Genomic DNA, 141,627 nt, shown 5'->3' with positions numbered 1-141,627 from the left:
CTCAACTGAACTACATACTTGAGATTTATTGCCTCAGTATCTATAGCCTTAAAAGAATTTGAATACTCGTCGTTATTTCTCAGTGATTGTACGTTGATTCTACCTACGATTATTTCAGCCTAGTCTTTGTCATTACTAAATTGTGAACAGCGTCTACACCTGCTTCTGGGTACTCCTTACTATCCTATAACAGATTTCGGAATTGTCTGTATTACCCCCCTATAAGAAATTGGCGATATAAATAAGCCAGCAACTATCTTCCTGCGTCTCCCTGCCCTTTCTGAGTATATCTCATTTTCTTGTGACTTTCGAACTGTGTAATTACTGTTACTAGCAGAAATTTATTGCAGAACCCAAGGAAACTTTCTGATTTCTTATTCCGTATTGCCGAGACCTTATTCTCCGATAACTCTGTCTTACATTCCTTTCCCTACGATGTTCCAATGCCTCATAATTATTAGATTTTTATATCTATTTGCATACTGATTTACCTATTCAATTCCTTGATATAACCTATCTCATCATTTAGTGCTTGTGACACTGAAACGTAACAACACGATACAATGTAGGTATGTGATATTCTCTGTTCTTGTTTAACGATATAATATTGTATATAGCAAATTACGTGTGTTACTGGTTATGTGTGTTATATATGTAGGATAAGTTTTTATAATGTAAAAGAAATGTTGTGGAAATTGCGTTATAACACTTCAGTGCAGTGTCTTGAACCTCTCTGTACAAGTTGATCTGTCACCGGCGGGAAAAGATTGTTATTTTCTGAAGGTGTTCTCCTACTACAAGACAGGGAAAGTACTAACGTCTTCAGCGCGTTGAGCCGTGGGGTGGGTGGAGAAAGAAAAGGCAATTTTTTTCTCAGCCAACATCGAAATCAATCAGCTTCAAACGGCTACAGTGGTATGAAGCAATAAAAGCCCAAATACAGCTATTCCTGAGTTACGAACATAAAATTACGTAGTCCGGAAGATTATGGAGGCAAGGAGGCGGTATTGACTGTAACACTGAAAGGGAAATTTAATACGATGGAAAACAACATGTGCATTTAATAGTGTTATTGAGATGAGGCGTGGGTTTTGGTTTGAACGATTAAAAGACGCTGCGATCTATAAGCTGAATATCCTTTTCGAACCATGGTGAGCCAAGGCATCGTTCCTTTACTTTTGGAATGGGCTATCAGCTTTCTTTCTTTCTGCTTCTAATTTATGATATGACAAAACGTGTACTTGTTACTGCTGTAAAAGTGTATTTCCATTTGTTAATATATAAATTTTCTACTACATCCTCCCTTATTTTGTGATTAATGATCGCGAAAGTTCCTTTTCAGAAACATTTTATTTATAATGTAATTGACAATATTTTGAACAATGTGTTCATGAGACTGTAATGCTCTAAGTAACTCAATTTTAATGCGGCAACTAAAGTAAAAGTTGGCTTAGCTGATTCATGTGTAGTGAAGATCAAACTACTGTATCCACAGACTATAGTAATATTCTCTTGAATGCCTAGATGAAAGGACTGTTCTGATCTGTCACTACTTCATGAAAGATTTAGGTTGGAATTTTGAACTGATTCAGTCATTCTAGTAATAAGTAGGAGTTTATCTCAGCTTTGTAATAAGGAAATACGTCTTGTGCCAATGTAGAGATAAAAACGAAATGTATGTTTCCCCAAGCTTCAATGTACATCTTTGTTCTGTCTGTATTAAGTCTAAAACTACATAAAACATCAACTGAAAAATATACACGCTTGTTATATTAACAGCTCCGCTGAGTTATCTATAAGCTCAAAGAAAAAGTAATACATTATTGATTGTCTTCACAGGGCTCGACTGAATTCCACTGCTGACCCCCACAGAGTTTTGTGCTGCTGAACTCACCTTAATGAAATTGAAGAAGAAAATCACTTTGCTGCTGCAGGAATTCGTAAGAGAGAGACGGTTGGAAAGTGAATGCCTAGTGTAGGATTAAGATGGCCTCTCGTAATGGACAATGAGGACATGTTACTCTGATTCCGGTGAATTCACTCGTGAGACTAAAATTTGTTTGCAAACATGTACTTATTTAATTAAGAAGTTACATATGTGAACACTGATGGTGTTCTCGAAGCTCAGAAAAGAAAATTACATGAACTGCTACTAAGAGTCCGCTACTCAAGAGCCGCAATGTGATCAAAATTTTGTGTCTCACAGAATAATGACAAGGAATACCACTAAGAACATTTACTTCGCAATTTTTTTAAGTAGATACGTGGTGTGGTAAACAATGAGAAGCTTTTGATTCACGTAGCCTCCGACCATCCTGATTCCATATAAAATTACAATCATGAATTACGCTTGGGTCTGCCTTTTTGCAAATACACAAGTTATTGTTTTGTTTTATCATCCATTGGGGACGATAGCTACACACAAGAAATAAACGTAATCAGACAGATTGCCACAGAAAATGGTTCGAAAATAATTGTTGTTGACAATCTAAACTATAAAATAGAAACACAACTGACACACAACACGCTCAACAGTATCGCAATACGAGCACACCAGCAATAACCACACACAGAAAACGCACAGGGCACAGAAGTTGAAGAAACCACAAACAACAAGAAGACATGTCCCACACTGACATTTGGCAACAAAATAACACAGAATCGACTTGTATGTATGCAGATATGGTGCTAACTCCCTTCAGCCACCTACCAAGACCTCATCGCTTCCATGCCTCTTCGCGTCATTTCTGTTATTAGTGGCAAAGGTTGACATATCGACTACTAGGCAGGCGGTTATAATGTTGTGGGGGGGGGGGGGGTCAGTATATGTCAGTGCGCAGTTCAAACAATTCCGTAAACTTGTCAGCTTTGGATATGGCTTACCATGAAGGACAACAAAAGCGGAGTGTAAAATATCGTCGACGTACCACTGTGTTGGAAGGGTGTCGCGGATGACAACCAAAAGGGTCCCACTATGAAAAGAAACTGCCTCCAGACCATCATTCCTGGTTCTCTGGTGTATGGCGAGCGACACTCAGGATGATATCTCACCGCTGTATGGGGCGTTTACAGACGCGTCCCGCTTTGAACAGAGCCCCGATGACCAGCAAAGACGTGTCTGGGGACGTCGTGGACAGTGGTGGGATACCAGAGTGACTGTTGCCCGCCCTACAGCTCAATAACCTGGGGTGCCATTCATTTCACAGCAGGACTCCTTTGGTTTTCACGCACATCACCCGTACAGCGCAGTGGTACGTCGATGATATTGTACACTCCGTTCTGTTGCATCAACGTGAGTCATCCCGGGCTTACATTTGATGAAGATAATACCTGCCCACATATGACGTTTCTATTGCTTGTCTTCGTGCCTGTCAAACTCTCCATCTGCCAGCAATATCACTGGATCTCTCCCTAACTGAGAACGTTTGGAGCATTGTGGGAAAGGGCCTCCAACCAGCTCGGGATTTTGAGGATGTAACGCGCCAATTGGACAGAATTTGGCATGATATCCCTCGATATGTCATGAAGAAACTCTATCAATCAACGGCGAGCCGAATAACTGCTTGCATAAGGACCAGAGGTGAACCAACGCGTTATTGACTTGCTCGATTTGTGAAGCTCTTTTGCTTGAATAAATCACCCAATTTTCTAAAATTGTGATCATTGTTTTGTCTGTACATGTAGATCACATCTACCGGTTTCCGTCCCATTGAGGTAATTTCTTCGTCGTGCGTCGTTGTTTTTGTCTTAAAGCGCATTTCCGTAGTTTACAGCAGTTACGGTGACTATTAATGCTACAAGTCTCATGGAAGACCTGGTGAACGTCTCTCATAGCTCAATTCTGCCTGTGTCTGTGGCACAGTGCATGTTTCGTGTAGCTGTTCACACGAATGACGGCATATCTGGACCCGACCATTGACCTGGTGTAAGAAGGAACGTAATTAATCAAACCAGGTGACACCTTTCCACTTATTTACAATCCAATATCTATGACCCTGTACCGACTGCAGCCATAATATTGACGTTACTGGGCCAACGCGGGAACTCTTAGTGGTTGTCTGTTTTGGAGCTCCATGTTCATTTGTGCTGAATGATACGCTCTGATACACTTGTGCTTACACCAATAGCACTCAGAATGTCAAATTAAACACCTTTCAGGCGTCCACTTTCCATACTTATTTAATTTGGCTACCAGTACTCTGTCGGCAGATCTGCCGCAGATCACCGCCTATCGTACTTTACAGGGTGGGAAAGTTTCCAGTCTCCACGTTCTGCGATGAGGTATCGACGTCCAATTCCTTATCACCTCTTCGTGGTTTCACCATCCTACCATTTCCATACATTTTCACTACAGGAACTGTTGTGACTGACAATTTGCAATTTTTCACAAGCACAGCTTTTATTGATGTAAGTTCACAAGATTGATGACTGAACATACAAACAAAAGGTAACAAAAACGATGCCAGTAATACTCTCCTAATTGAGTTAAATAAAAGTTCATTTCCAATTTTCCACAAAGGTTCGTGGTCGCACACTCACACACTAGTAACAGTCCAATTCCGAGACGAAGACGTAATCTTCAATGGTCGCAGTATACGAGGTCGGCATCCGGCGTGAACTGAACTTCGAGGCTGGTTCTAGCCCCTACATAGCTGTCTCCAGCCAATCAGATTTCGGCGTAGTGATACTTCCTGCAGGCCGTGGCTCGAGCTCCCCCTGCAGGAAGTAGTGCTCGGAATGTCTGTTTCCATAATCTTGTATGTAAATAGCCGGTGTTTACCATGGTGCTTTTGGTACGCCTTGGGCGTAGACAACCTCGTCCTCTGTGGTGTAATATGGGTTGCCGGCCATCAAGGGGATACCTTAGAACCGGTATAAGAGAAACACGAAGAACGCAAACAGCCGCCCCCCATCGCTGTTTCTGAGATGCTCATTACCAGGCGCTCGGCCAAAACTATTTGCTCTTCGTAAAATCGCTTATGCTGTAGTACCTATCGCCTTTAGAATCCTTCCCCATTCGTTTCTGTCCAACTTATGTAAGGGGTGGTTGCTATTAAACTTTCGCTACGTGACTGGGCTCCCGTGAAAAAAGAGTGATCGTACGGCAAAGGAACTTTGTGGAAATATTTTCGAAGACATGTGGAAGAGAAATAACAAGTAAACCATTGATAGGAACAATTTTAATTTCTCAATGAAAGGTAAAATTTGTTTATTGCTTACCGTGTTTACATTCCAGGTAACAATAATTGCTCAATATGGCGACCATTAGCACCCACTGTAGCTTGGAATCGCACTAGAGACTGCTCCATTGCTGCCTCTGTTGCCATGCCCATCTTCATCCAACGTGGTTTTGTGTCCCCTTGATAAACCCTCTCATTCAGTTAACCTCACAGCCTGAAATCACACGGATTTAAATCTGGTGCTCTTGGTGGCCACGCGGTTTGGAGTGATCGTCCAATGATTCCGCTTCTCCAAAATGTGTTACGTAGTAATCGAGTGACTTCACGAGCAATGTGAGGTGGAGCTCAATCGTGCATCAGAACCGTGTTGTTGTTGTGGTCTTCAGTCCTGAGACTGGTTTGATGCAGCTCTCCATGCTACTCTATCCTGTGCAAGCTTCTTCATCTCCCAGTACCTACTGAAACCTACATCCTTCTGAATCTGCTTAGTGTATTGATCTCTTGGTCTCCCTCTACGATTTTTACCCTCCACGCTGCCCTCCAATGCTAAATTTGTGATCCCTTGATGCCTCAAAACATGTCCTACCAACCGATCCCTTCTTCTAGTCAAGTTGTGCCACAAACTTCTTCTCCCCAATCCTATTCAATACCTCCTCATTAGTTACGTGATCTACCCACCTTATCTTCAGCATTCTTCTGCAGCACCACATTTCGAAAGCTTCTATTCTCTTCTTGTCCTAACTGGTTATCGTCCATGTTTCACTTCCATACATGGCTACACTCCATACAAATACTTTCAGAAACGACTTCCTGACACTTAAATCTGTACTCGATGTTAACAAATTTCTCTTCTTCAGAAACGCTTTCCTTGCCATTGCCAGTCTACATTTTATATCCTCTCTACTTCGACCATCATAAGTTATTTTACTCCCTAAATAGCAATACTCCATTACTCATTTCCTAATCTAATCCCCTCAGCATCACCCGATTTAATTTGACTACATTCCATTATCCTCGTTTTGCTTTTGTTGATGTTCATCTTATATCCTCCTTTCAAGACACTGTCCATTCCGTTCAACTGCTCTTCCAAGTCCTTTGCTGTCTCTGACAGAATTACAATGTCATCGGCGAACCTCAAAGTTTTTACTTCTTCTCCATGAATTTTTATACCTACTGCGAATTTTTCTTTTGTTTCCTTTACTGCTTGCTCAATATACAGAATATCGGGGAGAGGCTACAACCCTGTCTCACTCCTTTCCCAACCACTGTTTCCCTTTCATGCCCCTCGAATCTTATAACTGCCATCTGGTTTCTGTACAAATTGTAAATAGCCTTTCGCTCCCATCAGAACCGATGAGCGCAAAACACCTATCTCCCGTAGAACAAGGATCACTGCTATGCAGGTGATCATAGTAATGTGTGGCGTTCGCGCCGCATGTCGTTGGTCCTTGGGATCCGAGTTCCTTATAGAAATGGGCCAATCATGAGATCTGCCGTGAAGCCATGCCACATAGTCACGCTGTCGTTGTGGAAGAGAACTTTATGAATGTTCGTTGGCGGTGTGGATCCCCAAACGCGACAGTTGTGACTGTTCACTGCCCCAGTGGGTGTAAAGTTTGCGTCATTACTCCACAAAATGTTCCAAGGCCACACGTCATGAACTTAAGCCCTTGCAAGAAACGTAAGAGCAAAGTCTAGTCAAGCGTCCGCATCACATAGGAAAAGTTGATAAGTAATGTGAAGTTCATACGGATATCAAAGTTGGTATGGATACCACTTTACAATTATTCTTAGCATTTTTCGAACGGTCGGCCATGGAATGCTCAGCTGTCGTGACACAGATCATGCGCTGCTTGTAGATCGGACGCTGTCTCCAGCTTTCTCAGCCATGGGGACGGTTAACTTCTTCAACAATTTGTGACGCAGTTGGCCATTGGTCTTTCCCAGGAGCAATTCCCAAATCATCAGTTAATTCGAACTTCCGAATCATGTTCTTAAAACCAAATGCAGAAAAAGGACCTCTCCATATTCCTTTAATGTATCGATACCTGCGAAGAGCAGCAGCATTGTTGCTGTTGTTTTAATGAAACAGCATTACGGGTAAAGCCCTGCTCACCTTGTCCAGACCTATATTGAGTGTCTGCGACTGTGGTGCTTGTTGTGTCTAGACAAGACAGCCTAGACACAATGAGAGGAAGCCGAAAGGCACGCGCTTAAATTCACGCAGGCTGGCGTGAGGTCTGAAACAGGATACGTAATGAATGCTATAAAGAAAAGTACGTAGCTTCTGGAATACTTAACTTTATTCCACATTTGTAGAACATCGCTCTTGACGATACATTAATAGAATCTCAATATCAATTGAATACGGCGCCTTGCTAGGTCGTAGCAAATGTAGCTGAAGGCTATGCTAACTATCGTCTCGGCAAATGAGAGCGTATTTGTCAGTGAACCTTTCCTTGCAAAGTCGGCTGTACAACTGGGGCGAGTGCCAGGACGTCTCTCTAGACCTGCCGTGCGGTGGCGCTCGGTCTGCTATCACTGACAGTGGCGACACGCGGGTCCGACGTATACTAATGGACCGCGGCCGATTTAAAGGCTACCACCTAGCAAGTGTGGTGTCTGGCGGTAACACCACAGTGCTCACTGACGCTGGTGCTGCAGCCCTATCTCTCCATGCCAGTGCCGGCGCTTGACGGCAAAAAATGACACTAACACTTCTGACAACACAAAATCCGCAACGCACAGTCATCATTATTCTTATAAAGCTGGGTGCCCGTATGGTAAATAGTTTTCCTTCTACACTGATCCAAATATCGAAAGTTTAATTAAAACCATCCCGTACTTCCCTTACCTCATCAAACACCCCAGATTATGTTCCTTTATTGGGTTCTGTGTGATTACCGAAGCCGTCAAACAATTAATTATTATAATTATATGACCGTGTGCTTAATGGACGAAAGGCTATCGGTTTTTCTGCTGCGGTGTCGGGGGTATTTCAACCGAGTGCGGCTGTTCTGAGACGGAATAGTTAATGGTTGAAAGTTTGTCTATTATTAAAGACCGTAAAGGTTGCGATGTACAAACTGATATGTATTTCCACTAACACACAAATTCTGAGGCAGTTGCTACCTTCGCCTTACACGTCTAATTACGGTTATATCTTTTTATTGGTTGCTGATTTTAGGTACTTCGTCACACGCAATGATGATGGTTAACATTCACAACAATCCTCACTGCAATCGATGGTTGTTGCTGGCCGACGCGGTTGACGCGAAACACGTAATCCGGCACTTGTCACTTTAGGTTTCATATCACTCGCGATTCGGTATCGATGAGGGTCCACCCCACGACGATCAGGGGGACGCGCTCATTTGTCATACACCGGTGAATTTACCGTTTACAACTCACTCGACCAGCATTCTTGCCCGTCTCCCCAGTACTACTTCTCACTCGACACTAACCTCACTGCCTCCTGCAGCGCTCAACAATCGATTCCTGTGCACTATAGAGCTGGGCGTCTGACACTAATATCTATGTTCGTGGGATCACGGATCCCTTACACTCACCAAGTGCTTGCAACTCCAACAGGCAACATTGATTCTCGTCTTGGGCAGTGGTCATATTGTTTTGGCTCTACAGTGTTTGTGAGAAGTATTTTCGTACTCTCCAACCGAAAAGGCCTCAGAAGGACCAACGGCGTCAACCGACCGCCTTGTCATCCTCAAAACATGCGCTCGCCCAGCCAGTGTCAGATTTCGTGATTTGGAGGCGTTACATCTCGCTCAAGTAAATCCTCAGTTGGCCTCACAAGGGCTGAGTGCACTCCACTTGCCAACAGCGGACAGATCCAGACGGTCAGCCATATAGTGCGACCCATGCCCAACAGTGCTAAACTTCGGTGATCTGACAGGGCGGTCGCGGGTTCGAACCCTGCCTCGGGCATGGATGTGTGTGATGTCCTTAGGTTAGTTAGGTTTAAGTAGTTCTAAGTCTAGGGGACTGACGACCTCAGACGTTAAGTCCCATAGTGCTCAGAGCCATTTGAACCATTTGAACCACCTGACAGGGACTGGAGTATCCACTGCAGCAATGCTTTACTAATTTTATGTACGATATGTTTTAATAAGCGTAACTGTACATCGCAGAGTATAGATCGCGCTATATTTACCGTTATAGAAGCCAGTCCTTTAGCACGAAGTTCAAAAGAGCAGGGAGTGGAGTACGAAAAAGCGGATGGGCGATGTTTCCACCGGTATTTGTCTTACAATCATGAGAACGTCCCATAGTCATCGTAGTAAGTAAAGGAGCTATTTTTGTTGTACTTCTTGTATGTTAAATAGGAACAAAAATATGAATGCCTGCTTTCTATATACGAGTGTAAGTGAGAATAACTAAGTAAGATATATTAATAACATGAATATAACATTTTAATGTTCCACAATAATACTTGTTAGTTCGTCATAAACCGGCTTTGGCTCCCTAGACCACTGAAAAATTGGTGTGTAGTGCGTGATAATGTGTGTTTACATTTGAAAGTTGTTCACATGACAATTACGTCACTCCTACACCCATGTGAATTCGACGTATTCGAGACGGATCACTTGCCATAACAAACCTGATATACCTACACCAGACAGATAAAATAGAACAATTATCTCAACCGAAACGAACCCCAATAATCACTAAACGTCAACAATTTGCAGAACGTATCGTTAACCTATAGAATCTAAATTTCTCTTCTGAAGAATTCCAGATTTTAAGTAAGGGAATTAAGTATCTCCGAAGTCCAATATTTCCGCAAAACAGTTAGACATACTAAAGAGGATCCTGCATATTCTTTGTCGCCGGCCGGGTTGGCCGAGCGGTTCTAGGCGCTACAGTCTGGAACCGCGTGACCGCTACGGTCGCAGGTTCGAATCCTGCCTCGGGCATGGGTGTGTGTGATGTCCTTAGGTTAGTTAGGTTTCAGTAGTTCTAAGTTCTACGGGACTGATGACCTCAGAAGTTAAGTCCCATAGTGCTCAGAGCCATTTCATTTCATATTCTTTGTCAGACGATGTGTCTACGAAACATTTATTAGCTCATGAATTAAAAACTGTAAATAAAATACGTTCAACGCTAGTTGTAGGGAGCAAATAGAGTTGTGCACATTAAAGAAAAAATTGTCTTCCCAAGATGTGATTGCCACCGAGGGTGACTCAATAAGTCAGAATATATTAAAAAGCGTTTACATTCCTCAGCTCTATAGAGTTCCCTTAGTTACCTATCGTTCCACAATGAAATATGCTATGAAAGTGAAGAACTTCATTAAACGTGCAAATCCATATTTACTAATAGCCATGCGAAATACCTTACAAATGTGAATCCAATAACACCAACATTATATGGGTTACTTAAGCTTCACAAGGAAGGTGTTCCAATAAGGCCTCTAGCGTCTTCAGTTTCAGCACCTTGCCATAAATTAGGAAAAACGTCAGATTCACCAATTAAAAAACCAAATTTCAACCAAAATTTGAAATACCCAATTCACTTGCATTAGTGAAAAAACTAAAAGATATACCCATTTCACATAGAGCAAAACTAGTCTCTTGATGTTAGCAGCCTGTTTTCTAATATTCCAGTTACAGAGGCAATGGAAATTTTAACAGAATAGTTACATAAAACTAGAACAAATCCAGTGCAGGATTTTGTTATGTGTGTGGGAAATTCACTCCAAAAGCTCAAAAAAAAAAAAAAAAAAACAATCACTGATTTGCTTAAGAAGGTATATGATTTGTATTTTGATTGTCCTGTTGGTGATTACGATAAAAATTTCCCCCTCATATTGCCTGCACAATCTGTACTGCAACCTTAACCGAGTGGTTGAAAGGAAAACGCCGAGCCATGCCATTCGCTATTCCGATAGTGTGGTGTGAGCCCAAAGACCATTATTCAGACTGTTACTTCTGTCTTACAAATTTTTCGGGACATTCAAGCAAAACTAAACATAAAATAAAGTATCCAAATGTATCTTCAGTGCATTTTCCTGTGCCCCATGATGAGGGGTAGCCTGTTCCTGTCTGTAACTTGAAAGCCACGAAACCAGACACCATGTGAAGTGAATCAGAAAGTATTGAAGACACAGAAGAGTGCTGCCCTCAATATTATAACACTTCGCCTCAGCTCTTTATTCAAAAGGAATTAAACGATTTGGTTCGCGATCTAAAACTTTGAAACAGCAAGTTGAATTCTTGGGGTCAAGACTGCAACACCGGAACCTTCTAGCTCCAGGGACAAAAATTTCCTGTTTCAGATCAAAAGGTGCTTCCTTCGCTCAGTATTTCGATATGCAGAATTCAGTGTGTGTATGTGGAGATGTCAATGGTCTGATGATGCAACTAGGTGTACAACATAATCCACAAGAGTGGCGACTATTTATTGACTCCCGTAAAACCAGTTTGAAAGCAGTACTAGTGCACAATGGCAATGCATTTCCCATCCGTACCTTTGGCTTACGCAATAGACATGGAAGAAACTTATGAAACCATGGCTTTGCTGCTAGAGGCAATCAAATTATAAGGATCATGAATTGCAGCTTTGCTGTGATTTAAAAGTTACAGGTTTACAGGCCGGATTCACGAAATACTGCTGCTTTTTGTGCCTTAGTGACAGCCGTAACACCAAAAATCACTACAAAGTCAAGGAATGGCCTATAAGGAAGTCATTTGTTCCTGGAAACGTAAATGCGAACAATAACCCATTGGTTGAGCTCGATTAAATCATTTTGCCTCCCCTTCATATCAAGTTGGACCTTATCAAGTACTTCAAAAAAGCTCTGGATAAAGAAGGTGAGGCCTTCAGTCACCTAAAGGAAAAGTTACCCAAATTAAGTGAGGCAAAGCTGAAAGAGCGAATATTTGTTGGACTACAAATAAGAAAATTGCTGAAAGATCGAACCTTTGATACCAAACTCACAGATATCCAATTAGCTGCTTGGTCTTCTTTTAAAGTAATTGTCAAAGGTTTTTTGGGTAACAGAAAAGACAAAAACTATGTTAGCATTATGAATGATCTGCTGGACATCTATAATAAAATGGGGTGTAGAATGTTGCTTAAACTTCACTGTTTACATTCTCACCTTGATTTGTCCCCGGTAAATTTGGGAGCAGTAAGCGATGAGCGTGTTGAACGATTTCACCAAGACATTCTTACCATGGAACACCGTTTAACAAGGCCATTGGAACTCTTCGATGATGGGTGACTACTGCTGGGGTCTTGTTAGGGAGAGTGATGAAACGGCAAACAAAAGAAGAGCTCCGTCGTCGCATTTTTCAAATACCTTGTGTACTAATTTGGACCTTTCACTGGCATCGTGCCCACATATACATGCAAAATAGTATTGATTTCAAACTTTCTGAATTCATATTTTTGTTTCACTTAATTGTGTCGCCGGCCGGTGTGGCCGTGCGGTTCTAGGCGCTTCAGTCTGGAACCGCGTGACCACTACGGTCGCAGGTTCGAATCCTGCCTCGGGCATGGATGTGTGTGATGTCCTTAGGTTAGTTAGGTTTAAGTAGTTCTAAGTTCTAGGGGACTGATGACCACAGATGTCAAGTCCCATAGTGCTCAGAGCCATTTGAACTTAATTGTGTCAGTTTTCGCTATTACCATTTTTTATTCTGCTGTGTATCTTGAAAATGTGGAGAAAAACTGATTTTACCAGTGTATTCAGCATCCTAAAATTAGGTAAATCCGCCTATGTACAAAGCAAATGCAAAAAAATAAATTTGTTAACTACTATAATTTCTTCCTTCCCCCCATGAACCATGGACCTTGCCGTTGGTGGGGAGGCTTACGTGCCTCAGCGATACAGATAGCCGTACCGTAGGTCCAACCACAATGGAGGGCTATCTGTTGAGAGGCCAGACAAACGTGTGGTTCCTGAAGAGGGGTAACAGCCTTTTCAATAGTTGCAGGGGCAACAGTCTGGCTGATTGACTGATCTGGCCTTGTAACACTAACCAAAACGGCCATGCTGTGCTGGTACTGCGAACGGTTGAAAGCAAGGGGAAACTACAGCCCTAATTTTTCCAGAGGGCATGCAGCTTTACTGTATGGTTAATGATGATGGCGTCCTCTTGGGTAAAATATTCCGGAGGTAAAATAGTCCCCCATTCGGATCTCCGGGCGGGGACTACTCAAGAGGACGTCGTTATCAGGAGAAAGAAAACTGGCGTTCTACGGATCGGAGCGTGGAATGTCAGATCCCTTAATAGGGCAGGTAGGTTAGAAAATTTAAAAAGGGAAATGGATAGGTTGAAGTTAGATATAGTGGGAATTAGTGAAGTTCGGTGGCAGGAGGAACAAGACTTTTGGTCAGGTGAACACAGGGCTATAAATATAAAATCAAATAGGGGTAATGCAGGAGTAGGTTTAATAATGAATAAAAAAATAGGAATGCGGGTAAGCTACTACAAACAGCATAGTGAACGCATTATTGTGGCCAAGACAGACACGAAGCCCACGCCTACTACAGTAGTACAAGTTTATATGCCAACTAGCTCTGCAGATGACGAAGAAATTGAAGAAATGTATGATGAAATAAAAGAAATTATTCAGATAGTGAAGGGAGACGAAAATTTAATAGTCATGGGTGACTGGAATTCGGTAGTAGGAAAAGGGAGAGAAGGAAACGTAGTATGTGAATGTGGATTGGGGGTAAGAAATGAAAGAGGAAGCCCCCTGGTAGAATTCTGCACAGAGCACAACTTGATCATTGCTAACACTTGGTTAAAGAATCATAAAAGAAGGTTGTATACATGGAAGAATCCTGGAGATACTAGAAGGTATCAGATATATTATATAACGGTAAGACAGAGAATTAGGAACCAGGTTTTACATTGTAAGACATTTCCAGGTGCAGATGTGGACTCTGACCATAATCTATTGGTTATGAACCGTAGATTAAAACTGAAGAAACTGCAAAAAGGTGGGAATTTAAGGAGATGGGACCCGGATAAACTGAAAATACCAGAGGTTGTAGAGAGTTTCAGGGAGAGCGTAAGGGAACAAATGGCAGGAATGGGGAAAATAAATACAGTAGAAGAAGAATGGGTAGCTTTGAGGGATGAAGTAGTGAAGGCAGCTGAGGATCAAGTAGGTAAAAAGATGAGGACTAGTAGAAATCCTTGGGTAACAGAAGAAATATTGAATTTCATTGATGAAAGGAGAAAATATAAAAATGCAGTAAATGAAGCAGGCAAAAAGGAATACAAACGTCTCAAAAATGAGATAGACAGGAAGTGCAAAATGGCTAAGCAGGGATGGCTAGAGGATAAAGGTAAGGATGTAGAGGCTTATCTCACTAAGGGTAAGATAGATACTGCCTACAGGAAAATTAAAGGGACCTTTGGAGAAAAGAGAACCACTTGTATGAATATCAAGAGCTTTGATGGAAACCCAGTTCTAAGCAAAGACAGGAAAGCAGAAAGGTGGAAGGAGTATATAGAGGGTCTATACACGGGCGATGTATTTGAGGGCAATATTATGGAAATGGAAGAGGATGTAGATGAAGATGAAATGGGAGATATGATACTGCGTGAAGAGTTTGACAGAGCACTGAAAGACCTGAGTCGAAACAAGGCCCCGGGAGTAGACAACATTCCAATAGAACTACTGACGGCCTTGGGAGAGCCAGTCCTGACAAAACTCTACCATCTAGTGAGCAAGATGTATGAGACAGGCGAAATTCCCTCAGACTTCTAGAAGAATATAATAATTCCAATCCCAAAGAAAGCAGGCGTTGACAGATGTGAAAATTACCGAACTATCAGTTTAATAAGTCACGGCTGCAAAATACTAACACGAATTCTTTAGAGACGAATGGGAAAACTAGTAGAAGCCGACCTCCGGGCAGATCAGTTTGGATTCCGTAGAAATATTGGAACACGTGAGGCAATACTGACCCTACGGCTTGTCTTAGAAGCTAGGTTAAGGAAAGGCAAACCTACGTTTCTAGCATTTGTAGACTTAGAGAAAGCTTTTGACAATGTTGACTGGAATACTCTCTTTCAAATTCTGAAGGTGGCAGGGGTAAAATATAGGGAGCGAAAGGCTATTTACAATTTGTACAGAAACCAGATGGCAGTTATAAGAGTCGAGGGGCATGAAAGGGAAGCAGTGGTTGGGAAAGGAGTGAGACAGAGTTGTAGCCTCTCCCCGATGTTATTCAATCTGTATATTGAGCAAGCAGTAAAGGAAACAAAAGAAAAATTCGGAGTAGGTATTAAAATCCATGGAGAAGAAGTAAAAACTTTGAGGTTCGCCGATGACATTGTAATTCTGTCAGAGACAGCAAAAGACTTGGAAGAGCAGTTGAACGGAATGGACAGCGTCTGCAATGGAGGATATAAGATGAACATCAACAAAAGCAAAACGAGGATAATGGAATGTAGTCGAATTAAGTCGGCTGATGTTGAGGGTATTAGATTAGGAAATGAGACACTTAAAGTAGTAAAGGAGTTTTGCTATTTGGGGAGCAAAGTAACTGATGATGCTCGAAGTAGAGAGGATATAAAACGTAGACAGGCAATGGGAAGGAAAGCGTTTCTGAAGAAAAGAAATTTGTTAACATCGAGTATAGATTTAAGTGTCGGGACGTCGTCTCTGAAAGTATTTGTATGGAGTGTAGCCATGTATGGAAGTGAAACATGGACGATAAATAGTTTAGACACGAAGAGAATGGAAGCTTTCGAAATGTGGTGCTACAGAAGAATGCTGAAGATTAGATGGGTAGATCACATAACTAATGAGGAGGTGTTGAATAGGATTGGGGAGAAGAGAAGCTTGTGGCACAACTTGACTAGAAGTAGGGATCGGTTGGTAGGACATGTTCTGAGGCATCAAGGGATCACCAGTTTAGTATTGGTGGGCAGCGTGGAGGGTAAAAATCGTAGAGGGAGACCAAGAGATGAATACACCAAGCAGATTCAGAAGGATGTGGGTTGCAGTAGTTACTGGGAGATTAAGAAGCTTGCACAGGATAGAGTAGCATGGAGAGCCGCATCAAACCAGTCTCAGGACTGAAGACCACAGCAAACAACATAATTTCTTCAGAGGAGTGACTCGCCGCGGCCGAGAAAATCAACTGGTTTGTGTTACACACGCCGGCTCCTCTGGAGGGTGGCACAGTCTGCTGCAAGCGCTTCCCTACACGCTTGCCGCCAGGCTACGTCCGTATAGAGAAACAGATTTGTGTTGTACGCGGCTGGGGAAACAGCGCCAAATGCTGCCCGCCCCGCTCCACCCAGGCAGCGGCCTTGAGTACAGCTTCCACTACTGTGTGTGGAAAGAGCGGCACTGAGACCTATAGTTTCTTGTTTGCCACAAGCGTGGTGGCCGAGAGGTTTCAGGCGCTTCAGTCCGGAACCGCGCGACTGCTAGGGACGTAGGTTCGAATCCTGCCTCGGGCATGGATGTGTGTGATGTCCTCAGATTAGTTACGTTTAAGTAGTTCTAAGTTCTAGCGGACTGATGATCTCAGATGTTAAGTCTCATAGTGCTCAGAGCCATTTGAAACATTTTGCCACAAGCATTTGCAGTGACACCTATTCTTCCTTGTTTGTCACAAGTATTTGCTGTTTATTTCCAAATATATTGCGGTATGTGAGGCTGTGGTTCGGCAGGGACCTCGGACTACAGTCTAAATTACTGCGAGTGAAATGAGAAGCAGTGACATTTGTAATTACTTATTTGTCACAAATATTGAGCTGTTTATCTTCGAATACGCCTCCAAATCCGAGGGAGTGGTCAGGTAGGACCATAAGACGTCAGCTTATAATTTGACGTCTCCAACCACACGATCACGCTAAACATTGACGCGCCAAAAACAGCGCGGACAGGTGTGCGTGATAGCTACCGAGAGGCTTTGCGCATGCGCAATGTAAGATAAGGTTGCTGACTGTGAAGTCTCGTATATTACTTAAACATACTAGATTGAAGATAATACTTGTTATCAAACATAACAGAACCATAAATTTCACTAACAGCAACGTTGGATTCAAAATGTGTTCAAATGTGTGTGAATTTTTAAGGGACGAAACTGCAGATGTCATCGGTCCCTAGGCTTACACTCTACTTAAACTAACTTAAACTAACCTATGCCAAGAACAACACACACACCCGTGCCCGAAGGAGGACTCGAACCTCCGGCGGAAGGGGCCGCGCAGTCAGGGATATGGCGCCTCTAACCGCGCGGCCACACCGCGTGGTCTTTGAATTGAGATTTCATATAGAAGTTGCAATATCATTCACTGCAGTTGAATGCCGACCTGTATTACAGTGGACTAACTCCGTTTAGGATTCGCATCCTCGTATGCAATGGATATTTACAATAGCCAATACTTTGCTATTACGTTCGATCTAAATACACTTATGCTCATAAATTAAGGATAATGCTGATACATGGTGAAACAACGCTCTGGTCGGAGGTTTGCGGGTTTAAATCACCTCGGGTTATGACCATGCGGTGCATTTGACCTGCGGTCGTCGCACAGTGGCGCTGGTCGCAGTACACATAGGCAGAGGTGTGTTGGTGCATGTCAGAGTGCGGTGCAGAGAGTAAGTGAGCAGACGTTTTCAGACGTGCTAATGGTGACTGTGTGTTGAAAATGGCTCAAAGAACACAAACTGATGACGTTATGAGGGGTAGAATACTAGGGCGATTGGAAGCTGGACAAACACAGCAGGTCGTAGCACGGTCCCTCCTGGTGCCAAAAAATGTGATATCAAGATTATGGCAATGATTTCAGCAGAAAGGAAACGTGTCCAGGCGCTACAGTACGGGACGTCCACAGTGTACAACACCACAAGAAGACCGATATCTCACCATCAGCGCCCGCAGACGGCCACGGAGTACTGCAGGTAACCTTGCTTGGAACCTTACCGCAGCCACTGGAACAGTTGTCTCCAGACACACGGTCTGCAGACGACTGAACAGACATGGTTTATTCTCCCGGAGACCTGCAAGGTTTATTCCATTGACCCCTGGTCACAGGAGAGCCCGTAAAGCATGGTGTCAAGAATACAGTACATGGTCATTGGAACAGTGGTCCCAGGTTATGTTCACGGACGAGTCCAGGTATAGTCTGAACAGTGATTCTCGCTGGGTTTTCATCTGGCGTGAACCAGGAACCAGATACCAACCCCTTAATGTCGTTGAAAGGGACATGTATGGAGGTCGTGGTTTGATGGTGTACAGTGGGATTATGATTGGTGCACGTACACCTTTGCATGTCTTTGACAGAGGAACTGCAGGTCAGGTGTATCGGGATGTCATTTTGCACCAGTATGTCCGCCTTTTCAGGGGTGCAGTGGGTCCCACCTTCCTCCTGATGGATGATAACGCACGGCCCCACCGAGCTGCCATCGTGGAGGAGTACCCTGAAACAGAAGATATCAGGCAAATGGAGTGGCCTGCCTGTTCTCCAGACCTAAACCCCATCGAGCACTTCTGGGATGCTCTCGGTCGACGTATCGCTGGACGTCTTCAAACCCCTACGACACTTCAGGAGCTCCGAGAGGCACTGGTGCAAGAATGGGAGACTATACCCCAGCAGCTGCTCTATCAACGGATCCAGAGTATGCTAAAACGTTGTGCGGCCAGTGTACGTGAGCATGGTGATCATATCCCATATCGATATTGGGGTACATGCGCAGGAAACAGTGGCGTTTTGTAGCACATGTGTTTCAGGAAGGTTTACTCAACTTATACCGTGGACTTTCAGATCTCTGTCGTGTGTGTTGCCTATGTGGCTATGCTATTAGCGCCAGTTTTGTGTAGTGCCACGTTGTATGGCACGACATTCTGCAATTATCCTTACTATGAGCATGAGTGTGTATTACACACATTGAACTACCGATACACGCCAGGAAAAGATTTCTGTTCACTTGCTCTTTTCATAAGATTTACAGGAAACATAATTGAGTTAGTTGTCCACTTATCTGCTTTCAGTAGCAAATAGTAAACGATCACTAATATGGTTTGACTTTGTAGACAGATCCACATTCTCACTTCTGCTTGCACCATTTCATCACTACGTCATGTCCTCCAAAGCGTTCCTTAAGTTTAGGAAACAGATGAAAATCGGATGGGGGGAAGCGAAGACGGTATAGAGTGTATGAAATGTATTCACAGTTGCGAATAGTGACAACCATCGGCTGTATAATGGATTGACGACACTGAAACTTTGTGCCAGACTGGGACCCGAACCCGCATATCGCGAGCGGTCGCCTTACGATTAGGCTACTTGAGCACCACTCACCACTCAACCCTGTGTCTACAGCCTACGATCGCAAATTCGTTATGTATATCCCCATAGAGAGGAGACGGTTTAATTGGAAGTCGCTGTAGGCGTAGGGCGCGGCAGATAAATACGATGTGTGTTGCTCAGAAGTACGATTCAGTGTTCCTTTGGCTATACATGCGTGCAAACGTGGTTTCACAGACTACTTGTTCAACTACCAGTTGTAAATAAGGAGGTTTATGACTGCTATTGACACTGCACGAGAGCCAACTGTGCTGACTTTTCCTCTGTCTTGAAAAGGATTTCTCCAAATGAAATCTTCACCCCAGTAGAGTGTTTCCTTCAATAAACAACTTCTCGTTGCATTCCTCTGTTCTAACCAAAACACACACCGCATCCTGATCATGTGATATTTACGCCAATAGGTGCTCCTCTATTGTGCAATACAGTTTGGGTCTGGAAAGAACTATATATAAAAAATTTAGAGCAAGTTCTTAGACGTGGAGGTCGTAAGTTATCGAGCATTTTACTGAAATGTAACTCAAGTACAGCTTTAAAGAGCGAAAGCTGTCCCCACTATGTTGATCATAATGGCTAAAATTTCAGTACCCAAGCACATGCTTCCCAGATACTGTTTAATTCAATGTGTCATTTTATCGTGGAAGAAGATATAATATTGTATATATCCAATTTATATTCAATTGCTGTAGACTTGTGTTACTGTTATCTCCTTGTTGTCAGACTTGCTATGTAAGTGTAAGTGTTTTTGCTGCCTATTCAAGCACTATGAACTGCTGGAAGTCTTTGTGGTTAGGGTGTATGGCTGGTGCAAGAAAACAGAAATAATTTAATTTTGCTATGTACAAATTTTATTTGTTGCAAAGCCGTTTATTACATCGATGACTTCCCCACTGTAATGTCCGTGTTCAGCGGTAGTAGTAGGGGTAGCCGGCGGCGGCGTAGGGGTAGGCGGAGTAGGCGCTGACGGCGGGGTAGCCGAAGGCGCTGTAGGCGTAGGGGGCGGCGTAGGCGTAGTAGGCCTCGGCGCCCTTCAGGGTCTCCTTGGCCTTCTCCTGGGCGAACACGGCCGCCACCAGCAGCACCACGAGGAAAGAGCAAACCTGCAAATTCAACAAGAAGAAAATAATTCCATTATACTTTCAAAATGGTTCAATTGGCACTAAGCACTATGGGACGTAACATCTGAGATCATCAGTCCTCTGGACTTAGAACTACTTAAACCTAACTAACCTACGGACATCACACACATCCATGCCCGAGGCAGGATTCGAACCTGCGACCGTAGCAGTTGCGCTGTTCCAGACCGACTATTATACTTATTTAAGTATCTTTTATTGGTGGATGTGCGTGGCACGTGACAATGAAACATTGGTATTGTGGTAACCTCATTCGTGAATAAAGTATTAAATACTGAATTACGTATTTTGGCTCTGTTTCTGCCACCTTCAGTTTCAATGCTTGACTTGTGCACGAGAGACAAGACACATTTTTGGGTCTTGTTATTGAGTTTGCAAGTGACCAGAATGTCCTAAAATTTTCTAATTTTTCACAAGGATACGACAGCGATAGTTATTGTAGCCTTCACATACAGCGCTTGTTAAAGATTAATGTACTTTCATTAGGGTTGCTCTCTCAACTTCCCTGAATTCACTTTTGTTGCCATAGAGTGGTAGTCGCTGTTTTCGCAAGATTCTCTGTATATAATACACATAGGTAGGTCCTTGCCATTTCTTACTGTGCTGGATACATGTATCTTTAGTGTGGACAGTGGGTGATGGTTTCTTTGTTTTAAGCACAGTTGTTCTGTGTTTGCAAATATGAACTACATGCTCTCAGATCATACTGTAAGTAGACCGCTAGAGATTGTGTCTGTGGTGAAAAAAACAGAAATCTCAGGTCATACAATTTCACTCTCTTAGTTTTAGCCGTTAAATACAGAAGTCTAGACATCAAGGATTTTCTTTATTAATTATATTATTCTGTATTCATATCCTTAAGCCTTTCAGCATTTTTATTCTGCAGTGACCATTAAAATGGAAGATAAATACGACGAAAAAATTCCTTCAGTTATGGGGCAAAAATATTCTTTACTAGTTGAAGAATACAGAAGAGAAGATTGTGATGAGAATTGGTTGGGGCTGGGTTGTTTTGGGGGAGGAGACTGGACAGCGAGGTCATCGGTCTCATCGGATAAGAGAAGGGCGGGGAAGGAAGTCGGCCGTGCCCTTTGAAAGGAACCATCCTGGAATTTGTCTGGAGCGATTTAGGGAAATCACGGAAAACCTAAATCAGGATAGCCGGACGCGGGATTGAACCGTCGTCCGCCCGAATGCGAGTCCAGTGTGCTAGCCAATGCGCCACCTCGCTCGATTGATTAGAATGAGAGCGGCACGTTGTTATGAGTTTATCCAACAACAAAAGAAGTGTATATTGTTGAAGACAGCTAATGTAACCACAGTTTCTCAGCTAACATAACAACGACCATGTGTTTGAAGCTGAGCCGAATTAACCTAGTAGCGCTTGTACTTACGAAAGCCTTCATGATGTAGCGGCGTGTTGCGGCTGCGATGTGATGCCGATCAGCTGGCCTGACCCTGTATTTATACTGGACACCGCCGACCTCGACCGACGACAACGCCCGCTGCACAACCGGGCTCAGAGAATCGGCCGCCTGCTGTGTCCTTGACTTGACGACAAGCTTCCAAAACTAATCACCCACCTAGGAACACGGAACAGACTGTAGTTACGTGGCGGTCAGCGTGTTGCCTCGACACTTTATTCATTGAAGACAAATGCCAACTTATTCTGTACGGACACTAATGTTACTCACTGTTACTGTAGTCTTCCCACTTGCTCGATTCCATTTGGATTGTGCAAAACAATTTAACCTCTTCCTACCAGAAGATTATCGTATGTCCCTTGAACAATAAATCATTTAAAGCGATTCTAAAAACCTACATTTCATTATCATTTTTAATAGACGTCATAGGACAGTTACGCTTAACTGTAGACGTATGTATACATGTACTTATATACAGGGTGTCCCACTTATCTTGACCACCCTAAAGAACTGTTCGTCCAGAAGCAAATTACAAAATGTGCTTTAGTCGTTAGGTGGACATCGTCAGGTGGACATCGTCAGGTGGACATCGTCAGGTGGACATCGTTGTAGCTTTGTTTTTTTTACAAAGATATGAACAGCGGCATGACTTTTTTAAATGGCACTCTGTATTTTTTGTTCGGTAATTCATTTCCTCTCCTAAAGTCCTATTCAAAAATGTATCACAGTGTACCATTCACTTAAACACAACTTTATTAATTACGTAACACAACACTGACTTTGAGCCCGGTATCAGAAACTCGTCCACTTGCTGGAGTTGTCAGAAAACAAATGAAAGCCATGTAAAAGCATAACACAAAATTGACTTTGACTCTCCTGTACCATTGCCCAGGAGTAGAACATTCAGAGGTGCTCAAATGTCGACCTTGGGACACCGATACACTGGTGCACTCGTTGAATGAAAGAAATATTTACTGCTACCAGAGTTGCCTGTTGAAGAGAATTACAAGCAAGCACGATACTTTGCTGCATGTCCTCTGGAGTTGTTGGAATATTGCGACAGACAACGTCTTTAATGCATCCACAAAGAAAAAAGTCCAGAGGATTTAAATCAGGAGACCTTGCAGGCCAAGTAACTGTTACTCCTCGAGCAATCCATCTGGCAGGGTACCTTCGGTTCAGAACACGACGTGCACGCAAGGCATTATGTCCTGGACATCCATCGTGTTGATACCACATAAGCAATCTGGTTCTTAGCTGCACTTCAATCAGAAGAGGAGGAAGAATTCGTTTGAGGAAGTTGGCATACGCTGTGTCGTTTAGACTACCATTGATGAAAATTGCCAATTAATTGTAGTACCAAGCATCCCAAACCAGACGTTAACTCTCTATTGACGCTGATGTTCCACCTGTCTAAGCCATCGTGGATTGTCGCTGGACCAATAATGCATGTTCCTTGTATTTACCTGTCCTTTGTTTGAGAAGGAACATTCATCGGTAAAGAGAACATTGGAGAAGAAGTTCGGGTTGGCGAGGATTTGCTGCTGTGTCCACTGACAGAACTGTACACGATTGTGCAAACCGTTCCCATGCAATTCTTGATGTAGGTGTACATGGTAAGGATGGAACCGGTGACGTGTAAGAATATGAAGTACACTAGTTTTAGGAATGCGAGTCTCGTGTTCAAGCTGTTGTGTCCTTACATGTGGATTCATAGCAACGGAAGCGAGAACAGTAACTTCGGCAGCTTCGTCTGTGCGAGTGCTACGACGAGTGCGTTATCGTGGGTTGAAACTTCCCGTTCTCTGAAGCGTCGCAACAAGACGAGAAAACATCCTTCAGGAAGGTGGGTTCTTGTCAGGATATCGCTCTCTGCACAGTTCCGCTGCGTGCGTAGCATTTCACCTACCTTGAACAACAACAACAACAATAAAAGAAACATTTTGTCGATGCATTTTGTAGGAAGGACAGCCTCTACTGTGTTCCTACTCTACACGACAGTATTTAAAACGACTAAAGTACTGTAATAAATGTAACCGTACATAAAAAAATACAGTATTGCAGTTACTGTTCTGCTAACTTGCATTTCCCATAGATGAGTAGCATTTCTACCTTCTCTTAGTTGGTGTAGATTCTACTCACACAACTCTTCAACTGACGACGGTTGACGCAATGACGAGTGTGCGTTCTACCTGTGTCTACATTTGTCCTCCGTCAACTTCAGCACGTGGATGTGTTCCATCACCCTGAGAACCTGCACTAAGCGCTGGGAGCGTGAACGTTAATGTTATGTTATGTAGTTAATAACGTTGTATTTCAGTGACTGGTACACTGGTATACATTTTTGAATAGGTCTTTAAGAGAGGAAACGAATTACCGAATTAAAAATACAGGGTGCCATTTAGAAAAGTCATGCCGCTGTTCAAATTTTTGTTAAAAACAAAGCTACAACGAAGGCATTCATGCTGATTGATGCTCCCTGACGGCTAAAGAATATTTGCTTGAAACATTTTGTAATTTACATCTGGATAAACAGTTATTTAGGGTGGTCAAGATAAATGGGACACCATGTACATTGGGTGTTTGTTTTTACTTGCAACAATCTGGAAGAATACACATCATACGTAAAGAATGGTTCAAATGGCTCTGAGCACTATGGGACTTAACATCTGAGGTGATCAGTCCCCCAGACTTGGAAGTACTTAAACCTAACTAACCTAAGGACATCAAACACATCGATTCCCGAGGCAGGATTCGAACCTGTGACCGTAGCAGCCGCGTGGTTCCGGACTGAACAGCCTAGAACCGCTCGACCACAGCGGCCGGCTAGTGTGAAACGTTCTGTTGTTTCTCGGAAGTCGCGACAGTTTATAGAGAGCGGAACTGTACCCCGAAGACGAGGGCAGGGCAAACCAAGTGTGACTTCAGAAAAGAGGACCGTCATTTGGCAGTAACAGCACGGCAGTATCGCCTTTGCACTGCACGGCAACAGGCACGTGAGCTCGCAGCATCCACTGGACGTGTTGAATCGAGGCAAACGGTGTGCAGAAGGCTTCGTCAAAGTGGCCTTTGTTGTCAGAGACCTGCAGTATGTCTACCTCTGACGGGTCTTCATAGAGGGGAACATCTGGACTGGAGTCATTAACATGTCACCACCGCGGTCGAACAGTAGGCCAATATTGTTTTCACAGATGAGTCCCGATTTAGTCTCTAGAATGATTGTCGATGGATTCGTATCTGAAGGGCACGTGGGACACGATTTCGGGACGCAAACATTGTGGAAAGTGACCGATATTGACGTGGGTCCCTGATGGTGAGGGCAGGGATTACGTTTACCACCCGAAACCCTCTTCAAGAAATTGTACAGGTGAATCGACAAGGTTTAACTGCTGGTAGGCACCGTGACGAGATTGTGGGACCTCATTTACAGGTGCCGTGGGCCCAGACTTCGTATTGATGGACGATAATGCTCGACATTATAGAGCACGGCTGGTTGATGTTTTCTTGGAAACGGAAGATATTGCACGCACGTCGTGACCTGTTCGCTCTCCCGATTTGGATCCCGTAGAGCATGTCTGGGATGCACTAGGGAGGTGGCTTGCGTCACGTCAGCATACACCAACAACTCTCCAAGACTGCGAGCAGCTCTGCAGGAAGAATGGACGTTATTGCCTCAATATGAGATAAATGACATCACTCACAGCGTGCCCCGTCGTTATCATACCTGTATTGCTGCCAGAGGGGGTCACAGCCCACACTGAGTGCATTATCCAGTTGTCGGAATGAGTGTGCAAATACGTTTACTGGAAAAAACGAAGAACATTTTTGTCTACCGTTATACATGTCGCAGTTGTTTATGTTCTGAATTCCTTGCGTTGTTTCTACTTTACTATCACATGTATGTACTGTTTTGTGGCAAAATTACAGCAACCTTGCAAACTTTCCGATTGTTGCTCTAATTTTGGATACCAGTGGATGCATATCGTGAAGAAGAACCCAGTTGTTTATGTTACTTGACCGCAGTTCAACCCTTTAGTAACTGTATGACGGGTTTGGGTTGACCAATAGCTGTTTGCAGCTCATACTTTTAGCTAAGACACCAGAGAATGATGGTTAACGCTGTGTAATGCTTAAGGTACCAATCACAAAAAAGGACGATCTGAAGATGTTTTCGTTGTATGGTTAACCGAAAAGAGTTATCTAGTTAATATCCATACCTGTATATGTATGTGTGTTTTTGTGTATAGCCCAACATTACTCTGGAAAGCCTGAAATAATTTCAATACTATTAGGGACACACTTTACTTGCTACCAGCAGACAATTACTGTAAATGTAAGACAAACTCTATTTGTCGAATTGGGATGGGTAAGAGGTAACATGTAATCTGAAACATTTGGAAAAAATTCAGTTCAGCTTGGTACATATATGATATAGTATTTAGTGAAATATATGCTATAGGATTAAAAACCCCTAGCAGCAGTACGAGAATGTAAAGGCCTAATATGTAGATCAGAATGGGAAGGCATAACATTTAAAAATAAACTGTTTATATGTTATATCCACAATATTCGAGGCTGCTGGGATAAATAGTAAAAGTTCTAATTCTTCAAGTTTAAATATTTATTTCTTGACGTAATCACGCTGGCGACTAATATGTTTCGCCCAATGGGAGGCTAGTTTGTTGACACCAGAACTGTAGTATGTTTGAGTTTCCTGACGAACTCACAATCTCCACTCGTCACTATCAAAGAGAAGTCCTCAAAGTTGTTTTTACAGTTTTGGAAACAGGTGAAAGTCGGATGGGGCTATGTCGAGAGTGCATGGAGGATGGTGCACGACAGTAACCACAAGGTGTCAAATAGTTGCAAATGTTGCGGCTCTCGTTTGTGGCCTGGCATTATCACGCTGAAGGAAAGCTTTTTCTGTGTGCTGATGAACTGTTCGAATTCTAAACTCGATTACAGCATAATGTAACTCACGCATCGACGCAGTTATCTTACTCAACGCCATGTTACACGCTACAATTCGGAGTCTTCTAGCAGTAAATGTGTAGACAAGAAGAATAAAGATGTAGATTGTTAGTAAAGTTTGTTTTCTTTAAAAAAAACTGTAAAAGTTATCACAGAAACAATTCGAAGGATTTACTCTCCAGCACGCTCTCGTCGATGGCGAGGTGAGGATATTAAATGCGCTCATATTTGTTGGTTGCAGTATTGTATATGACGCCAATAATTTTCAAGCTCAAGTAACTTTTATAAAGTTTCTTTACTAATCAAGTAGATGCAGTTACATGCTCCTACAGTCACATAAAATGAAAGTTTGGGAGGAGGGCAAAGGGGAATATTTGTAAGGCGATTTTCAGTAATGACACTTGTATGACAACCAAGACAAAACACTTGGAAGTCTATGTGTGCCCTTCCGGCAGCTATTGAACGCACTGGGTGTGACCGGCTGCAGATAGTAGCACATGTCGGAACGAATGACGCCTGCCGCTTGGGTTCTGAGGCCATCCTTGGTTCCTTCCGGCGGCTGGCTGATTTGGTGAAGACAACCAGCATCGCACGCGGAGTGCAAGCTGAGCTTAATATCTGCAGCATAGTGCCCAGAGTCGATCGCGGTCCTCTGGTTTGGAGCCGTGTGGAGGGTCTAAACCAGAGGCTCAGACGACTCTGCGACTATAATGGTTGCAAATTCATCGACCTCCGTTATTGGGTGGAGAACTGTAGGGCCCCCCTAGACAGGTCAGGCGTGCACTACACACCGGAAGCAGCTACTAGGGTAGCAGAGTACGTGTGGCGTGCACACGGGGGTTTTTTTAGGTTAGAGGGACCCCCCCTTGGGCGAAACGATAAAATACCTGACGGCTTACCAGAGAGAACATCAGCATCGTTGATAAAGAACGTCCGTCCTCAGAGACCAAAAACAGGAAAAGTTAACGTAATATTGGTAAACTGCAGGAGTATCCAGGGCAAGGTTCCTGAATTAGTATCGCTTATTGAAGGAAATAGTGCACATATAGTATTAGGAACGGAAAGTTGGTTAAAACCGGAAGTGAACAGTAACGAAATCCTAGACACAGAATGGAATATATACCGCAAGGATAGGATAAACGCCAATGGTGGAGGAGTATTTATAGCAGTAAAGAATTCAATAATATCCAGTGAAGTTATTAGCGAATGCGAATGTGAAATAATCTGGGTTAAGTTAAGTATCAAAGGTGGGTCAGATATGATAGTCGGATGCTTCTATAGACCACCTGCATCAGCAACCGTAGTAGTTGAGCGCCTCAGAGAGAACCTGCAGAACGTCGTGAAGAAGTTTCGTGATCATACTATTGTAATAGGGGGAGACTTCAATCTACCAGGTATAGAATGGGATAGTCACACAATCAGAACTGGAGCCAGGGACAGAGACTCTTGTGACATTATCCTGACTGCCTTGTCCGAGAATTACTTCGAGCAGATAGTTAGAGAACCAACTCGTGAAGCTAACGTTTTAGACCTCATAGCAACAAATAGACCGGAACTTTTCGACTCCGTGAATGTAGAAGAGGGTATCAGTGATCATAAGTCAGTGGTTGCATCAATGACTACAAGTGTAATAAGAAATGCCAAGAAAGAAAGGAAAATATATTTGCTTAACAAGAGTGATAGGGCACAAATCGCAGAATATCTGAGTGACCACCATCAAACGTTCATTTCTGAGGAAGAGGATGTGGAACAAAAATGGAAAAAATTCAGAAACATCGTCCAGTACGCCCTAGATAAGTTCGTACCGACTAAGGTCCAAAGCGAGGGGAAAGATCCACTGTGGTATAACAATCATGTACGAAAGGTACTACGGAAACAAAGAAAGCTTCATCATAGGTTTAAGAGTAGTCGAATCATAGCTGATAAGGAAAAGCTGAACGAAGCGAAAAAGAGCGTAAAGAGAGCAATGAGAGAAGCATTCAACGAATTCGAACATAAAACATTGGCAAACAATCTAAACAAGAACCCTAAAAAGTTTTGGTCATATGTAAAATCGGTAAGCGGATCTAAATCCCCTATTCAGTCACTCGTTGACCACGATGGCACCGAAACAGAGGACGACCGAAGAAAGGCAGAAATACTGAATTCAGTGTTCCGAAACTGTTTCACTGCGGAAAATCGTAACACGGTCCCTGACTTCAGCCGTCGCACGGACGCCAAAATGGAAAATATTGAAATAAACGATATCGGAATTGAAAAACAACTGCTATCACTTAGTAGCGGAAAAGCATCCGGACCAGACGAGATACCCGTAAGATTCTACAGTGATTATGCTAAAGAACTTGCCCCCTTTCTATCAGCAATTTATCGTAGATCTCTGGAAGAACGTAAAGTACCTAGCGACTGGAAGAAAGCGCAGGTCGTTCCCATTTTCAAGAAGGGTCATAAATCAGATGCGAATAATTATAGGCCTATTTCGCTTACGTCAATCTGTTGTAGAATAATGGAACATGTTTTATGTTCTCGTATTATGACGTTCTTAGATAATACAAATCTCCTTCATCATAACCAACATGGATTCCGCAAACAGAGATCATGTGAAACTCAGCTCGCCCTATTTGTCCAAGAAATTCACAGTGCCGTAGACACTGGCGAGCAGATTGATGCCGTATTCCTGGACTTCAGGAAGGCATTTGATACGGTTCCGCACTTACGTTTAGTGAAAAAAATACGAGCTTACGGAATATCGGACCAGGTTTGTGCTTGGATTCAGGATTTCCTAGAAGAAAGAACACAACATGTCATGCTTAACGGTTCAAAATCTGCAGATGTAGAGGTAATTTCGGGAGTACCGCAAGGAAGCGTGATAGGACCTTTATTGTTTACAATATACATAAATGACTTAGTTGACAACATCGGTAGCTCCGTGAGGCTATTTGCAGATGACACGGTTGTCTACAAGAAAGTAGCAACATCAGAAGACTCGTACGTACTCCAGGAAGACCTGCAGAGGATTAATGAATGGTGCGACAGCTGGCAGCTTTCCCTAAACGTAGATAAATGTAATATAATGCGCATACATAGGGGCAGAAATCCATTCCAGTACGATTATGCCATAGGTGGTAAATCATTGGAAGCGGTAACGACCGTAAAATACTTAGGAGTTACTATCCGGAGCGATCTGAAGTGGAATGATCACATAAAACAAATAGTGGGAAAAGCAGGCGCCAGGTTGAGATTCATAGGAAGAATTCTAAGAAAATGTGACTCATCGACGAAAGAAGTAGCTTACAAAACGCTTGTTCGTCCGATTCTTGAGTATTGCTCATCAGTATGGGACCCTTACCAGGTTGGATTAATAGAAGAGATAGACATGATCCAGCGAAAAGCAGCGCGATTCGTCATGGGGACATTTAGTCAGCGCGAGAGCGTTACGGAGATGCTGAACAAGCTCCAGTGGCGGACACTTCAAGAAAGGCGTTACGCAATACGGAGAGGTTTATTATCGAAATTACGAGAGAGCACATTCCGGGAAGAGATGGGCAACATATTACTACCGCCCACATATATCTCGCGTAATGATCACAACGAAAAGATCCGAGAAATTAGAGCAAATACGGAGACTTACAAGCAGTCGTTCTTCCCACGCACAATTCGTGAATGGAACAGGGAAGGGGGGATCAGATAGTGGTACAATAAGTACCCTCCGCCACACACCGTAAGGTGGCTCGCGGAGTATAGATGTAGATGTAGATGTAGATGTCAGCTCTAGATGGGGACTGAATCTATTTTTAACTTATTTTATTATAAGTACAGTCGAATGGTCGAGAAAGAATTAAAAATGTGGGTTGTGTGTTTGTTGCAAAGATATTCCCTTGATTGTGAAAGTATTTTTTTTATTTTCAGTTTTCATTCTCTACTCGCTATCGTAGGGAGGCCTGTTTCAGCTTCGGTAACTTGTAAGCTCACTTTTTTTGTTGTTGCCAAATCCTTCGCCGGAAGCGAGGCGAGATCTTTTCACGAAATTTTAGTCACCAACTTTGTCCTCCGAATGCGAAAATATGTTGTTGATGCATATTTACATAAGGAGAAATGGTATCGAAATAGTGTGAAGGGAGTTCGATGAACCTTCGGCCAAGCACTTAAGTATGACCTGCAAAGTAGATGTACAGATTGGAACTGTTTGCTATTTCGTTTCAAGGATGATTCGTGCGAAACAGACATGACTACCTGGTGTGTGTATGTGCATTTGGAAGTGTGGGTAAAAGAGTAAAGTCGATGACTTGCTCGACATGTACAGTAATGTGGTCCACGGTCGCTATTTAATTAATTAGAGTGGCTTTAGATTATTTCATTGGTCATGTCCAATAAAGCAAACTTTTTCATGATTGGATATGTTACTGAATAAAACATCCAGTTTTGATTCCTATATTTTTGAGGCAGGTGCTGTGCGTGTAGCAAAAGTTAATTTCCTCAGTCCGGAATTGAGGCAGGAGGACTGCTAAATAAAATTTACTTTAAGGAGGGCGGAAGAGCGGTTCACACAGCACGCCACAGTACAATCATAGTTTGACACACTTTTCCACACTGTTTGATTCCTACCTTGACGATTGGACATAGCCATCACTTTCCTCAGATTTATCAGCTCCAGATTACTTCCCATTTGATTACTTGAAAGAAAAGATCTTTGTCAATCATCTGCAAACAATTGTTGAATTTAAGACTGTCATTCAACGTGAAATAAGCGCAGTTTCGCAGGATGTGTTAAGGCTTCTTATGCAAGCCATCGCGCGATGCCTTCACGAGAGCATCCAGAAAACAGGAGACATTTGGAAAAAGTTATTTCCAGGGTGTAGAGAGGTACTTCAATACGTGGTACACACTGTAGTAACAGCCAATTTATATTTCATATTAGTACTAAATTATCAAATTACTACCTGCATTTTCCGTACTTCTGTTAGTTACATATTCGGCAGGTCATTTGAACGACTCTTTTATAGAAACAATGTGAAACTAGTAAGCTTACAGGACATGTACTCGTATACATGACTGGTATCAACATTGATGAACACATTATAAGTTTAGCTGTACTCACGCAACTGCCCTTAAAAAACAATGTTTTTTTTATTTTTAGCGTTCCGTGCCTCAATATAGCAGAACCCTTATGGAGTAGCTTTGTTGTTCGTCTGTCCGTCCGACTGTTTAGAACTCTTTCTCTCAGAAACTTGTAGTTGTATGAGGTTCAAATTTATGTCACATATTAAACTCTGCCGTTACTTGGGGCTTTAATTATTGTAAGCTTCTAAGTCACTTCAATCAAAAGACACGGCCATTTATGTCACATATTTTGATACTCGAAAACTCACTTATCAGAACCCACAGGGTGCTTCCTGTTGACCCCGAACCATGAAAATTGGCAAGCAGCGATATTTCACAGTAAAGATAATATAGAAAGTCTAAAATTTATAGTTTGCATTTTTGTAACAGGAACAAAAATTATTGTAGTTTTTTTATCCGTGTTCTGTTTGTTCATCTGTCTGCAACAGTTTGTCGTATCAAATTCAAATTTGTGTCACATACGAAGGGCTATGGGCTCTTGGAGCTGTAACAATTGTCAGCTTCTAAATCGAAGCACTCAAACGATACGGTCATTTACGCTACATGTATTGATACTCTCACTCATCAAAACCTATAGCATACTTCCCATTGACCTAGAATCGTGAAAATCGGCAAGAAGTTAGGATTCACAGTACAAGTAATGCAAAAAGACCTGATGCTTCTTAAACTGTGATTATAACACAGAAAAATATCTTTCTCCACATGAACATAAGCTGCGTTCATGATCTGTCAAAAGCATAATAGACAAACATTATTGCATGCAATCATAAAATGTAAGTTGTAGTCATCCTTTAGTAAGTACATAAAGATGTCTTATGAAATCTTTTCTCTCTACATATATAAACTGAAATACGCCACTCGTCTCTTTTTGTATGTCTGGGCTAGACTGAGGAGCTATTGTGACATTTTGATTCGGCCTTGGACTTCAGGGAAACAATATCTTGCCAGTTTCGATACTGATAAGTAGACTGGGAATGGCAAGGAAAGCGTTTCTCAAGAAGAGAAATTTGTTAACGTCGAGTATACATTTAAATGTGAGGAAGTCTTTTCTGAAAGTATTTGTATGAGTGTAGCCACGTATGGAAGTGAAACGTGGACGATAAATAGTTTAGACAAAAAGAGAATAGAAGCTTTCGAAATGTGGTGCTTCAGAAGAATGCTGAAGATTAGATGGGTAGATCACATAACTAATGAGTCGATATTGTCTAGAATTGGAGAGAAGAGAAATTTGTGGCACAACTTGACTAGAAGAAGGGCATCAAGGGATCACCAATTTAGTATTGGAGGACAGCACGGAGGGTAAAAATCGTAGAGGGAGACCAAGAGATGAATACACCAAACAGATTCAGAAGGATGTAGGTTGCAGTAGGTACTGGGAGATGAAGAAGCTTGCACAGCATAGAGTAGCATGGAGAGCTGCATCAAACCATTTTCTGGACTGAAGACCACAACAAGAACAACAACAGATAAAGATGGTCGTTGAGATTCGAGACCAAGGATTCATAAATGATGTGTATACATATATAATTGGACCTTTTTGTTTCTCGTTTTTTTTTCTGTTTCTATTTGTGGCTACCAATTTTATCGATGGAATATAAGGAGTTGTCCAGAAGAAATTAATTTAAGTTAGATTGAAAACATGCTTTGCTACCTGTCAGACATTTTATGTTATTGGGCATATGATCAAAGATTTTTGTTGCTGCATATTGAACTCCTTCTCAGGCACTGACAGCTTGAATAATGGGTAATAAACATCATTTTTCTCTCTAGTGTTGTTGGTAAGGACATCACTGGTCTTCTCAAATCGTGATGGATTTTTTACGACGAATTTCACTAGCGAATAAATGTATTGTGATCTCGAAGTTAACGTGTCTAGCTCCTCGAAGGGATACTTACATGACAGCCATGGGTGAACACCGCATATTGTTATAATTGCTGGGTTGGTGGAATAAATACTTTCTTTCTCGGTGATGAATTATCCTAGAAAATTATTCCATAAGCCATTATTGAGTGTAAGTATGGAAAATATGTCAGGAGGCTAATTCGTTTGTTTCTAAGATTAGTAATTATATGAACAGCAAATATAGCACATCTGAACTATTGTAGAAGCTCTGTAGTGTTCTACTTCCAGTTGAAGTTTTCGTCAATATGCACACCGAAAAATTTGTAGCATTCTAAATGTACTGGACTGAATATTGGGTGTTTCTTCAAAATTTCGTCAGAGTATTTTCTATGAGAAAGTTAATAAGTCTTTGGAAAATATTACAATCTCTTACATTACTTTCTCTTTAATGGGTATTATTATAGCATTACCATCATGTGCATAAAGCACCAACTCTGCTTGTTGAATGTGAAGTGGATTTGCATATGAAAGGAATGGCAGTGGACCTAAAATAGAACCCTGTGAGACTCCCTTTGTGATTTATTCCAATTCACTGAAATTTTCTCCCCTTACTACATTGTTCGAATTGTTCTGCACAACCTTTTGCATTCTGTTTTTAAGTATGATTTAAACCAGCTGTGTGTAAAGCCATCAGTTCGATGAAACTAGAGTTTTTTCGAGAGAGTCACATGATCTCCACAATCAGATGCCCTAGAAAGATGAAAAAGAAAAATGCCACTGGCAGATACTTTATTGTTTAAGGCTTGTATTATATTTTGATAAGCGAATGTATAAATAGGATTCTCAGTTGAGCAACTCTTCTGGAATCCAAACTGTGCCTTGACAGGTCAATTGTTTCTCCTTAATTATGAGACTACTCTTGAGTACATGGTATTTGGAGTATTTTGGCGAAAGATATGATAAGGAAATTGGACGCTATTCGTTTAGATCTGTCTTGTCACCTTCCTAACAAATGCACATTTTAACTTGTCTGGAAACATTCCATGTGCCAATAATGATTTGCATATGTGACTAAGGACATTATTTGTTAAGCAGGAACAAAGTTTCAGAATTCTGTTTGCAATTTCATCAACACCACATGATCTTTTGATTTTAGAAATTTTGTAATTCTATGTTGGTGTTACTTCTAATTACTTAAAATTTTGTGGAATGACATTTTTAGGGTATTCGCTTCCTTCTTCAACAGAAACACTGAATCCTATTTTTGCTGCTACTTTTAGATAGTGATTATTAAAGGTACTTGACATTTGCGAATTCTCAGGTACAACATTATCAATTAGTTTTATCGTTATGCTATCTTGCACACTTCATTACAAGCTGATAGACACAATATATGCCACCCTGTACTAAAATATATTAAAATAAATTTCTCCAAGTACATGTTTATATGACACATCAAGTAGATGCAGTTACAAGCTCCTCCAGTCACATAAAATGAAAGTTTGCCAGTAGGGCAAACGGGAATATTTGGAAGGCGATTTTCAGTAATGACACTTGTATGCCAACCAATACAAACCCGCCTGGAAGTCTATGTAAGATCTAGATGGGGACTGAAACTATCTTTAACTTATTTTATTATAGGTGCAGTTTATATGTACTTATATGACGCATCCGATGTGTCCAAAAGAACAGACACCACGCATTGATTTAAATGATTTACCTAGACGGGCAATGGACCAACCTTTTTATGTACAGATGCACAAGTACATCTGGCCTTCTACGGGAATCTCACAGTAGCGAGCACGGGGAAATGGATAAAGACTGCAGGTGGATGGCGCTTGGTGGCAGTGAGGGTGGCATGAGGCATGCTGAGATTGTTCACACAGTTTGATAAAATTGTGTTCCCAGATAGTGCAGAGGTTAACACATCTGCCTAGTAAACAAGGGAACCCCAGCTAGAACCCAGTCCAGTACTCTTTCTTACTTGTCACTGCTGAACCTGTCTAATATCCCGATGCAGCTGACATCAGTAATCCTTTCCCTTTCCTTTCCTTTCTGCTCCCCTCGACCTTCAATTTACATACAAACAAATATTTGTTAAACATTTGTCTATTAAGGCAATTCAAATCATATTTTATAATATTTTGACGAAACTGTTTGGTAGCTTCCTCAGGACATCATCAAATGAAGTTAATAATTTTTAACATATTCTCAAAATTTTAATATAGCTTGTAATATGAATTTAATTAAAGTTAAAAAAAAACACTATCCTCTCAAATGTTCGATTACAGATTAAATACTAGGAAATACGAAATAATTAATGTAGATATTTTGTATGAGTGTAACCTTTGGTTTCAAAGACTTCCTGTTCTACTGGCAATGACAAAGGGGCAGGTTCTTGATGGCTGCTGAGTTGCAGTTGTTTGGTAAGTCATTTATTAATGAAGAAAAGTTAATACAGCGTATTATTCAGAGGTTACATGATGATGTACACTATCTGATTAAAAGCAGCTGGACACCTTTATATAACAAGCAGTGAGCACTAAATGTCACGAGAGGCAGATGTGCCAGCTTTTCATCAGCATTAAAAACGATTTTTACAAATGAAATCTTGACGTCAATAAATAGCTTCTCATTTTGTTGCCTCTCTGCTAAGAAAAATACAAACTCCATTTTGCTGATGTCACTGTTACACCAAGAGATACTCGCCTTTTGTAGATTAAGATTTGACCTTGGAACCAACCATTTATAAAATTATACAACAACTTATTATACAATGATATGGTAAATTACATCAGCATTATAGTAAAACATGACTCACCTACAGTTTACAGGAATTGCTATTAAACAGCAACAGCAATGCCCACTGTAATGGTTATGATGGCTGCATTTGCTGGACCCCAGCACCTGTTTCTCAGATACAATTTATTCCAGTGTGTGATTTTATTGTAGAAGAGGATTTAATTTTCTACATTCCCAGTTCATATACATTTAGTTTAGCCTTCTGTTACGTATTACCTTCTTCTTTGCCAGACTTGCTATGTAAGCATTTCTGTTTGTTCTGTCAGTTTCGCTGATAATGGACTGTTGGACGTCTTAATGGTAATGGTGTACAGCTGATGTAAGCAAACAGATATAATTAAATTTTGCTATATACAAATTTTATTTATTGTAAAGGAGTTTATTACATCGATGACTTCCCTACTATAACGTCCATGTTCAGCAGTAGTAGTAGGGGTAGCCAGCGACAGCATAGGGGTAGGCGGAGTAGGCGCTGACGGCGGGGTAGCCGAAGGCGCTGTAGGCGTAGGGGGCGGCGTAGGCGTAGTAGGCATCGGCGCCCTTCAGGGTCTCCTTGGCCTTCTCCTGGGCGAACACGGCCGCCACCAGCAGGACTGCGAGGAAAGAGCAAACCTGCAAATTGAACAACAACAAAATAATTCCATGATACATACTTCAGTATCTCTGTTTTGTGAATGTGTATGACAATGGAACACTGGTACCGTGGTATCTTCATTAGTGAATAAATTGTTAAATGCATAGTTAAATATGTTAGCTGTATGTCCGTCATCTTCAGTATGAATGCTAAAGTGATGCACGAGAGATAGGATACAAGTTTTGGTTACATTTGTTGAATTCACGAATGGCGACAATTTCCTATAATGTTCTAATTCTTCACATGGATGTTACACTGAAAGTTACTACAGGCTTCACATACAGCCCTTGTTACAGTTTCATGTACTTTCATTACGTTATCTACATCAACTTCGCTAAAGTCTTTTTTGGTGCTGGAGTGTAATAGCCTTTTTATACAAAATTCTCCATATATGGTACACCGAAGTGTGTCTTTGCGCCTTCTATTATGGTACCAGGTACCTATTTGTGTATATTCTAAAGAGTGACTGATGATTTCTTTGAGCTTTAACCACAATTGTTCAGTGTTTGTCGAATTTGCTACAGACGTTGTGAGATCATGTCTTAAGTACACTACTGGCCATTAAAATTGATACACCAAGAAGAAATGCAGATGATAAACGGGTATTCATTGGACAAAAATATTATACTAGAACTGACATGTGATTACATTTTCACGCAATTTGGGTGCACAGACCCTGAGAAATGAGTACCCAGAACAACCACCTCTGGCCGTAATAACGGCCTTGATATGGCTGGGCATTGAGTCAAACAGAGCTTGGATGGCGTGTACAGGTACAGCTGGACATGCAGCTTCAACACGATATCACAGTTCATCAGGATTAGTGACTGGCGTATTGTGACGAGCCAGTTGCTCGGCCACCATTGACCAGACGTTTCAGTTGGTGAGAGACCTACAGAATGTGCTGGCAATGGCAACAGTCGAACATTTTCTGTATCCAGAAAGGCCCGTACAGGAGCTGCAACATGCGGTCGTGCATTATCCTGCTGAAATGTAGGGTTTCGCAGGAATCGAATGAAGGGTGGAGACACGGGTCGTAAAACTTCTGAAATGTAACGTCCACTGTTCAAAGTGCCGTCAGTGCGAAAAAGAGGTGACCGAGACGTGTAACCAATGGCACCCCATACCATCACGCCGGGTGATACGCCAGTATGGCGATGACGAATACACGCTTCCAATGTGCGTTCACCGCGATGTCGCCAAACACGGATGCGACCCTCACGATGCTGTAAACAGAACCTGGACTCATCCGAAAAATGACGTATAGCCATTCGTGCAGCCAGATTCGTCGCAGGCGCTCCTGCAGCGTCAAGGGTAACCACAGCCATGGTCTCTGAGCTGATAGTCCATGCTGCTGCAAACGTCGTCAACTGTTCGTGCGGATGGTTGTTGTCTTGCAAACGTCCCCATCTGTGGACTCATGAGTCGCGACGTGGCTGCAAGATCCGTTACAGCCATGCGGATAAGATGTCTGTCATTTCGACTGCTTGTGATATGAGGTCGTTGGCATCCAGCACGACATTCCGTATGGCCCTCCTGAACCCACCGATTCCATATTCTGCTAACAGTCATTGGATCTCGACCAACGCGAGCAGCAATGTCGCGATACTATAAACCGCAATCGCGATAGGTTACAATCGGACCTTTATCAACGTGATGGTACGTATTTCTCCTGCTTACACGAGGCATCACAACAGCGTTTCACCAGGCAACGCCCGTCAACTGCTGTTTGTGTATGAGAAATCGGTTGGAAGCTTTCCTCGTGTCAGCGCGTTGTAGGTGTCGCCACCGGCGTCAACCTTGTGTGAATGCTCTGAAAAGCTTGTCATTTGCATATCACAGTATCTTCTTCCAGTCGGTTAAATTTCGCGTCTGTAGCACGTCATCATCGTGGTGTAGCAATTGTAATGGCCAGTAGTGTAGATTGTTCGAGACTGTGTCTTTGGCGGACCAAGCACAAATATAAGATCACAAAATTTCATACACTTCCTGTACTCGTGATTTTACCCCTCAAGTCAGAAGTATTGGTACCAAGGATGTACTTCTTCACATATATTATTTTGTATTCCAAGTGTTAAGCTTTTTACTAGCCTTACTTTGCTACGACCAATAAAATGAAAAAGAGATACGGCGCAAAATTTCTGGAACCATTGGGAAAAATAGAATATAGAAGAAAGAGAAGAATATAATGACAATGAGAGCGATATGTAGTTCTGTGATCCAACAACAAAAAAATATATCTTGTTTAAGGTAGCTACCATAACCACAGTTTCAACGACCATCTGTTTGCAGCTGAGCCGAATTAATCGAGTGCTGCGTGTACTTACCAAAACCTTCATGATGTAGGCCAAGCTTCCAAAACTAATTACGCATCTGAGAACACTGAAAGCACTTAACTTACGTGGCGGTCATCGTATCGCCCCGGCACTTTATTGCTTGAAGACTGAAGCCAGTTCAGTCTGTATGGACACTAATGACACTAATGTTAGTCGCTGTTGCTGCAGTCTTTGACACTTGCTTGATTCTACACTCCTGGAAATTGAAATAAGAACACCGTGAATTCATTGTCCCAGGAAGGGGAAACTTTCTTGACACATTCCTGGGGTCAGATACATCACATGATCACACTGACAGAACCACAGGCACATAGACACAGGCAACAGAGCATGCACAATGTCGGCACTAGTACAGTGTATATCCACCTTTCGCAGTAATGCAGGCTGCTATTCTCCCATGGAGACGATCGTAGAGATGCTGGATGTAGTCCTGTGGAACGTCTTGCCATGCCATTTCCACCTGGCGCCTCAGTTGGACCAGCGTTCGTGCTGGACGTGCAGACCGCGTGAGACGACGCTTCATCCAGTCCCAAACATGCTCAATGGGGGACAGATCCGGAGATCTTGCTGGCCAGGGTAGTTGACTTACACCTTCTAGAGCACGTTGGGTGGCACGGGATACATGCGGACGTGCATTGTCCTGTTGGAACAGCAAGTTCCCTTGCCGGTCTAGGAATGGTAGAACGATGGGTTCGATGACGGTTTGGATGTACCGTGCACTATTCAGTGTCCCCTCGACGATCACCAGTGGTGTATGGCCAGTGTAGGAGATCGCTCCCCACACCATGATGCCGGGTGTTGGCCCTGTGTGCCTCGGTCGTATGCAGTCCTGATTGTGGCGCTCATCTGCACGGCGCCAAACACGCATACGACCATCATTGGCACCAAGGCAGAAGCGACTCTCATCGCTGAAGACGACACGTCTCCATTCGTCCCTCCATTCACGCCTGTCGCGACACCACTGGAGGCGCGCTGCACGATGTTGGGGCGTGAGCGGAAGACGGCCTAACGGTGTGCGGGACCGTAGCCCAGCTTCATGGAGACGGTTGCGAATGGTCCTCGCCGATACCCCAGGAGCAACAGTGTCCCTAATTTGCTGGGAAGTGGCGGTGCAGTCCCCTACGGCACTGCGTAGGATCCTACGGTCTTGGCGTGCATCCGTGCGTCGCTGCGGTCCGGTCCCAGGTCGACGGGCACGTGCACCTTCCGCCGACCACTGGCGACAACATCGATGTACTGTGGAGACCTCACGCCCCACGTGTTGAGCAATTCGGCGGTACGTCCACCCGGCCTCCCGCATGCCCACTATACGCCCTCGCTCAAAGTCCGTCAACTGCACATACGGTTCACGTCCACGCTGTCGCGGCATGCTACCAGTGTTAAAGACTGCGATGCAGCTCCGTATGCCACGGCAAACTGGCTGACACTGACGGCGGCGGTGCACAAATGCTGCGCAGCTAGCGCCATTCGACGGCCAACACCGCGGTTCCTGGTGTGTCCGCTGTGCCGTGCGTGTGATCATTGCTTGTACAGCCCTCTCGCAGTGTCCGGAGCAAGTATGGTGGGTCTGACACACCGGTGTCAATATGTTCTTTTTTCCATTTCCAGGAGTGTATATGGATTGTGAAAAATAACATAGTTTCTTTCTGCCAGCAGCTCATCATGTGTCCATTTCATGCGACTGGAAAGAAATGTATGTCATACCACTTGCAAGCACAGTCATTGTACTGCTGTTCATAAGTGTAAGTCCATACATACACTCCAGCAAAAAATTAGTACATCATGTTTATTGTTGCAACAGCGCATATGGAGTACATGAAACGCTTGCATTTGCAGATCAATAGCGGAAAGGATGCAGATGTACAGGGTTATTACAAATGATTGAAGCGATTTCACAGCTCTACAATAACTATTATTTGAGATATTTTCACAATGCTTTGCACACACATACAAAAACTCAAAAAGTTTTTTTAGGCATCCACAAATGTTCGATATGTGCCCCTTCAGTGATTCGGCAGACATCAAGCCGATGATCAAGTTCCTCCCACACTCGGCGCAGCATGTCCCCATCAATGAGTTTGAAAGCATCGTTGATGCGTGCTCGCAGTTCTGGCACGTTTCTTGGTAGAGGAGGTTTAAAGACTGAATCTTTCACATAACTCCACAGAAAGAAATCACATGGGGTTAAGTCGGGAGAGCGTGGAGACCATGACATGAATTGCTGATCGTGATCTCCACCACGACCGATCCATCGGTTTTCCGATCTCCTGTTTAAGAAATGCCGAACATCATGAGGGAAGTGCGGTGGAGCACCATCCTGTTGAAAGATAAAGTCGGCGCTGTCGGTCTCCAGTTGTGGCATGAGCCAATTTTCTGGCATGTCCAGATACACGTGTCCTGTAACGTTTTTTTCGCAGAAGAAAAAGGGGCCGTAAACTTTAAACCGTGAGATTGCACAAAACACGTTAACTTTTGGTGAATTGCGAATTTGCTGCACGAATGCGTGAGGATTCTCTACCGCCCAGATTCGCACATTGTGTCTGTTCACTTCACCATTAAGAAAAAATGTTGCTTCGTCACTGAAAACAAGTTTCGCACTGAACGCATCCTCTTCCATGAGCTGTTGCAACCGCGCCGAAAATTCAAAGCGTTTGACTTTGTCATCGGGTGTCAGGGCTTGTAGCAATTGTAAACGGTAAGGCTTCTGCTTTAGCCTTTTCCGTAAGATTTTCCAAACCGTCGGCTGAGGTACGTTTTGCTCCCTGCGGGCTATGCGTGAAACTTGCCCGCACGCGTTCAACCATTTCTTCGCTCACTGCAGGCCGACCCGTTGATTTCCCCTTACAGAGGCATCCAGAAGCTTTAAACTGCGCATACCATCGCCGAATGGAGTTAGCAGTTGGTGGATCTTTGTTGAACTTCGTCCTGAAGTGTCGCTGCACTGTTATGACTGACTGATGTGAGTGCATTTCAAGCACGACATACGCTTTCTCGGCTCCTGTCGCCATTTTGTCTCACTGCGCCCTCGAGCGCTCTGGCGGCAGAAACCTGAAGTGCGGCTTCAGCCGAACAAAACTTTATGAGTTTTTCTACGTATCTGTAGTGTGTCGTGACCATATGTCAATGAATGGAGCTACAGTGAATTTATGAAATCGCTTCAATCATTTGTAATAGCCCTGTACTGTGCTGAAGCACCTGTATCAATACGTAGTGTAGCCTCCATGGGCGGCAATGCAGGTGTAGACTCAGGCATCCAGTTGATCGTGCAGATGGTGAATACTGTCTGGGGATACGTTATGCCATGTCTGCTAGGGCAGTTCACTTAGTTCCATAAGAATTGTTGATTGACTAGTCGCAGGAGTCACGCCTCGTCACATCATATCCAGCACGTGCTAGGTTGGAGACAAGTCTGGAGATCGTGCTCTCCAGGGAAGTTTCTGCACAGGCAGTGTGTGGATGAGCGTTATTCGGTTGGAGCAACACCTCACCTTTCTGTTCTAAGAAAGCACAAGAACGAATCTAACAACATTCTGTGTATACCGAGCGCTGGTTGGCGTCCCCTCCAGAAACATCAAAGTTGAACGAGAACTGTAGCTTATCGCATTCCAGAGCATAACACTTGGGATGGGCCCAAAGTGTCTTGAACAAATGCATAATCGCTCACTACGGTTTGTCGTAGGAGCAAATAACCATCACAAGCTGCGACATGGTCACAAACTTTTTGTTAACAGATTACCGGTTTCGGTCTTTAATGGCCCTCATCAGATCTGTTTCATAAAAACAAAGTCCTAATGTTCTACAGCCAGCTGATAATCTGGGCTGTCAATTCGAATAAATGCCTAGGAATTACAGTTACGAGCAACTTAAATTGGAAAGACCACATAGATAATATTGTGGGGAAGGCGAAACAAAGACTGCGCTTTGTTGGCAGAACACTTAGAAGATGCGTCAAACCCACTAAAGAGACAGCGTACATTACACTTGTCCGTCCTCTGGTGGAATACTGCTGCGCGATGTGGGATCCTCACAAGGTAGGATTGACGGCGGACATCGAAAAAGTGCAAAGAAGGGCAGCTCGTTTCGTGTTATCGCGCAATAGGGGTGAGAGTGTCACTGATATGATACGCGAGTTGGGGTGGTTTTCTTTGCGGAGGGATCTATTTACGAAATTTCAATCACCAACTTTCTCTTCCGAATGCGAAAATATTTTGTTGACACCCATCTAAGTAGTGAAAAATTATCATCATAATAAAATAAGAGAAATCAGAGCTCGAACGGAAAGATTTAGGTGTTCCTTTTTCCCACGCGCCATTGGAGAGTGGAATGGTAGAGAAGTAATATGAAAACGGTTCGATGAACCCTCTGCCAGTTACTTAAGTGTGAATTGCAGAGTACCGTGTGGATGTAGATGTAGAGGAGCCGGGCTGTACGTACTTCAGATCTGAAAGACTGAATGATACAAGATATTGAGATGAACCCTAGTACAAGCTCCTGGCATGGTGCAAGTCAAAGTACGGTTATATGTATCGTGCATGACAAACGCTGCTATCCCTGTCACCTACAACACACAAGGAACAAATGGCAAATGGTCAGAGGAAGTGTCATTCGTCAGCGCCATGTTCAGCGGCAACGATACATTTCCAGACACATGTTCATAGGACATTTGCTCCTCCATTTACACTCAGAAATTTGCCCCTGCATAAGTTTTGTCTGAAACATTTTTTAGTTTGCTATACATGACGCAGCAATCGAAAAAATGGAAGTGGGTGAAAAATCGTATGTTTTAAAATGCTGCCCAATGACACTTGAATTAAAACCGCAGCTCCACACTGCGAGGCCGGAGAGGCAATTATTTCAAAACTTCTAATGGGAAACCCCATTCTCAACACTGTATTCCTACGACAAAACGGAAAGGGGACTGCTGGACACACCACTGTGGCCACGATACGAACTACAACTTATCATAACAGGCAGTGCAGTCGTATTAAAAGTTACGAAATAATTTCCTGTCCTACCCTCGCACCGTGTAGGTGGTTGTTAATTGAAGTGTCATTGGATAGCCTTTAGAAACATACAATGTTCTACCAATTTTCATTTTTCGATTACAGCGCCATCTGCTACGTAACGAAAATAAATGTGGCAGGCAAAACACACACTTTTTTCCGTAGAATATGAGTCTGCAAAAAAAAAAATGAAGATTCCCGTTTAAGATTTCAATATTGCACGCCTTCTGCCCCTCACACATGAGGTGTGGTGGGGGATTGAATTTTGTATCATTAATGTCCCTCTCTGAGACGAATAAATTATAATTTTAATTTTTTTTGGATTCAAAGTGTTATTTTCGAGATGTTTCAGTGTCTTCAGAAAAACTGAACAGCCTATGTGTCGTTAAAGCAGTATAATGCTTCAGATAACAATTACAGAAAGAAACATGATCAGTAGATGGTTTGGTTGTATGGTCAACTGAAACCGATTATCAAGTTAATATTATCTGTATATGTATGTGTATTGTGTATAACCCTGCATAGCTGTGGAGAGGATGATGTAATTTCAATTATATTTGGCCAACGTATTACTAAGTATCAGCAGACAGTTACTGTAGCTGTAAGACAATCCCTATTTGTCTGATTAGGGTGGGAAAGAGATTATATGTAACCAAAACTCTGAAACAATAGGAGAAAGTTCAACAAAACTTGGTACATATATGATATAGTATCTTGTAAAATGTATAGTGTATGGCTGACACCCCTAGCGGTAGGACGAGAATGTGAAGGGCTAATAAGTAGATGAGGGTGGGAAGGGATAACATTTAAGATAAAACTATATAAATGTTACACCCACAATTTTAGGGGTAGCTGGGTTAATTAGTGAGAGTTCTGATTCTTCATGTCTACATATTTATTTCTCGACATAATCACCCTGTCGTCAAACACGTTTCTCCCAACAAGAGACTAGTTTCTTAACATCAGCATTGTAGTATGTTTGAGTTTGTTGACGGAGTCACAACCTCGACTCTCCTTGAACCTTTTCATCACTATCAATGTGAAATCCGCGAAGGAGTTCTTTTAGTTTTGGAAACAGCTAAAAATCGGATGGCGCTATGTCAAGATTGTAGGGAGGATGGTGGATGACACTGGACCCAAGGCGCTGAATTTTTGGAGTTGTTGCAACGCTGTGCTCTATGTGTCGACGAACTCCTCGAATTCTAAACTCGATTACAGCATGCTGTAACTCATGCACCGCCACAGTTACGTTACACAACGCCATGTTACACGTTACAATTAGCAGCCCTCTATCGACAAATATGTAGGCATTAAGAATAAAGATGTTGAATGTTTATAGCTTTTGTTTTCTTTAGAAAACTTTAAACGTCATCATGCAAAAAATTGGGAGGAATTGCATTTCAGTACGCCCTCGTAGATGGTGAGGTGATTATATTAAAAGAGCTCATATTTGTTAGCTACAGTCGGAGATAGCGTTAATGACGTCATCGATTTACAAGCTCAACTAACTTTTGTAAAACTGTCTTAACCAATCAAGTAGTCGCAGTTACATGGTCAGTCAGTCACATAAGACAAAAGTTTGGAGAATATTTGGGAGGATTTTTCCATCAATGGCATTCATCTGCCATCCAAGACAAAAATTCCAAAAATCTTAGTCAGATCTATGTGGGAATTGAAACTATTTTTAATGTATTTCAATATAAGTACAGTCGAAAGTTCGAGAAAAAATTATAAATGTATATGTGTGTGTTGAAGTGATATTCTTTTGAGTGTTAAAGTATTTTTTTTTTAGTTTTTATTTTTCGTTTTCTACTATGTTGGGTGGGGAAGGCTGTTTCAGATTTGGTAAGTTGTACAGCTCAGTTTTTTTTTGCACAAACCTTGATGGGAATCGAGACGAGATCTTTTTATGAAAATTCAGTCACTAAGTTTTGAGGGTGGTTCGATGAACCTTCAGCCAAGCTGTTAAGTATGAACTGCAAAGTAATCACGTAGATGTCGATCTAAAGGTTGAAACTATTTGTTATTATGTTTCGTCCCAAACAAACACATGACGATCTGGTGCGAGTATGTGTGCTTGAAAGTGTGGTAAAAGAGTAAAGTCGATGAGTTTCATGGCATCTGCAGCAATGTGGTCCACTCTGATAAAGGAAACTATTTCATGACTGGATATGTTAGAAAGCTAGACATCCAGACCTGATCCCTATTTTTTTTAGGCTGGTGCCGGGTTTGTAGCAAAAGTTAATTCCCTCATTCCGGGATTGCAGATAGGAGAACTGCTGAATAAGATTTACCTTCAGCCGGATGGCGCAACGGTTCACACAGCACGCCACAGCATGGTTATACTCTGGCACACTTTTCCACGCCGTTTGATATCTCACCTTGGTGATTTGACCTAACCATCATATTCCTTAGGTTAAACCGCTCTGAGTTACTTCCCTTGGCATTGCCTGAAAGAAAGAGTCTTTGCCAGTCAGTTGCAGACAGTTGTTGACTGTCATTCGATTTGAAATAAGCGCAGTTTCGCAGAAAATGTGAAGGACTTTTACGGAAGCTATCCAGCGGTGCCTTCACGAGTGCATCCAGCAAACAGGCGACATTTGGAGGAAGTTATTTCCAAGGTGTAGTTATGTCTTCCCATATGTGTTTCATACTGTAGTAACACCGAATTTATGTATTTGTATTTCTCAATTGTATCAAAATTAGTACTTGCATTCACCATGATTCTGTTATCATTAGAAGCTGATAGACACAATATGTGCGATCCTGCAATAAAATATATTGATGTCAATTTCGCTTCACAGATATTTTTGAGAACATTTATCTATTCAAACTGTTTGAATCATACTTCTCCAAATTGTGACTAAGCTGCTTGGTAGCTGTGAATATTCTCAAATGAAATTAATAATTTTTAACACATTCCCTAAATTTTTTTGTTCTTGGTGCCTCACAATGTCTTGATTTCAAATTTCAATAACACGCGCTAGAAACAAGATACGGCGACGATGGCACCGTCTGTTGGTAGTGAGGAGTGCGAAGTTTCATCCCATGGACATACCAGCAATTGTCTCACAAGGGTCGAAGCAACATCGTCCATTAGCTGTGGGGTGCTATTTTCGCTGCGACGAATCTGTCGTGCGCATGTAACGAGCCATTCGTAATATTTTAAGATTTAGCTGCGGTATCCAATTGTGCTCGTGGAGCACATTGAACTGGGTAAAAAACTTCCATGCAACTGCCAGTCAACCGACGCTCCGAAAACCGTCAGAACTGCCGAGAACGTCAAACGTGTGCCTAGCAGTTTACAGGCAATCCCTCGTCGGTTGTTAGGAAAACTTGGTTCCAGCGTTCCAGTAAGACGTCACACCATGCAACACATTCCAACAAGACCTTGTAAGTTCTCGGTCAAGTGCGGTGGTAACTCTTGCCTGATTTAACCGTGCCAGACCTTTACCTATGGGGTTATTTGAAGGCGAGAGTATACTGCGACAGGCCAAGAAGATTTCAACAGTCAAAAGATCGATTTCACGATGAAACTGTCCGCCCCTGGAAGCTGAGTGGTCAGTGTGACGGAGTGTCATACCTAACGGCCTGTGTTCGATTCCCGGCTGGGTCGCAGATTTTTTCCGCTCAGAGACTGGGTGTTGTGTTGTCCTTATCATCGTCATTTCATCCCCATCGACACGCAAGTCGCCGAAGTGGCGTCAACTCGAAAGACTTGCACCAGGCGAACGGTCTACCCGACGGGAGGCCCTAGCCACACGGCATCATCATCACGATGAAATTTCTAGAAGTCCCCCAGCAGTTACATAAGATGTTTTCAAAAACTGGGTGAAACGCCTGAAGTATTGTGTAGTTGCGAATGATCGTCATTTTTCCGGTGTGGTAAAAAGTAAATTTGAATAAATGTTGTACGAACCTTGCGAAAATGTTCAACTAATTTTCGCATTTAGTTAATTTGTTTGATTTGAAATCGTCAAAACACTGTGAAAGACTCTGTAGCATCGACGTGAATTTACTTTAAGTTAAGGAAACCGTTCCATTACAGATTAAACATATGTATGACACAATTACTGTAGATGTTTCGTATGAGTGTAACTTTGGGTTTGGCCGGTCGCTGTGGCAGAGCAGTTCTAGGCGCTTCAGTCCAGAACCACGCGGCTGCTACGGTCGCAGATTCGAATCCTGCCTCGGGCATGGATGTGTGTGATGTCCTTAGGTTAGTTAGGTTTAAGCAGTTCTAAACCTAGGGGACTGATGACCTCAGATGTTAAGTCCGATAGTACTTACAGCCATTTGAACCGTTTTTTTGACCTTGGGTTTCAAAGACTTCTTTTGCCACTAGCAGTGGCAAATAAGCAGATTCGTGATTGCTGCTGAGTTGCAGCAATATGGTAAGTCAATTATTAATAAAGAATGTTTATTGCCAACTATTATTCAGAACCTACATGCTGATACACACTATGTGATCAAAAGTACCCCCACACCTCTTTGTAACGTGGAAATGAACACTAAATGACATGAGAAGCAGATGCACTGGCCTTGCAGCTGCCTTGAAAAGGATTTCTCCAACTGAACTCTTCTCTTCAGTGTAGTGTTTCCTTCAATAAACAACTTCTCGTTTGCATGTCTCTCTGCTAACCAAAATATACACCACATTCTGCACCTACAGATACTCGTCGTTTGTAGATTAAGATTTGAGTCTGGAATCAGCTGTATATAAAAATTACAGAACAACTTAAACAAAGAGAGGGTAGGTTATATCAGAATTATACTGAAATATAACTAAAAAAATTACAATTTACCTCAACTGCTGTTACACAGCGAAGGCAATCCCCACTGCAACAATCATAACGGCTACATTTGCAGCGCCAAGCACAGGTTTCCCAGATGGTGTTTAGTCCAGCGTGTGATATTATCGTAGAAGAGGATTTAATTTTCTGCATTTCTAGCTCATATACAGTTACTTTAGACTTCTGCTACCTATAACCTTCCTCTTTATCAGACTTGCTATGTAAGCATTTCTGTTTCTTCTGTCTGTTACAGTCATACTAGACTGTTGGACTTCTTTCTGATAAGGGTGTATGGCTGATGTAAGCAAACAGACATAATTAAATTTTGCTATATACAAATTTTATTTATTGTAAAGACGTTTATTACATCGATGACTTCCCCACTACAACGTCCGTGTTCAGCGGTAGTAGTAGGGGTAGCCGGCGGCAGCATAGGGGTAGGCGGAGTAGGCGCTGACGGCGGGGTAGCCGAAGGCGCTGTAGGCGTAGGGGGCGGCGTAGGCGTAGTAGGCCTCGGCGCCCTTCAGGGTCTCCTTGGCCTTCTCCTGGGCGAACACGGCCGCCACCAGCAGCACCACGAGGAAAGAGCAAACCTGCAAATTGAACAACAGCAAAATAATTCCATGATACATACTTCGTGTATTTTGTATTAAACGGGGACCTAGAAACGACGGAAAGGCTTCGCCCCACTACAGCCCTCAGTGGTTCACGACCACACAACAGGCCACAGTAGTCCACCCTCCCCACCGCCGCCCCACACTGAACCCAGCGTTATTGTTCGGTTCAGCTCCCAGTGGACCTCCCCGGGAATGTCTCATGCCAGACGAGTATAGCCCCAAATGTTTCTGTGGTAGAGTAATTATGCTGTACGCGTACATGGAGACAGTGTTTGTGCAGCCATCGCCGACATAGTGTAACTGAGGCGGAATAAGGGGAACCAGCCTGCATTCGCTGAGATAGATGAAAAACCTCCTTAAAAACCATCCACAGGCTGGCCAGCACACCGGGCCTTGACACTAATCCACTGGGTGGATTCATGCCGGAGATCGACACGCCTTTTCATGTGGGAAGCAGCGCATTAGACCGCGCGGCTAGCCAGGTGAGCTATACATACTTTAGTATCTCTTATTTGTGAATGTGTGTGACAATGAAACTCTGGTGAAGTGGTACATTCATATGTGAATAGTTAAATATGAAATTAAATATTTTAGCTGTATGTCTGTTATAGTCAATCTCAATGCTAGAACAGTGTAGGAGAGACAGGATCCGTCTGTTGAGTTTCTAATTTTTCACACAGATCCTACAGTGAAAGATACTGCAGGCTTCACATACAGTCCTTGTCGTAGTTTCATGGACTACCGTTAAGTTTTCTACATCTTTTTCGTTGTCAGAGAGTAATAGCCTCAGTTTATACAAGATTCCTCGTATATGGTACACCAAGGTAGGTCTTTGCCACTCTCTATTGTGGTACTGGGTACGTCTATTGTCTAGACAATGGTTGATTATTTCTTTGAGCTTTAACCACAATTCTTCTGCGTTTGCCGAATTTGAAACAGACGTCATCAGACACGAAATCTAAGATCATAAAATTTCAGACACTTTCTGTTCTCGTAGTTATGCTCTTTAAGTCAGACGTCTAGGTATCAAGGACGTACTTCTTCACAGATACTATTTTGTATTCCCACCCTTAAGCCATTTACCAGCTATATTCTGCAACGACCAGGATAAAGAAAGAGAGATCTGACGCAAAATTTCTGCAACTATCGGGCAAAAGTATTTGTTACCGGTTGTAGAATATAGAAGAAAGAGTAGTGTTACAAGAAAGAGAGCGGTTTGTACTTATGTGAGCCATCAACAAAAAAGTGCATCTTGTTGGAGGTAGCTAACGTAGCCATAGTTTCTCAGGGAAAACAGTAATGACCGCGTATCTGGAGCTGGGCCAAATTAACCCAGTGGCGGTTGTACTTACGAAAGCCTTCATGATGTAGCGGCTGTTGGAGCTGCGAACTGATGCCGATCAGCTGGCCTGGCCCTGTATTTATACTGGACACGGCCGACCTCGACCGACGACAACGCCCGCTGCACAACCGGGCTCAGCGACTCGACCGCTTGCTGTGTCCTTGACTTGACGCCAAGCTTCCAAAACTAATCACCCGCCTGGCAATACAGAGCGCACTGCAGTTGCGTGGCGGTTAGCGTGTCACTTTGGTCCTTCATTCTTTGAAGACTGAAGCCAAGTCAGTTTGTATGTTACTCACTGTTACTGCAGTCTTTCCACTTGCTCTATTCCGTTTGGATTGTGCAAAACAACTTAATCTCTTCCTACCAGCATCTTATTGTATGTTCCTTGATCAATAAATTGTTTCATGCGATTCGAAAAAACTACAGGTCATTACTACTTTTAAGAAGGCTCATAAGACAGTTATGCATAACTGTAGACTCATGTATATGTGTACCTATACATACAGGTTGTTTGTTTTAACTTACAACAACTAAGTATCTGGAAACTTCATATGTAAAGATTCAGATGAAAAGTTAATATTTTCAAGAGGGACACCTGTCTGTGCTAAAATTCGCCACCCTCTAACCTAGATACCGTCTCATGTTCCAGAATGGGAACTTGGTTTTTATTGCAGATTTGGATTCTTCGCCAAAAATACCTAGTGTATACCTGGATTTTTTGCATTCATCGTAGATGGTGCAGTAATTGGCTATAGTTATGACGCTTGGACGTGAGAACACACCGAAATCAATCACGCTAATGGTGAGATTAGAGAGGATTCAACAAAATAAAACGTCCTGATACATATGACCAGTGCCGCGAGTCGAAAGATCACATCCAACTTGCAAGTGAGCTGACCTTTGGCCAGAGGGGGCGGGGTGCGGTACTGAGTCTAGCTGTCTCTGAACTGAACCGGCGAGCAGGAAGGAAGTCGTTTGACAAGCAAGGGGTGCGTCCGGTCTCTGATACCTGGCCTGGATTGTGTGGGCCGCCCCAGGCAGTCCTGAATTTGTCACTGTGCTGGGCTGTAGGATATGCGGAGCGTGTTGGAAAACAGCGAGTAACAGAATCAAAACAGCTCGACCGTAAGGAGCTAGGACACGTTAGCAGGCAGCAGGCGTACAGTTACTGGCTGACGGGCGCATCTGCAGGGACGATAGTGACCAACAACTTGCAGCCGGAAGCAGGCGTCCCGCGAGCCTTCATTTAATAAATCGAGTGAGAAGCTTCTGGAATGTTTCGCTAGAAACCAGTTCTCATGTGACCTATTTCCTAACGTAGTTTTCAGATCACGCAGTCCCTCTTGAGTCTCCCTGCGGTGGCCATGCGGTTCTAGGCGCTGTAGTCCGGAACCGCGCGACTGCTACGGTCCCAGGTTCCAATCCTGCCTCGGGCATGGATGTGTGTGATGTCCTTAGGTTAGTTAGGTTTAGGTAGTTCTAAGTTCTAGGGGACTGATGACCTCAGATGTTAAGTCCCATAGTGCTCAGAGCCATTTGAACCATTTGAGTCTCCCTGCCTGTGTGTTGTCTGTGCGATTTTCCTAGTTTATGGTGTTTAGGAAGTGAGCTTTCCCGACGGCAAGCCGTTTTTATTGTGACAGGAACTTCTCACTGCATTTAGCTAAGTTCAGTCTCCCTTGGGGAACATTCTCTTAAAGTGTTTATTGGTTATTCATTTACGTTCTTCCACTTGATGTATATGTATATTGAAGTTTTTCGGCATTACGTATTTAATGTTTCCTAGTGGATATAGTGCTGAAATTTAACTGTTTCCTTCTTAGCTCTGATCTTGGCGGTTTTCTGATTGTTAAATAACATTTTGTTTGCTTGTTATATGAGAACCCTTCTGTTGGTCATGGACCAATAACTGATCTTCCTGTCTAATGTTTTGGGTACTCTCATAGTTGTTGAATTCTTGCTCAAGAGTGGCAGTGTTGATTGAAGTGTGGACACTGTGGCTTTTCTTTCTGAACCGTAGAGAGAAAAATAAATTACTTGGTTTAGCCTGCGGATCATTGAGGTCCGCATATTGCTACCACATGATTATACGTATCTGCTCTTTGTTTTAAAATCTGTAATTTTTGTGTTGTAGTAGCAGTTAATCTGGGTGACTCGGTGGGACTACTGCGAGACGCGCCAGTTCCCAGTGACGTCACGGCCGGTCTTGGCCGCGGAGCCAGTCTAGGGTTTTAGTACTAGATGTTGAGAACACTGTTATGCTTTATTAATATGTTTTGATGTGTAATCGTTAATTCAGGGTAGTTAAAGTACTTTCTGCTCTGCTGAAACTTGACTGATTGTATTGTTTTTTTTGGAAGCTGCTATGAGATTACAAATTTTAATTGTGCTGTAGTTTTCCCATTTAATATTTCACATTTGATTTACCCCTAGTCTCTGCTCAATTCAAAATTTAAAATTTAACTGATCAGCCTTAAGCAAGAAATTAGTTTCTCATGCTTAAATATTCACCATTCAGTTTGAAGTTTAACAGTAAGTTCCTGTAATCGTAAAGAATATTACTGCATTGCTTCTTGTCTGAGTTTGTTTTAAGGTTCACTTTTGTTATCAATAAATGCTGTTTAGTCTTGTAGTCCGTAACGAATATATAGGGTGGTCCATTGATAGTGATCGGGCCAAATATCTCACGAAATAAGCGTCAAACGAAAAAACTACAAAGAACGAAACTTGTCTAGCTTGAAGGGGGAAACCAGATGGCGCTATGGTTGGCACACTAGATGGCGCTGCCATAGGTCAAACGGATATCAACTCCGTTTTTTAAAAATAGGAACCCCCATTTTTTATTACATATTCGTGTAGTACTTAAAGAAATTTGAATTTTTTAGTTGGAACACTTTTTTCGCTTTGTGATAGATGGCGCTCTAATAGTCACAAACATATGGCTCACAATTTTAGACGAACAGTTAGTAACAGGTAGGTTTTTTAAATTAAAATACTGAACGTAGGTACGTTTGAACGTTTTATTTCGGTTGTTCCAATGTGATACAAGTACCATTGTGAACTTATCATTTCTGAGAACGCATGCTGTTACACAATGCATTTGACGATACGTGTAACGACATTCCTCTCAACAGCGAATAGTTTGCCTTCCGTAGTGTTCGCACATGCATTGACAATGCGCTGACGCATGTTGTCAGGCGTTGTTGATAAATCACGATAGCCAATATCCTTCAACTTTCCCCACAGAAGGAAATCCGGGGACGTCAGATCCGGAGAACGTGCGAGCCATGGTATGGTGCTTCGACGACCAATCCACCTGTCATGAAATAAGCTATTCAATACCACTTCAACCGCACGCGAGCTATGTGCCGTACATACATCATGTTGGAAGTACATCGCTATTCTGTCATGCAGTGAAACATCTTGTAGTAACTTCGGTAGAACATTACGTAGGAAATCAGCATACATTGCACCATTTAGATTGCCATCGATAAATTGGGGGCCAATTATCCTTCCTCCCATAGTGCCGCACCATACATTAACCTGCCAAGGTCGCTTATGTTCCACATGTCGCAGCCATCGTGAATTTTCCGTTGCCTAGTAGTGCATATTGAGCCGGTTTACGTTACCCTTGTTGGTGAATGACGCTTAGTCGCTAAATAGACCGCGTGCAAAAAATCTGTCAGCGTCCCGCAATTTCTCTTGTGCCCAGTGGCAGAACTGTACACGACGTTCAAAGTCGTCGCCATGCAATTCCTGGAGCATATAAATATGGTACGGGTGCAATCGATGTTGATGTAGCATTCTCAACACCGACGGTTTTGAGATTCCCGATTCTCGCGCAGTTTGTCTGCTACTGATGTGCGGATTAGCCGCGACAGCAGCTAAAACACCTACTCGGGCATCATCATTTGTTGCAGGTCGTGGTTGACGTTTCACATGTGGCTGAACACTTCCTGTTTCCTTAAATAACGTAACTATCCGGCGAACGGTCCGTACACTTTGACGATGTCGTCCAGGATACGGAGCAGTATACATAGCAGAGGCCCGTTGCGTATTTTGATCACAATAGCCATACATCAACACGATATCGACCTTTTCCGCAATCGGTAAATGGTCCATTTTAAGACGGGTAATGTATCACGAAGCAAATACCGTCCGCACTGGCGGAATGTTACGTGATGCCACGTACTTATACGTTTGTGACTATTACAGCGCCGTCTATACAAAGCGAAAAAAGTGGTCCAACTAAAACATTCATATTTCTTTACGTACTACACGAATATGTAATAAAAATGGGTATTCCTATTTAAAAAAAAAACGCAGTTGATATCCGTTTGACCTATGGCAGTGCCATCTAGCGGGCCAACCATAGCGCCATCTGGTTTCCCCCTTCAAGCTAGACGAGTTTCGTTGTTTGTAGTTTTTTCGTTTGATGCTTATTTCGTGAGATATTTGGCCCGGTCACTATCAATGGACCACCCTATATATATATATATATATATATATATATATATATATATATATATATATATATATATATATATATATATATATACGAGCGTGCGGTCAATCGAAAACAATTTTCTAGTTAATATTGGTATCTGTATATGTGTTTTTGTGCGTAGGCTAACATTACTCTGGAGAGCCCCTCATGTAATTTAACTATATTAGGCAGTCATCTTACTTATTATCAGCAGATAATTACTGGTAGGTTAAGACAAACCCTAGGTGTCAGACTGCTCTAGGAATGAGGTAACACGTAATCTCTAACATCTGGAGAAAATTCAACACAGCTATCTAGCAAAATATATACTGTACGGTTAAACACCCCTAGTGGTATGACGAGAATGTGAAGGGCTAATATGTAGTAGAGCATGGGAAGTGATAAAATTAAAGATTAAAGCTAGATAAATGTCATATCCACAATTTTAGGGGTACCTGGGATAATTGGTAAAAGTTCTTATTCTTTATATCTACATATATGTTTCTCAACGTAGCCACCACGGCGACTAACACATTTCCCTCAGTGAGAGATCAGTTTTTTGACATCAGCACCGTAGGGCGGTTGGGTTTGTAGATGGAGTCACAACCTCCATTGTGATTGAACCGCATCATCTCTATCAAAGTGAAATCTGCGACAGTCCTTTTATTTTTGGATACAGACGGAAATCGTATGGGGCTATGTCGGCAGTGTATGGAGGATGGTGGATGGCTCTGAACCCAAGGCGTTGAATCCTTGCAGATGTTGCAGCGCTGGTGTGTGGACTGGCATTGTCAAGCTGAAAGAGAGCTCTTCTAATTCTAACCTCGATTACAGCATGCTGTTCCGTTACACAACGCCATGTTACACGCTACAATTAGGAGCCCTCTAGCGGCAAAAATGTAGAATGTTAATAACGTTTGTTGTCATTAAAAAGTTAAAAAAGCTATAACTTAGAAACAATCAAAGGATTTACTTTGCAGAACGCCCTCAGAGATGGCGAGGTGAGGATATTAAATGAGCTCATATTTGTTAGTTACTGTGGTAGGTATTGTAAATAACTTCTACAATGTGCAAGCTCAACCTACTTTTGTAAAGCTAGAATGAAATTTTCACTCTACAGCGGAGTGTGCGCCGGTATAAAACTTCCTGGCAGATTAAAAATGTATGCCCGACCGAGACTCGAACTCGGGACCTTTGCCTTTCGCGGGCAAGTGCTCTACCGACTGAGCTACCCAAGCACGACTCACGCCCCGTCCGCACAGCTCTAATTCCACCAGTACCTCGTCTCCTACCTTCCAAACTTTACAGAATCTCTCCTGCGAACCTTGCAGAACTAGAATTCCTGAAAGAAAGGATATTGTGGAGACATGGCTTAGCCACAGCCTGGGGGTTGTTTCTAGAACGAAATTTTCAGTCTACAGCGGAGTGTGCGGTGACATGAAACAACCTGGCAGATTAAAACTGTGTGCCCGACCGAGACTCGAATTCGGGACCTTTGACTTTCGCGGGCAAGTGCTCTACCGACTGAGCTACCCAAGAACGACCCACGCCCCGTCCTCACAGCTCTAATTCCGCCAGTACCTCGTCTCCTACCTTCCAAACTTTACAGAAGCTCTCCTGCGAACCTTGCGGAACTAGCACTCCTGAAAGAGTGTATATTGCGGAGACATGGCTTAGCCACAGCCTGGGGGTTGTTTCTAGAACGAAATTTTCAGTCTACAGCGGAGTGTGCGGTGATATGAAACATCCTGGCAGATTAAAACTGTGTGCCCGACCGAGACTCGAACTCGAGACCTTTGCCTTTCGCAGGCAAGTGCTCTACTGACTGAGCTCCCCAAGTACGACTCACGCCCTGTCTTCACAGCTCTAATTCCGCCAGTACCTCGCCTTCTACCTTCCAAACTTTACAGAAGCTCTCCTGCGAACCTTGCAGAACTAGCACTCCTGAAAGAGTGTATATTGCGGAGACATGGCTTAGCTACAGCCTGGGGGTTGTTTCTAGAACGAAATTTTCAGTCTACAGCGGAGTGTGCGGTGATATGAAACATCCTGGCAGATTAAAACTGTGTGCCCGACCGAGACTCGAGCTCGGGACCTTTGCTTTTCGCAGGCAAGTGCTCTACCGACTGAGCTACCCAATCACGACTGACGCCCCGTCCTCACAGCTCTAATTCCGCCAGTACCTCGTCTCCTACCTTCCAAACTTTACAGAATCTCTCCTGCGAACCTTGCAGTACTAGGACTCCTGAAAGAGAGTATATTGCGGAGACGTGGCTTAGCCACAGCCTGGGGGTTGTTTCTAGAACGATATTTTCAGTCTACAGCGGATTCTGCGCTGATATGAAACATCCTGGCAGATTAAAACTGTGTGTCCGACCGAGACACGAACTCGGGACCTTTGCCTTTCGCAGGCAAGTGCTCTACCGACTTTTTTTTTTTCCACCTTAGACCGCTTTTTTTTTGCTCTACTAAGTTGTTTGTTTTTTTAAAGAAAACAAATAAAAACCTCTTGGGTATGAAAATAAAAGACGACGTTCTTCATAAAATAACACAATAGCCTTTGAAAACGTAAAACATAAAAGGTAGCTATATTTCCGCAACGGTTTTCTTGTGTATTTTTTTTTTGAAGATAAATTTTTTTTTATTTTATTTTCTTTTTTTTTTGGTAGCACAAGAGAAAGAAAACAAATAGGCTGCAGATAGAAAGCTATGTGTGAAAAGGATAAAAATGTGTAAGGAGAAAAACAAATTTAGAAGAGGAGAAGAAAAGAGAAGTGAAATAAAATAGGAATACTTTGCGCGCCATGCTCCACTTTGGCGCGCCAGCAGAACAAAATGCATTCTATCATTGACCATTGAAGGGGAACGTGGGATCGTCCAGTCTTGGCTGGCACGGTTCGTTGAGATTCCAGCTTTGTGGCGGGTTGGTGCAAATGCTCTGTAAATAGTTCGCGAAAGTGGCCCGATAGTGTCGATGCCGGCGAAGGGTGTGGTGATGTACTTGGAGGCGTGTCCAAAAGTCCGCCGGATCGACGATGTCGTCCCGGAAGAGGTAGTTGACAGCCATGCCACTGATCCATGTGATGGCGTGCCACTTAGCCGATGGAAAGTAGGTCGTGTCTGGATATATCATCATTGTGGGAGAAACGTGATGTGGTGGTACTCGGAGGTAGAAAGCCACAATCTTCTGTACGAGGGTCCAGACAGCTGCTGCTGGCCCACACTCAAAACGATGTAAATCCGTATCTTCGACATTGCACTTGAGGCACAGGGGTGAGTCCACCAGTGCGATGCGATGCAGTTTCTGTCTTGTAGTATACTTGCCGTTGACGAGAAGATACCACATAGAGGTGGTATCAGTGGTGTGATATGGTTGGTGGATCGTTTTCCAAACTGTAGGCCATGAAACCTGGGGGTGACGTGTTTCGACGGGGTTGCGGGGTGGAGACTTTCGGAGAAGGCGGTAGATGTCGCGGGTGGTCGTCTTCCTGGTCCTGGGGAGCTCGGTGCAGATGTAGCTGTACTCCAAAAAGAAACGGCCGATATGTGACATCGGAGGTGGGATGTGTGCCAAAGACGTCGGTGGTCGTCGCGAAACAGGTGCGAGCTCGGTGGTCAACATTCCAGTAAAACTAGCATTTTGGCTTTTCCATAACCGGAGCATAGTATTGGTGTAAAGTGCCGTAGTCCTGGCTCTCACATTAACCAGATCGAGGCCACCATCCCGCTTCGGTAAGGTGAGAGCTTCATACTGGACTTTGAAGATGTGGCCAGAACAAATGAAATAGCCGAATGCCGCCTGTAACCTGGCCGCCATTGTCGCAGTGATGGGCAGAATCTGCGCTATATGGGGTATCCGAGCTGCCAGATGGGTATTGACGAAGGTGACTCTCTGGCACATATTCAGAGGGCGTAGTATGTGGTTTTGTATGTTGGCCCGGATGCGTTGCAGCAGCGCCCGAAAATTGATCGCCGAGGTGCGGCGAATGTCTCGCGTGTTCACCAATCCGAGACAACGAAGGGTGTCCACCAGTTGAAATGGAACTACGCTGTCCGCGGGAAGGCCGCGGCCGATCTTCATGGCGCATGATTTTGCCACGTTCATAGCGCTCCCTGCCCCTGCACTGTAACGGGTAATCCACTGCATCGCAGCTTGTACGTCAGCCGCTGAACGTACGACGAGGGCCAAGTCGTCCGCGTAAGCTCGGCAGCGGAACATATGATCCCGGAGTGGAATACCTGTCAAACGTCGCCGTAATCCGCAAATGAGTGGTTCCATCGCAATGGCATAAAGCACCGTCGACAGAGGGCAACCCTGCCGTACTGAACGTTCAATCCGTATAGGTTCAGTAAGTCTGCCGTTGACGAGAAGTCTGGACGTTGCTCCACGAAGGAGCCGCATAATCACTTGCGTGAACGTCGGGGGAATTGCCATTCGGTCCATCACTGCGTTGAGGAATGCATGATTGACGCGGTCAAACGCTTGTTTGAAGTCGATGGAGATTAAAGCGCCTGGCAGTCGCGAGTGTGTTGCCACAGCGATCACATCTCGATACTCACTGAGGGCTGTCTGTATATTACGATCGCCGCCTAAGGATGTTTGTTCGGGGGAAACAATGTCCCGTAAGACACGTTTGAGTCGCACTGCTAGAAGGCGTGTGAAAATCTTGAAGTCCGAATTGAGTAACGTGATCGGCCGATAACTGTCGAGTCGTGTTCCTCCTGCGGGTTTCGGGACTGGTACAAGTAAACCTTCCATGAACATTGGTGGCGGGTTCGCCGCGCCGGACAAAAGTTCCCAGTACATGTCCCTCCATCGTGGCATCATCAAATCTTGGAAGGTTCTGTAAAATTCGAGAGGTAAACCATCCGGGCCGGGAGATCGATTCAGAGATCCCTTGGCCACAGCGCCTTGGACGTCGTCGGTGGTCACTTCAGCAGTCAGGAGGGTTGCAGCTGCTGCGTTGAGAGTACCAAGTGTCTCCTGGGCAACCTCAGCAATGGCCTCTGCACCGGCAGGTACTTCTTGATAGAAAAGTCTATAGTGCGTTGTGAATGCACCCACAATGGTAGCTTGCGAAGTCAGCCGTCGTCCATCAGGTAAGTCTAAAGTTGTCATTAAAGCCTGTCGGCGTCGACGAACGTTTTGAACAATATGATGCATAGAAGGTTCTTCACCGTTAATCCTGTCTTGGCTGCGGGCTCGGACAATGGCTCCCTCTAGACGGCATCTGGTCAAGGATAAAATCTTTGCCTTGATGCGTTGAGCTTCTTTGAGGCGATCCGGGGATGGAGGATGATCCATGAGTTCACGTAGAGCGCTATAGTAGAAATCAGTTGTATGGTGATTCCACCTGGCTTTGGCTCTGCCATAGTGTGTCAATGTGCGTCGGATGGCCGGTTTGGCGCACAGCAACCACCACTGCAGTGTGGTCTCATAACGCATAATGCGTTGAACACAGGTGTGCCACGGGTCGGAGACCTGTTGTCGACATTCAGGGTCCTGCAGCAGCGCGACATTGAGTTTCCAAGGTCCTGCACTGCGCCATATAGATCGTCGACGTAGGTTCATGGTACAGATGTAGATGTCGTGATCCGAAAAGGCAGACGGCCAACGTTCCGCGTCGAGGAGAACTGATTTCAGAGCGTCAGAGATGTATATTCTATCGAGTCGGCTGGCGGAGTGGCTCGTGATGTGTGTATACCCCGGGCGGTCGCCGTGGACCACTCGCCAAGTATCGAGGAGACGAAGGCGGCGGACGAGGAAGCGAAGTTCCGGACATGTGGTGAAATGGGGGTATTGGTCTGTGCGCTCGAGAACACAGTTGAAATCTCCACCTACGATGAGATGATCGTATCGACCGAGGAATAAAGGCGTGATATCTTCTGCGTAGAACTGGGAGCGATCCCTCCGTTTGTCAGTGCCCGATGGGGCGTAGAGATTGATGATTTTGAGTCCTTCAACTGTTATGGCCACCCCTCGCGCTGCTGGGAGGTATGCGACATCGGAAACTGCAATTCCTTCTCGGAGGAGGATGGCTGCGCCTGTGTGTTCCATAGCTGCAGGGGCGGCGTACGTCTCATATCCATAACACCCAGTCCAAGTCGCTGTCCTCAGTTCTTGTAATAGGGCGATGTCGATGTCCGCTGCTCTGAGCGTGTCACGGAGCAGTTGAAGTTTAGCGTGGGAGCCGATATTATTAGTATTGATAGTAGCTATTCGGTACGCCTGATGGGAGATCCGTGGTGCCGATAGGTGCGTAGCTGGTGAAGATTGTTGTGGTGGATGCTGTAAGTCCATAGAAGTCGCAGGAGTCGCCGTAGAAACTTCCCCCATTTTAGTTTTGGTCTAACGGAGAAACAGTTCTCATTTCCGCATCAGAAGGAGGTGGGAAATCCGTGTCATCCGCCCATGAAAGGTGTCCGACAGGTTTGACATCGGCGAGAGGTGGCAGCTCTGGCCGAGTCGGCTCAATGGCGTCGGTGACAACAGGCGTGCTATGCCCCATGTCTTCTGGGCGCAGGGCTTGCGCACGATCTCTGTTGGACGGTTCACCGTCTTGTGGATGACGCGTCTCCGTGGCAGAGGAGAAAGTGTTATCGTGTTCTCCGTCGGAGTGATGTGGCATCTCTTCGTCCTGCGGAGGGGGCTCAATGGTCGAGTCTGATGTCTTGCGGCGTTTTTTTCGTCGTTTGGGCGACTTCTGCTTTCGGCAATGAGTTTCGGTGTCGGAGGAAGGAAGAGATTCACGTCGTTCCGGTCCAAAGCCGCGGGTGATATGATGCGGTCGTCATTCTCCAGAACACTCTCATTGGTATCCTTGTGATCTTCTAGCGTGGGTGTGTCCGGCTGTTGGACATGTTCACGGGCGGCATCGCCGGTGTCAAGGGGCTGGGACGCCTCCGGGTGTATCAGACCAGAGAGACGCTCATGAACGGCGCCTTGTGAAGGCTGGACGTGCAGTGTCGCCGCATAGGTGACTGGAAGGGTGGTCGTGGTTCTGTCGGTGTTCGTATCGTCGGGCCTTAGTTGAGTGATGCGGCGTTGCAGGCATTCATTACGGACGTGGCCTTCTTTGCCACAACCGGAACATGTTCGAGGTTGTCCGTCGTAAATGACCACCGCACGGCAGCCGCCGATAGAAATGTACGAGGGAACGTGCCGTTTGAGATCGATTCGGACTTGTCTCACACCATTAAGCACCGGATACGTCGTAAACTGTGCCCATGTCTCGGCTACGTGGCTCTGGACTTTTCCGAACGGGCTTAGCGCCGCGATGACTTCATCTTCATTCACCTCGAAAGGCAGTTCGAATACACGGATCGTCCGAAGGCCAAGTCCTGCATGGTCGACATCCACAGGCCCGACGTTTCCGTCGGAGTGCCGAAATTTTAGTCCGTGTCGCGTCCTTTGAATGATCTCGTTGCAGGCAGCGTCGGAAGTCATCTTAACATAAACGACGCTGCTAATGATCGATAGGTGTATGCCGATGAGTTCGTCACGCGGGATCTTCACGTCTTCGCGTAGGAAGCGTTCGACGGCCAGTGCTTTGGGTCGTGCGTATTCGTTTGAGAAGGTGAACTTAAGAGTGTTCTTCCTGTAAGAGTTGGCCATTACAGCTTGTTCGACTGAGAAGCGCTTTGACGAGGAAGTAAACAAAACGCTCCGCGCGCGCAGCGGCGTGGACGGCCGAGCGCGGTGCGCACTGCTGCCCTGCCGAACGCAGACGCCCGACTGAGCTACCCAAGCACGACTCACGCCCCGTCTTCACAGCTCTAATTCCGCCAGTAGCTCGTCTCCTACCTTCCAAACTTTACAGAAGCCCTCCTGCGAACCTTGCAGAACTAGCACTCCTGAAAGAGAGTATATTGCGGAGACATGGCTTAGCCACAGCCTGGGGGTTGTTTCTAGAACGAAATTTTCAGTCTACAGCGGAGTGTGCGCTGATATGAAACATCCTGGCAGATTAAAACAGTGTGCCGACCGAGACTCGAACTCGGGACCTTTGCCTTTCGCAGGCAAGTGCTCTACCGACTGAGCCACCCAAGCACGACCCACGCCCCGTCTTCACAGCTCTAATTCCGCCAGTACCTCGTCTCCTACCTTCCAAACTTTACAGAAGCCCTCCTGCGAACCTTGCAGAACTAGCACTCCTGAAAGAGAGTATATTGCGGAGACATGGCTTAGCCACAGCCTGGGGGTTGTTTCTAGAACGAAATTTGCAGTCTACAGCGGAGTCTGCGCAGATGTGAAACATCCTGGATGATTAAAACTGTGTGCCCGACGGAGACTCGATCTCGGGACCTTTGCCTTTCGCGGGCAAGTGCTTTACCGACTGAGCTACCCAACCACGACTCACGCCCCGTCTTCACAGCTCTAATTCCGCCAGTACCTCGTCTCCTACCTTCCAAACTTTACAGAATCTCTCCTGCGAACCTTGCAGTACTAGGACTCCTGAAAGAGAGTATATTGCGGAGACATGGCTTAGCCACAGCCTGGGGATTGTTTCTAGAACGATATTTTCAGTCTACAGCGGATTCTGCGCTGATATGAAACATCCTGGCAGATTAAAACTGTGTGCCCGACCGAGACTCGAACTCGAGACCTTTGCCTTTCGCAGGCAAGTGCTCTACTGACTGAGCTCCCCAAGTACGACTCACGCCCCGTCTTCACAGCTCTAATTCCGCCAGTACCTCGCCTTCTACCTTCCAAACTTTACAGAAGCTCTCCTGCGAACCTTGCAGAACTAGCACTCCTGAAAGAAAGGATATTGCGGAGACATGGCTTAGCCACAGCCTGGGGGTTGTTTCTAGAACGAAATTTTCACTCTACAGCTAAGTGTGCGCTGATATGAAACGTCCTGTAAGATTGAAACTGTGTGCCGGACCGAGACTCGAACTCGGGACCTTTGCCTTTCGCGGGCAAGTGCTCTACCGACTGAGATACCCAAGCACGTCTCACGCCTCGTCCTCACAGCTCTAATTCCGCCAGTACCTCGTCTCCTACCTCTGCCAGGAAGTTTCATATCAGCGCATTTCATTCTAGAAATTTCATTTTAGAAACAACCCCCCCGCTGTGGCTAAGCCATATCTCCGCAATATCCTTTCTTTCAGGAGTGCTAGTTCTGTAAGGTTCGCAGGAGAGCTTGTGTAAAGTTTGGAAGGTAGGAGACGAGGTACTGGCGGAATTAGAGCTGTGAGGACGGGGCGTGAGTCGTGCTTGGGTAGCTCAGTCGGTAGAGCACTTGCCCGCGAAAGGCAAAGGTCCCGAGTTCGAATCTCGGTCCCGGACACAGTTTTAATCTGCCTGGAAGTAGTGTAAAGGTGTCTTAATTAATCATGCACACCGAGTTATGTGGTCAGTCAGTCACATGAAATAAAAGTTTGGGACCACTGGAACCTTGGAAGCTGTGAATAGAGCAAAAGGGGTATATCTGGGAGGGGATTTTCACCATGATAATACTATGCCAACCAAGACGAAACTTCCGAAAATCTTTGTCAGACCTAGATGAGTCTGAAACTATGTTTAATATGTTTATGAAAAAGTTAAGTGCAGTTGTCGAGAAAAAAATTAAACATTTTTTTGTGTCTGTGTTGTGATATTTTTCTAAGTATGAACGGTTTTATTTTATTTTTATTTTTCGTTGTCTACTCTGTATCATACTGAGGGGTTTTGCATATTGGCTAAGTCGTAGAGCTGAGTTTCTTGCGAAATATTGTTCGGAAACGAGACGAGATCTTTTAGCGAAATTCCACTCACCAATTTTCACCTCCAAATGTAATAATATTTGTTGCTACACACCCATGTAGGGAGAAATGGTAGGGAAATAGTCGGAGGGTGGTTCAATGAACCTTCAGCCAAGTGCGTAAGTATGAACTACAAAGTAATCATGCAGACGTAGATGTAGAGGTTGAAACTGCTATTTCGTTTCAAGGATGATTTGTCCCATACAGACACATGACGACCTGCTGCGTGTATGTGTACTTGGAAGTGTGGCTTAAAGAATAAAGTGGATGATTTTTTCGGCATTTGCAGCAATGTGCTTCACTGTCATTATTTAATTAATGAGAGTGGTTTTAGATTTTTTTCATTGGTGATGTCTGATGAAGGAAACCGTTTCATGACTGGGTGTGTTAGAAAGCAATACATCCATTTCTGGTCCCTGTGTTTTTAAGGTTGGTGCCACGCATTTTGCAAATGATAATTTCCTCATTCTGGAATTGCAACCAAGATGAGTGCTGTGTAAAATTTACTTTAAGCAAGATGACGCAACGGTTCACACAGCACATTACAGCATAGTTATACGCTGGCGCACTTTTCCTCACTGTTTAATATCCCACCTTGGCGGTTTGACATAGCCATCACATTCCTCAGATTTAAGAACTCCAGATTACTTCCCTTGGGATTACTTGAAAGAAAGTGTCTTTGCCAATCGGTTCCAGACAGTTGTTGAACTTAAGACTGCCATTCGAGTAGAAATAAGACCAGTTTCGTGATAAATGTGAAGGACTTTTACAGAAGCTATCCAGCGATGCCCTTACGAGTGCATCCAACAAACGGGAGACATTTGGAGGAAGTTATTTCCAAGGTGTACTGACGTCTTCAAATATGTGTTACGTACTGTAGTAACTGCCAATTTATGTTTTTAAATTTGGTAATTTGTACTAAATTATTAAATTACTACTTGCATTTGCTGTGTTTCTGTTAGTTAGTTACATGTTCCCTAGGTCATCTGAACAATTCTTTCATCGAAGCAATGTGGAACTAATGGTTAACTTCTCATGGTTGGGATTCACAGTCATATAATATCTTTTAAAAGACCACATAGTTGCCGTTGACCGTATACAGTCAACGGCGACTATGATCTCTTTTAAGAAATGTGGAACTAGTAAGCTTAGAGGACACATATAAACGATTGGTGATATCACTGATGATCACATTATTATAGTCGTACTCATGCAACTACACTTAAAAAACAAAGTTTTCTGTTTTTAGCGTTCCGTGCCTCAGTGTGCAAGAACAGTACCCTTATAGGATTGTTTTGTTGACTGTCTTTTTGTCCGATTGTTAAGAACCCTTTTTCTCAAGAATGGGTAGAGGTATCACGTTCAAATTTATGTCACATATTACGCTCTGTAGTTCTTTGGAGGTTTAAATATTTTAAGCTTATAAGTCACTTCAGTCAAGAGACATGGCCATTTATGTCACATATATTGATACTCGAAAACTCTCATCAGAATAAATAGGGTGCCTCTTGTTGATCTAGAATCATGAACATTGACAATAAGCAAAGTTTCATAGTACAAGTAAAGGAAAAAAACCCGAAAAATGTCAGTTTGCAATTATAAAAGACGAAAAACATTTTTTGTCACTTTTTATCAATCTTCTGTTTGTCAGTCTGTTAAGACCCTTTATCTCTGGAACCGTTTGATGTATCAAATTCAAATTCGTGTCGCATACTAAGAGCTACGGTGTCTTGGCTATGTAAAATTTGTAAGTTTCTAAATCAATGCAGTCAGAAGATACGATCATTTATGTTACATATTGTGATATTCCCAAACTCACTGATCAAAGCCTATAGGGCACTTCCCATTAACCTAGGATCATGAGATTCGGCAAGAAGTAAGGTTTCACAGTACAAATAAAGCAAAAAATCTGAAACTTGTTAAATTGTAATTATATCACATAAAAAACTTTTCGCTATATGAACATACATTGCATTCATGATCTTTCAGAAGCATAATAGACGAACATTACTCAAAGCAAACATAAAAGGTAAGCTGTAGTCATACTTTAGTAAGTAAATAAAATATTTTATTAAATCTTCTCTCTCTCTACATACATAAACTGAAATCTCTCACTTGTTTCTTTTTGTATGTATGGGATAGTCTGAGGAACTATTGTGGAGGTTTTGATACAGTTTTGGAATTCCAGGAACCAATATTTTGCCAGCATTGATAACAGGCAAAGAGTGTATAATTAAGTGACGGTTCCATAAAAACTTAGTGATATAAAAGTCTGTACAGAACCCTCAGTGTATCAGTCCTGCTCGCACTAGGAATTTTTTTTTTTTTACTGGCTATCAGTTTTTAACTGGGAATTGGTCAATGGAATAGGAGTTGTTCAGGAGAGATGATTTTAACTTAGATTCAAAATCACTGTTCTTCTCAAATTGTGATGGATTATTTGTGACGAACGTCATAAGCGAATAAGAGTGCTGTGATAGTCGCAAAATTCTCTTTACCTCTTTCACATCGACCACGCCCGCTTTCCTACAGTATATATTTTGCTCTCGTACGACAGACCAGTCCGTCGGCAAGACTCAGCGGAGAAGCGCCTCTGATGATATGCAGCGCAGTCCTGGACGAAACGTCAGTGACAGAAGAGTTTCTTGGACCACGACCTCACATCCCTAAAGATTTACCATCACGTTCCTACATTGGTTGAATTATTCAGCACAACATTTTGCATTCTTTTTGTTAAGTATGATTTAAACCAGCTGTGTGTAATGCCATCATCAGTTCCATGAAACTTGAGATTTTCCAACGGAGTCACGTGATTTATACAGTCAGATACTCTAAACAGATGACAAAAAAGTGCTACCTGGATATACTTTATTATTTAAGGCTTGTGCTACATTTTGATAAGTGAATGTACAAATAGCATTCTCAATCGAGCAACTCCCCTGGAATCCAAACTGTGACTTGAGAAGTAAAATGTTTCTAGTAAAGTGTGAGACTACTCTTTAGTACATGACTATTTTAAAAATAATGGGAAAATACATCAGCAAGGAAACTAGACGATAATTGTTTAAGTCCATTTTGTCTCCTTCCTAACAACTGCACATTTTAACCTATCTGCCAAAATTCCTTATACCAGTGGTTAACTGCCTCTATCACTAAAGACATTATTTATTAAGCTGGAACAACGTTTCAGAATTCTGTTTGAAATTCCATCAACACCATATGAGGTTTCGTTTTTTAGAATTTTTATAATTCTATTAATTTCAGTGAAGGAAGTTGCATGGAACGACATTTTTAAGATATTCTCTTGCTTCCTCAACAGAACCACTGAATTCTATTTTTGCTGCTACATTTAAAAAGTGATTGTTAAAAGTATGTACGACCTGTGACCCACATCAGTCACAACATTGCCATTTAGTTTCAGTGTTATGGTATCTTGCTCACATCATTGTAAGTTGATAGATACAATAATGTCATCCTGTACTAAAATATATTACTATAACTTTCACTAACAAATATTTGTCAAACACTTATCTACTAGAGCTATTTGAACCATATTTTACAAAATTTTGACTAAACTGTTTGGTAGTTACCTCATGATCTCACCAAATGAAATTAATAATTTTTAATATATTCCTAAAATTTTAATACAGGTTGCAATACGAATTTATTTAAATTTTTAAAAAAACGCTGTCCTCTAAAATGTTCCACTGCAGATTAAATATTAGAAAATATGGAATAGTTAATGTAGATATTTTGTATGAGTGTAACCTTGGGTTTCAAAGACTTCTTGTTCAGCTGGCAATGACAAAGAGGCAGGTTCTTGACTGCTGCTGAGTTGCAGTTGTTTGGTAAGTCATTTATTAATGAAGAAAAGTTAATGCAGCGTGTTATTCATAAGCTACATGATGATATACACTATCTGATTAAAAGCACCTGGACACCCGTATGTAACAAGCAGTGAGCGCTAAATGTCATGAGAGGCAGATGTGCCAGCTTTACATCAGCTTTAAAAAGGATTTTTCCAACTCAGATCTTGACGTCAATGCAGTGTTTCCATCAACAAATAGCTTCTAGTTTGCATGCCTCTCTGCTAACATAAATACATACTGCCTGCTGCTGATGCCACAGTAATGCCAAGAGATAGTTGTGTTTTTGCGATTAAGATTTGAGGCTGGAACCAACCATATATAAAAATTATAGAACAACTTATTACACAATGAGATAGTAAGTTATATCAGCATGACACTGAAATACAGCTCACCTACAGTTAACATGAATTGTGGTTAAACAGCGATAAAAATGTCCACTGTGATGATTATAATGGCTACATTTGCTTGGCCAAAGCATAGGTTTTGTAGATACGGTTTAATCCTGTGTGTTATTTTATTATAGAAGAGAATTTAATTTTGTATACTTCCAGTGCATATTCAGTTGCTGTAGCGTTGTATTACCTATTACATTTTTCTTAGTGAGACTTGCTATATAAGCATTTCTGTTTCTTTCATCATAATGGACTCTTGGAAGTCCTTGTGGTAAGGGCGTAAGGCTGGTGTAAGCAAACAGATATGATTTAATTTTGCTATATACAAATTTTATTTTTTGTAAAGTCCCCTATTACAGCCATCACTTCTCCACCGACGTGTTTGTGTTCAGCGGTAGTAGTAGGGGTAGCCGGCGGCAGCGTAAGGGTAGGCGGAGTAGGCGCTGACGGCGGGGTAGCCGAAGGCACTGTAGGCGTAGGGAGCGGCGTAGGCGTAGTAGGCCTCGGCGCCCTTCAGGGTCTCCTTGGCCTTCTCCTGGGCGAACACGGCCGCCACCAGCAGGACTACGAGGAAAGAGCAAACCTGCAAATTCAACAAGAAGAAAATTATTCCATTGTACATACTTCAGTATCTCTTGTTTGTGAATGTGAGTGACAGCGAAACTTTGGTATCCTAGTTATCCTCATTCGTGAAGAAATTGTTGAATGTTTAATAAAATGTTTTGGCCTTATGTCTGTCATCTTCTGTTTGAATGGCAGACTGACGCACAGGAGGCAGGATAGACGTTTTGGATCTGTTTATTGAGTTTACATATGACAAGAATATCCTATAAGTTTCTCATCTTTTTGAAAGATTTGGCTGTGAATCTTATTGTAGGCTTCACATACAATCCTTGTTAGGAATTCGTGATGTCCATCTATGATGTACGAAGTTGGGTTCTACCAGTCTCCTATTGATGCACTGGATATGTATTTGCCTACAGTCTAGACAACAACTGATGATTTCTTTCGCCGTAATTGTTCTGTGTTGTCGAATTTGTAATACAGGTCGTCAGATTATGTGGAAAGTATGTTGTTAGAGACTGTTTCTTTGAAGGACCAAACATTATCTATGGTCATAAAATTTCAGACACTCTATGTACTCATAGTTAGAAGTCTAGGCATAAACGATTTACTTCTTTACTTACGTTATTTTGCATTACAATCGTTAAACATTTTAGCAGCTTTATTCCGCAACTACCATCAAAGTCAAAGACAGATACGACGCATAACTCCTGTAACTTCTGAGCAAAAATATTCGTTAGCAGTTGTGTAATACATACGGAAGAGGAGAATATTATGAAAATGAGAGCGGCATGTAGTTATGTGATCCAATAACAAAAAAGTGTATCTTCTTGAAGGTAGCTAACATGACCACGGTTTCTCAGGAAAAACAAAAACGACCATCTGTTTGAAGCTGAGCCGAATTTACCGAGTGGTTGTGTGTACTTACGAAAGCCTTCATGATGTAGCGGCGTGTTGCGGCTGCGCTGTGGTGCCGATCAGCTGGCCTGGACCTGTATTTATACTGGACACGGCCGAATTCTATCGACGACAACGCCCGCTGCACAACCGGACTCAGCGAATCGACCGCTTGCTGTGTCCTTGACTTCAGGCCAAGCTTCTAAATCACCCACCTGGGAATACAGAACGCACTGCAGTTACGTGGCGGTCATCGTGTCGCCCTGACACTTCATTCTTTGAAGACAGACACTAACTCATTCTGTATGGACATTAAAGTTACTCACTGTTACTGCAGTCTTTCCTCTTGCTCGAGGAGGAGGAGGAGATTAGTGTTTAACGTCCCGTCGACAACGAGGTCATTAGAGACGGAGCGCAAGCTCGGGTGAGGAAAGGATGGGGAAGGAAATCGGCCGTGCCCTTTCACAGGAACCATCCTGGCATTCGCCTGAAGCGATTTAGGGAAATCACGGAAAACCTAAATCAGGATGGCCGGAGACGGGATTGAACCGTCGTCCTCCCGAATCTCTTGCTCGATTCCTTATTAATTGTGCAAAATAACTTTATCTACATCTACATTTACATGATTAGTCTGCAATTCACATTTAAGTGCTTGGCAGAGGGTTCATCGAACCACAATCATACTATCTCTCCACCATTCCACTCCCGAACAGCGCGCGGGAGAAACGAATATTTAAACCTTTCTGTTCGAGATCTGATTTCTCTTATTTTATTTTGATGATCATTCCTGCCTATGTAGGTTGGGCTCAACAAAATATTTTCGCATTCGGAAGAGCATCTTATCGTAGATCACTTGAGAAACAAATCGTTCCAAGCGAATGGGAAGGAGTACTGGACACCACCGTGCTCAATCATCATTTAATCTGTATAATCTGTGTAAACATACATCAGCGCAAACCATTTGAGATGAGAATAGCTCGAGGTTGTACCGAGACCTTCTCATCTGAAATAGAAATAGGCCGTTACTAACCAACATCCTACTTAGACTGTATTACTCATCCAAATACAGCATATCACTTCACTCTATATATTACAAATTATTCTCAACCACGCTCATTGTGCTACATTTCCTTTTTTTTAATTTTTGTTTGACATTTCCATTGTATAAATTATTTTCTCATCAACTAGGTAGTAACAGATTTTATAGAATCATTGTAACAATCGCTAAGCATTCATTTCGCTGTAACCTCAGAGACATCTTTATATATTATGTTCTTTAAATTATTTAAAAAAAGTATTAACAACTGTATATCAACAAGACTGTAACATTGAGAAGCCTTTGCTATTAGATTCGGAAGCATCCGAGCCACCTTACGTTTCAAGGCGGTGGGCTAATCTCTACTGTTAATGAAATAAATAAATAAAGTAAATAAATGTTATCAAGACATGTCATAGGAAAGTTGCGCGTAGCTATAGGCTGTTTTCGCCTGGAAAATGTAAATAAATGCGCTTAATACGATAATAATGTCCCAGATGAAAATATTTTCAACGGGGACGATGAAGTTTGTGATGTGGAACGAGTCAACAGAACATAAACTGAACACCCAGAATTATATATAAGGTGCGATGATGCGTGTACCAGAATGAGTCAGCACATTATGTACGTGCTGACTGGTTCTCTTTGCCAACAACATGCAGAATATCAACAAAGACTGTAAAACGACGAGTAATCACTTAGTCTGATAATAGAACACTGAAGTATAACTTTCAAAATAGGTGAAAATTGTCTTGCACTAGAAGAAAGGTGCATCTTAGGTATACTTCCTTGAAACTTACATATTAACGGAGAAAACATGTTAGTCTAAACATTCTTATGAAATCACAGTAGTGTTTAATTACTGTGAATTTGGTAAAAGGAAGCATATACAACACGCGGCGAGAAAAGGGAGAAGAAGCACGCTTCTTGTCTCTGGAGCCTGCTAGCTCACTCACTCGTTTTTCTGTTGTTTTGTGAGAAATATGTAAGTTTAATCTCTGTGTTAAATTAATTGAATAATAATTATATTATATGATACGCTTACAGCCATATCAAACATTTTCATTCCATTACCTTGTGTGTTATGTCTTTTTGAAGTATTTCACTGTCAGAGTCAACATGAATTACTCAAAACCACAGTCGTGTGAATATCACAGGCGTTGTTTTTCCATGAGATCAAGAACACAATAAACACGTGTGTCACATCTATAGACATGTTCCTTGACGTCCAGAAGACAAATTATGAAGCCTTACTGAAGACCGGAACATTTTTTTTCTGGACAGAAAGTTCTCTAGCAAATATAGCTCAGTACTTTGCTCTCAAAAGCGAAAAATCATCGAGTGAGAAAGCAACTAAAGATTTGCCGATAGGAAATGTCGTAGACATGTTACTAATCACTGTATGTAAATGGTTCCAATGGCTCTGAGCACTACGGGACTTAACATCTGTGGCCATCAGTCCCCTAGAACTTCGAACTACTTAAACCTAACTAACCTAAGGACATCACACACATCCATGCCCGATGCAGGATTCGAACCTGCGACCGTAGCGGTCGCACGGTTCCAGACTGTAGCGCCTAGAACCGCTTGGCCACTGTATGTAAATGACACGGCGGGATCGCAGGAGACTGCAGAGGAAGTTGTAAAGCTAGAAAAAATGTAACGAAATGCACAGTCCTACACAGGAGCGAAACTTTTTGCAGGACTCGTAGATGAGCTTCAGTACTTAAGCACAACATGGCAACAATTGATTACCCAATTGGCGGTCTTTGGCACACAGTGACGAAATGTCTGGATATATGGATCAACGACGATTTATTGTGGAACTATCTGATAAACCCGGCATTGTCCTGGTATTCATTTTCCCAATTTTCGATTAGAAACTTAAAGAAAAATGAACTGTGTTTGCAGTGTGAAAAGAAAAATTTTCATTTCCCTGTAGTTTTGAAAACATTTTTGAAATTTTGAAACAGTTTCCGTATGCAGGGCGTAGCTGCTTCACGTGTCTACAACATGATTTTGTGATGCTTCGGTCCCGCAGAAAGTGTCATAACTTCTGACTTTAAGCTGGTCGTAGGTTGTGCTCCAATAATGAACAGTATTCACGGCATTCACTTCAGAGTTGCTACAAATTCGTCCGGCAATAGACGGCGCCGCTCGAACTGTCAACACAACTGGCACTGCTAAGAGTATCCTGCGACTTCCACATCGCTACAACGGGTTATACACAATGCTGGTGACTACTTTGAAGGTCAGGAAAACTTTGAAACACTTATCTATTTTGTATAAATAAATAGTTGCCACTAATAAAGTTCCAACCTTCGTAGATTCATTAATCGATCAAAGAAAAGCTTTGAAATCTTCCAAATAATCTGTAGATAAAACGAGTACTAGATTTATGTTCTCATATATTAATATTTTATTGGAACTCAACATCGTTCTATTTCAAGAACATACGAGGCCACATTGTAAAACTGATAATAAACAAGTCATTTAAATAACTAAAATTATCCACGAATACATTTCACGTCAAGATGGCAATATAAATTAGTTGTCTGATTACAATACAGCCACAGAGCGACAAAGTGACAATATACAGTCAGGAAATCAATCAACTGGCGGTAATCGACCAAATCACAACAGAGGTATTCACCATGTGTTTACCTCATAACAGAGACGACGCTTCCAGATTTTACTAAACACATAATATATCAGTCAACTGAACAGCTGCAGTAATTGCCTCGCCATAAGTAATTGCGCTCGAATACATTAAGCATCAGGACTGCGGAAGCACACGGAATTTGGATGTTTCCATTCCATACTCTGCCGTTTACTCTCCGGTTCGCAATGATAGATCCAAGTTTCGTCACCAGTAATGACCCTAACTAAGAAGTTGTCCCCTTCGTCACCATAACGGTCCAAATCTTTATTCCAGATGTCCAAGCGCGTTTCTTTATGCAACTGTGTGATTTGTTTTGGGACCCATCTTGCACAAACTTTATGAAACCCAAGTCTGTAGTGGATGATTTCGTAGGCAGAACCGTGACTAATTTGCAGACACTGTGCCACTTCGTCAATAGCTAATCGTCTGTCTAAGAGAATCATTTCACGTGAACGCTCAATGGTTTCTTCATTTGTGGCCGTAAACGGTCGTCCGGATCCTTCATCGTGCATAATACTTGTGCCACTATTTCGGAATTTTTCAATCCATTCGTAGACACTCCGTTGTGGCAAAACACTGTTCCCGTACTGTACCGAAAGTCTTCGATGAATTTCAGCCCCTGATACGCCTTCCGACCACAGAAAAAAACGGATCACTGAACGTTGCTCTTCTTTGGTGCAAATAGAGAGCGGAGCAGCCATGATTAAGAGCAGAGCAGCGATAACGAAACTAACCTAGCAGCTTGAAAATTGCAAAGATATAACAACAAATAAACAAAGCATGCGTCGTCAACGTACAACGAAAGTAGTACCAAAATAAACAAAAATATATCTAAATAGCGGATAATAATTGACTTACCCTCTTAGTTGGAGCTAGATGCATGGGACATTCCATTATGAAATCGTTAGGGAATTCAATATTTCGAGTTTCACAGTGTCAAGAGTTTGCCGAAAGTACGGAGCTTCAGGCATTGCCTCTCGCTAACGACAATGCAGTGGCCAACGGCTTTCACTTAACGACCGAGAGCAACGGCGTTTGCGTAGAGTTGTTAGTGCTAACCGAAAAGCAACTCTCCGTTAAATAATCGCAGAAACCAGTGTGGGAGGTACAACGAATGTATCCATTAGGACAGTCTGGCGAAATTCGGCATAGATGGGCTGTGGCAGCACACGACCGACGTGAGAGCGTTTGCTAACAGCACATCGCCTATAGCGACTCACCTGGGCTCGTGGCAGTGGCCTGGTCAGACGAGTCCCGATTTCAATTGGTAAGAGCTGATGGTAGGGATTGAATGCGGCGCAGACCCCACGAAGTCATGGACCCATGTTGTGAATAAGGCACTGAGCAAGATGGTTGTGGTTTCATAATGGTCTGGGTTGTGTTTACGTAGAATTGATTGCGTTCTCTAGTCCGCCGGCCGATGTGGCCGAGAGGTTCTAGGCTCTTCAGTCTGGAACCACGCGACCGCTACGGTCGCAGGTTCGAATCCTGCCTCGGGCATGGATGCGTGTGATGTCCTTAGGTTAGTTAGGGTTAAGTAGTTCTGTTCTACGGGACTGATGACGTCAGATGTTAAGTCTCATAGTACTCAGAGCCATTTAAACCATGCTCTGGTCCAGCTGAACCGATCATTGACTGGAAGTGATTATGTTCGACTACATTGCGACTATTTGCAGCCATTCACGGACTTGATGTTCCCATAACGATGCACCAAGTCACCGGGCTACAATTGTTTACGATTCGTTTGAAGAACATTTTGAACAATTATATCGAATAATTTGGCCAGCCAGATCGCCCGACGTGAAACCAAACTTTTATGAGACATAAGCGAGAGGTCAGTTAGTGCAAAACATCCTGCACCAGTAACACTTTCGCAATTATGGAGGGCTGTAGAGGCAGCATGGTTCAGTATTTCTGCATGGGACTTCCAATGACTTGTTGAGTCCTTGCCACGTCGGTATGCTACACCACGCCGGATAAAAAGAAGTCCGACACGTTATTAGGAGGAATTCCATGACTTTTGTCGCCTCTGTGTATGATCACTGCGAATGTTGAAATAATCAACGTGGCTCATTATTTATCCCCTTGAAAGAGTACGCTGGTTGCTTTGCAACACTGTTGATAGTGTAGAACTGGTTCGTGGCCATCAGGTCTCCCTTCACCTCCGACCTAAGTTATGGCAGTGAGGTGGTGTGTATGCATTGCTAGTCTGTCAGCGCAGCTAGAGGTGGACGTGGGGACGTGACAGACCGACAGAAAGGCGATTGTCGCCTATGGACGTGCTCATGACCGCAATGGGACTGCAGTTGCCTGATTTATTGGCGTATCAACGCGAACTCTCCAAGAAGTGGTGTATCATACGCACACATCACGGTATAAGAATGGAGATCGTAAAAGGATCCTGGGTGAAGGGATTGGAGACAAGTTTCATGCGTTGTCAGCATCAATAGGCTTCAAGCCGGACTGTAATTCCTGCTGATAGCGAACACAGGGCCATCTCAGCCAGTCACCGAGTGAAAACTGCGAAAGGTGTAAGATACGTTGCGGACAGAAAAACCTACGTTTATAGCATTTTTAGACTTACAAAAAGCTTTTGGCAATGTGCACTGGAATACTGTCTTTGAAATTCTGAAGGTAGCAGGGGTAAAATACAGGGAGCAAAAGTCTATTTACAGCGTATACCGAAACCAGACGGCAGTTATCAGAGCAGAGGGGCATGAAAGGGAAGCATTGGTTGAGAAGGGAGTGAGAGTTGTAGTGTACCCCTGAAGTTATTCAATCACTTAAGTGTGGAGTTACCACAAAGTGTGCACTACTATAATTGTAGCCAGGCGCAGGGCGTTTATATGGACTGTGTTACAACAGAATATTATGACAGCCATATACGTTCTACATTTGGTTGCCTCATACATAACGAAAATGTATATTTGATCCATTCATGTAAGGTACACTGTTTTTATCCTGTGGAGATGGTTGTAATAATCGAAACCGGTAGAAATAAACAGGTAACTGTGCAGCTGATAGCACAAATATGCTTTTTTTAAAAAAAACTTTGAAGTTTGCTGAGGTGATGCTGATGGAATTAGATTAGGAAACGAGACACTTAAAGTAATAGATATGTTTTGTTATGTGGATAGCAACATAACTGATGGTGGCCGAAGTAGAGATTATATAAAATATTGAGTGGCTATGGAAAGAAAAGCATTTCTGTTCGAGAGAAATATAGATTTAAGTGATAGGAAGTTTTTTCTGAAGGTATCCATGTATGGAAGTGAAACGTGGACGACGAACAGTTTAGATAAAACGAAAATAGAAATTTTTGAAATGTGGTGTTATAGAAGAATGCTGAAGATTAGATGGGTAGATCACGTAGCTAAAGAGAAAGAACTGAATTGAATAGGAGAAAAGAAATTTGTGGTACAATGTGACTACAAGAAGGGATCAATTGATAGAACACATTCTGAGACATCAAGGAAACATCAATTTAGTGCTAGAGGAAATTGTGAGAGGTAAAAATTCTAGAGGGAGACCAACAGATGAATACAGTAAGTATATTGAGGAGGATGTAAGTTGTACTAATCGTTCAGAGATTATGAGTCCTGCACAGGTTAGGGTAGCATGGAGAGCTGCATCAAACCAGTCTTTGGACTGGAGACCACAAGAACAACGGCGTGCGGTGGACCTATGGAGCTAGATACTTTTCAAAAGGCCATTACTCACAACGGCACATAAAATTACACTTCTTCAATCAGCAAAAAAACTATGCAACTGGGCAACAGCCTTTGGGGTTGATGTTCAATAGTGGCTGTATCCAGGGAAAAAAGGGGGAGGGGGCTTCGAGAGTTGGTAACCTGGGAGCAAGGGGGTGGGGCACGTGCTCCCCCTAGCTCTTAGAGAAAGGAAAAAATATATTGTAGTGAGGTGTTTTTTTTTCAGACAATGATTGTGAAATCGGTATTACGCAGGGTTTTAACAATGTCGGAACTGGAACTTTTTATGTCTGCTTACAAGTCACCATTAGTCTACAGAAATATTAAAAATACTCCATTCCACCCTTGTTTGTCCCCTCCCCCTCTCCAAACTATTGTATGGTCGTTCTAGCTGATGCTGATGTTCTAATATTTCTAATGCGCCATCTTGAGTGGCCACCTCGCCAATTCATCGGATATTTCATTATACGAGTTTTTAATTTTATTTTTCTATCATCAGGTTTTTTTCCCCATTGAAGCTTTCGTTACATCTGTCATGATTAAAGTTAAATATCACGGTTCATAGACTAGCATCCTTTTCGTGTAGAGTTACACTAGCATCCTTTTCATGTAGAGTTAACATTGAAAGAGAAAGTGTTACAAGATGTATACAAGTTGGACATAAAGTCAAAAGTATTGAAACAAATAGCTTTTTTGTTGATCAGAGCATAGACGCATCTGCTTGTGGTTTTTTATTACAGAATACTTTACTGATAATTGTATCAGTCGACAGATCCTTTCTAGGAAACTTCCAGTCATTTATGAGAAGTCAGTCAGATAGTTCTTGTCAGACAAGAAGAAACTGTTAGTAGTTTGTGGGGATAGATAGATTTCTTAAAATATACGGACAAGAAAAAACGAATTAGAATAAATATTTTTGTGTTTCAGTAGCCCACTTTCCAGTTCGTATCCAGTACTATAGTAGGACACTGACTGATAACATTTTTATAGACAGTGCTCAGTCTGAAATAATTAATGTGTACCCAGTTACTAATGGACTATCAGATCACGACGGAAAGTAATGGAAATAAACAAAAATGTAGCACCTTACAGTCGTAAGACAGGTTCACACATAGCAGTGAGCTTCGTCAATGAGAACACAATGGAATGTTTTCGAAGTAGGTTAAAAGAGTAGGTTTGGGATGAGGATAGAGGTATATGGAATGAAATGATAATGTCAAATTCATTTTATTCCACAGTAGATTTGTTTTCCGTGTTTGTAAGTTACTTTTCTAAAAAGTTATTCAGAAAATCCATACTGACAGAAATTAATAATCCAGATAATAAGTTGAAAACTATTTGGGATATTGTCACATGGAACACTGGAAAAACAGTCAGTGTACAAGCCACCATAAAAATTAAGCTAAATGACTGTGCTGTGACATAATTCACAAGTTATGAGCACTTTTAAGAAATGTTTCTAAATGTAGCAGCAAAAACTAGGATAAAACTGTACACCTAAAGAAGCAAGAGAATCCCTTAAGTATGTCATTCTACAAAATTTTAAGCAGCTAGAAATACACCAAATCGTTCACTGAAATTAATATGGTCACACAAATTCTAAAAAACAAATGCTTACTTAGTCTTGATGGAATTTAAAAGAAAATTCTGAAAAACTGTGCCGACTTCATTAGCAATGTCTTTAGTAAAGCAATGCATAACTGGTACATGATTTTTTTTAAAAAAAAATGTGCATTCGTTAAACCTCTGCATAAGGGAGATGATAAGACAGACTTAAACAACTGTCAATTTCCTTACAGACATCGTTTTCCAAAATATTCGAAAAAGTAATGTACTCGAGAGTAGTCTCACACTTAAGCAGAAAAAAATTATTTGATATGTCACAGTTTGGATTATAGAGGGTTGCTCTACTGAGAATGTTAATTATACATTCCGTCATCAAACAGAACAAGCTGTAAAAAATAAATATCAGCAGCTGGTGGTTTTTGTGACCTTTCCAAGGGGTTTGACTGTGTAGATCATATTACCCTCTAGAAAAACTGTAGTTTTGTGGAACTGAGGGCTTTATATACAGCTGGTATGAAGCATACTTAACAAACAGAATGAAAAAACGTTGTGTTGAATAATTCAAACAACGTTGGAACGGGAGAAAACTATATATTTACTGGGGAGAAATCACACAGGAAATTCCACAGGGTTCAATTTTGGGTGTACTACCATTCCTTATATATGTGAATGACTTCCCACTTAACATTTAACAAGCAGAATTGCTAGTGCTATAATATAACCCATTACAGAGAGCTAGTGCTATAATAAAACCCATTACAGAAAACGAAAAATGTATTGTATATGATATTTTCCAAAGAATTCTTGAGTAGTTCTCAGAAAATTGACGTGCCTAAACTTTTGAAAACAAGAAAAACACACACACACAATATTCATAACAAATAATTATACCAACAATCGTTGTAGCACATGAGCAGGAGTCAGTAAACATCATAGGATGCTTCAAATTTTTGGGTGTACGTATTGACGGAAACTTGAATTGAAAGAAGTATATTACTGAGCTTCTCCAAAAATCAAGCTCAGCAACTTTAGTTCTCCATGTAATTGCTATTTTTGGAAACAAACACATTTTGCTCATTTACTTTCTATGATATGTTATGGAATAGTTTCCTAGGATAACTAATTACGTAGAAACAACCAGCTGATTACACTAAACCGAGCAATATGTATCATATGTGGTGTTCACCCACGGATGTGCAAACCCAGTTAGGATGTGTATGCACAGCAATTGAAGAGATTGAAGACATGAACTGGTTCTGAGCGGATTTGGTTGTATTTATTAATTGTAAGCATTGAATCGCCGTAAATGTGTTACTTACACCATACATGTAGTGCAGAATCTTAGAGTTTGCTCCCTGAACACCTTACCGTTTTACAGAGACCGTATGTATAATTGCTGCTAGAGTTAATGTCACGGGTGTCTTCAAAGAACTAGGCAATACCTATATTAGTTAACGAAATTCGTCATATGTAGACATTCCTTCACAATTTGAGTAGAACAATGAAGTCTATATCTGCACTTATTTCCCATTATTAAAGCGGTCACTGGGTCAAAAAAAAAAATGGTTCAAATGGCTCCGAGCACTATGGGACTCAACTTCTCAGGTCATTAGTCCCCTAGAACTTATAACTACTTAAACCTAACTATCCTAAGGACATCACACACATCCATGCCCGAGGCAGGATTCGAACCTGCGACCGTAGCAGCCTCACGGTTCCGGACTGCGCGCCTAGAACCGCGAGACCACCGCGGCCGGCCACTGGCTCAAAAAGGAGTTCAGTATGCAGCTACAAAAGTCTTTGATCATTTTCCCAATAACATAAAATGTCTGACAGGTAGTAAATCAAATTCTGAGTCTAACCTAAAATCATTTCTCGTGGAAAACTCCTTGTATTCCATGTAAGAATTTCTATTTAAAAACTGGCAGTATGCAAAGAAAAACCTTGTTTTTAAGAGTAGTTGCATGAGTAGGACTAAAAGAATGAAGTTTTCATGTAACTAATAACTAGCTCCATTTTGTACTGGTTATATTTCCTGATGGATATTTGCATTCTGTTATGATCGAAAAAAATGTATGCTGGGGGAGTAAATTTCGCAGTAAAACTAGAAGCCTAACAGGGAAATAAAATCCCAGTCAGCGTGCGGGCAAAGAAATGCGCGTCCTATTCTGTCATTACCTGCATCATCGGCTTCGTGTGCTTGGATCTAGAAATACTCGGGGAAATTATCAATAGTAGTGTTTTTCGCTTATTCATGAATTCTGACTAAATTTTTTGGATGCTGATATGAAACCTAGAGTACTGGAGTTCATTATGTTGGTATTCCCAGTTGGGGTGTGTATGCAGTTAAAGAGATTGAAGACATGAACTGGGTCTGAGCGGATTTGTTTGTGTTAATTAATTGTAAGCACTGAATGGCTGTAATGTGTACTTTATACGATACCTGTAGTGCAGAATCTTAGGGTTTGCTCCCTGAACAGTTTTTCGTTTTACAGAGAGCGAATGTGTAATGGCTACTAGGGTTAATCCTTTAAACTACACAGGGTGTTACAAAAAGGTACGGCCAAACTTTCAGGAAATATTCCTCACACACAAATAAAGAAAAGATGTTATTTGGACATGTGTCCGAAAACGCTTAATTTCCATGTTAGAGCTCATTTTAGTTTCTTCCACCTACGCTCAATGGAGCACGTTATCATGATTTCATACGGGATACTCTGGCTGTGCTGCTAGAACATGTGCCTTTACAAGTACGGCACAACATGTGCAACATGTGGTTCATGCACGATGGAGCTCCTGCACATATCATTCAAAGTGTTCGTACGCTTCTCAACAACAGATTCGGTGACTGATGGATTGGTAGAGGTGGAACAATTCCATGGCCTCCACGCTCTCCTGACCTCAACCCTCTGGACTTTCATTTATGGGGGCATTTGAAAGCTCTTGTCTACGCAACCCCGGTACCAAATGTAGAGACTCTTCGTGCTCGTATTGTGGACGGCTGTGATACAATACGCCATTCTCCAGGGCTGCATCAGCGCATCAGGGATTCCATGCGACGGAGGATGGATGCATGTATCCTCGCTAACGGAGGACATTTTGAACATTTCCTGTAACAAAGTGTTTGAAGTCACGCTGGTACGTTCAGTTGCTGTGTGTTTCCATTCCATGATTAATATGATTTGAAGAGAAGTAATAAAATGAGCTCTAACATGGAAAGTAAGCGTTTCCGGACACATGTCCACATAACATATTTTCTTTCTTCGTGTGTGAGGAATGTTTCCTGAAAGTTTGGCCGTACCTTTTTGTAACACCCTGTAGATGTGTGGAATATTACTGAAGTAAGTTAGACGAATTTGAGTCGAGTGAATCTTGTGACATTCTTAGCCAGGTCTGATATGGTTTTAGAGAAGTACAGAAACATATCTGGTAAACGCCACAAGTGCAGGGATATAAATCTGCACGATAATCGAAAACTTTGTTTTCGACTGAGTAGCCCACAACTGAAAGTCAATACGTAATAAAATGGGACACCTACAACCGTCCTTACGATGTCGTTTATTATATCGCTACTAGTATCGTTGCCTCAGTGAACCATCTCGAGGTTCACTATTTGAAAATTTCTGAATTGTTAGATGTCAGCTAATTAATTTAAAGAAACAGACTTAAGTTTTTATGCGTTGATTTGGTCAATAAACGAGGAAACGTCAGACTTGCCGATATGCCAAGATGGCTAACATGTTACCAAAATTATATGTGCGTGCGCTTTATTATTCTCTAATCTAATAGTCATAATCAGATGCTATGAACGTTCAGAAGGACGAGGCAGCCTCGCTGCAACAGTACTATCTGTTTCTCCATCCAGTGAAATATTGTTTGGGACTGCAAAATATTGTTTCCGCTAGGACCCGACTCTGGACGAACTGTTAAACCTTTAAAGATACAGAATAGAAAAGGCGACAAAGGAAAGGTCCTAGGAGGCTGTATATACCTCCTTCACACACAGACAGCGAGACAATGGAGGTTATGGTGAGTGGAAGGAGTCATCCGTGTCACGTTTTCCACTAATCGGCATCCCAGTACGTCCACCTGCAGTTGTGGCGAGCGAAGCAGACAGCTAGTGCAGGTCGCAGCTGTCAACTACACTAAGTGGTGAACGACTACATTTGTTCTCGCTTTTCATACCGACAATGGTTTCCCAACTGCTTGATAGAAGAGTGGCTAAGACCATGCGTGCGTAAGTCAAATGGTTCAAATGGCTCTGAGCACTATGGGACTTAACATCTATGGTCATCAGTCCCCCAGAACTTAGAACTACTTAAACCTAACTAACCTAAGGACAGCACACAACACCCAGCCATCACGAGGCAGAGAAAATCCCTGACCCCGCCGGGAATCAAACCCGGGAACCCGGGCGTGGGAAGCGAGAACGCTACCGCACGGCCACGAGATGCGGGCATGCGTAAGTCGATGTACTTCTGCCCAAGGATGGCATTTCCTATGTTTTTGTTTTTTGGTGAAATCAATTGAACGTGCAGATTTCGATGAAGTCGATGGATTTCCTAGCTACAATGAGCTTTCATTTGTTAATATTTATACTGATATTTGATGTTCGGCAGTATCTATGGTGGTCTCCACTGGGGTACCATATTCAAAAGGCCAATGAGAGAACTTTATTTTTAAGTAGGAATCATTCAGTGATATTAAGTAAATAAATGTTCACATTGTGTTCTCTGTCTGCCTGTGGGTTGTCCACGTGTGTTCAGTGAGCTGGTATTTATGTAGTAGCTTGCACGTTTCATTTTGTAACAGCGGTTATTAGCATCGCCTTTGGTACCGTCTAAAACATTTTTGTGTGCATCGTAGTTTTAGTGATGTGGATTTGCAGCATCACAGTTTAAGCGTTCTAGAGCAGCCAGTTCGTAGACTCAATTCCTTGTTTGCCTATGTGCTGTCCAGTTGTGTTCAGTGAGCTAGCTCAAAGCTGGTTGGAAACCCTTGATGACCTGGTTGTAGCTGCGTCTTCCATTACGCGACACCTGACCAGTCCGTCCTCAGTCAAGAAGAATGGTGGGCTCGCATGTCGCTGGGCGGAAGGCGCAAAATGGAACGGGCCGACCGGTTAGCCCCTTACACCTTAGCCATAGGTGAGAGGTGCTACCCAGTGTTGATAACACTTCCGAGCGAGGACGGGGTGCTTCTCTCGTTGACCCAGCAGCCGATTTTACTGGCCAGCCCGGACAAGTGCAAAGGGTGAGCATACCGTTTGTTGTGAGCTCCAATGTTAGGCGGGTAATGGAGCCCCTTAGGGGACTAGCACGCAGGGCAGGAAAGAAAGCCAGTGTGCTCTCGGTATGTTTGTGGGGGGTCTCGTCTGAGCCGTGAAGGAGACTCTACCAGTGGCTATGGAGTGCAATGGGTGCAAATGGCTGCAAATAGTGGCACCTGTCGGCACGAATGACACCTAACACTTGAATTCTAAGGCTGTCCGCGATTCCCTTCGGCGGAAGGCTGATTTAGTGAAAGCAGCTAGCACTGCGTATAGGGTGCAGGCTAAGCTCATTATTTATAGCATCGAACCCGATTATGATCCTCTGGTGTGGAGCGGAGTGGGTCTAAACGAGAAGCTCAGACGATTCTGCGGATGCGAATTTCTCGATCTCACCTAATAGGTCAGGCGTAAACTACGTGCAGGAAGGGGCTACTAGGGTAGCGGGATACGTGTGTCGCGCACATGGGAATTTTTTAGGTTACAGGAACCCTCTTGGGATCAGACACGAATTGCCTACAAAAACGGAAGATACATCAGCCACAATGTTCTCAGAGAATGCTCGTCCCCGCAGAGTGGATATCGAAAAGATTAATATGATATTAGAAAATTGCAGTAGCATCCAAGGAAAGGTCCCAGAATTAGTATTGCGTACTGAAAGCTATAATGCGCTGATCGTGGAGAATACTCAGTATTGTAGCACACTCAGTATAATGTCGTTTATTGAAACTGAACTACTCTTCTCGAACAATCACTATATACACACAAAAACGAATAAATTGTAGACGACCATTCGTCAAGAGCGTCGGTGAGATCCGTCGGAGCTGGTCCTAGCTCGGCGAGGAACTGGCTGTACTGCTGCTGCGCTGGCTTTATAAAGCGGAGGCCGGCGAAGTACTCTAACTTTCCCTGCATCTGTGAGGCGACCTTTGCAGAAAAAGGTTCGCATTAGTCTCTAGCAAGTCCTGTTTGTTTTGAAGAATTGTTTTCCTCTTGGTTGCGCCTGCAAGTGCTTGTGTGCGTTATATGGTACACAGGGGTGTCTTGAGTGTAGCCTGCCTAGCAGGGGCCGTCTGGGGCAGACGTAACAGAGTGTTAGGAACAGAAAGGTGGTTGAAGTCAATAGCAACAGAATCCTACGTTCAGAGTGGAATATTTATCCCAAGGATAGGTTATCCCCCAATGATGGCAGCGTATTTATTGCACCGTCACAGACTCAAAATGTGAATTGATCTTGGCGAAGTTAAGCATCAAAGGTTGGTCAGAAATGGGAATCAGATGCTGTTATAGACTGCCCGGGTCAGGAGCTGTAGTGGTAAAGCATTTCAGAGATAAGTTGCAGAATATATCGTTCATAACTTTCCTGATCATGTCATTGTAATAGGAGGTGACTTCGGCTAGCTAGGTATAGATTGGGAGAGTCATGCCGTCAAAACTGGTGCCAGTGACAGGGATTTTTGTGACGTCATTGTGATGCCTTGTCCGAAAATTACTTCGAGTGAATAATTTTCTCGACCCGAGGAAAAAATACCTTAGATCTCCTAGCTACTAACAGACCTGTACTTAACGTAGACAGTATCAGGGTTCATAGAGCTGTGATAGCAACTGCGACCACAGGTATTACAAAAAAGGTTAAGAAAGATGAGAAAATATTTTTGCTTAGCAAGAATGACAGGATACAAACTGCAGAATATCTGAGTAGCCAATCTCAAATACACTCCTGGAAATGGAAAAAAAAAAACACATTGACACCAGTGTGTCAGACCCACCATACTTGCTCCGGACACTGCGAGAGGGCTGTACAAGCAATGATCACACGCACGGCACAGCGGACACACCAGGAACCGCGGTGTTGGCCGTCGAATGGCGCTAGCTGCGCAGCATTTGTGCACCGCCGCCGTCAGTGTCAGCCAGTTTACCGTGGCATACGGAGCTCCATCGCAGTCTTTAACACTGGTAGCATGCCGCGACAGCGTGGACGTGAACCGTATGTGCAGTTGACGGACTTTGAGCGAGGGCGTATAGTGGGCATGCGGGAGGCCGGGTGGACGTACCGCCGAATTGCTCAACACGTGGGGCGTGAGGTCTCCACAGTACATCGATGTTGTCGCCAGTGGTCGGCGGAAGGTGCACGTGCCCGTCGACCTGGGACCGGACCGCAGCGACGCACGGATGCACGCCAAGACCGTAGGATCCTACGCAGTGCCGTAGGGGACCGCACCGCCACTTCCCAGCAAATTAGGGACACTGTTGCTCCTGGGGTATCGGCGAGGACCATTCGCAACCGTCTCCATGAAGCTGGGCTACGGTCCCGCACACCGTTAGGCCGTCTTCCGCTCACGCCCCAACATCGTGCAGCCCGCCTCCAGTGGTGTCGCGACAGGCGTGAATGGAGGGACGAATGGAGATTTGTCGTCTTCAGCGATGAGAGTCGCTTCTGTCTTGGTGCCAATGATGGTCGGATGCGTGTTTGGCGCCGTGCAGGTGAGCGCCACAATCAGGACTGCATACGACCGAGGCACACAGGGCCAACACCCGGCATCATGGTGTGGGGAGCGATCTCCTACACTGGCCGTACACCACTGGTGATCGTCGAGGGGACACTGAATAGTGCACGGTACATCCAAACCGTCATCGAACCCATCGTTCTACCATTCCTAGACCGGCAAGGGAGCTTGCTGTTCCAACAGGACAATGCACGTCCGCATGTATCCCGTGCCACCCAACGTGCTCTAGAAGGTGTAAGTCAACTACCCTGGCCAGCAAGATCTCCGGATCTGTCCCCCATTGAGCATGTTTGGGACTGGATGAAGCGTCGTCTCACGCGGTCTGCACGTCCAGCACGAACGCTGGTCCAACTGAGGCGCCAGGTGGAAATGGCATGGCAAGCCGTTCCACAGGACTACATCCAGCATCTCTACGATCGTCTCCATGGGAGAATAGCAGCCTGCATTGCTGCGAAAGGTGGATATACACTGTACTAGTGCCGACATTGTGCATGCTCTGTTGCCTGTGTCTATGTGCCTGTGGTTCTGTCAGTGTGATCATGTGATGTATCTGACCCCAGGAATGTGTCAATAAAGTTTCCCCTTCCTGGGACAATGAATTCACGGTGTTCTTATTTCAATTTCCAGGAGTGTATTTAGTGCTAAAGATGTGGAGCTCAAATTGAGAAAAAAATCAAAAGCGTCCTCCAATTTGCCTTAGACACGTATATTGCGAGCAAGTTACTAAGATCCTCTGTGGTTCAATAGCTGTGTTAGAAAACTGCAGCGTACAGAAAGAGAGCTTCATGACAAATTCAAGAGAGGTCAAAACGCAGCTGAGACAAAAGCAGAGCGAAGCGACAGTGCTCTTAAGGAGTGCAATGGACAAGTGTTCAACGACTTTGAAAGAAAAAATTTGTCAACCGACCTGACTAAAAATCCCAAGAGATTTTGGTCTTATGTTAAATGGGTAAACGGTCCGAAATCATCTGTTCAGCCACTCAGTGAACATACTGGCACCGAATCGGAAGATAACAGAGAGGAAGCCGAAGTACTAAATTCGATCTTCCGAAATTGTTTCACGATGGAAGATCGTAATACGGTCCCTCCTTTCAATCATTTTACGGACATCGAAATGGGAGACACTGAGACAACCGATTGCGGAATAGAAAAGCAGCTACAGTGACTTAGTAGTGGAAAGGATCAGAGTCAGATGAGATACCTGTAAGATTCTACAAAGATTACGCGAAAGAATTTGCTTCGCTTGTAGGAACTGTTTATCTTTGTTCGCTGGAGCAACGAAGGGCGCCTAGCGACTGGAGAAAGACTCAGTTCATTCCCGTTTTCAAGAAGCGTCGTAGGATAAATCCACGTAATTATAGGCCGTTGACGTCAATGTATTGTAGAATTATGGAAAATGTTTTATGCTCAAGTATTACGACGTTTTTGGAGAACGAAAAACTCCTCCATAAAAATCAACACGGTTTCCGCAAACAGAGACATGCGAAACTCAGCTCGCTCTTTCCTCCATGCGATACATAGTGCTGTAGAAAACAGGAAGCCATTTCACATCGGCCTATAGTGCTGTTTAGTGAAAAAAACACGAGCTTAACGAGCATCAGACCAGACTTGGGACTGGATTCAAGACTTCCTTGCAGACAGATGTTCTGTCATACCCACAAGCGCCGGAACCAAGACGAAGAACGGAAGACCAGAGAAGGCGTTGAGGAAACATCAGCCAATAGCCCGCTGACAAAAGAATCGCGCCGCGCTAGGAGCGACATCTGCAAGGCGTAAATATGTGCGCAACTCTTGCCAGTCTCGCCAGACATTAGTTCTCAGATTGGCTCCGTATACGGACATTAGTGGACGGTTGTAAACAGATTGTAGTGATCCGTATCAATTGATTACTTGGACTTTGACTATAGCGAAGACTATTGCTGTTTGCATTTCACTTTCGACACCAACGTAACTTCAAATGGTTCAAATGGCTCTAAGCACTATCGGACTTAACATCTGAGGTCATCAGTCCCCTAGACTTAGAACTTCTTAAACCTAACTAACCTAAGGACATCACACACATCCATGCCCGAGGCAGGATTCGAACCCGCGACCGTAGCAGCAGAGCGGTTCAGGACTGAAGCGCCTAGAACCAATGTAACTCCAAAGTTTTGTCAAGCTGCTTTATAGAAATAAGACCACTAATGTTATATGTTTGAATTGTTGTATAGCATCCCGAGAACGCAGGATGCTTCAGGCACCGTATAAGCAACGAGTGGGTAATATCCAAGAACAGAAGCAAATCCACGGCCGAGAATCTCTCTCTTCAGGGCTGCAAAAAATATGGAAATCGCATGGGGAGAGATCGGAACTGTGTGGAGGATGTGTAAGGGCTTCTGCAGCATAATCGAAACATTTGAGCTCGCCCATTCGATTTCCATATCGTTGGTGCCCTGAAGAAGGAGATTAGTGGCCGTCAATTTGCTTTTCACGCCTGGATACGATCATGTTTCCATAGGCAACCGCATTTTTCCATGACGGCATTACAGCCTTGTCCCACACTGGGATATATGTATTAACATTTATGGCGATTACTTTTGAAATAATAAACAGTTTTCTTACAATGGAAAATCCAGGACGGAATGTAACAATATTATGAGAAGGAAAGTTGCTACTCACCATATAGCGGGGATGCTGAGTCGCAGACAGGCACAACGAAAAGACTCTCTCAATTACAGCTTTCAGCCGTTAACGCCTTCGTCAACAATAGACAGACATACGCTTGCACACAGGCACACACTCACGCAAAAGCAACTCACACTTTTGCGATTGCGTGAGTGAGAATGTGTTTGTGTGTGTGTGTGTGTTTCCTCAGTTGCTCACTTAATAAACTTAATAAACCACTGTTTCAGAATGGTCTCACAAATGTGACTGCGCAACATGTTAGTGAGATGACTTTTTTGTAAACTCCACTGTGTTTAGGCAAAAGAAATTATAAATGGGTAACACACCAAGCAAATATAAATCGATGCATTTTCAGTGGAACTCTTTTCAGATGCTAGCCAAAGAAGAAGTGATAGACTGTTTTGGTCAGCATGCAGGTATGGGCGTGGAGGGGCTCCAGTTAATATTTACAAAAAAATGGGAGTTTCAGTTTAGAGCGGCACTTCGCTTCCGGCGCTCGATATTTCCGCTACAGCGCCTGCCCATAACCCCCACCACCACCACTCTATCCCCACATGCTCTGCCAACTGCACATCTACTGGCCACAGTATTTTGTACAGCATCTAGAAGGTAACCCCTGCCAAGCACCGTACAGTGGCTATCAGAGTACGTATGTAGACGTAGATTATGTATGCAAAAGTAGTTTCTATCACTAAAACCTTTCTCTATAAATATTCGTCAATTAATTAAGCCATAATGTGGCTATATTAACTGATTTATTATTAATTAAAGCATAGCCTTTTACTTACATTACATAACCAGAACCGATGAAGTCTGACACCCTTCATGGACTGCAACAGCTTAATGAAGGTGATATATGATGTAGTCAAAGTGATGCAATAGGATCTACGCCATTCACCACATATCATATTTGATGGGTCATTTCAATGAAGCAGTAGCATTGTTCACGTAAATGTTAATAATAAGCCAAAGATATCCCATTCTCAGAAATCTCAGATATCTATCTTTTACATGCAGTTGATCAGTCATGCATGAAAATCAGAAGATAACTGGAATTTCTTTATTTTATTTTTTTATTTTATTTATTTATTGTTCCGTGGGACCACATTTAGGAGAAGTCTCCATGGTCATGGAACGAGTCAATACATGAAATTATAACACGATTGTAGAAACAGATGAAAAGAAATATAAGAAACATATTCAGGCGACAAGTCGTTAGTTTAAATAAAGAAAATCAAGAATGTAACACTGGAATTTGCTTAATTTTTTAGCTCTTCCAGGAGCTCCTCGACAGAATAGAAGGAGTGAGCCATGAGGAAACTCTTCAGTTTAGACTTAAAAGTGTTTGGGCTACTGCTAAGGTTTTTGAGTTCTTGTGGTAGCTTATTGAAAATGGATGCAGCAGAATACTGCACTCCTTTCTGCACAAGAGTCAAGGAAGTGCATTCCACATGCAGATTTGATTTCTGCCTAGTATTAACTGAGTGAAAGCTGCTAACTCTTGGGAATAAGCTAATATTGCTAACAACAAACGACATTAAAGAAAATACATACTGTGAGGGCAATGTCAAAATTTCCAGACTATTGAATAGGGGTCGACAAGAGGTTTTCGAACTTACACCATACATAGCTCGAACAGCCCGTTTTTGAGCCAAAAATACCCTTTTTGAATCAGAAGAATTACCCCAGAAAATAATACCATATGACATAAGCGTATGAAAATATGCGAAGTATACTACTTTTCGTGTTTAAATGTCACTTATTTCAGATACTGTTCTAATGGTAAATAAAGCGGCATTTAGTTTCTGAACAAGATCCTGAACATGGGCTTTCCACAACAGCTTACTATCTATCCATACGCCTAGGAACTTGAACTGTTCCGTCTCGCTTATAACATGCCCATTCTGTCTGATTAAAATATCAGTTCTTGTTGAATTGTGAGTTAGAAACTGTAAAAACTGAGTCTTACTGTGATTTAGCATCAAATTATTTTCCACAAGCCACGAACTTATATCATGAACTACGTTATTTGATAATGTTTCAATATTACACACAAGATCCTTCACTACCAAGGTGGTGTCATCAGCAGACAGAAATATTTTTGAATCACCTGTAATATTAGAAGGCATATCATTTATATAAATAAGAAACAGCAGTGGCCCCAGCACCGACCCTTGGGGAACGCCCCATTTAACAGTGTCCCATTGGGACTGAACATCATTACCACTCTCAATATTGCGGAGGATTACCTTCTGCTTTCTGTTCTTAAAGTAGGAGGCGAACCAATTGTAAGCTACTCCCCTTACTCCAAAATGTTCCAACTTCTGCAGTAATATTTTGTGGTCAACACAGTCAAAAGCCTTCGTTAAATCAAAGAAAACACCTAACGTTCGCAACCTTTTATTTAATCCGTCCAAAACCTCACAGAGAAAAGAGACTATAGCATTTTCAGCTGTTAAGCCATTTCTAAAACCAAACTGTACATTTGACAGCAAATTATGTGAATTTAAATGCTGCAGTAACCTTGTATATACAACCCTCTCGATAACTTTAGCAAACACCGATGGCATAGAAATAGGTCTATAATTGTCAACATTATCCCTGTCTCCCTTTTTATAAAGTGGCTTCACTACCGAGTACTTTAATCGGTCAGGAAACCGACCACTCCTAAAGGAAAAGTTACAGATATGGCTAAGTACTGAGCTAACATACGTGGAACAATACTTCAGTTGTCTGCTAGATACCCCGTCACATCCATGAGAGTTCTTGGTCTTTAGTGATTTAATTATTAACTCAATCTCCCTCTTGTCAGTATCATGGAGGAGACTTTCAGGTAACAGTCTCGGAACACTTTTTTCTAAGAGCGCTATATGATTCCCTGTTGGGACTAGGTTTTTATTTAGTTCACCTGCTATATTCAGAAAGTGATTATTAAGTACTGTACATATATGCGACTTATCAGTAACACGGACATCCCCACTACGCACTGATCCTATATTCTCGATCTGTCTCTGCAGACCAGCCACTTCCTTTACGACTGACCGTATGGTTTTAATTTTATCCTGAGACTTAGCTATTCTATCTGCATACCACATACTTTTTGCCTTCCTAATAACTTTTTTAAGCATCTTACAATACTGTTTGTATTGGGCTGCTGCATTTAGATTGTGACTGTTTCTAACGTTTTGATATAATTGCCACTTTGTTCTACAAGATATTCTTATCCCTTTAGTCAGCCACCCAGGCTGCCTGTTTGTGCTAGTACCCTGTTTTGAACGTTCTAACGGAAAGCAACTTTCAAAGAGCACGAGAAAAGTCTTGAGGAAAGCATTATATTTATCGTCTACTGTATCAGCACTATAAACATCTTGCCACTCTTGTTCCTTGATAAGGTTTACAAAAGTCTGTACAGCAACTGGATCAGCTTTCCTAAAAAGTTGGTAACTATATTTAACATGTGTTGCAGCACAAAAATCTTTTAGACTTAAAATTTGTGCATCATGATCTGAAAGGCCATTCACCTTTTTGCTAACAGAATGCCCTTCTAATAATGACGAATGAACAAAAATATTGTCTATGGTTGTTCTACTGTTCCCTTACACTCTCGTTGGAAAGAATACGGTTTGCATAATATTATATGAATTAAGGAGGTCTACCAGCATCCTTTTCCTTGCACAGTCACTTATACAATTAATATTGAAGTCACCACATATAACTAACTTTTTGTATTTCCTATAAAGTGAACCAAGAACCTCCTCTAGCTTTAGCAAAAATGTTGTGAAATCGGAGTCTGGGGATCTATAAATAACAACAGTAAGAAGTTTAGCTCCACTAAATTTAACCACACCTGCTCAACATTCAAACACCTTTTCAGTGCAGTACTTTGAAACATCAATTGACTCAAATGGGATACCGTTTTTCACATACATGGCTACTCCCCCACACCGCAAAGAGCTCCTAGAAAAGCTGCCAGCCAACCTGTATCCTGGTAAAGGAAGCCTCTGAATTATCTCCTTATTTAAGAAGTGTTCAGATATACCAATAATTTCAGAGTCAACATCTATAAGCAGTTCACTAACTTTATCTCTAATACCTTGTATATTTTGATGAAATATACTAATTCCCTCATTAATCGGATACCCAAGCTTTGTAGAAAGTGGTTTCTTTGTTAGAGAGACTTCCCTTAAGCAGGAATACCTATCAGCTGACTTCAATCTAAAAAAGGTACAGCTCTAACACCCACAACTACCGGAATTTTCCCATGAGTGATCCCACCACCCCCACCTTTGCTGTCACCTATAAGTTTTGCCAACCTCCCCTTCCCCTACCTGTTCGTTATCATGAAAAACTTTGTAGAGTTATTTAACAATTAACACTTTAATGTTTTTGTGATATAGTAGCGTAAACGGACTACTATTCAACTGATAAGAATAACTGCGTTACAGTGAATCTACACGTTTCTTCCGTCCTTTGAATTTTTACCTGAGATAACAACACAGAAATTAGTTAATGAAACCAAGGTAAGCTTTATCTACGTTTCAAGAAAGCCTACACTGTCTGAAGATGTTAGAGGCCATTATCTGATAGTTTTGTGCACGGGAAGAAGCAAGAACACCTTTTAAATATATTATGTGGTTTACTCGAGCTGTGATACTGTCAGGAATTACCATGAGTTTCCAATAGCTTCTAGCCATCATACAAAGACATTTCAATCGTAACTAGAAATATCTAAGGATTTCTCAACTTAAGTTCAGTTGGAATTTTTTTGGTGAAGAACCTGCTGAAGATTTCGTTTGAGTATTTTTGATACATCCTTGGTATCAAGAACAGATAGATCTCGAGGTATATATTGTTTTATTTAGCTGTATATCTCTAGCGCTCAAACGAAGGTTACATTTTCATTTCTTTTTACATACATAAATATATACGTAGAGCGGTTGCTGTTAACAAGGCATTTCAAACATGTTTATATGTTTTTCAGGCTAAGAAAATAAATCTGCCTGAATAACAATGAGATAAAACGAGTAGAAGTCTCAGTGATATAAGAACCAGTACGAGAAAGTAATTAACAGTTTGCTTTCAACTCCTATGCATCGTTTGGCACCTTATCACTCCTAATGTGAGTGAATAAACAGACCACCAATAGCTGTTTTAAACGCTAAATCCTCATTTTTTCTTACAAGCTTAGAAAGTAGTCACTCGAATAATATTGAAAGACAGAGTGAACGGTCACAATATGTGAAAGTTAATTCATTGTTACGTAATATCATCTTTCATAATCTCTACAGTCTTTGAGAGTGTGTTAGCCATTCCTTTATTCTGACGCCAGCAGCTGAAAAATTTGATGTTTCTTTCATGGTAAGCGACAACCTACGTCTTCTTGCAATAGTTCGGCCGTGTTCAATTCTGGCAGTGACCGTGTACGTGTGGGACAAGTTTGACGGTTAGCGGAACAGGGCGTGGCGCGGTTGTCTTATTCGTGGCTGCCGCTCAAGCGATTTATTGGCGACGTGCCGAAAGAACGAAGCCGTTGGTGCTACCGACAAATTGGATTCCGGTCCGAAGCAGCTATAGATGCGAAAACAATATTGAGAGCCGGATATTCATCGTATTACCGTGCGAATATGGCGCGTCGTTTGTCAGACAGTCGACGAGGGCCGTGAATCTTAGACGTAGAGGAACTTCAACAAGTGTTCTCTCATGTATAGTTCAAAAATGGTTCAAATGGCTATGAGCACTATGGGACTTAACTTCTGAGGTCATCCGTCCCCTAGAACTTAGAACTACTTAAACCTAACCAACCTAAGGACATCACACACATCCATGCCCGAGGCAGGATTCGAACCTGCGACCGTAGCGGTCGATGTTAGAAATCCTGAGGGTTAAGGGTGAGGTATATGGAAAGACGGGTAATATGCAAAATGTACAAGAACCAAGAGGGAACAATAAGACTGGAAGACCAAGAACTTAGTGCTCGGATCAAAAAGGGTGGAAGACAGGGATTTAGTCTTTCGCCGTTGCTGTTCTATCTGTACGTCGAAGCAGCAAAGACGGAATTAAAAGAAATGTTCAAGAGTAGGATTAAAATTCAAGGTGAAATGATATCAATGTCAACATTACAAGACCTGTTGAATGGAATTGTCTTATGAGTACAGAATACGGATTGAGAGTAAATCGAAGAAAGACGAAAGTAGTCAGAAGTAGCAGAAATGAGAACAGCGACAAACTTACCATCATAACTGGCGAGCACGAAGTGTAAGAATTTACGGAATTCTGCTACCAAGGCAGCAAAATAAAAAGCGGACTAGCAAGGCAAAAAAGGGGACTTGTGCCTAAGAGAAGTCTACTAGTATCAAACATAGACCTTAATTTGAGGAAGAAATTCTGAGAATGTACGTTTGGAGCACAGCATTGTATGAGGCATGGGTGGGAAAACGAAACAGAGGATAACAGAAGGATGTGAGATGTAGTGCTACAGAAGAATGTTGAAAATTAGGCGGACTGAAAAGGTAAGGAATGAGGAGGTTCTGCGCAGAATCGGAATGTATGAAAAACGCTGGTAAGAAGAAGGGACATGATGACAGGACATCTATTAAGACAACAGGGAATAAATTCCATGGTGCCAAAGGGAGCTGTAGAGGGTGAAAACTGTAGAGGAAGAGAAAGACTGGGACACAGCCAGCAAATAATTGCTACTCTGACATGAAAATATTATCACAGGTGAGGAATTCATCCCCCGCTCCTCAAAAAGAAAAAGATCAATGGCGTTCGCAACAATTAGAAATTTATAGAATAAGGAGGCACAAGATTCCGAATTATCAAAATATTTGTGCTCTATGTAACTGATTTATGGATATAAGAGCATGTCTTAAATTTAACTGGAGGTACACAAACCTTATTGAATTTAACAGGAGGTACACAAACCTTATCGCCACAGAATTGATTTTTATCCACTCAATTCTTTTGAAGGTAGATTATTTGAATTAATGAATGGAAACGATTGCTATATATCTATTTTATATTTATACAGGGTGTTACGAAAAGGTACGGCCAAACTTTCAAGAAACATTCCTCACACACAAATAAAGAAAAGATGTTACGTGGACACGTGTCCGGAAACGCTTAATTTCCATGTTAGAGCTCATTTTAGTTTCGTCAGTATGTACTGTACTTCCTCGATTCACCACCAGTTGGCCCAATTGAAGGAAGGTAATGTTGAGTTCGGTGCTTGAGTTGACATGCGACTCATTGCTCTACAGTACTAGCATCAAGCACATCAGTACGTAGCATCAACAGGTTAGTGTTCATCACGAACGTGGTTTTGCAGTCAGTGCAATGTTTATAAATGCAGAGTTGGCAGATGCCCATTTGATGTAAGGATTAGCACGGGGCAATAACCGTGGCGCGATACGTTGTATCGAGACAGATTTCCAGAACGAAGGTGTCCCGACAGGAAGACGTTCGAAGCAATTGATCGGCGTCTTAGGGAGCACGGAACATTCCAGCCTATGACTCGCGACTGGGGAAGACCTAGAACGACGAGGACACCTGCAATGGACGAGGCAGTTCTTCGTGCAGTTGACGATAACCCTAATGTCAGCATCAGAGAAATTGCTGCTGTACAAGGTAACGTTGACCACGTCACTGTATGGAGAGTGCTACGGGAGAACCAGTTGTTTCCGTACCATGTACAGCGTGTGCAGGCACTATCAGCAGCTGATTGGCCTCCACGGGTACACTTCTGCGAATGGTTCATTCAACAATGTGTCAATCCTCATTTCAGTGCAAATGTTCTCTTTACAGATGAGGCTTCATTCCAACGTGATCAAATTGTAAATTTTCACAATCAACATGTGTGGGCTGACGAGAATCCGCACGCAATTGTGCAATCACGTCATCAACACAGATTTTCTGTGAACGTTTGGGCAGGCATTGCTGGTGATGTCTTGATTGGACCCCATGTTCTTCCACCTACGCTCAATGGATCACGTTATCATGATTTCATATGGGACACTCTACCTGTGCTGCTAGAACATGTGCTTCTACAAGTACGACACAACATGTGGTTCATGCACGATGGAGCTCCTGCACATTTCAGTCGAAGTGTTCGTACGCTTCTCAACAACAGATTCGGTGACCGATGGATTGGTAGAGGCGGACCAATTCCATGGCCTCCACGCTCTCCTGACCTCAACCCTCTGGACTTTCATTTATGGGGGCATTTGAAAGCTCTTGTCTACGCAACCCCGGTACCAAATGTAGAGACTCTTCGTGCTTGTATTGTGGACGGCTGTAATATAATACGCCATTCTCCAGGGCTGCATCAGCGCATCAGGGATTCCGTGCGACGGAGGGTGGATGCAAGTATCCTCGCTAACGGAGGACATTTTGAACATTTCCTGTAACAAAGTGTTTGAAGTCACGCTGGTACGTTCTGTTGCTGTTTGTTTCCATTCCATGATTAATGTGATTTGAAGAGGAGTAATAAAGTGAGCTCTAACATGGAAAGTAAGCGTTTCCGGACACATGTCCACATAACATATTTTCTTTCTTTGTGTGTGAGGAATGTTTCCTGAAAGTTTGGCCGTACCTTTTTGTAACACCCTGTATATCTTATAACTTTTTGTATTGTCACTTGTCATTACACGATGTAAAATTGCATCCTCACATGACTACAATCAGCTTTTCGAATGAGTAAGTCAATACAATAACAAAATAATAAAAAAAAATATTTTTTTCATACGGCAAAAATGTTAGGGTGATACTGAAAATGAGCAATATAAAATAGAAACAAAACTGAAAATGGACTGAGAAAATAATGTTGAACATAAAGAAAAATAACCAAGAATGCCAATGAGTAATAGTCCTCAAAGCGGAGAAACTGGAGATAAACTTTAAGAAATGCTTATTCAACTTCGATTCATGTATATCTCTTTTTTTGATTAAAAACCTCATATGACCATGTTAATGGACTTACTGCAGTAATTTTATGTCGGCTGACACAGAATTGAACAAAACTTGTTTTGAAAGCAATTTGTTTTGGTTTGTTGGGGTAAGGTGTATCCCAGTTCCAGCATTAGACGCAAAACAACTCTTATATTGCTTGTTAAAGCGATTCTTCAGTCTGAAACTGAAAAACGTTTGTCCGTGTCTCACCAGGTTGACAGATTATTGTTTTAGCTTTGCGAAGCGAACTGAAGGATTCATAACTTTGCAAGTTGCGATGAACTGCATCCAACCGAGTTTGAACAGCTCCAAATTACCGAAGAAGATGTCCTTTTATTTAAATTTGACATTTGTTGTCTCAGGTCTTGTCTCAGTTCAACAGATCCATTTTCTTCAATAAATGAAGGGGATAAACATACCTTCAGTATGGCATGGCTGACTAAAATCGTGCTGTATTACCAGAAATCATGATTTAATCTTCCTAGAGGTATTGAAATAAATAAATGGTGAAGGCTGAAAACTTACGCTGGACTGGGACCCGAAGCTCGACGCTCTGATTTTCTAGAAAGGTTATTTTAACCCCCTCAGCTATCTGGACACATTTCCTGTCAACCAAAATTCTCAACCTAAATCAAACAATGGAATGTAACAATATCAGAGAAGGAAAGTTGCTACTCACCATATAGCGGAGATGATGAGTTGCAAATGGACACAACAAAGAGACTCTCACAGTTAAAGCTTCCGGCCATTGGCCTTCGTCAACAATAGACACACAAACGCACACGCACACACACACGCTCACGCAAACGTAACTCACACACACGACTGTAGTCTCAGGCAACTGAGACCAGTGTGTGTGTGTGTGTGCGTATGTGTGTCTACTGTTGACGGAGGCCAATGGCTGGAAGCTTTATCACTGTGAGAGTCTTTTTGCTGTGCGTATGTGCAACTCAGCATCTTCGATATATCGTGAGTAGCAACTTTCCTTCTCTAATATTGTTAAATTCTCAACTTGTCACGCTCAAGTAGTACCCTCATCCAAAAACCCCACTGCTTGGACATGTGCGACAAAACAGGCACCACAACATATCAACAAGTAGTTACTTTGAGTGTGGATGCACCATATCTTCCGAACCCATGCGGGGCTTAGTGAATGTTACGAGCAGGGGCCGCTACTTCCTAGTGACAGAGTGAGAACTTGGGTTGGACAGGAAGTGTGCCTGGATGGCTGAGTCAGTTCTGGCAACCATTCTAGAGAAGGGAAGCATTATAGTTCGAGTCGAGTTCCGGTCTGTTACAAATTTTCGGCGTCCACCATTGATTAATTTCAATGTCTCTAGGGGCCTGAAGTCTTGATTTCTCGTAATATAGTTTGTTTATGGCCGCTGTACCATGAATGGTGTCTGATCTGTTGGACATATCCGACATAACAGACACCACATATCAATATAAAATCGCTCTGCTGCGCAAAACTGAATATATTTCCTCAAAGTCGTGGCGGGTTTCCTACGCCCACTTTTCTTTTCCCTGTTTTCACTTGCTGCTTTTTTCCTTATGACCCACCTTCTGCTTGCTTGTGGTGGGTCATTATTTGTCTCACAGACGTTTAGCCGGTGCGGTGGCTCGTGGGGTCAGATCATGCCAGCTCCACCTCCCATCGCACCGTTGCCCGAATCGCCACGTGGAGGTAAGCTTTTTTATTTCATTTCCTTCTGTCGTCTTTATCTTTTTTCTTTTTTTCTTTCTTTCTCTTTTGTTTTAATATTTCTTGTTGATCATCTTTCATTGTTTGGTCTGCAGCAGAGAAAAACATTCATGAAATTAACAAAATGTTGGAACATCGAAATTTAAGCCATAATTATATCTTTAGGAAGAATTGAAACAGAAGGTAGGAAAGATAATAGTGGAAGAATGTCCCCCCACCACGTGTGTATGACGGTGAGTGTCTTGCAGTTGTCCATCAAGCCGCTGACCGCCAATCACCATCTAAATCTAACAACTGCTCTAGATCTCGTGTTAACAAAATCTTAACTTCTAACAATTGTCTTTACAATATATTATTTATTATTATTATTATTTATGAATTCTCCCAATAACGGAAGACATTAAGCAAATGACATTAAGCAAATGACAATCAACTTTTTTTCTGGTTCTTCTTGTTGCTCCAATAGATCTTCATTCTTTTTGAGAAGGCTTGCTTTCGCTCTTCTGACCACTTCGGTCTGTACTGTTTTTGTTTTGGTTGCTCTGGTAAAACTTTCCACTTCTCTACTTTGTGCTTAAAAGTATCTCTGTCTGAAATATCGGTTGCTGTTATATCCGCGTTGGTGAGGTCTTTTCTAACTTCGATCATCCAAGGTGTTGAAGCTTTAAGTGAGGTTACGTAATTTATTAGCTTTCTGGTCAAACGGTTTTCTGGTAATCTGCTAAGATGACCAAAGAATTTCAGTCGCCTTTTCTTAAAATCAATTTCTATGTTTGAAAACTTTTCTGTTGTTTTGATTGTTTGCAGTCTGTAGCCATCTTTAGTCTGTCTCGCTCCTAAAATTTTCCTAATGATTTTTCTCTCTTCTTTTTTGATGTCTTCGAGTTCTCGCTTTCTGTTCAGTACTAGTGTTTCACTTGCATAGAGGACTGTTGGTTTTATGACGGTATTGTAATGCCGAATTTTAGTTTGTCTTGACAAGGATTTCTTGTTGTAGAGGTTGTGGACTAACCAGAATGCTTTTTTGACTTTTTGTAAACGATTTTGCTGTGATACTATTTCTTGGCCTGTTGGTTCAATGTATTCTCCGAGGTACTTAAAATACGGGATTCTATTGATTTTGCCATATTTTGTTTTTAAGCTTGCGATTTCTACTTTTGAACATAGGAATTCAGTTTTTTCAAATGAGATTTGTAGCCCAACTTTCTCAGCACATTCTTTGAGTGTGTCAATCTGTTTAATGGCGGTCTGCTCATCCTCCGCTAGTATTGCTAGATCATCTGCAAAAGCGAGGTATGGAATGTAAAGATTGTTTTTGGAAAAGCCAAGTGAAATTGGTTTCCAACACTCATTTTTCCGTAGTTGTTTCTCCCATTCCTCCATAACTTTGTCAAGAACGATGTTGAACAAAAGAGGAGAGAGTCCATCGCCTTGTCTCACACCTGTCTGAATGCCGAAGGGCTCCGAAATTTCTCCCATGAATTTTATTTTAGACTTCGTGTCAGTTAGTGTTTGTTTTATTAGTTCTCGTGTCTTGTAATCTAATCCCCTTTCTTCTAAAATTTGAAATAATGAGGGTCTATCTATTGAATCGTATGCTTTCTTAAAGTCTACAAATGTGCATACTAATGGCTTTTGTCTGAGAGCTCGCATTTTGACTATGGTTTTGAGGTTAAAAATTTGTTCTGGGCATGACCTGTTTGTTCTAAATCCTGCTTGGTATTCAGATAATTTTGATTCTAGTTGTTCTTGTGTTCTCTTCAGGAGACAGGCTGACAAAATTTTATAGGTGACTGGTAAAAGCGAGATCCCTCTATAGTTGTTCACATCTGATTTGTCACCCTTTTTGTGTAGTGGGTGAATTAGTGCGATCTTCCAGTCATCTGGGATTTTTTCGGTTTGCCAAATATTTTGGATAATGTGTGTGATTTCTCTGAGTGAATTTGGACCTAAATTTTTCAGGAGTTCAGCTACAATTCCATCTTCACCTGATGCTTTGTTATTTTTAAGCTTCTGGATATGTGAATAAATTTCTTCTTTTGTTGGTGGTGCTGAGTTTTCTGATACGGTTTCTGGTTGTATTTTCGGAAACCTCTCCTTAGGTTCTGGACAGTTTAAAAGCTTTGAAAAATATTTCGCTAGTTCTTCACAATTTTCCTTATTTGTTAAGGCCAGTTTACCATTTGATTTTCGGAAGCAGAGGTTCTGTGGACAGTACCCTTTAATGTGGTTTGCAAAGGTTTTATAGAAATCGTGTGTGTTGTAATTTTTAAAGTTGTCTTCTATCGATTTTAGTTGGTCATTTACATATTTCCGTTTGTTTTGCCGTAAACTCTTGGATGCTTGTTTGCGGACTTCAAGGAATTTCTTGTGGGTTTCTTCTGATTTGTTGCAATTGTAATTTTGAAACGCTTTTTTTCTCTCTTCTAGAGCGTCTTCACATTCCTGGTTCCACCATGGGTGTTTTGGTTTTTTACGTAGTGGGATTAGTTCTTTCGCTGTTTTGAGGATTTTAGTTCGAAATTTTGGCCACTCTTCTGCAGGTTGGTCTTCCCATTTTTCTGTGATCCTCGAATCTTTAATTCTGTGTAGGTCGAACTTCGGGATCACGGGTGTTCTCCTGTTACATTTCCTTTTAGGTGTGAATTTAATTTTAATTCTAGTTAAGTAATGGTCTGAATCAACATTTGCGCCTCTGCGCACTTGTACATCATGAATTTCTTTTTGGTACTCATATGATATTGCAATGTGGTCAATCTGGAATTCTCCTAGATGATGGATGGGTGATCGCCATGTTTTTTGTTTTTTGGGTTTTTTTCGTAATGAGGTTGACATAATTTTGAGATTGTTTTGTTGGCATAACTCCACAAATCGTACACCATTTTTATTTGTAAATTTGTGCGCGGGGTAGTCCCCTACTGTCTTCTTATATTTGCGGTCCTTGCCAATTTGTGCATTGAAGTCACCAAGCAAAATTTTCACATCCTCTGTTGGAATTTTTGACATCTCTGTTTCGAGTTCTTCCCAAAATCTTTCCGTTTTTTCGGGCTCTTTTTTGTTGTCCCCATTTGTTGGTGCATGTACATTGATGAAAGTGTAGTTTTTGTTTGCATGTTTAATTCTCATTGTCATAAGACGATTGTTGATGGGTTTTACATCCTTTACTGAATCTAGAACTTTTTTGTCCACAATAAAGGCCATGCCAAATAGTGCTGCTCCTTTACAAATTGTCTTGTTCGTTCCACTTTTGAAAATTCTGTAATTATTATAGTCTACTGTTTCTGAGTCCCTGAAGCGTGTTTCTTGTACGGCGAGGATTTGGATTTTCTATTTAGTTAATTCTGTCGTGAGGTTGTGCAATTTTCCTGTTTGAATGAGCGTCTGAATGTTAAAGGTGCCAATGTAAGTATGTGTTTTCTGCGGTAGTTTACCAGAGCACTCCGACTTGCTCTCTCGTATAAGTCCAAGCTCCCCAGAATCCGAATGCTTGGTTGCCACTTTGCAGTGGGTGGATTGTCCACCTGGGGTAATTTTGTCTTTACTTGTACGAGTCATGTTTGCTTGTTATTTATTTTCTAGCTTTCGCTAGTGGTTTAGAACCAGGGATTGTAAGTTCCTGGAGCATGTTTGCAGCCGCACCTCCTGGTGGACAGACGCTGACCATACTGCCGCTTGTTCCAAGTCAGACGCAGCACGGGTTTTGGTTGTCATTTGGTCCGCGGGTGGTATTTTATTTCCCACCTACCCGGCATATCTGCCGAGCATTCCCCTATCCGCCACCTGGGGACGCGCCCGATGGGGGTTGGCAATCCCCTCACGGGGATTGTATGTTCTTTCTCTACTTGGATAGAGTTGTTGAGATTAATGTTTTTTTGCGATTGTATTGTGTAATTAGGGTACTTCTTCATTTTCTTTTACGACCGTGTGGGATCAATATAATCACCCGATTCCACCTTGTGATTTCCTTCCTATATTTGCATATAGGCTCTTTCTCTGGCTCAGACATACTCTTTATAGATCGCTTTGGTTATATTGTCAATGAGCATGTTCAGCATGGTCCATTGGTCTTCGCCTCTGAGCACTGCGTGTATGGTCTCTTGAATATTGTTGACGTTTAAGTGTAATGTCTGTCTAAGGTTGGTATATTACCCGCAAAAAAGACAATGTGTACTGGGGAGCCCTTTTCCCCACTTGTGCATGCTGGTGTCTGCCTCAGACTCAAGCAACTTAAGTGCGTGGGGTAAGGGTGATGTACTGTTAAAAAGTGGACCATACCGCGGCTGGGATCATATGTTTGAGTTTTAGTCTCTCCCTTACATCGCGAAAGAACTGGCGTAGCCTGCGGTCCTATGCCCATAGTCCAATTTTGGGATTACGGTGTCTAGTAGGGACAGCTGGTGTCCACGAGGAAACTGAAAACCGATGTCGGGCAGCTACAATGCAGCCGTGCTTACGATGTATAGGGAATTGACGCCGGACTCCACTTGCAAAGATCCTGAACAGAACGTTTTCTGCAGCCCGATGAGAGCTATGTGATGAAAAGGCAGAGGAAAGATTGGAGACTCTGTTTCGGCTCTCTTCTGTAAAGGTTTACATTCGTCTTGCGTGTAGGACACTACCGAAATCACCGCTGGTTTCCCGTGAACAGCCTGACAGGCAAAATAATTGAAGTATATAGTAGTTGCTATAACCACATTATTACGGGCAGTGCACGGCAGTTCTAAATATGACGTTCAATATGATAATTTCTAGAAAGGCATGAGAAATTTGTAATGAATAAAGCGGTACCTTCGATTCGGGAGGGAATATGTGCATCACTTGCGGACGGCTATGGTCACAAATTGATTTATAATTCCAATACTAAGTATTGAGGTGAAGACGTAAAATTCATGGACCAACGACATTAAAGAATCTGAGGGAGATTTCAATGCATTTCCCTAACGCTGTAAATACTGCTATAACGAATACCACAATAGGCAGTTCAGCTGAAAAGTGACGGACATCTCCAAAAAGGGCAATGACAGAAGTCTGGCAGACAGTGTATACGGAAGAAAAGAAAAGAAAATTGAGTATCTGTCAAATGACGATGTTTGGCTTGAGGAAAGGTAAATGCCCCAGAGAGGCAGTTCTGGTACTGCACTTGATAACGGAAGTAAGGCATTAGAAAAATCAAGTCAAGCTCATGGGATTCATCCATCTCCAAAAAGTGTTCGAAAACATAAAATTGTGGAAGACGCTCAAAGTTCTCAAGAGGGTAGATGTAAGCTATAGGAAAGATGGGAAATATACATGAACAGATTATAGAGGGAAAGGTAATAATGAAGGACCGAGGACAAACTGCTCAAGGGGCTCAATCTTTGCTGGATTCAAAACCATGTGAACGACCTGAATTTCTTGCACCATTTTCAAAAGTAATTATCCAAAAAATTACTTACAGTATTTCCATGCGTAAAATCAAAGAGTTTGCGAACTGGATTAAAATTCAGTGTGAACAGATATCAGTGATAAGATTCACTAATTGGTATTGCTACCTCAGCAAAACTGATGAAGAATTACAGGACCTGTTGAATAGAATGATCATTCTAATGGCCACACGCTATGGACTGAGAGTAAGTCAAAAAGAAACGAATGTAATGGAGAGTAGCAGAAATGAGATTAAGGATAAACTTACCACCAAAACTGGCGACCACGAAATACACGATAAGCAATTGCATCATATCTATGCTGACTACAGAGCACAGTTATATCTTCTGCCGTTAGCTCGCGCTGATGTTACGGCACTGCAGTCGTTGGCAATCGTAGGAAATTAAAAATCCAAGATGGTAGCATGCCATGCCCACTTATCTGTCGCGTGACAGGGCGCGCCCTCCTTATCTATGATGTCGTCATCATCATGTGACGCAACACACTCCTCCCCACTACCCTTTTCAGCCAGTAACAGTATAGTAAACAGTTAACCGTTTACATGTGGCTCCCAAAACCAGATTTTGTAAACCGATTTCCCAATACCGCTTCTGGGTGGTCATGTAAACACTTCCAAATCTGTTCTCGAAATCCACTTCTAGTTGCTGGCTTTTCAGTTCCGAAATCTATTTTAGCTCCTATGTAAACGCAACCAGATTTGGAACGTTCTTGGATTGTCGAGTTATGTCTTGTTTTCATAATATTCGGCTAATGTGGATGCAGAGGGATGATGTGCTGAAAATATTTACAGCCTACATACGGCTCGCCCCTTTTTGTGACAATTTGAGTCTCAGCCAAGAGCTGGAACGTCTGATGACGATGTTCGTGAAGAACATTTACAAGGAGTGGCAAATTCGGAGTTCGCCTTCGTGCTGTACCCGCTGTACAGCCAGCGGAAACAGAAGAGTATTCCTTTTTGTGGCACATTATCTGGAAAGATACGACGAATTCTCAGCAGACAGTAAGTGAAGACGGTCTTCCATCCTCTAGCTAAAATATAGGTACTTCTTAGTAGTGCCAAAGAAAACTTTGGACCACGAGAATCCTACTACCAGTGAGGCAAGACATTTATAAGTCAGACAGTGCGTACTGTTGAAGATCGTTGCCAAGGACACCAATAGCACACGAAATTATTGCAGCCTAAAAAGTCGGCAGTCACGGAACATGGGCTATCGGAATTACACTGAATAGGTTACGACCATACTAAGTTTCCGACACAGACGTCCAACTTCTGCGACTCTGTCACTAACGAATCTGTCAAGAATCGAGAAAGAGAACCGCTGACCAATCGTGGTAGCAGTTACATTCTTAGTAAGGTCTGAGAACCTGCAACTAGTGTGATTAAGAAGAGGAAGGAGATGCCCCACAACAAACTGGGCTCAGCGGCAGGTGAAGGAACAGTAGAGGTGCTGCAAGGATGTGTACCTGGGCGTGAACCTAGGATGAAGCAATGTATCAGTTGGGAGATAGGGCAAGGAGATGCTGGGCGAAGATACTGGGTAGAACGGCGCATCAGAAGGAGTGGGGGAAGAGATAAAAGAGCCACACCAGCCCCAAAGTGGTCAGTTTGTCAGCGCACCTGATGATGGCATATGCCGAAGTACTGTACGTGTTGGACACTGAGATATAGTATCAGACCCTTTTGGCGTTTTTGAGTTGGCAATGGAATTGTAAGCTTCTGTCTGACACCAATAGTGGTAATGTGGGATCGGCGGACCCAACACACCTGACGATGGCAGTGTGGTCGCTTGTTGAAATATTGTGTGCATTGGACTCTGACATCTAGCAGTTCTATGGCATCACATATTGATAATACCCTATCGGTGTCTTTAAGTAGGGTACAGAATAGCAAGTTTCCATCTGACACTGATAGCGGTTGGGTGGGATGTGACGGAGCCAATGGTGCTCGCCTGCTGAGCCACGCCTCCAGCAGCTCAGTACCTGAGTGCCCTCTGCCACTGCAGTGTAGGACGGCTGGTGTCAGCCAGACGCCCCACTTGCACTCGGAGCCACTTCACTGTGCAGACGCCGCTTAGTCCCAGCACCAACACCATTGTCCGCACTTTAGTTCAGAGAGCCTCGTCCTTGTTGATGCTGTGTGAGCTGTATTCTACACTCCTGGAAATTGAAATAAGAACACCGTGAATTCATTGTCCCAGGAAGGGGAAACTTTATTGACACATTCCTGGGGTCAGATACAGCACATGATCACACTGACAGAACGACAGGCACATAGACACAGGCAACAGAGCATGCACAATGTCGGCACTAGTACAGTGTATATCCACCTTTCGCAGCAATGCAGGCCGCTATTCTCCCATGGAGACGATCGTAGAGATGCTGGATGTAGTCCTGTGGAACGGCTTGCCATGCCATTTCCACCTGGCGCCTCAGTTGGACCAGCGTTCGTGCTGGACGTGCAGACCGCGTGAGACGACGCTTCATCCAGTCCCAAACATGCTCAATGGGGGACAGATCCGGAGATCTTGCTGGCCAGGGTAGTTGACTTACACCTTCTAGAGCACGTTGGGTGGCACGGGATACATGCGGACGTGCATTGTCCTGTTGGAACAGCAAGTTCCCTTGCCGGTCTAGGAATGGTAGAACGATGGGTTCGATGACGGTTTGGATGTACCGTGCACTATTCAGTGCCCCCTCGACGATCACCAGTGGTGTACGGCCAGTGTAGGAGATCGCTCCCCACACCATGATGCCGGGTGTTGGCCCTGTGTGCCTCGGTCGTATGCAGTCCTGATTGTGGCGCTCACCTGCACGGCGCCAAACACGCATACGACCATCATTGGCACCAAGGCAGAAGCGACTCTCATCGCTGAAGACGACACGTCTCCATTCGTCCCTCCATTCACGCCTGTCGCGACACCACTGGAGGCGGGCTGCACGATGTTGGGGCGTGAGCGGAAGACGGCCTAACGGTGTGCGGGACCGTAGCCCAGCTTCATGGAGACGGTTGCGAATGGTCCTCGCCGATACCCCAGGAGCAACAGTGTCCCTAATTTGCTGGGAAGTGGCGGTGCGGTCCCCTACGGCACTGCGTAGGATCCTACGGTCTTGGCGTGCATCCGTGCGTCGCTGCGGTCCGGTCCCAGGTCGACGGGCACGTGCACCTTCCACCGACCACTGGCGACAACATCGATGTACTGTGGAGACCTCACGCCCCACGTGTTGAGCAATTCGGCGGTACGTCCACCCGGCCTCCCGCATGCCCACTATACGCCCTCGCTCAAAGTCCGTCAACTGCACATACGGTTCACGTCCACGCTGTTGCGGCATGCTACCAGTGTTAAAGACTGCGATGGAGCTCCGTATGCCACGGCAAACTGGCTGACACTGACGGCGGCGGTGCACAAATGATGCGCAGCTAGCGCCATTCGACGGCCAACACCGCGGTTCCTGGTGTGTCCGCTGTGCCGTGCGTGTGATCATTGCTTGTATAGCCCTCTCGCAGTGTCCGGAGCAAGTATGGTGGGTCTGACACACCGGTGTCAATGTGTTTTTTTTTCCATTTCCAGGAGTGTATTATTTGTGTATTATTCGTAATGAATCTTCTTATGCTTGGAGAAATACAAGATAAGTAAATCTTGTATTGTGCTAACTTGTTCTCTAATTATTTCAGCTTCTGCCAAGCTTTCCTACAACGACATTTGCCGCTTCATTCTGTAGCCCACCCCTCCTTACTGTTGGATACGAACTCGTATGCAGCAAATTCATCCATGAACTGTTTCGTAATAAAAATCGTTATTAGGATCACTATAACTTTTTTAAAGCTTACAACAACCCAACGGTGAATATTCCTAATTTGCAAACTGCATGTACAATTGACAGAACAAAACTCATTGAAATCCTCATGGGTGTACTGCTGTGTCATCTTATGAAATACTGATTTGTTAAGATACTAAAATGTTCACACTCTCAGAAAGAACGCTGCATCTCACAGAAACGTCGAATATTGTAGATTGTAGCATTTTGACATTTTATAACATGACCAGGTTTCAGATTTTTAGGTTAGCATATTTTATCTAGGGGTAAATGAAGCTTTTCGAAAGGTACCACAGTGTGAAATTTTGCCTCTAGTTACGCAAAGAAAAGTTTTTTTCATACCCCCTTTTCCTTTTTTTGGGACCTTTATCCCTTTTCTCCTCGACCAACCACGTCCACATTACCCTTTATCTCTTTTTTCATTTTACTGTAGCTTTTCAGTAATCTTCTCGAGCGCATTTTATTATGTACAAGAGAAATGACTTCCGGGTTTAATTCCAGTTTTTTTTTTTTTGGTCATCAGTCTACTGACTGGTTTGATGCGGCCCGCCACGAATTCCTTTCTTGTGCTAACTTCTTCCTCTCAGAGTAGCACTTACAACCTACGTCCTCAATTATTTGCTTGACGTATTCCAATCTCTGTCTTCCTCTACAGTTTTTGCCCTCTACAGCTCCCTCTAGTACCATGGAAGTCATTCCCTCATGTCTTAGCAGATGTCCTATCATCCTGTCCCTTCTCCTTATCAGTGTTTTCCACATATTCCTTTCCTCTCCGATTCTGCGTAGAACCTCGTCATTCCTTACCTTATCAGTCCACCTAATTTTCAACATATAGTCCTACATTTACTGAAAGAGGTAGGATTACTATTCGCATGTTCACTGCAAGCTGAAGAGACGTTAACTGAGTATTTTATCTCAAGATTTTAAACATGACTGCAACAGCAGCTGCTGAAATTCTTCACGATAAAGGATGACAGCCAAAAACAGTTGCAGGATAAAATTTTTTTATAAGATAAGAAGACTTTTACAGAAACAATGCGGTTACAGAGTTGCATTTTCCGTAAATAATAGCCTGAAACAAAGAGTAATTCATACCATTGGAGCACGGGAAGAACTCGGCACTAAGTTCGGTGTACACAAAATTACTTGTAACGACTGCCCAAACTATTAAATTGGACAGACAGGTAGACCCATTAAAGTTAGGTATAAAGAACACATGTTAGGTAAAAATGGGGAAAACGTACATAATTCCACGTTTGCCGAACATCTATGGCTCTTACAGCACACGCCACGTGAACTGGACGACGTAGAGTTGCTTCATGAAGCTAATAAAGGTTACAAACTGGACTTGCTCGAAGAATTAGAGATTTTCAAGCATCTGTCTCTAAAAGACGGTTTTGTTCTTAATGAACAGGTGCAGCTTAGAAACAAAATTTTTTTAGACAGTTTCAAACCCCTCCTTGCCTTAATGTAATATAGTCTGGCTGACTAGAAGGTAGTTTTCTTGCTTGTTGATGCCGGTGAAATGCGCTTTTCCTGTCTTGTTGGGATTTTACGTATCTATTTTTGATGTTTGTTGTTTGTGATTTTTGATGTGTATGTGTGGTTAATTGACTAGTATGTTTTTATTCACAACGACAGATGGTTTCGTTTTATTATAACATTTTGGTTGTTTTCGCTAGTATGTATTTCACCGCCTACTTTACGCGAGTTTCTCGCGCATTACACTAGTGCCCTCTCTCGTTAGATGTTACATAGTGCAAGCTTTATCTGTTTGACACTAGGACACAGATAAATTGTTTCTATATTTTCTATTTTACATAAATGTTTTTAAATGGTCTGATATGTTTCATTTATTAAGACAGAAAGTTTGAATTAACACAACTTTTAATAATTTTTGGTGCGCTTATGTATGTATTTATGGATTTTAATATGCGCGAGTGTCTGGCACATACAAGTGCCCTCTCTCGGCGAAACTATCTGCCATAGTGCTTTCACACTCTTGTCTCGATAGTTCATAGGCGAAGTAATGGTGCTAAACTGTTCGCTTTGACCCTGTGCCCATAGTCATGTACAAATGGAGAAGATGTCTTAATTATTGACGACGCCTTTGGCACAATTGTTTTATTAATCTCCATTGCATGATGTAATTTTAGTAAGTAACTAAATATTTTATGCCTGTATTACTCTGGTAATTTCACTATTACTTGAGCTTTTGTGTTTCTCACTTCCAATGCTAAGGCTTTTCTAATGAAAGTGTCTTCCTGTTCAGGATTTTTTTTATTTCTGATGAAGGTATATTTATATGTATCGAAACCTTGGTCAAGAATTTTAATAAATTTTTATCCTGCAACTGTTTTTGGCTGTCATCCTTTATCGTGAGAATTTTATATTGATTAGAAATTCCACAAACTGGAATTCGTGCTATAGACGAATTCCAGTTTATGGAATTTCTAATCAATATAAAATTCTCAGTTAACGTCTCTTCAGCTTGCAGTGAACATGCGAATAGTAATCCTACCTCTTTCTGTAAATGTAGGACTGTATGTACGACAAATCCTGTTTCTCTCATTTTACCGCTATAAATAGTTTGCACCAATGCTAATGAAAATAAGTGCATTTCATTACATATCTTTAAATTTCCCCAGAACCGGTAGCCTGTTGTTAGTGAACGTGAGTTCCTTGCTAAACGAAAGCATTACTAAAGTTTATCGTGCCGACGATGTCCACAGTCTGACTTTTTTTCTATTTCCATAGAAACTGATGGGACTGTTTGTGATGTACGCGATTCAGGAATTTTGTTATATGAAAAACACCAGCGAGATCACGTCAAACAACACATTTCCTGTTCTAAACATCAAAAGAACGAAACTCTTCAAACAAATCACGGCCCTCCGTGGCGAAATACACTTGAACAGTGTTCTTCAAAAAGCCAAAATTTTAGGAAATTCAACATTGACTTGCATGCAGCTCCTAGATAAGCAGAAATTCAACTCAGTAAGGTGTACTATTAAGCCTTCAAGGGATTTCTTTAAAAAAAATACAGAACAACATCAATGCCTGACGAGAGTACTTTAAGGGAAAATCTAAATGGAGCCTGTTCATAAAAAATCCACATAAAGAATCAAGGAGAAAGAGTTTGAGTGTGATGTAGAAACCTTTGTGGATGAAACCATAGACTCAGTGGAATGATACGTTTTGAACATTCTAGTTTTTACCTGAGCAACAGAGAAAGTTTCTCTCAAGTTGTTAAAAATGTATGGGTTGTAGGACGCCAATGCCAGTACAGTAATCGAGTTTGAAAAAGTCCTTCTGGTAGCTATGGATCAGACTGAATACATATTTTCGTATGTTAACCAAATGAAACCTTTGTCCCCCAAATTGAAACGTGTGCCACGCTTGTTCTGCGCCGTTCACAGGCTTTCTGAATCCCTAAGGAACGAAAAGGACATCGGAAACCAATTCGTCTCTACCCTGAAGAAGATTCGACTGAAGACTCCGAGTCGTCGAAATCACTGGCCTGCCCATTCGAAATATCCTGACCATTACTCGCTGTGGATCTTGAATTACGTGTGCCACTATGTTTTGTGAGAATTATAACAAGATTGAAGTGTTTTTGCTTTTTTTGGAGCCAACCGACGCAAGTGCAATTTCCAAGGCAGAGCAGCTTCTGCTAGCGGAGAAAATACACAATTTTGCAGACGCAACTATTTTGTGTCCTCGCTTACAAGTAACTGATTGCAGTTATTAAACCATTAGAGGTGAGCCGTGTGACTGGTTGCTATTTATCAATTCGGCTTCATACTATCTTTCTGTCGCACGCTTTGATGGGTCTGCAGCACCTTTTGTCGGCCTTTTCTCGCAGCACGGAGGGGGCTCGTAACCAGCAAGGGTCGTCGCCTTCTTTCTGGTCCCGCCTGGTGTTTACCTTCCCGTCTGCTCTGCGACGGGAAGGCAGCAGCGCAATTAGCTGTTCGGTTTGTCATCAGTGGGCCGAGCCACACGTGGGGCAGGTGCGGCGCTTCCCTGTGTTTTCAGTGAGGCGATTAGAGTAACCTGCTGGAAGGAGATATTTTCGGCTCCCTGGGAATTACTGGACACGGGTTCTGTCCAGTGAGTGCAGATGTACCCCTGCATCTGTCCGGTACTTCCAACCGTGGGGGAAGCGACAGCGCCTCGGTATTTTGTCGAAGAGTTTGGCCACACTTTGGTGGTGGTCACCTCTTCAGTCGCTTGGTTATTGTGATGCCTTGTTGTATAATTGGCTGATTCGCGGAGATTAATTTTTTGTAGATATCATTTCAATATCTTTTAAATTGTTTGTATGAATGCCCTAAATTATTGTATAATTAGTTATTGTCGTTTAAAATGAGATTTGGTCTTACTATCATCGCAATTTGGGAGTAACGTTTCATCGCTGCCAACGTTAATTATTTTGGAACTGAAATTAAACTTTTAATACTGGTGATATTTAATATTTGTGCTTCTATGTTGTTTTATTTACTGCTTTAAATGAGAACTTCTTGTCTTAACTGTAATCCCCATTTGGGCATATAATGTTATTGCTGTCAGAATCAATTACTGTAACAAAAGTTCATTTTAAATTTTCAGTCCTTTCAATTTATAGTCTGATTGACAATTCATGATCATTAAAATTAAAGCCATTTTGGACGCAAGATTATTGCAATCTGAGTTAACGGCTTTGTTAGAATTCTGAACTTCAGTGTGCCATTCTTTGTTTGTGATCATTGTCACCATTCCGGATGAACAGGATTGACTTATATAATGTCTGTATTGCAACTCAGTAATCAGTTGGAACTTGAGTGCTTGTAGTTCATCTACTAGTTTGGATAGAGTTAACTATTCATAACTGAATGGCCTGCGGGAATAATTCTTGACCTTACAATAATGTCTGATGGAAACATTATTTATGTCAGACTGTGTGTGTGACTGTGAATGTGCTGCCCTTGTAGGTTTACCTCTCAACCCTCGATTCCACAGCCACGTGTGCTACTCATTGCGTTGCCCTTTTTTATTATTTAATTTAAAATGACGTATATCTAGGAGAACAAGTTCTTGAGAAGGAAAAACAATGGGATGGTAGAAGTATAACAGATTCATTTCTGCTCATTTGATGCAGCTCTTCTAGTTAATGTATTTTCGTTTTCTGTACAAATCTCTCCATCGCTTTACGATTCCTCCGGCCTACATCCGTTTGAAGCTGCTTACTGTATTCAAGACTTGGTCTCCCTCTACAATTTTTGTGTCCATCCACTCCCTCCGTTACTAAATTAAATATTCTTTCATACCTCAGGATGTGTTTTATCATCTTATTTCTTCTTTTAGTCAAGTAGTGGCATAAACCTCTTTTTTGCCAATTCTATGCATAACTTGTTCATTAGTTACATCAGATCTAACCATCTAATCAATCTGTTCTTTGTTTCTGGACCTACCATAAACAATACACAAAATCTTTCCGATTCCGTCCTTGAACATAAAAGTTAAAAATGACAAACATTGCCTTACAATTTTTTGGCGTGTTTACACAATGGTCTTAGTTTTTTACTTTCGTGACATCTGAATTTTTTGTCAGTTAACTGGATCACGTGATGACATTCTTACTATCGAAACTTCGAGAAACAGTCCTCCACCTGCATCTCTGAACAGCATGTGATGATGGAGGGATTAATAACTATGAAGTTAAATCCTTTAAAAGCACGTGCATCATTATCATCACCAGCATCGTCATCACAGAATACTTCTGGAATATCACATTTCAAAAACTTTTGATACCTTTATTTTTTGTACTAATTATGTCCACATTTCATTTTCATTTAATAGTACATTTCAAACAAATACTTTCAATTAAGAGTTCCCAACCCTAAATTTATGTTTGCTGTTAAAATATTTTCCTTTTCCAGAGAAGCTTTACTTGCGATTAGAAGTGTACATTTTATAGCCTTTTCATTTCTGCTACTCAGTTATTTTGCAGTCCAAATAGCAAAACTGATCTGATTCCCCAAGTATTACTTGACTTAATTCGACTACAATACGCTATGCTTGTTTCATTTTGTCGCTGCTCATGTTGTAACCTCTTTCCAGTACACTACTCAACTACTCAGTCTGATCAGCTATTCTTTAGCGTGGTTTGACGTCGATGAGAGAATTATACCACTAGCACACCTTAGAGTTTTTCTTTTTCTCCCTAAACCTTCAATCTTTTCTAAATTTCTCTCTTGACTGCTTAACTGTTTGCGCAGTGCACAGATCGAATAACACTGGGTAAAGTCTACAAATCTGTTTCAATTCCTTTATAACACAGTCTCCCTTTCATGTCATACGAAATGGTGAACTGCAATTGATTCCTGTACGTGTTGTAAATAATTTTAAACTCCTGTTTCTTTTCCCAGATATTTGAAAGAGTGTATTCAAGTGTATTCACGCTATAGATCGATCAACTCTCTGAATTATGGGACTATGATAACTATTTTTAAGCACCGTCAGACTTTGTGCATATATTTTTGCACTTGGTATACCATTCCCGTCATACATTCCGGAAAATTTAGTGAAGTTTGTGGCAGGATGAAGTGAAAATTAAAACAGTTCTTCTTTTGTTTAAAGCTGTTTATTCGAAGAAGGAAGAGAGTGAAAGGTCAGAGCAAGTGTGTTTTCATATCGAAGTCCGTGTTCAGCGGTAGTAGTAGGGGTAGCCGACGGCAGCGTAAGGGTAGGCGGAGTAGGCGCTGACGGCGGGGTAGCCGAAGGCGCTGTAGGCGTAGGGGGCGGCGTAGGCGTAGTAGGCCTCGGCGCCCTTCAGGGTCTCCTTGGCCTTCTCCTGGGCGAACACGGCCGCCACCAGCAGCACTACGAGGAAAGAGCAGACCTGCGAACAGATGTACACCGTATTAAGTCCAAGATGAAGGTAATTAATAGTAAAAACAGGTTAATATTTACACAAAGTCAAAATTGAGAAAAACAGTGTAGTGGAAGAAGTGAAACACGTTTTCTTTCTAGAAAGCATATCCGATGAATAAAGCAAGGAAACATCGGAAAGGAAGATACAGTTTAACGTCACGTCGACATCAAGGTCATTAGAGACAGAGCACATGCTCGGATTGTGTCAAGGATGGGAAGGAAATCTGGCATGCCTTTTCAAAGGAACCATCCCATCATTTGCCTCGAGCGATGAAGCGAAATCAAGGAAAACCTAAATCTGGACAACTGGATGTGAATTTGAACCTTCGCCCTACCAAACTACTGCGCTACCTCGCTCGGTGAAGGCATCAGAGTTAGAGCGTTGCAGTTGTAGAAAATCTTTAAAACTAAACTCCGTCTGAACAGGCTTCGGAAGGTCCGACGGTACCGATCGACCGCCCTGTTATCCTCAGCCTACAGGCGTCACTGGATGCGGATATGGAGGGGTATGTGATCAGTACACAGCCATCCCACTTGTTGTTAGTTTACGAGATCTGAGTAGCAACTTCTCAGTCAAGTAGTTCCTCGATTGACCTCACAAGGGCTGAGTGTGAACCCTGGTCGCCAACAGCGCTCGGCATATCGGGCAGTCACTCATCCAAGTGCTAGTCGATAGCGCTGAACTTTGTTGATCTGACGGGACCGGTGTTACCACCGTGGCAAGGACGTTGGCGTAGAAAATTTTAACCAATGAAAAATTTCTGCTGATATCAGAGACTATTTTGGAAAAGAAGAGGAAAGTGAATTTCTAGAGCAAAGAACTGTACGGAAGTAAATGAGGACAACTGGAAATCCAGCGAAGAAAAGTTGGAAGCGGATGAGATACGAATGTCAATGTCGTATGGCATTGTTGGTTGGGATATCCCTGTAGTATCTGTATGTAAGAAAGGCGTCTTTCCTCGGTGCATGTTGGCCATTTAGCTTGCGGGTTTGTGCGAGTTTTGTCGTACACGTATTTGTGGAGTGTAGGTAAGTGTAATGGATGTGTGTGTAGTGTAGAGGTATTTTTGTGTTGTATGGTGACGATAAGAGAAGGGAGACGATGAACCACTCGGTGCCAGCACATAGCTTGCTTCTCTCGAATAGCAGCAAGGGAGCTGCTTAGCTTAACATACCCATCCGATGGATGGATCAACATCAACAGTGTCACTTGCCCTCAGTCCACGAGACTCTGTGGAGAGGTGTGGTATTTAATCCATGACATCGTCAAAAAGACTGGTGGTCAGAAACTTTAGGCTACCACCTACCCTCATGTTGCCGGCCAAATAGTGGCAGTGAAAATTCCGTCCAACAGCAGTATTTGCATCAGGTTACCTACGAGTCGAGTACCTCCACGGCTATGTAGGAGGTGCCTATGAGATATGGTGCTATCGAAGAATGTTGGCAATTAAGTGGACAGATACCGTACGAAATCGAGAAATAATAAAAGGAGCAGGTGACGAAAGAAGGAGGGACAGATTTGTGGGACATCTGCTGTGGTATCTCAGAATGGTAAACTTGACACTGTCGGAAGAAGTGGAAACGGGACAGGCGCAGTGTGCTGCCTATGAGTTATTATGTAAAGTTGGAGAGCTTCAAACCAGTCACTACACTGATGACTCAAAAAAGAATCTTTCTAGTCATGACTGGCTCATAGGCAGCACACCACGCCTGGTACACGCGGCGCTCGGGGCCACAGCACAGCTACGATACCTGAAGATGGGCTTATAACAGTTCTAAACCGGTCAGGTGAAAATAAAGAAATTTACAACTGAAGCAGTATTTTCAAGCGCTGCTAGATTTTTAAAAAAATTGTGGTGTAGTAGTTATGTAAAGTTGGAGAGATTAGCTCGAAGTAGGAGAAGATGAATTACTAGATTGATGACTCAAGAAAGAATCTTTCTAGTCATAACTGTAACTAAAGTGATCAGATTTTCATATTATCAATGATGGATGGAAGATCGTAGTTGTTAAACATAATATTAAAATGTAGGTTCAAGTACTTTTCACAATGTAAATACGCTAGGAGTGACGCGTTTCGAAGGAGCAAGCCTTCATCATCAGAATTATTCTGAAACAATCATTTAAAAGCGTTTGCAGTAATTATGTAAATAAAATTATTGAAAATTTGTGGACACTTCCCTTGTAACCACGTCTTCCTAAAATGTGCTTCAATATCGTTCATCCAGGCGGTAAAATGAAATACGTCGGCTCCTCTCCAGTAATGCGAAGATGTTTGTCACGCTTATTATAGGTAGCTTTACTAGTGATATCGATATCTAATCAACACACACCTCAGGACACTGTACAATGTATGGTAACAGTTACTGCTAGTCACTTACTTTCCTGTCTCGCTCACAAATGGAGCTTGGAGAAAATGATTGCCTTTTTGCCACTATTCGAGCAGTAATCACTCTTATTTTGTGCTTACGTGATATCAGTACTGGAGGTTGTAGAACTGTTCTGCAGTACATCGCAAATTCTGATTCTCGAAGCTTCCTAAATAGCGTTTAGGGACAAGATCATCTTCCTCCCTTCAAGAAATGCCATCTAAGCTAACGGAGCGTTTCCTTAATATTATCCTTCTAATACAGCCGACCGGTAACGAATCTAGCACCTAGCCTCGGAATTGCTTCGATTTGTGCCTTTTATCCGACCTGGTGGGGATCCCAGACATTCGAGCAGTACTGAATAACGGGTCACACAAGTACCTGTACGCTGCGTTCCGCTTCAGAAATATATCTAAGAGAGCGTATTTTTTAACTTTGAATAGTGTGAGCCGGCCGGTGTGGCCGTGCGGTTCTAGGCGCTTCAGTCTGGAACCGCGTGACCGCTACGGTCGCCGGTTCGAATCCTGCCTCGGGCATGGATGTGTGTGATGTCCTTAGGTTAGTTAGATCTAAGTAGTTCTAAGTTCTCGGGGACTGATGACCACAGATGTTAAGTCCCATAGTGCTCACAGCCACTTGAACCAATTGAATAGTGTGACATGACTTGTGTCAGCTATTCTAAATCAGCAGTTTGAATAACAAACCACAGAAAACGACATGTTTTGCTCGCAGAGCCAGAACTACTGAACTTTCACATGCATGTTCCAATGCCTCAGTGCAACATTCTGACCTCCTAGCTTCGGATAGGGACTGAGGAAACTGCGAAGTTGAAGCGTCTTTATGACATTCCAAACATTCATTTTACAGGTATTGTTCTATTTCTCAGTTAATGTTACCGAATTATTTGTATGCAAAACTCGTGCAGTATGTTTTATTAGTTTATTCACAATCTAAGCGTTATTATTAGAATCTATTCTCATACATCAAAACGAAACTGAATTAAGTACAATATTTAAATGAAAGGCACATTTTAGAGGGAGCCTGTTGGTTGGAGGATAATGTGGTTGGAATAAGTTGTGGTCTGTTGGAAGAGCCATTGTGAAGTTCGCTTGGAGAAATTTAGGGAAATCACGAGAAATCTAAGTGGGAATGAACCTACAGCAATCTGAACTGCACTTCAGCTAAGTAGGATACTAGTATTTTAACCATTGTAGCACATAGCTTGGTTCGCTGTTAACATATGTGGCTTAAGAAACGGAATTGAAGCACTTTGATGCATTCTTTTAGTAAAAGCATTTGCGGTATCATAGCGTGGCAGGAGTGTGCAGTATTACGATATAAACGTAAAAGCTTCAACCTCTGGATAAATATTCAACTTCTTGGGTAAGAGACTTCTAGCATGGCCCTTCTCTAATGACCTCACTAGGCTCTTCCCCCTCCTCCTCCTCTAGCGTGGCACAAGAAGGCAAACGCTTGAGGGGACGAACAGTCCCAGAGCAGCGGATAAGGTATCTAAATGGAGAGAGTGTGCAGTACTTACGAAAGCCTTCATGGTGTCTGATTGAGCTCGGCTGGATACCGTGATGCAGGTCCGGCGCGCGCCGTCCTTTATATACCGGGAGGTGGTCCTCAGCCGTTCGACCTTGGACCGGCCACCACGCCCGGCCATGCGGACGATGGACCCCCTGTGGTATCCGCCGATGCCCGCAACAAGGACAACCGCCACCGCCTCCTTCACAGTCGCCTCTACAGAACACGCTGTCATCCACTGGCGAGCAGGTCTTCTGTCCCCATGCTTGGTCACAGGGGCTTCGTTGCTTCCCAAAATCTTACAAATATTACTGCTGAAGTGAAGTCAGTGCATCAAGATCTTTGATCTTCCTTTCAGAGTACTGATACAGCAGCTCCATACTTAGCACTCATATAGAACCACTCGTTCGACGAATGATCCGTACCCGAAGCCTGAAGAGTTGCATAGATCACATCAATACTCAAGAAAGGAAATAGGAGTAATGCGCTGAATTACTGAACCATATCATTGACGTCGATTTATAGTAGGATATTGGAACATATATTGTGTTCGAATATTATAAACTACCTCGAAGCAAACGTTCTATTGACACACAGTCAGCATGGATCCAGAAAATATCGTTCTTGTGAAATGCAACTAGTTCTTTATTCACACGAAATAATGAGTGCTATCGACAAGCGATCTGAAATTAACTCCATATTTCTACTTTTCCAGAAGGGTTTTGGCACCGTTTTTCACAAGAGACTTCCAATCACGTTGAATGACTATAAAGTATCATCCAAGTTGTGCGGTTGGATTTGTAATTTCTTGTCAGAAAGGTCGCAGTTCGCGGTAATTGACGGAAAGTCACTGGGCAAAACAGAAGTGTTAAAGGTGTTCTCTTTCTTTTCTATATGAACAATGTAGGATATAAGACGACGTGAGAAGCTCTCGTATATGGTTGGCACATGACACTGTCATTTACCGTTTCGTTAAGTCACCAGAAGATGAAAACCAATCGGAACATAATTTAGACAAGGTATTTGTGCGAAAAGTGACAACTGTCTCTATATAATGAAAATTGTGAACTCATCCACACGTGTACTAAAAGAAAGTCATTATATTTCGGTTAGGCGATAAATCACACAAATCTAAAGGCTGTCAGTTCAACTAAATAGTTTATGATTACAATTACTAACACCTTAAATCGGAACGATCACATAGATAGCGTTGTAGGGAAGTCAAATCAAAGACTGCGTTTTACTAGCAGAACACCTAGAAGATACAACTAGTCCGCTGAAGCACGGACTACACCATGCTTGTCAGTCCTCTTCTGGAGTACTGCTACGCAGTATGGGAATCGTACCAGATAGGACTGACAGAGAACGTAGAAAACGTTCAAAGAAGGGTGGCCAGTTTAGTACCATCGTGAAATAGGGGAGAGAGTGGCACGAATATAGTACGCGAGTTGGTCGGCAATAATTAAAACAAAGGCTTTTTTGTTGTGGCGACATCTTTTCCGAAATGTTAATCACCAGCTTTCCCCTCTGAATGCGAAAATATTTTATTAAAGCTCATTTGAATAGTGAGAAATGATCACCGTAGCAGAATAAGGGAAATCAGAGCTCGCACGCAAAGAGTAAATGTTCGTTTTCCTCGCGCTGTTCGAGAGTGGATCGGTGAAGGCGGTTGGTTGAAACCTCTGCCAGGCGCTTAAGCGTGAATTGCAGAGCAATTATGTAATTTGGAGATTTGTGGTAAGTGCTATTGGACAAAACTGCAGAGGTCATCGGTCACTAAGCTTACACACTACTTAATCTAACTAACACACTAAGGACAACACACATCCATGCCCGAGGGAGGATTCGAACCTCCGACGGGGGGAGCCACTCGATCCGTTACATGGCGCCCTGGACCCCGCGGCTACCCCGCGTGGCACAATTATGTAGACCTGGAAGTAGACACTGGTTGATCATGAAGACACCGAAATATAAGAGAGTGAAGAAGGACATTTGCATTCTGAAATCGATTCACAGGAAAAGACAGTACAGCAGTTTCTCTTTCGTTGCTCTGACGCGAAAATGGGTGGCATAGAAATAAGACAGTCCGTTACGGCAGGAAAACCCTCGTTCGAGCGATACTTGAGTATTGTTCGTCAGTCTAGAATCCGTACTAGGTATGACTGATAAAGGAAATAAAAAAGAAAGAAAGAAGAGCAGTAAATTCCGTTACGCGTGTATAGCAGGAGCGAAAGCGTGACGGAGATGCTCAACCAAATTCCGTTGCATATGCTGCAAAAGAGGCATTCTGCATCACGGAGTGGTTTAGCGTTAATATTCCGAGAGCAGACATTCCTTAGAGGGTCGGTCAGTATGTTGTTTTATCCTACGTATATGGAATACGCGTCAAAACTGAACCCTCTCTTACGAACAGTACGTCGTATCCCTTCAACAAAAGAATGCCTCACGTGATCAGCAAATGACGTAGGTCGATTCTCCCTTTCAGGAACATCGCAGGTCCGGAGGTTGAAGTCAATGTGTTGTAGAATTATGGAAGACATTTGAAATAACGTATAGTTAGTTTTTTTGGCATTTAAGCAACCCTTTCGAAGTGAACATGAATTCTTCAAACACTGACTTTGTAGATAACATTGTGGAAGTCTTCAATACTGTTACGCATCTTCGCCTAGTAACAAAAATGCGTGCTTACGGAATATCGGGTGTGCGGCTGGTTTAAAGACTTTCTTTCTGAGCGAACCCTCTACGTCGCTGTTAACTGGAAGACATTAAAGGTGAAAGTGGCATCCAGTGTACCCCAAAGAAGTATGATTGGACTGTAGTCGGTACGTAGATTGTTTTGTTATTACATCTCCCTCTATCAGATGAGTGACCAGCGCATTTGACTGTCATGCGGAGGACTCGGAATCGATTCGAGGTACTACGAGGATTTTTCCGTTGGAATACAGTGCACTCGACCTCACGAGAGCAATGGAGAAACTGCTTTACCGAGCAGTAGCGGTTCCGGGTCAAGAAAACTGACAACGGCAGACAGAGCGGTACGCTGACACGATGACTCTCCATACCGCACTCTGTGACCCCACTGTCAGACAGTGACGCGGCGGTAGCGACGGGTCCGCCTGTGCCTGTGGACAGAGTTTACAATTTATTATTAGATGAAACTTCCTGGCAGATTAAAACTGTGTGCCGGACCGAGACTCGAACTCGAGACCTTTGCCTTTCGCGGGCAAGTGCTCTACCGTCTGAACTACCCAAGCAAGACTCACGCCCCGTTCTCACAGCTTATTAGATGCTTCTCAAAAATGGTTCAAATGGCTCTGAGCACTATGGGACTTAACATCGATGGTCATCAGTCGCCTAGAACTTAGAACTAATTAAACCTAACTAACCTAAGGACATCACACACATCCATGCCCGAGGCAGGATTCGAACCTGCCACCGTTGCTGTCTCTCGGTTCCAGACTGTAGCGCCCAGAACCGCACGGCCACTCCGGCCGGCGCGGTACAAGGCGGCATCAGGTACGGACAGAGGGGCCAGTCAGTTGACATGCTGGCCGTATGATCTCTTGTTGTATTCGGAGCTATATGCACGACAGCGTCCATTGTGGTGACCAAACCAAAAGTTCCACTGTCACCTCCGTATAACATGTTAGTTTTTGAATCAGGAGTCACAGGATGCGGGCTGTGATGTTATCCATGCCTCTGGGTAAGATTACTCATTAACATGGTCCATCAGGAGATAGAAAGTGGACGAAGCGATCGAAGGGTAGCGGTTGTAAGGGCAGAGGAAGAAAAGTGCCAAGGCAAGCGCCAAGGGAAAAAAACCTCTGCGACAGTAGGACGGGTAGTAAGGGCAGTAGCGGCTTTCTATCTGCGACAGTGCATGCAAGGTGTGGTTATGTTAGTGCGAGGTATCGTGCATCGTTACCTTTGTCGTTGCTGGAGCTCGTTGTGGGGCTTGCTGTAGTTGCTGCGACCCTGTAACAGTTCAAGGTCGTCATACATTAGTGGGCGATCGGTCATAGATCGGCTCACAGACAGTGCAGGGTGCGTGTGTGGCTGGTTTGTGTGCTGTGTACAGTAGGGTTTCCCTACGGTTGCCTATTTTTTGGCTGGTCGAGCATCTGGGGTTACCAGTAGTAGCTGTGTTGCAGGGGCTCGCCAGTACTGTCGTGTTAGCGTGCTATGCACCATAGATGTTTAGTTCCTAGCCAATAGTGTCTTTGGTCTGTTATGCTTCCATCTATGGTTGTGGTCGTAGTTATCCAGAGAAAGGATAAACGGGTTGCGCGAGTGTCTCGTGTTATTGTACAGTCGTGTGGAGAGTTTTTGGAATACCTGCAAGATGGTACCTAACCGGTATTCCCGGTGAAGGTCCGCGATGCGTGTATAGCGTGGAGAGTTGCTTATGATTTTGAGTACTTTGTTCTGTATGAGCTGCAGACGGCGCAGGCGAGTGGGCGCAGCGTATCCCCAGAAGGGGCTACGTACGTCATCAGGGGTATGCAGTTTGTACGTTGGCGGCTGGGGTAGTGCTTTGCATGATAGCTTTTGGACTAATAAAAAATTATGTGTTTATTCTATCAGTGAACCTCTCTTCTGGAGTTTGAAAGATGCGATTTTCTTGCAATTACTGTAAACTATTTGAAGCCTTGAGTGTAACTTTACTGATTTTCTTTCTGATTTCTATTTATGCGTATACAGGGTGGTCCATTGATCGTGACCGGGCCAAATATCTCACAAAATAAGCGTCAAACGAAAAAACTACAAAGAACGAAACTTGTCTAGCTTGAAGGGGGAAACCAGATGGCGCTATGGTTGGCCCGCTAGATGGCGCTGCCATAGGTCAAACGGATATCAACTGAGTTTTTTTAAAATAGGAACCCCCATTTTTTATTACATATTCGTGTAGTACGAAAAGAAATATGAATGTTTTATTTGAACCACTTTTTTCGCTTTGTGACAGATGGCGCTGTAATAGTCACAAACGTATAAGTACGTGGTATCACGTAACATTCCGCCAGTGCGGACGGTATTTGCTTCGCGATTCACTACCCATGTTAAAACGGACCGTTTACCAATTGCGGAAAACGTCGATATCATGTTGATATATGACTATTGTGATCAAAATGCTCAACGGGCGTGTGCTATGTATGCTGCTCGGTATTCTGGACGACATCAACCAAGTGTCCGGACCGTTCGCCGGTAGTTACGTTATTTACGGAAGAAGAAGTGTTCAGCCACATGTGAAACGCCAACCACTACCTGCAACAAATGATGATGCCCAAGTAGGTGCTTTAGCTGCTCTCTCGGCTATCCGCACATCAGTAGCAGACAAATTGCGCGAGAATCGGGAATCTCAAAAACGTCGGTGTTGTGAATGATACATCAACATCGATTGCACCCGTACCATATTTCTATGCAACAGGAATTGCTTGTCGACGGCTTTGAACGTCGTGTACAGTTCTGCCAATGGGCACAAGAAAAATTACGGGACGATGACAGATTTTTTTGCAAGCGTTCTATTTAGCAACGAAGAGTCATTCACCAACAGCGGTAAGGTAAACCGGCGTAATATGCACTATTGGCCAACGGAAAATCCACGATGGCTGCGAGAAGTGGGACATCAGCGACCTTGGCGGGTTAATGTATGGTGCGGCATTATGGGAGGAAGGATAATTGGCCCCCATTTTATCGATGACAGGCTGAATGGTGCAATGTATGCTGATTTCCTACGTAATGTTCTACCGATGTTACTACAAGATGTTTCACTTCATGACAGAATGGCGATGTACTTCCAATATGATGGATGTCCCGCACATAGCTCGCGTGCGGTTGAAGCGGGATTGAATAGCATATTTTATGACGGGTGGATTGGTCGTCGAAGCACCATACCGTGGCCCGCACGTTCACCGGATCTGACGTCCCCCGATTTCTTTCTGTGGGGAAAAAAGGATGTTTGCTATCGTGATCAGCCGACAACGCCTGACAACATGCGTCAGCGCATTGTTAACGCATGTGCGAAAATTTACGGAGGGCGAATTACTCGCTGTTGAGAGGAATGTCGTTACACGTATTGCCAAATGTATTGAGGTTGACGGACATCATTTTGAGCATTTATTGCATTAATGTGGTATTTACAGGTGATCACGCTGTAACAGCATGCGTTCTCAGGAATGATAAGTTCACAAAGGTACATGTATCACATTGGAACAACCGAAATAAAATGTTCAAACGTACCTATATTCTGTATTTTAATTTAAGAAATCTACCTGTTACCAAGTGTTGGTCTAAAATTGTTAGCCATATGTTTGTGACTATTACAGCGCCATCTATCACAAAGCGAAAAAAGTTGTCCAACTAAAACATTCATATTTCTTTACGTACTACACGAATATGTAATAATAAATGGGGGTTCCTATTTAAAAAAAAACGCAGTTGATATCCGTTTGACCTATGGCAGCGCCATCTAGCGGGCCAACCATAGCGCCATCTGGTTTCCCCCTTCTAGCTAGACGAGTTTCGTTCGTTGTAGTTTTTTCGTTTGATACTTATTTCGTGATATATTTGGCCCGGTCACGATCAATGGACCACCCTGTATAAGAAGTGATGTACGCGCAGCTGATCTGTTGGAATCTCCGAGTAAGTCTCAGGTTACATGAATGTTTAGTTAGATGGGCCACTGACTGAAGTGGAAAATTTGTCTTTGAACTGCTCTGCTCAGATTCCGCCGGCAGAACTTAATGCGCGCTGGTGTTCCCATTTATTGTCCCTTAGTTTTAGTAAGTAATTTCTTATTTGTTGTAAGTTTTGAGCAATGTTGAATCAACTTTTGATGTTTTAAATTACTGTTCTTTTAAATTTGTTTTAGATGGATTTAAATGTTGAGGGGGTACAACTTCGATCTTATCTGTAAATGTTAAGCCTAAAGTTCGTGCCAAGCTTGTATCTATTATTCTTTAGTTTCAAAAGAGCATTCCGTGTATATCGATAAAACTGCTATGGTTATCACAAGCATCTTATACTTTTACATTATCAGTTTTAGTACAGTAATTAAAATTTCTGCTTATAGTTGAAAGGTTTAAGCCTTATTCGCTTAACTTAGGGTTATGTAATTGCGTAGCGAACGTTTCATTACTCTAAAGGCTTTATTAAGTCTTGAAGTACCTGAAGACCTTATTGCCGGAGCTCTTGACTTAAGTGTCGTAATGTTTTGACAGCCTTGGCTTCTGAGCCGTGGCATCGTAATTGACGCCGTGCTTGCCCGCGTGTACGCACTCCTTTATTTCGTCCTGTGCATGTAACCGGACGGCGTCTCCAGTGGTCTTTAGCCCTCGCTGAGTTTTGATTCCAGCTGCAGCTGCTAAACGAGTCAAGTCCCCCGGAAATTTTGTTTGATGGGTGGTTTTAAGTAACTATCTATTCGAGCTTGACCTGTCTTGCAATCTAACGTAATGAACCTAAGAATCTATTTTCTGCACTATGCAGAGCAGTTACATTCTTACTTCTAAGGGTCTCGCTACTTCTGTTGCCACCAGCGCCCTTACTGGCGGGGAAAAGCCTGAAGATGGCCCGAGGAAAAAGGCGAAACCTGTTGCTAACGAATAAAAATCTGAAAACGCTATCGAGACTGTTTTTATTTGATTTTTATCATTTTATAACGATCCTTGCTTTGCTCCAATTACAGAATGCTTTCTAAAATTTTATATTTCACAAGAAGCGTTTGCCCAACAGCTTTACAACCGATGTCAGAAGTGTGATGTAATTAATGGCAATTGCTCTGAAGACCAATAAAGGTATTTTGTTTCTAACAGTTGTTTCCTTTGAAACTTCCTGGCAGATTAAAACTGTGTGCCGGACCGAGACTCGAACTCGGGACCTTTGCCTTTCGCGGGCAAGTGCTCTACCATCTGAGGTACCCAAGCACGACTCAGGCCCCGTCCTCACAGCTTTACTTCTGCCAGTACCTCGTCTCCTACCTTCCAAACTTTGCAGAAGCTCTCCTGCGAACCTTGCAGAACTAGCACTCCTGAAAGAAAGGATATTGCGGAGACGGCTTAGCCATAGCCTGGGGGATATTTCCAGAATGAGACTTTCACTCTGCAGCGGAGTGTGCGCTGATATGAAACTTCCTGGCAGATTAAAACTGTGTGCCGGATCGAGAAACATCACCAAGGCTGTGGCTAAACCGTCTCCGCAATACCCTTTCTTTCAGGAGTGCTAGTCCTGCAGGGTTCGCAGGAGAGCTGCTGTAAAGTTTGGAAGGTACGAGACGAGGTACTGGCAGAAGTAAAGCTGTGAGGACGGGACGTGAGTCGTGCTTGGGTAGCTCAGATGGTAGAACACTTGCCCGCAAAAGGCAAAGGTCCCGAGTTCGAGTCTCGGTCCGGCACACAGTTTTAATCTGCCAGGAAGTTTCATATCAGCACACACTCCGCTGCAGAGTGAAAATCTCATTCCAGTTGTTTCCTTTATTTTCTGGGACCTTTCACTGAAATTTTCAGATGCACCGTGTATAGTAATATGTATCTAGCAACTAACAGCCAAACTGAGAATCAGGGACTAACATTATGTGATTCTTGAGCGTAGATTTTCTATTCAGTAGTAAACAAAAATGCAGAGACAGTCGTATTTTAAGATGTGATTAATTTTCATTCGCGTTCACGAATGCGGCCGTGAGCTAAATACAATTGGCAGCTTACCGCAGAATCAGCGAGGGTAGGTATCGCTGCCACTGCGGCGTTAGAGGATGTGAGAGGGCGAATGTTTTATTATTTGCCTTCCAGCCAGGATAACTCTTGGGTATGCAGGAATTGTACCGATCAGCAGCTATGGTATAAATTTTGATACTGAAATAACATGGATTCTTGAATGTGCAACTAGTAAAGATGATTTTGAAATGTGGTACGTTTTCGTCGCAAGGAATATGAAATTAAATTAAAGCTGTTGTAATGTAATAAAATGAGTAGAAGAAATGTGACATTCAGAACATTAGTAAATATCTAAAATTGTGCCCCATATTGCAGAATGAGTTTAAGTATAAGTCGAATTATTTTTATTAATCAGTCATTCATTCACATAGACAACATAACAATACTTCGTCAGATAATTATGGTGTCAGAACTGTGGGGTCGTCGAGGTGAGTGCAGTGTGAAACAGAGAAGAGTCGATAGAAGTGTCCCGTATGGTACAGACTTTATATGGTCAGTACTTGGGGCCCGGCGCCAAACGTTTCACGTCCTTAGTATAGCTAGTCTTTTGGGAGCTCGTAACATACCATCTTAGGTAGGTTACCAATTAACAATAAGACCGGTACGTATGTGGCCCCAAGATAACGTCTCAAAATGTCTGTATTGTCTGTTGATCAGAAAAAGTTTGACACTCATCGCACCAGAGAAACTACTGCCTGGCACATTCCTGCAATATGTTGTCGTAACGTTTACTTAAAGAATGATATTTGTGAAATGGAGTGTTGGCCATTTTAATGAAAAATGTGTTTCATCAACAATCTGCCTCCTTTACAACCAAACATACAAGCAGTCGTGGCAACTGCTTTGACGTACTATGATCGATAGTTGTATTTTATCCTTGACAAGGTTTATCTCTGCTATCACGTGAAATCCAGACCACGCCCATTTTCTACGATATTTAGGCCGTTCTTCGACGTTCGACTCGTCAGTGGCAAGACTCAGCACAACCAGGAGCACCTCCGAAGATGTCCAACGTAGCCTTGGACCAAACGTCAGCGATGAAGAGTTTCATGGACCACGGCCATACAACCCGGGAGAATACTCGGCAGCTCAAACATTATGAAGTACATGCGTATCATCCAGCATAATCAGACGTTTCACCGAGCCTCACTGGGCCAGTACCTTACTCGAGGCTTCGAGGCGCGCAGGACAGATGCCATTAGTGTGATTGGGGACGTCACCGTTGACCAATGATCTACCAGATGGGCGTTACATTCCTACCAGACACCACTCATCGTAAGAACATGCTTTAGACAATCGAAGACATGTTGTTGTTGTTATGGTCTTCAGTTCTGACACTGTTTTGATCCAGCTCTCTATGCTACTCTATCCTGTGCAAGCTTCTTCATTTCCCAGTACCTACTGCAGCCTACATCCTTCTGAATCTGCTTAGTGTATTCATCTCTTGGTCTCCCTCTACGATTTTTACCCTCCACGCTGCCCTCCAATACTAAATTGGTGATCCCTTGATGCCTCAGAACATGTCCTACCAACCGATCCCTTCTTCTAGTCAAGTTGTGCCGCAAACTCCTCTTCTCCCCAATTCTATTCAATACCTACTCATTAGTTACGTGACCAACCCATCTAATCTTCAGCATTCTTCTGTAGCACCACATTTCAAAAGCTTCTATTCTCTTCTTGCCCAAACTATTTATCATCCATGTTTCACTTCCATACATGGCTACACTCGATACAAATACTTTCAAAAACGACATACAGACACTTAAATCTCTACTCGATGTTAACAAATTTCTCTTCTTCAGCAACGCTTTCTTTGCCATTGATAGTCTACATTTTATATCCTCTTTACTTCGACCATCATCAGTTATTTTGCTCCCCAAATAGCAAAACTCCTTTACTACTTTAAGTGTCTCATTTCCTAATCTAATTCCCTCAGCGCTACCCTACTTAATTCGACTACATTCCATTATCCTCGTTTTTCTTTTGTTGATGTTCATCTTATATCCTCCTTTCAATCCATTCCGTTCAACTGCTCTTCCAATTCCTTTGCTGTCTCCGACAGAATTACAATGTCATCGGCGAACCTCAAAGTTTTATTTCTTCTCCATGGATTTTAATACTTACTCCGAATTTTCTTTTGTTTCCTTTACTGCTTGCTCAATATACAGATTGAATAGCATCGGGGATAGGCAATAACCCTGTCTCACTCCCTTCCCAACCACTGCTTCCCTTGCATGTCTCTCGAGTCTTACAACTGGCATCAGGTTTCTGTACAAATTGTAAATAGCCTTTCGCTCCCTGTATTTTACCCCTGCCACCTTCAGAATTTGAAAGAGAGTATTCCAGTCAACATTGTCGAAAGCTTCCTCTAAGTCTACAAATGCTAGAAACATAGGTTTGCCTTTTCCTAAACTAGCTTCTAAGATAAGTCGTAGGGTCATTATCGCCTCACGTGTTCCAATATTTCTACGGAAAACAAACTGATCTTCCCAGAGGTCGGCTTCTACCAGTTTTTCCATTCGGCTGTAAAGAATTCGCGTTAGTATTTTGCAGCTGTGACTTATTAAACTGCTAGTTCGGTAATTTTGACACCTGTCAACACCTGCTTTCTTTGGGATTACAATTATTATATTCTTCTTGAAGTCTGAGGGTATTTCGCCTGTCTCATACATCTTGCTCACCAGATGGTAGAGTTTTGTCAGGACTGGCTCTCCCAAGGCTGTCAGTAGTTCTAATGGAATGTTGTCTACTCCCGGGGCCTTGTTTCGACTGAAGTCTTTCAGTGCCCTGTTGAAGACATGTGTAGTATGTATAATGAACTGCAATTTTCAAGTCCAAAGTGGGGTCCAAGAGAAATCCATCAAGCCCCTTAAATATACGCTCAGCTACATTCGAGACATACTCCGAAAATCCCAGTCTCTTTTTGGGTACTTATGAGTCATCTCACATTGGTTGTGGACTATTTCTTCTTGTACATCAATCTCATCACCTCAGATTAATACTTACCAGAACGTTCTCAATTCAGTGTTTAATGCATTCCAATAGCCGTATTTTCCGAATATGGCCACGAAAAGTCGGCCAATCGCCAACAATGTGGAAGTGTGTGCATTTCAACAAACTTGTCTTAGGTAATACCGAACATGTTTGGAGATCGCAGTTAGTAGTGGTTTGTTGTGTACATAGTTCCGCGTAGTCAGCGCGTACACAACTTTCCCACTAGAGTGCGCCCCACTAAGCACAGCAGCGCAGGCGCAGCGCTCGTCCGTCTCCATGCTACGAGATGGCGCTGCCTTAGAGACGGACCAAATTCTGCTTCCGCCGATCTGCGTATTAATATGTAACGCAGCCAATGAGATTGCTGCTAACTTTGAATCTTTTCTCCTCACGGATCACACTCGCGCAGTGATACCTGAACGCTCGAGGTATTATAACGAGTGTACAGACCTCCGATTGGTCAGTCTGCATTAGTCTGCATTTATCTGCACCAGTCTGCATTAGTCTGCATTTGTCTGTAGTCAAGTTTCAGTCTGTGCCTAATAAGATTATCATATTCCTGCACATAGCCATGAAGAGAAATGTATAGACACTTTGTCAAGTATCAGAGATATGTGAGAATAAGAGTAACGTACCAAGACCAAAGGAACTTCAGATTGTCAATTGTAAACAGCATCCAGAATCCAGTTACTTAAGATCTATGTTTTTTATTATTTTAATAAATGTGTGTGAAAATTAAGCAAGTTCTGTTTAAAGTTGGTCACCGTCAATCTGCTACTCTAAGCATGGAAGTGGCATTTCTATGGTCTGACGTAACGGCAGAAGATAAACACGCCACGATAAGACCACGAGACCTATTGCTGACACTCGCCTACTTCTTTAGAGCGACGAGTCAAATAATCTGATGGTGTGTGTACCGAAGGTCTTACAGTACGCACACCACATGGTTAAATTAGCTAAACGTAATTCTTCAGGCTTTCCCGGCCATCTAATGACATCTTGGGTTGTCGGCTGTTCTGCCGGATGCCAGCGTCGTGCTTGCACGGTATTTCGGTAGCGTAACTCGTTACCTTCATCAGGTGCGACCTCAGACTGAGTCTGGCGCCCAGTTAGAGATAAACAAAATTTGAATCCTTATCCCCTTAGATATGGTTTTTCTCCAATGACTGCTGGACGCAGCTTCGCTAATACTCGTATATAAACTAGGTAATTTCATTTCGTTGCCTTAATAATTAGCCCTATAAAAAAGCAGAGCAGTAAGGTAGTCCACATATGGCACTGTAAGCGACGAAGTTTCTGATAACAAAGCCAAAGGGTACGTTTTTCCGCTAAAGTACGGAGAGCATGGATGAACTTTTATTCTGAGAAGCAGAGCAGTAACTATTAAGTACGCCGCTGATGAAAAAGAAAATAAGTTTTGGTTTCTGAAATATCATTTTCTGCATTAACTGCTCGAGAGTTTTTAACGGAACTGGGTTAGTGTTTCTTCACATAGGCATTCTTCAGAAAAAGTTGCTGGAAATGATGAGCGAAAATCGAAATGACAAGACTGGTCTTTGTTCAGAAACTGCAACGGTTACCTTCAGTACGCAGTTTTGACACTATAGCTGCTAAGTAGCTGCCGTTGGCAGAAATGAAAAAACAGGGAAGTCGGCATGAAGTGTTCCGGACAAATCCAATATGTGACGAAGCCTAACAATGGTCCCATCAGACAGCTTTTACTGAGGAGCCACTTTCATGCAGTTACCACTGTTAGCAAAGCGGTTGAGCCAAGCGTGAACGTGCATTGTTTTCCTTTCAGTCGTTGTCTAAAGCCGTCGGCACACGGACCGTGCATCCGTGCGTTGAGGGTTGAGCGTGCCGTGTCTCTGACGTCATAGCTTCTAATAGCACGTTCCGGAGTCTTTCCGAACGTGCAGAACAATATCTAGCATGTAAGATATTCTGAGCGTGCGTCTGAGCGTTGACCAATGAGATGTCACACATGCACACATGCACGCCATTTCCCTTCGGCACAGAGTTGTGAGGCGCCATATTGGCCATTTCGTTCAAGCCTAAACGTATATATGCCGTTTCTGAGCAAATTTATAATCAGTCGAAAATTGTTAACTGTGTGATTCGTTGCAATAAAATAATGAGAAATATCATATTCGTGGCAAAAGAATTATTCTAACTTGCGTATTATGAGTGTATGCCTTTTGAAGGCAACGACACACTGAGGATCCACCAAAAACGTATTGTTCTTGGTACAATTCATTATAACTAAATTTCAATTAGTAACATAGCTACAATTAAAGCTTTTATTAAGTGGGAATATGCTAGGATTGAGTACCAGTGACTTGGTATATGCGTACTGTAGTGAGTAGCAGTGGAATTGGCTACAAGTGGCTTAGCGTCAGGGTAGCGTTTATAATACGTGAGATGGAGTGTGATACGGCAGGGGTAGAAGCTCGTCACATCCAATTTTTTTCTTACATTCACGTATATAATAGGCTCTGACGCTTATTTTAATATAAGTATGTACTATAATATTTGATATAAACATAAGTTCGCCGGCCGCATTGGCCGAGCGGTTCTAGGCGCTTCAGTCTGGAACCGCACGGCCCCTATGGTCGCAGGTTCGAATCCTTCCTCGGGCATGGATGTGTGTGATGTCCTTAGGTTAGTTAGGTTTAAGTCATTCTAAGTTCTAGGAGACTGATGACCTCAGCTGCTCAGAGCCATTTGACCTTTCTTTGAGGAGTGAGTTTGTTCGATTGGCTTAATCTACAGGACAGCTTACGCTATTTGTATAAAACTACTTTGCTTCTTCATATTTAAGTTTCGTACTTCACCTGTTGTAAAGATTCTGCTATTGGGTAGGGACAGTGATCAAGTAAGAATGACCTTAGGGTTTTACTAAAATGTGAGAATGGCGAAATAATGTTTATGTTATGTGGAGAACTAGTGCAAATTTGCATCGCACTTTTTGTAATGGAACTTTTATAAGCTTGTGTCCTTATTAATTGGACACGGTACTTTCCTTTTTATCTTAAAACATGTACATGAATATTGAAGTTTTTATTTTTGTATATTACATATAGAACATCGTGAGTAGCTATGCACAATGAAGGAAATGTCCGTTTTAATAGAGCTAACGTGGGAATTTAACGCGCGCCCGATTAGTAAACAGTGTGATTTACGAACTAGAAACATCTCGGAACAGCCGCTGGAGTCTGTTGCGATCGCGTATACCACGTTGGGTCCCACCTACCGTATGGACAAGTCGCATCGTTCCTGAGCGTTCAGCAGCACGTTGAACTCAGCACGCTCAAAGTTGACGTTCGATAGCACGGTCCGTGTGCCGACGGATTAAGGGGGATAGGCAGGCTGCTAGCTTATTGACGTAAAGAATTTCTAGTAATAAATCAGTTCTTAAATGTACAGCTCTAAAAGCGGCAGTATGTTTACAATGTGCAGCCGGTATTTTTATAGGCAGGTACATCGATACTTTTCCCGTCGATATGCCGATACTCTTTCTCGGCATTTCGACAGCCGATAATGGTATTATTTAAATTTCGATACATCTGATCCCAGATATTTTTAAAAAATATCAAGAGTCGTAACTATGGGGAATCCTCTGTAGCGTTAGTCATGCATATACACTACTGGCCATTAAAATTGTTTTCCATGAAGATGACGTGCTACAGACGCGAAATTTAACCGACAGGAAGAAAATTCTGTGATATGCAACTGATTAGCTTTTCAGAGCATTCACACAAGGTTGGCGCCGGTTGCGACACCTACAACGTGCTGACATGAGGAAAGTTTCCAACCGATTACTCATACACAAACAGCAGTTGACCGGCGTTGCCTGGTGAAACGTTGTTGTGATGCCTCGTGTAAGGAGGAGAAATGCGTACCATCACGTTTCCGACTTTGATAAAGGTCGGATTGTAGCCTATCGCGATTGCGATTTATCGTGCTGCTCGCGTTGGTCGAGATCCAATGACTGTTAGCAGAATATGGAATCGGTGGGTTCAGGAGGGTAATACGGAACGCCGTGCTGGATCCCAACGGCCTCGTATAACTAGCAGTCGAGATGAAAGGCATCTTATCCGAATGGCTGTAACGGATCGTGCAGCCATGGCTCGATCCCTGAGCCAACAGATGGGGACGTTTGCAAGACAACAACCATCTGCACGAACAGTTCGACGACGTTTGGTTGCAGCAACATGGACTGTCAGCTCGGAGACCACAGCTGCGGTTACCCTTGACGCTGCATCACACACAGGAGCGCCTGTGATGGTGTACTCAACGACGGAACTGGGTGCACGAATGGCAAAACGTCATTTTTTCAGATGAATCCAGGTTCTGTTTACAGCATCATGGTGGTCGCATCCGTGTTTGGCGACATCGCGGTGAACGCCCATTGGAAGCGTGTATCCGTCATCGCCATACTGGCGTATCACCCGGCGGGGTGGTATGGGGTGCCATTGGTTACACGTCTCGATCACCTCTTGTTCGCATTGACGGCACTTTGAACAGCTGACGTTACATTTCAGATGTGTTACGACCCGTGGCTCTACCCTTCTTTCGATCCCTGCGAAACCCTACATTTCAGTAGGATAATGCACGACCGCATGTTGCAGGTCCTGTACGGGCCTTTCTGGATACTGAAAATGTTCGACTGCTGCCCTGGCCAGCACATTCTCCAGATCTCTCACCAACTGAAAACGTCTGGTCAATGGTGGCCGAGGAACTAGCTCGTCACAATACGCCAGTCACTGCTCTTGATGAACTGTGGTATGGTGTTGAAGCTGCATGGGCAGCTGTACCTGTACACGCCATCCAAACTCTGTTTGACTCAATGCCCAGGGGTATCAAGGCCGTTATTACGGCCAGAGGTGGTTGTTGTGGGTACTGACGTCTCAGGATCTATGCACCCAAATTGCGTGAAAATGTAATCACATGTCAGTTCAAGTATAATATATTTGTCCGATGAATACCCGTTTATCATCTGCATTTCTTCTTGGTGTAGCAATTTTAATGGCCAGTAGTGTAGCATTCTACATTCTTTGTGATCCTCGTCCAGTCTTAATTTATTAGTTGCAAACAGAACTGACGGTTAGACGAACGGCCAGCTCAGAGTTCCCAAATGAAGAACTTTTTACTATTGTCTTTATCCATTCTCATTTCGGATGTAACATACGAGCGCGTTACAAAAAGTACGTTACACAATATCATGACAATCCAAGTGACATCTATTGGCTACTGCACTAGATGAAAGTGACAGAAATAAGAGAGGCAATCAACGAATAATGCAACACATTTGTTTCTGGAAGCAGGTTGGTTTTATTCAGGATTCCAATCTCCATTCAATGCGACTGTCTTACGCCTCCTTACTGGAGGCCCTGTATGACCGCATGGTACCTCCTTAATGGTCGACGTCGGAGCCAACGTCTTACTGTATTGATTATGTGGGGTCCCGCCCACTCGTCTCGTATAGCGTGCCTAAAGGATGCTGCGTCCTCGGAATGCTATACAACAGTTCAAGCAAATAAAATTAGTAGTTTTTATTACAAATAAGAAGATTGACAATACTTGTATTTACAACAAGCGGTCGCAAGCGATGGGCGACATGCAACATAAACCCGAGTCCTTTGCTACTTACAATGTTCATGAAAGTTTGACACACAGTTTGTGGACCACTAATAACTGTATCGTAGCTTTCTCTGCTAGACCTGTCCGTATACTATCCTAATACTATGCGATTACTGAGTGGCCGAGGCTGGCAGGAGAGGCGCTTATACTCTCTTCTTGCAGAGGCCGCTCCTATCGTGGCGCGGTCCTTGGCATCGAGCTATTGGCTGACGTCGTCTCACCGCCTTCTCTGGTCTTATGTTCGTCATCTTCGTTCCGGCGCTTGTGGTTACGCCAGAACAGGCAACCTCTCCATCATCTAGTTACTACTTCCTGCGGAGTGTATCCTCCGTTGGTAGAAAGAGTTGGAAGTCGGAAGATACGAGATCTGGGCTCTACGGTGGATGAGGAAGGACAGTCCAATGAAGTTTTGTGACCTCCTCTCAGGTGCGCAGACTTGTGTCAGGCCTTGCATTACCATGAAGAAGGAGAAATGCTTTTGCAATTTTATGGTGACGAACACGCCGGAGTCATGCCTGTGTGTGACCGGCTGGCACGCCAGAGATTGGACAGGTTTGCGCGACCGTGTTGCGACGTTGAGAGACGCCTCGCCCAACAACTCACCGTGCTTTTGTTCACTGCCAGGTTGTTGAATACCGGAATAAAATAATAATTGGATCCTTTCACCAGCCTCTCATTTCAGATGATACAGTTGCCGAAAGGTTCCAAGAAAACTTGAGTTTGATTTCAAACACGTACCCGACTCATACGATTATAGCTGGTGGTGACTTTGTTTTACCTTCGATATGTTGGCGAAAATACATCTTTAATTCCTTATTTCGAGTACTTAGTTCATTAGCCCATCCGGATAGTAAACGGCTGTGAAAACGCACTTGACCTCTTAGCAACAAATAATCCTGAGGTAATAACGAGCATCAAAACGGATACACGGATTAGGGAACACAGGGTTGTCGTAGCGAAATTGAACATTGTAACCCCAAATCCTCCAAAAATAGACGAAAAATGTACGTATTCACAAAAGCAGATAAAATTCACATGACGCCTTCCTGAGAGACAATCTCCACTCCTTCCAAATTAATCATATATGTGTATACCACAAAAAAATGGTTCAAATGACTCTGAGCACTATGCGACTTAACTTCTGAGGTCACCAGTCGCCTAGAACTTAGAACTAATTAAACCTAACTAACCTAAGGACATCACACACATCCATGCCCGAGGCAGGATTCGAACCTGCGACCGTAGCGGTCGCTCGGCTCCAGACTGTAGCGCCCAGAACCGCACGGCCACTCCGGCCGGCTGTGTATACCACATGTGGCGCAAATTGAGAGATTTGCACCAAATAAATTAACAAACGACGGAGCTGATCCTCCTTGGTACACAAAAGGGTCAGAACGCTGTTGCAGAAACAAAAACAATAAACAGGCAAAATTAAAACAGACGCAAAATCCCCGAGACTGACAATCTTATACAGAAGCTCGAAATTTAGCGCGCACTTCAATGCGAGATGCTTAAAATAGTTTCCACAACGAAACTTTGTCTCGAAACGTAGCAGAAAATCCAAAGAGATTTTGGTCGTTTGTGAAGTATGCTAGCGGCAAGACACAATCAATGCCTTCTTTGCGCGATAGCGAAGTATCAGGACACCACCAAAAACATACGGTATTCATAATAGGTGCATTGTGCTGCCACCTACTGCCAGAAACTCCGTATCAGCGACGTCAGTAGTCATTAGACATCATTAGAGAGCAGAATGGGGCGCTCTGCGGAACTCACGGACTTCGAACGTGGTCAGGTGATTGGGTGTCACTTGTCTCATACGTCTGTATGCAGGATTTCCACACTTCTAAACATCCCTATGTCCACGGTTTTCGATGTGATAGTGAAGTGGAAACTTGAAGGGACACGTGCAGCTCAAAAGCGTACAGGCCGACCTAGTCTGCAGACTGACAGAGACCACCGACAGTTGAAGAGGGTCGTAATCTGTAGTAGGCACCCATATATCCAGACGATCACACAGGAATTCTAAACTGTACCAGGATCCACTGCAAGTACTACGACAGTTAGGCGGGAGTTGAGAAAACTCGGATTTCATGGTCGAGCGGCTGCTCATAAGCCACATATCAAGCCGATAAATGCCAAACGACGCCTTGCTTTGTGTAAGACGCGTAAATATTGGACGATTGAACAGTGGAAAAACGTTGTGTGGAGTGAGGAATCACGGTACACAATGTGGCGATCCGACGGCAGGGTGTGGGTATGGCGAATGCCCGGTGAACGTGATCTGCCAGCGTGTGTAGTGCCAACAGTAAAATTCGGAGGCGGTGGTGTTATGGTATGGTCGCGTTTTTCATTGAGGGGGATTGCACCCCTTGTTGTTTTGCGTGGCACTATCACAGCACAGGCCTACATTGATGTTTTAAGCACCTTCTTGATTCCCACTGTTGAAGAGCAATTCGGGGATGGCGACTGCATCTTTCAACACGATCGAGCGGAGTGGTTACACGACAATAACATCCCTGTAATGGACTGCCCTGCACAGAGTCCTGACCTGAATCCTATAGAACACCTTTGGGATGTTTCGGAACGCCGACTTCGTGCCAGGCCTCACCGACCGGCTTTGATACCTCTACTCGGTGCAGCACTCCGTGAAGAATGGGTTGACATTCCCGAAGAAACTTTCCAGCACCTGATTGAACG

The 141,627-nt window shown here is 42.8% G+C and overlaps 1 protein-coding gene and 2 long non-coding RNA genes across 3 annotated transcripts; all 3 read right to left on the bottom strand.

Annotated features, from left to right (window-relative positions):
* Positions 1–20,311: 20,311 nt before the first annotated feature.
* LOC126252660 (uncharacterized) lies at positions 20,312–121,817 on the bottom strand. The gene is made up of 2 exons (XM_049953563.1): positions 121,593–121,817; positions 20,312–20,586 (listed from the first exon to the last, which is right to left on the bottom strand). Exons 1-2 carry the CDS (start codon positions 121,815–121,817, stop codon positions 20,392–20,394), a joined length of 420 nt encoding a protein of 139 aa, XP_049809520.1. The 3' UTR covers positions 20,312–20,391.
* On the bottom strand, positions 49,452–51,638 carry LOC126253501 (uncharacterized). Its single transcript, XR_007545979.1, has 3 exons — positions 51,516–51,638; positions 49,559–50,139; positions 49,452–49,466 (listed from the first exon to the last, which is right to left on the bottom strand). It is a non-coding gene; the product is annotated as an uncharacterized LOC126253501 (long non-coding RNA).
* On the bottom strand, positions 70,311–71,672 carry LOC126253503 (uncharacterized). Its single transcript, XR_007545981.1, has 2 exons — positions 71,495–71,672; positions 70,311–70,585 (listed from the first exon to the last, which is right to left on the bottom strand). It is a non-coding gene; the product is annotated as an uncharacterized LOC126253503 (long non-coding RNA).
* Positions 121,818–141,627: the final 19,810 nt, after the last annotated feature.

This window comes from Schistocerca nitens, chromosome 4 (assembly GCF_023898315.1).
Source record: "Schistocerca nitens isolate TAMUIC-IGC-003100 chromosome 4, iqSchNite1.1, whole genome shotgun sequence".
Classification (NCBI taxonomy): domain Eukaryota; kingdom Metazoa; phylum Arthropoda; class Insecta; order Orthoptera; family Acrididae; genus Schistocerca; species Schistocerca nitens.
The sequence above is the reverse complement of the archived record's forward strand: the minus strand, read 5'-3'. Positions and strand labels throughout refer to the sequence as shown.

Excerpts from the sequence above, each read along its gene's own strand:
- LOC126252660 (XM_049953563.1), bottom strand. The coding sequence starts at position 121,817 with ATGACAGCGTGTTCTGTAGAGGCGACTGTGAAGGAGGCGGTGGCGGTT. Across the intron at positions 20,587-121,592 it reads CAGACACCATGAAGGCTTTC|GTTTGCTCTTTCCTCGTGGT; the intron begins GTAAGTACTGCA and ends TTGAATTTGCAG.